At 41.2% G+C, this 109103-nt stretch overlaps 1 protein-coding gene across 1 annotated transcript; it reads left to right on the forward strand.

Annotated features, from left to right (window-relative positions):
- Nucleotides 1–41705: 41705 nt before the first annotated feature.
- Nucleotides 41706–93486, forward strand: map1ab (microtubule-associated protein 1Ab). Its single transcript, XM_085412844.1, has 6 exons — nt 41706–41731; nt 70877–70959; nt 73516–73653; nt 75513–87279; nt 88792–89024; nt 91388–93486. The coding sequence occupies exons 4-6, from the start codon at nt 75666–75668 to the stop codon at nt 91541–91543; spliced, it is 12003 nt and encodes a 4000-aa protein (XP_085268970.1). The 5' UTR covers nt 41706–41731; nt 70877–70959; nt 73516–73653; nt 75513–75665; the 3' UTR covers nt 91544–93486.
- The last annotated feature ends 15617 nt before the right edge of the window (nt 93487–109103 follow it).

A 109103-nucleotide genomic window follows, 5' to 3' on the forward strand; every position in this document is an offset into this window, starting at 1 on the left:
GATAAAACAATCCACTTAGTGTAAATGTCATATAAGCCTTTACAATCACCTAGATCTAACTCATTTCTTACGTGCACATTCTGTTATACATATAGACTAATGCATACACCTATATACTTAATCTACAGTTTGTTTCAGAGGGTCATGACAAGTGTAGTGCCTTTTTTTTTTGAATCAACACTAGTACAGACTCATTACTGCCATTTACTGCAAGATTTATTAATATAATGTTTAGCGGGGGTGTTTAGTTAGGTATGATTGTGATGGTTATTGGCCCCCAGTCTGCCCATGGGTGCTTTGAAAGTTAACACTGAGGCTGGCTTTTAAAAAAAATTATATATCCTGTGATATTGAAGTATTAAGGCTTTCAGTAGTTCATGAAACAACTTGTATTTATTATTGAACACAAGCTGACCACTCGCTCAGCTTAATGATTATTACATCAGAATCAGTGCCCAACTTTTCTGTTTAAATCCTTTCATTTCTATAATTTCTTCTTCAAATGTGCTGCGAGCTGGAAAAAAACTGCAAGTTCATATTTTGGATTTGATTCATTTAGACACTATTGAAAAACTTTGCTATAAAGCCTACCTGTAGGCAGTCTGCAGCATTAAGCAGTTATAATCCTTTCTCCGTATCTCAAAGTGGGGAAAGAGGAAATATTCTACACATAGTGTAGTAAATGACTCATTCAAAAACTATATGTTGTTTTTATGCTATTATTAGCCTTTAACAACCTTCCCATTCTCCTGTCCTGCTGCAGCTCCAAACACTGTATTATAGGGACATTCCCAGAGTACACAGGGTGGTTGTTGGCCAGCTTTACTGGCCGTGCTCTGCTTAAGGTCTTATTCAGATGAACATGAATTTTTCATAAACCCACTACTGACTCTGCACATTGACAAGACTAAACCAAATGACTTTATTTTATATTTCACATTTCCTGCGGTGTGCTGAACTGTTTAATTCATAATTTTAGCCTCATTAAGGATATTTTAATGCCACTCATTAAACATGGGAATGAAAACTATGCCTTACTTGGAGAGGTTTCACAAGAAGACCTTACATACAGTAAGATTAGGAACTACAGGTACGATTAACTTACAATCCATGTGATGACGAGCATTGTTCGTTTTTAAAAATAAGTAATTTATTTGAAATTAACGTGGACTGTCTGAGAGACTCACTTTGAGCAGATGCCGACAACCAGAAGTCAGAGGTTTTCTTCTGCATGTATAAAGTCAGTCCAACCAGGCTTCTCATTAGTTTAGGTGACTTATTTGAACTTGTGAATGGGTTCAGTTAACGAATTACTTTTTATAGATATGTAAATAAGTAAATATTTTTAAGGTTTTTAAATTAATGATTTATTTTATTGTTACAAAGATGTGGGGAAACCAAAACCCAAAAATATCAAATCTATTGTGATATACAAGCAGCAACTCTTCACACTGGAAGAGAGGGTGGAGTGCTGAGACGTTAGCTGGCAAACTGAGTGGTTTCGGTGCACAGATACACAAGTCAGTGCTAAGCAACAGATAATAATGTTGTAGAATTTCATTCTCCAGTGCTGAAGCACAAACTTCTCTTATTATTTTCAGTGTTATTATTGTTTGACAGATAATTCCATTAAAACAAACAAAATAGTAACACAAACGCGATCGAGACGCCCACTTCAGTGACTTCAATCAGCAAGGTGAGGCCTAACAGGCAATTTTCAGCCCCAGCTGCTCAGATATTAAATATAGGCTATCAGAAAGCTAAATTGGTCAGTTTACAGCAGATGGTTCTGAGACTGCATTCCTGCAAAAGCGTTTTCCTCTTTTGTTCTCCACATTGACAGTTTTACCTGCATGCAACCAAAAACCTGTTCAAACGTGGCTGATCAGTAAAATACAAGCTAAAAGTGAACTACAAACTGAAGCCAAACCCAGAAAGCTTCCAGTACCAGAGATCGTATTCCTTGCCTACGTATTTTGCAGCGTCATATCCAGACATCTGTTTTTTGCACAGACACAAAGGAGGTTTCTTTAGAAACGCCTAAAAATGTACTCGACTGGAACTCCTCACGCCAGCATATGCAGAAACTGGTGAATCCTTTCTTGCCTATAAACAGCCATTAATGTGTGAGACTAATTACAGTGTTTGAAATGTTGACTCTATTAACTTGCTGACAGATGTCATCCTCTATGATGGGTCGATCAAAAATAAGAAGGCCTTTATTATTATCATAATTTGCCCTGTCCTTTAGTCTTCTCTCGATGCCAACAGTTATGTTGTCATGGGGATTGTGATGAAAATGTAATATTGTGCCTCTAGAAGGTTATCATTTTTATGCATCTGGTAGTGCAAAGAAAGACAGAACAGTAAGAGTGATACAGCATCTCTGTGCACAGACTGCAGTCTGTAGTCATGGAACATTTTCTACTCTGTTAAGGGCATTTAAGCAGAGGGGTATGGATTTGGAAAAAAATTTAAATCTAATTTCTTGCTGTGAGTAAAGGAATCCAGAAGTGGGTGAGATGAGAGAGGCGTGTGCATTGGTTTCCGTCCTGCTGGATGAGATCTGACATAAGTTCCCTCTGAAGTTTGACGATGAGAGAGCGAGAGAGAGAGGGAGAGAGAGGGAGAGAGAGAGCTGCCCCGATTATCTGATAATAATGCAGTACCTGCTCAGTACCTTCTTGATATCTATTGTCTGTTGAAGCGTGCCTTTTTTTGTTATAAGCCATCAACACTCCATTTACACATATTAACAAGCTAACACATGGTTAGTAGCCAGATGCACTGGAGCCTTGTAATTCAAAGGACTGAAGAGTCAATAAGATTCAGTCTTGAACTTAACTGGATCAATCTCAGCAGGTTTTCTTCAAGGACCTCTCTGCCCATATGGGAAAAAAATGGACAAGCAGTACATGTACATGTTCAGTATACTGTTTTGTTTTGTTTTTTCTCATGGAAGTGGCCCCTTTTGGATTTTTGTGCTCTTACAAAGAAAGACTTACACATGCATTGCTGGAGTAATGGGATTTTTTTCTCTCTCTTTCTTTCCAAATATAGATTTAGTTTAGATTAGCCTACCCCTGACATGTTGCTACTATCACAAGCTATACTGTAGGAATGGGATTAGCCAGGTAATGGTGAGTGTTTGTCAGACACATAGCTGACAAACACAAAACTGCCCGAACAGTTTATTTTTTGACCTGTAAGACCAGAGAATACAGGAACTCCTGCTTACTCTTAAATGTCATAACAAAAGTTAGAAAGGGTTACAGAAGAAGACCAATTATTTGTCTTGTTGTACTCTCAGAATCTTTTAAAGATAGTTTACCATATTTTAAGTAGGCAGTCATAGCTAGTCAGCTATGAAAGCCTAAATGAAAAGGTGTGATGAGATGCTCATTTCTCTGTTATGTTACCCCATCTTTTCAGAGGGCGTCTAAAGCTTGGCGATCGTGGGATTTTTCTTATTCTACTCAGTTTGGTCAGATATCCAACTCTAGGCAAAGTCCTGTGGCTTCCAATTACAATTAATAAGCCCACCGATGGTTTTACAAACACTCAGAGCTTTAAAGAAATCTAAGAACGGATTGGATTTCTGAATTATTTTCACCTTATGTGTAACTAATTTACAGTGTTCACCAGACAAATGAGGCAGATTAGCATACAACAGGGTGTAAACTGTTCAAAAGACCTTCATAAAATCACCAAAACCAAAATCAAGGCTAGACCCATCAATATTGAGCAGCTAGCTTCCACATCTACCTTTACCACACAGAACTGACCACTAGCCATGTGACATTAACTCGTCTGCCATTTTGGACATGTGACACAATGGCATTTTATTCACTTTTAGGGTAAAGTGAATAAGACCCTGTTCACACTCTCATAAAAATGTATTACATCCAATATAGTGGACAAGTTTCAAGCAATGTGTGCATGATGTCATGTCAGAAACCTTTAGCTGACTAAAAGTCATCACAGGCTGTAATACTGCTGTGGATATAATGTGCTTTCACTGGTTTTTAAGGTTAGTATTTCTGAAATGAGAAAAGCACGTGATGCTTTGAGTTTCTGGACATTTTGAACATATGAAGTGGTTTCAGGTCATTGACCTTCCCCAAAACCCAAACAGAATTCAGAAAGCGAGTTGAGGAAAGACAAGACACGACAGCAGCATCTGATAAAAGGTTACCTCAAGTACACAGATAAAAGAAAGGCTCAGAAAAGTTTGCTTAGTTTCACCAATGCCTGTGCTTCACTGCATCACGTTGTCCTTGAACAATCTTTGTCTTTCTTCCTGGCAGGAATTCGATCCTGGGACGTCGACCTCAAGTGCTGCGACCTTGATCAGCAGCTGCAGCTGTTTATAACTCGCCACTCTGCCCACTTCTCCTCCGAGGTCAGAGGTCAGTGTGATGTGGCTCTTTATGAGCCTGGAGATGACTTGACAGAAACCAGCAACGTATTCTGAATAACATTCTAAACAATGAAGCTTTTTTTATTATCTTGTATATTTTTGTATTATCGTGACGATGTAGCTCCAGTCTTTAAAGTCAACATTTAGCAAGAATTGAACTGAATGCAAGTAGATATAAAATACAGAATAAATCATTAGTGTTTTATCGACCTGTGTGATATTTTGTAGATGTGCTCAGTTTAATCAAGTGAAGATCTTTTTTGGTTTCTGTGTGTTTCTGGATGGATTTTAGGCTAGCAGTGACTGACAAAGTGGGACCTTCTTTGTTTATTTGTTCACCACTGAGCATTCTGTGTGTAGTAGAGCAGGGCGATAAGACCAAAAATATTTATCACGATATAGATTTGAAAATTTGCGATAACGATATAACTGACAATATAATTGACACTAGACAAAATACTTTACAACTCCACAATTTTATTAGTGCAAAAAACCCATCAATGCATTTTCACTTAAACAAGCAGCTGTTTTTTGCATTAAAGTTATATAAAAATGTAACAGTGCAAATGCAAATTCCTTGCTGACAGTTTAACCAAAAGGCATTTCCAGTGGAAATTTCCCGACATATCCTCAGCATAACCATGTATAATATCCACAAAACTTAAAAAGAGGTTATAAACACACAATACGGTAATATTATGTTGAAGCACCGTACGTATCACTCCGCGAGGCTCCTGCCTAATACAGCCATAATGCTCCGACAATCCATCAAGCGGTGCGGGTTTGTAGCTTAGCAAAGTCGTACTAAAACATTTGACGGATTTTCGAGCGCCGTGTACGACATAAAATCGTTTTGAGGTCAGTGAACACAACCAGAATTCATACATAAGGCACACAGGATTCTGTCGATTTTCAGAAAAATCAAAGGATTGATTTTAAGTGTGCCGTATTTTCCAAAAAACACGGTAATAACGACGGTCCACTAGCATGCTCTACCAAAAATTGTGCTTTGTTGTCTATCTGACGGACAAAACTAGTTCCACACCACTGAAGTTGCAGCATTTTTACAAACCAATTCTGGTTCATCCGTTTCATTCAACGACCCGCTTTCGCCCGTCGCCGCCGTGCCTTTTTCATGTGCGTATGTAAACAAAGGCACTGCGCATGCGCGTTTTACCCATATCCTATCGCGATATTTCATTTTCTTGCCGTTGCCCAACATTATACCGGTATTACCGTGAACGGTATGATATGGCCCAGCCCTAGTGTGTAGTTTTCAGTTTATGGATTTTTTTCTTTATCCGGTCAATAGATGCTATCATTCAAAGCTGCCAAACGCACCTAGATCATTAAAGGGGGTCTGTTATACTAACAACAACTCCATATTTTTATTCTTGGACTTTGCTAGAGTAACCTTGGACGATTCACATTTCAAAATAATGTTATTTATCTCACGCTGGGCCTGTCCGTCATCTTTGAAATTAGCTGTTTTAGCTCCATGCCCCCAGCAGACATGGAAAGCTTCATCCCAATCATCATAATCACAATGGGAAGACCTCATTATTTGTCAGTAAGTGGACAATAATTAAGTGTCCACTTACTGACAGTATACACTGAGAGTATACAGTGAGTGCAGTAAAAAAAAGTAATTGCTACCCCTTATTAAATCTTTTTTTTTTTTAAATGCACTGAATTTCACACCCAGCGCTTATTATTGCCAGACCTGTTAAATCAAGAAATCACTTAAACAGAACCTGTGTGACAAAGTGAAGTAGGCTAAAAGATCTCAGAAAGCAACACATTGTGTCACGAACAGATGAGAAACAAGTCATTAGCATCTATCAGTCCTGAAAGGATTACAAGGCCATCTCTAAGGCTTTGGGACTCCTGTGAACCACAATGACAGCCATTATCCAAAGGCAACTTGGAACAGTGGTGAAACTTCCCAGGAGTGGGCTACGAAAACTATTTCAAGAGCGCACAGTCGGCTCATTAAGGAGCTCACTGGAATTGCTCAGGTGGTAGAGCAAGTCATCTACTAATCGGAAGGTTGGTGGTTTGATCTGACGAGACAAAAGTTGAACAGTTTGGATGGTTTGAGTCGCGTTATATCTGGTGTAAAACTAACACAGCATTTCATGAAAAGAGACCAACAGGTAGTGTGATGATGTGGGGCTGCTTTGCTGCTTCAGGACCTGGACCACTTGCCATAATTGATGGAAACATAAATTCTGCTCTTTACCAGAAAATCATGAAGTACAATCTACAACTCTCAGTTAATGCCCTGAAACTGAAGCACACTTGGGTTCTGCAGCAGGGCGATGATCTTAAACACACCAGCAAGTCTGCCTCCGAATCGCTAAAACCCCCCAAAAGGTTTTGGAGTTGCCTAGTTAAAGTCTGGACTTAAATCAGATTGAGATGGCATAGTTTTACCCTTAATGAATAAAGTCATCATTTCAAAATTGCATTTTATATTTTCTCAGGTTATCCTTGTCTAAAATTAAAAATAATGTGAAGCAATATAAGAATATGGTTCACAGCCCTCTGTGTAGCAAAAAAGGAAAAGAATAACAGGACCACTTTAATATTGCTTCAGATTTGTTGATAAAAAAATAAATTTAGGTTAAGGCTTATTTGAGGTTTAGTGACACTTACTTGAATTGGATGACTTTATTTGCCTGCCTAACCTATTTACTTAAGTATTTTTAATTACATTGATTATATTAATGCTGCTATCCCTGTATATATTGTACATACTATTGTTTGAGTACTTACGATTGTTTTTGTTTTTTTTTTGTACTTTTTATATTTTACATTTATATTTATTATTGAAACTTGCACCAAGGGAGTGGCACTCCAATTTCGTTGTACTCTGTACAATGACAATAAAGGCTATTCTATTCTAAAAAAAATGATATGTTGAGATCTTTTGGTAAAAATTTACATCATTTCAGAGTTTTTACCTTACTGCTAACCATGATTAGTTCATTATTAGGATTTTAAATGATAACAAAGCACATCAAACTACTACTACTGTCACAGAAATCAATTTTTATTGTAATTATTTGAGCTATTGATCGTGTAGGCATTTAATTTATCTGCATTGCATCAAAGCTGTGCGGTGACTATAATCACCACAGCGACTCTGCAGAGAGCTGTGGACCTGTGGTGTTAGATGTATGTGTGCATGTGTTAGAGTGAGAGAGAGTGCTTGCTCACCCATCTATATAATGCAGCACTTTAGGCTCAGAGCCCAGGCTGAGCATGCAGTGGATGCTGAACTGGGAATTATTTCAATCATCTTCCAGGTAAGAGCCTGAAGGGATCAAACATATACAAATATGCAGAAGAAAGACCAGCAAAACTGCACAGGTGGCAAATGCTAAGCAGGAGCTGCAGTCAGCAGAAAGTGACACAGCGTTTTTCAAGACAACTGCTAAACAAAGAGAACACATTCAAAGGAAACACTGGAATTCCTGTGAAACAGTAAACATTACTGTCTTTCATACCATCTGTTATGCAGTCTGTCTTAAAGGGTTACTCTTCTAAGGAACGACTCCTCCACTCATTTGAATCGGTGTGATTCACCTTATTTTTGTGCTTAAAGCTGCTGTCAAAGGAGCTTGCAAAGAAAAGCGTCTGGACTTCTTTAAGTTACTTGAAGACGTTTCACCTTTCATCCGAGAAGCTTCTTCAGTTCTAAGGTCAAATGGTGGAGAGTCCCAGATATAAACCTAGTGGGAGAAACCCCCCACAGAGGGACAAAAGGACTCTCCACCATTTGACCTTAGAACTGAAGAAGCTTCTCGGATGAGAGGTGAAACGTCTTCAAGTAACTTAAAGAAGTCCAGACGCTTTTCTTTGCAAGCTCCTTTGACTACGATGACCTGGATGACTAAGAACCTTCACAGACTTAAAGCTGCTGTTTGTTAATACCACTGCTGCACGTGTAACAGTGTTTCAGCTTTGAACGCTGGATGACAAGTACATAAGTTCCTGTTTCTTTTGGATATATATATATATTTTTTCTTTTTTTGTGTCCCGTTTGGATCTTTAGCCATCAGAATTGTTGTCTTAAGGCCAAGAAAGATGCCAAGCGGATTTATTTTACCAAGTGGATCATCATGGCCTTGCCATATTGGTCCATTTGATTGACTTTTATTATAATTATGAATTTATTTTTTTTTCAGTTGCTACAAACGGGACAGACATGACTGGGGGATAGGACAGGGAGAAAGAATGAAAGAAAGAGAGGGAGAGAAAGAAAACCAAAGGGGAGAAGAGACGGTGAGAAGGGGGGGAAGAAAGAAAAAACAAAACAAAAAACAAAACACCTGGGTCACCTGTATGGAGAAAAAAAACAGAAGAGAAAGCAAACAACAAAGAGCAACATAATAAAAAAAACAGCACCATCACAATAAACTAGCTAGCAGTAGATATCAGTAGATACTAAATAATAAATGATATTGTGCAGCACGCAAGATAGACAGCGCACAATGTGCTTTGAGGCAGCAGCCAAGAAAGCTGTAGTCCGCGTCTGTGAATACCCGTGTGTACACCTGTGTGCATACCTGTGTGGATCAGCATGCTTGCATTCCAAAGGTTTCTCCATGTAACGATCTGCTAGGGAGTGTGGGGAGCCACAGCCCCGTCCTCCAGGGCATGAAGCAGGTATGGAGGAGTGTTACGTTCCCCTGAGGCAGGGCTCTAGACTAACTTTTTGACATGGGCGCACCGGTACGCCTAACTTTAAAAATTTAGGCGTACCGGCACAAAAGTTAGGCGCACTCAAATTTTTCAACCGCATCGCTTAACACCGCAGTTTTACATGTGCACTTTCTTTGGGGGGGGGAAGTCCATACAGACAATATTAATTTCTAAATTATTAACTAACAAACTTGTGCTTAAAGTGCTTTGTCAATATTGTAGAAAATGTTAAAAACTTAATCATCATCTTGGCCTCCTCTGACGACCTGTTTGCTGCTGTCTGCTGCTGAAAGGCCGTGGGGAGAGGGGACACTTGGGCAGTGCATTTACTGCAGCATATAATGTGTTTTCTGGATACACTGTGCTTTTTCAGCATTCAAATATTGATGGCACCGTGTCAGAGCACTGGCTATGAATTTCAGACAGATCAGGCCTCAACTTAACAAAAAAGTTATCAATAGTTCTTTTCATCTTTTCTTATTACCCACAGCTACAGTATATCCACTTCTCTCAGGCCTAGGCTGCTCACTAGGGCTGAGTATCATCACTGATTTCTATAATCCATTCAATTCCGGTTCTCAAAGTCCTGATTTGATTCAATTTAGCCTCAGACAGTCAGAAATATTATAATTCTGATCATTTATCAGTACTGATACACATGAGACTTCATCAGAATTGTGAAAATCACAGCAGATGCCTTTGTGTGAAAGTAACTGAGAATAAAACACAGGAAAACATGAAGGAGATTTTCCTGGTCTGGCTTTTTATAGCAGATAACCTTAAAAATATTCTGCAATTTTGCATAATTTTAAGAAATTTAAATTTCTTCAGTATTGAACAGCAGAAATTAGGCTTTCTTGTCCGAGGTCATTTAAGTGAAAAAAGAAAAAGCGCTGTAAACAACGCTAGACTGGTGGGTAATAAGCAAATGAATAATGCAGAAGACAGATTTGAGACGGGAAACTGTTCCTGAAGTACAGAGAGAGAGAGAGAGCTGTGCAGGAAGTGTGATTTTTATCATGGTGGAAGCAAAACAGCAAAAGTCAGAGGGAATTCATGACGACATTGATCAAATGTGAAGCGCAGTTTGCTGCTTCTTTTGCTGCAGGCTCGGTGAATTTTGGTTGGAGAGAGGCAAAACCTGCAGCTCAGAATCAGCGCAAAAAGACGTAAACACAGCGCGGACCCGAAGAATCGCTAAGCTCCGACAGCGTGTCCGTGTTCAGGCCGTCGGGTGAGAAAGCCGAGAAAGACGAAGCTGATTCTGATGTGTTGGGTCCGCTCCGTGTTTAGGTCTTTGTGTGGAATCCGTTAATGAATTGATATCGCATATTCAAGCTACTCACCTCTCTCTTCCACCTGCACTTTCAACTGGACCACGGCCAATCAGAGAGGTCCCGCCCCTGACTATCTCTGATTGGTTTAGTCCACAATAGGGGCATAATGTGTGTCTGTTGTTGACCACACGGAGAGTTACAGAGATTTTTTTTTTGTTACCGGAACAGTTGGTCGCACCTGTGCGACCAAATATTTATTTTTAGTCGCACCACTGAAAAATTTGGTCGCATTTGCGACCAAATTGGTCGCACTCTAGAGCCCTGCCCTGAGGGGTCTAGGCAGGGAGGGGGAAGTAACAAAAGTGACCGGGTCAGAAAAAGGAGTCAGGGAGGCAAAACAGTTAAATAAAACAGTTTTATTGAAGTAATTCAACTAAAAGAGACGGACAAGCCGTTATCACCATAAAAGAAACAAACAAAACTCAGGCGTCGGTCAGTAAGGCAAAAAGTCAAAAGGAAAGCGCAGCTCACTAGCTGGAAACCACAATACACAGCTCACTAGCTGGAAACCACAATACACAGCTCACTAGCTGGAAACCACAATACACAGCTCACTAGCTGGAAACCACCGCAAACACTCAGCTCACTAGCTGTACCCACACAAAATGGCACTCTGGCCCAGAGCTCACCTTGCTCTGGGCTTAAATACCCTTAATTGCTGATGGGAATCAGCTGTACCGGTGGGAAAGGTGGCATCTCAGGCAGGAGGTAGTGGGACACGCCCACACAGGCACCCTCAGGAGAGAGAGGCCCTGCTAGGGCTGTAACACCCCCTCCCATAAATGCAAACCCATGGTTTGTCAAATCACAATAACCAAAAGTGAGTCCATAGCCGTGTCAGGACGAAATGCAGGCTTTCCACCTACCAAACCGCGTAGCAACGGTTAGGCATTGCCCGCGGAAGCTGCCAACCCCATCTCAATGGGTTCAAAATACTTACTGAGGGTGGCCGCAGACCCTCAAAACAATGTCTCATGTGATAGCCAGGGCTTTTTTGAGCCATCACATGTGGAGAACACAGCAGGTAGTCAGAAGACCTTACTGCAACAGGTTTCAGACGATTGCTCAGGTCACGGGTACAGGCATGTTTGTCAGTCAGGGGTGCAGGTCTGAGTGGTGGTGTTATACACGATCTGTCCACCTGCAGGTCATTTTGAGGAACTGGGACATTGTCAACCAGCAGCAGCTCAGGGTTAGTTGACCTCTCACACTGACTACATGACACTATTGAGCAATTATGCTCCAAGTGTAGCCTTTTACTAGGCCTGGCAACCTGGTCGGTTTGAGAACCATGACTAGCTTGCTTTGAGAAAAGCAGGCACTTTTTGCTTTGAGTCGGCTTTCCGTTTGAGTTTCAATTTCGAACAGTCAGCAATGAGGTGTCCAGGGTTGTGGCAGAAGAAACAAAGCTTTGTTTTGGGTCTCGAAACCACAACTTTTTCAGCCTTGTTAGCTGGCTCCCTCCTAGCTCTCCAAGATGTGTTACCGTGAGAAGGGATGTCACATTCCACCGCTTTTGTTTTATGAGTTAGGGTAAACCCATCCGCCAGTATGGCAGCCTGCTGTAGAGTGGAAACCCTTTGCTCACTTAAATAACAAGAAATAGACCCAGGAACCGAGTTTTTAAAATCCTCCACCAGCATAAGCTCACGTATGGACCCCACATCGTTAACCTGGCTTGCAGAACACCACCTATCAAAGAGCTTTGCCTTCTCCCTGGCAAAGTCACGGTAGGACTGGCCCTGTGCCAACTCCAAACCTCTAAAGTGCTGCCTATAGGCTTCAGGTATGAGTTCATGGGCTTGGAGGACAGCACTTTTAAGCTTTTCATAAACTAAGCAGTCCTCCATCGACAAAGCAGAACAAACCTCCTGAGCCTTACCTGTCAATTTACATAGCAACATCACGCACCACATGTCTTGAGGCCATTGCAGTGCAGTCGCTATGCGTTCAAATGCAATAAAGAAGCTATGAACACTGGACTCACAGAAAACTGGAACCAGGTGGATGTTATTGCTCATAAACGAGCCTCTGGACACCTGTTCACCAACAGATGTAGGCCCAGTGCTCGTCAGCTCCAGCTGATTCAACTGGAACGCCATTCCAGCCTGAAAAAAAACCCACCACACACACACCTGTGCCAATTCTCACAGGCTAGCCAACAATTAATGGTAACCGAACAACTTATTCTCCTTGACCAACTTACCTTCTGCCACACACACACACACACACACACACACACCCCAGTTCCTAAGCACAACAAACTTTACCTACCTATCTTCTGGAGCGTGCTGGGCTCGAGGCAACTTTAAAGGCAGAACTTCAGCGACCGGAGCCCTGAATTGCCTACCCCCGACAGAGAATTAATCCCCACCCAGGATTACTCCAAAAACAATAAAGGCAAAATAACAAAAGAGTGCCCGAAGGAGGAACTTAAGCTCAGCTGGACACTCACCTACCTTAACTGGGAAGTTATGAATCTCTAAAAGGTGCCAAAGCGAGATAATCAAAAAAAACCAAATCCAACACAGAACTCCCTTTTCAATTATCCCGGACGAGCCCCCACTTATGTTACGACCCGGCTCAAAAGCCGCAACATAAAAAAAAAAAGGAGACGAACAACAGAGTGTGGGTGAGAAGAGGTTTCATCCTAAAATGGAAAACCAGGTTGGCTAAAATGGCTGGTGCCACCAAGGCAAAGACTAGTGCACTGCCGGAAAGCTTGCCTCAGGTATGCTTTTATCCACACCTGACTAGGTGTGGCCAATTAGCACCAGCTGAAAACACTGAGACGATTAGAAGCTGCAGAGGGACGTAACAAGGAGATCAAAACTCCAGACATCCAGAGGCCCCCAGAACACAAGAGACCAAGGAAGACCAACAGAGGGGCAGCCGCGCCACTGTCCCAGTAAGAGCTGAGGAGAGTCCCAGATGAGGGCTCACTCAGCAGCCGCGGAGCAGAAGCCAGGGGGAGTTGCAGTGACGCGCCCGTGAGCTCCGCCGGCAGCCAGCTGTGCCTGAGTGACCGAGCCCCAGGCCGAGAGGCCGGGGGCACCCCACCTCCGAAGTGGCCCGAGCGAGCCCCAGCACTTTTTTGGATATATTTATGTCAGTGTTACTTTGACACTGAATGCATCTTGAATGCAGTCATATTGTATTGAAAGAAGCAGTATTGATTTATGACTCTAACTGTCATTGATTTGAGAGACATTGTCCCCGTGGATGCATTGCTGAATCCTTTTGTGTGCACACTGGATGTTTGTAAGTTGTGTTTTCTTTGGAGATTGTCAGAATTTATCCACAAACCTTGCACCTGAACTATCTTATCACTGCATACCCTCAATATCCTCTTATTGTGCTCTGAGTCTTAGTGATGTGTCAGTTATGTTAAAACAGCTGTTGCTATGCTACACTTGTTCACACTTGTTAATCTTTAAATTCAATGTTTTCAGTTCAATTGGTACAGGTATATAAAGTTAAGCACCTAGCTATGCAGTCTGCTTTTCCAAACACTGTGAAGCAATGGGTCGTTCTGAAGAGCTCTATTAATTTGAGCGTGGTGCTGTAATAGGATGCTGCCATTGCAACAAATCAGTGGAAGTGAAAGAGTTTAGAAACCACAACTAACTAATCAGCAGAAGTTGTGCTCAAATACATCAAAAAACATAATCACCAGTATTTTTAGTCATTAAGTGTAATCTCGATTATTTAATAAGGCTGTTCATTGACTTAACAAAATGCTTTTATTTAAACTTTAGGTTTTTACAAGTGATTTTAATATTTTTCAAATGAAAAACATACAGCATGGATGGCATTTTCACCATTTGAGCCCACCTGTGAAGCAAAGTGGATAAAATGAACCAACTAATGATTTTTTTTCTCACACTCAGTATTTTTACATTTAAAAAAATAAAAGTATGACTTTGTTCAGAGTCTGATGTGGCTTAAATGTTAGCATAAAACTGAAAGAAATGTGAAGGAAGGCATTCTTTCTACCTGCTCCGGCGCTCTTTCTAACGGTGATACCCTCAGCACGCCTGAGTTTGTAGCTTTATTTCAAAACTTCAGTCACTTCAATTCTTCAATTTTATTATGAAGACAAAAAAAAGAAACTAATACTTCTCTAAAACTAATAAAGGATGATTTATTATTAGGGATTAGACTCAGAACAAACAAAAGACCCCAATCCCACCGAATCCTAACTTGCAACATATAAAGTATTATATACTGCTAATATATTATATAGAAAAAAATGTTTTTTTATGGACCAGAAAAAAACCCCAAAAAACCAAGCAGGCCTCTAGTTCTCTGAGAGGAGAGATGAAGCATAGGTACAGTCGGAGGTTTGATCCTTGTTTTATTTATTGGTTGTTTAATTTATTGACCACCTCTCCTTCACTGAGAGGTCTTAGTCATAAACTACGCTACTTTTTTCCCTCTCGTGTTGGACTGAGAACAGTTTGGTAGTGATATAAATGTACTATACACAAAGTGGTATTACTCAAGAACGAGTGTGGGTTTGGTGGTTACCAGGAGAACAGTACTTGTCTCATTGCATTGTACCAAGTGTAAAGTTTGGTGGAGGCGGGGTTATGGAGTGGGATTGTTTTTCAGGAGTTGGGCTCGATCCCTTAGTACCAGTGAAAGGAAAGGCAAGACATTTTGGACAATATCATGCTCCTAAATTTTTGGGAACCGCTTAGGGATGGCCCCTTCTTGTTTAAACATGACACCAGTTCACAGAGATTAAAGATAAAGATTTGAATGAGTGAGTTTGGTGTAGAAGAACGTGACTGGCCTGCACAGAGTCCTGACCTCAACCTGACAAAACACCTTTGGGATGAATTAGAATGGAGACTATGAGCCAGGCCTTACAAATGTTCTTTTAGAAGAATGATCAAAAATTCCCATAAACACTCCTAAACGTATGGAAAGCCTTCCCAGAAGAGCTAAAGCTGTTCTAGCTGCAAAGGTTCATATTAAACCCTAATTTAATTAAGAACGGGATGGCACTCAAGTTCATATATGTGTCAAGGTAGTTGAACAAATACTTTTGGCAATATGGTGTTTTTCTCAGACTTTCCTACCAGACGAATTGCTACCTGGTTTCCTTTAAAAAGAATCCATGTAATAATGTATGTAATATGGTATCTCTTCAGTGGAAAAAGCATCTAGCTGTTAAATATACATACTGTACCTTTAAGCTTCAGATTGTGTTTTCTCCCGTCTCCTAAATCTCAGGACTCTGCAGAGACTGTTTATAGGAACGGCATTGTTAAGGGAGCCGAGGAAAGGCTCCTTATTTCTTTTTCTTTTCACAGATCATAACACACATCTAGCAAAGCCATCTCCTGTGTAAACCATGTGCTCAAAGTGAGCACTGATCACTAACACGGTGCATGAAAGAATGTAAACACACTGAGTGTATGGCTGTTTTTTTTTTCTTGTTTGGAAAAGAGATGAGGTGAAGGAGAAGTGTGGAACTCCCTGTTGTTGATGAATTCATGTGTTTGTGATATCAACAGATACAACTCAATGCTTAACCATGTGTAGAGGGAGTGTATTTTTTAATTCTGACTACAGGATCCTTGTGAGACTGTCTGTAGTATTTAGGGGCTACGTTTATAAAAAGAACCATTTATTCATTCTTACATGCTGTACATTGTGCTGAAAAGCAATGGCGTGCTTTCAAACAACTGATAAGGGAGATCACTGAAAGTCCCTCATCCCTTTTGAAAACTGTGGCCACCGAGACCAGAGGGCCGAGGATGGAAACTGGGAGTATTGACTGCTCCTGATTATCCCACCATCCTTTCCTCAGTGCAGGACAACAAGCTAAATCAATAGCACTTTGATGCAGAGCAATCCAATGGCTGCACTGCAGAAATAGATGTGGAGATCACATTTCGTTGGGTTGATGGAAAATTTCCCTTGTTGGAAATCGGCAGTAGTGCTACCCTGTGGGCTGCTCTTGGAAATGAGCTGATACGGCGAGGGAGGGCCAATCGCTTCTCTGATCAGATGTAGGAAGGTCAACAGGGTGCATCGATTATATTCTGCTTTGTCAAGATGTCATCTTGCAGTCCTTTTAAGTTAAAGTATTAGACTGCTGTTTGCAGGTGTGCCAGGGACAAACAAATTATAGTTCAGTTTGGTTTTGTAGTTTTTGTTTTGATTTGTATTCATTTTTATATGTTTTTGTTTACAGTTCAATTTCAGTTCATCACTTTTCCAGTAGTTTCAACAGAGATGTCCAGACCAGGTCATCTCCTCCAGCTCTGCCTCTGGCCATTTTTTTAGGTCTGCCACTTCTCCTTTTGTCCTCCACTTGTCCAGTTTTTGGACAAATAAAGTAGGAAAGCTATGGTTACAATACTTGATACAAACTTTTCTTTACGTTTTTGTCCTTGACAAGTTAAACCACAATAAATAGCAATAGCATACACAGGCATTGTGTTGTCTGTGTTGTGGTTGTCTTTCCCCCGGAGAGTTTCCTGTGGTTTGAAATCTCAGGTGATCTTGTCCAGGCAACTGACCACTTACTAGATTGCATCATGTCATCTCAACAAGAACAAATTAAGTTGTTGAATTTCATGCAGATCCTACATGATTTAATTATGTTCACTATAGAAACATGAAATTGTTAAACATGAAAAATTACCACCCAATTTAATTTTTTCTGGTTACGTTTAGAAGTAACGCTGGCTCATCCCTTGAGAAAGGTGCCAATTTATACTTGAATGATTCATTGGTCAGTGTTAATGCCCAAAGAAAAAAACTCTGAAAGACCTTCAGAAAGCCTGGAGAAGTGTTGATCAAGACCACTCAAGATAAGTCGAGATAACTCAAAATATAATGGAATGTATGATTCAAGACTTTTGAAATACTATGTGTTTATACACCACTCTGTATTTAATCATTAGTTATTATCAATCTCTGGCTGTCTTCCACAGTGTGTCTTTCGTCCTGTTTTGCTCCTCCCTGAGCCTGGTTCTGCTGGAGGTTTCTTCCTGTTAAAAAGCAGTTTTTCTTTCCTACTGTCACCAAGTGTTTGCTGATGGGGAATCGTCTTTTGAGGTTTTCTGTATTACTGCATTGTTGTTACCTTACAATATTAAGGGCCTTGGGGGGACTGTTGTGATTTGGCATTATATAAATATAATTGAAATGAACTTAATTGAAATAGCGTAAAGTTGATTTATTTTTAAGGAAATATTTAAAGCAAAGGAAGTATTAAGAGAACATTTAAAAAGTCAGCAGCCCAATGTGAGCCTGTTTCTGAAACTTACAGCTCTACTACCATTTTTCCTTTCCAGATAAGCCTTTGTGCTGCCAGCCCCATTGAAATGCACAATGTTTTTTGGTGGATTTCTTCTTTGTATCCAAACTCTCTGGTGGTAAAACACCGTGAGGGGACATTTATCTTATAACGCTCTAGCAGCTGGTCTCTTCTCAGTAATGAAAGCACGGTTTTCTCCAGGGGGCTGTTGTCAGCTAGTTGGGACAACAGTATATGGAGGTGTCACTTATATTTTCAGACGTAGATTAGCTGCCCTCAAAACCAGTTCTGAGCTTCATGGTAACTGCAGAGAAAACGGAAACATTGCAGGATTATTCAGATCCTGCTAACTATCAAGGTTGTGCTACCACAACCAAGGTTGGTTGCACTGTCAACAATTAGATATGAAGCCTCCTTGTTGCATTAGTAACCATATCCAAGTGTGAACTAACAAAAGCATTGGAAGCTTTGCTTGTTAGTGTGTCATTAAATGGGAAGAGTACAGCACTTCTAATCACCGTTATTATTTAGAATCACACAGCATGCTGTTCAAAACTAGCTGGAATTATGTCTTCACACTTCACAGTACTCTGTTTTCTGTAATAAACATCTATGAAGCTCTGTGCATTCTTGTGAAATGAGGAGGGTGGCTTCCTTTTATCTTGATCTTAAGGTCACATCACAATACGGATGCAAAGGGATTCACCCACGAGATTTACCCATTCCCACTGATAACATGATACAGTTACTGTATCCAGAGTACAGCTGCTGTTTGTCTATAGATATGTTTCAGGTCTGTTTTTATCTCCTGAAAGCAGAGGCCAACTATACTGCTAAATAAGTGGAACACCCACTGCAGTGCTTTTGTATTTGAAGTTCAGAAACATCTTTGAAGGGCCATACTGGGAAGTTTTATGTTACTGTAATACAGTTGAGGTTAAATATGGAAGATAGAAAATTGTTACATCAGGTTTTCCATGGTGATCGCTTTTCATTTAATGGGTGCATTCAGTAGGAGCATGATGACACTGCTGTTCAATACAGAGCCTTACAGTTAAGGGAACACAATCACCTTTCCAGTTAAAAAGATGCTCGAGTGTGCTTTACAACATCTGCCTGTCACGATGAAAAAGCAGAACGACGTGTCAGAAACTGAGGGCAATGTATTTGATGATAGGTGTTTGAGGGTTCACTTTATAAGCTGACGTTTATAAAACACAGGCTGTACTCAAGATATCCACTCTGCAGCCTATTAATATTACACAGTGGCTCCCCAGTGTTGAAACGGAGTACTGCAGGGATGACTTGATATTTCTGCACAGAGACGCTGCCTACTTCTCTGGTCCTACTCTTTAAACAATGACAAATCAAAAAGCCCTTAAGTGATGCACTTTCTGTGAAGCAGTAGCTTGTATGCATACACACAAACACACACAGACACACAACGAAGGGTCTGCCACACAGATACCCAGGTGAGGAGCGGGTGAGAGAGCCTGAGGATCCTGTGTGAGCGATTTAAACTGATTAACCCTCCTATTTAGAATTAACAAGTATCTCTGCGTGTGTCCCTAATTTCTTTGATTAGTTTACTTGTGCGTGTCATTTGTAGTGTTTGAGTTTCGAGTATCAGAGCTCTTACTTTGATTTATTATTTGAACTGCTCTGTCTGTCTGATCTTTTTAATGTTTGGGCCTGATTATGAAATAAGTGTTTTCTTCATTGTGCAACAGGAATCATTGTAAAGCTGCTAGGCTAAATGACGTGAAGCAAAGGCGAGATATATGACTCTAGTAATGATTAGTATGTCTATTTATTATTTAATTTCAGTCTTATTTCATATGCCCGCAGTCAAACTGTGGAAAAGAACAGTGTGTCTAGATCACAAATCAGAACATTTTGAAACAGGTTTTTATTATTTAGCTGGCAGCATGTACGTCTCCCAGGGTCTAAATAGAGGCACATTTGTTTCAATAGCACATCAAAACTCTTAGGAGACACCTTTAGAAGGTAGCTTAAAATGAGAGCAGCTTTAACGGCATGTATTGCTGCTCTTAGTCCATCAACGCAGGAACATATCTGAAACACAGTGAACAAGGTAGTGAGAATTTGTGCGTTGGGTTAGCGGGAAACGTGTTTGAACGTCCCAAAGGTCCAGAGATGCTTTGAAGTGAGATGTGAAGCATCACGTTCCTCGTTTCTTCCTGACTCTCTCTCCTTTGCTCAATCTTGCTGAGGGAGGTGTGGGCGGAGAAAAAGGAGAAAAGTGAAAGAATCGGTGGGAATAAACTCAATGCAGTCGTTACGCCTGGATCCTCCCTCCCACACACGTTCATACACGCAGAGGCAGGGTGAGCTCAGTAAGATGGCTTACCCAGGCAGGGGGGCTCATGATAGACTACATAGTTGATCCGATCCTTAATAAGAGGCTTCCAAAATTATCTGCAGGATAGACGTCATTTTACAACTACTGCAGTTAATTCATGAAGGTAGTCATATTACTGGACTTAGACTGCATCTAAATGTGACCTCTTAGCGTGAAAAATGCATAAATACATACATGAATTCAACATGATTATGATGAATACAGTAAAAAAAAAAATCAAACATAATCATTTGAGAATTCAATTCCTCCAACATGTTTCCCTCAGCCCGACCTGTGTGTGACCTGTGTATGTATGCACACACACACACACGGCGGAGCGTCATCTCTGTGGCGCCTGACGTAGATGTGGTCGAGGTGAGAGTTAGCTGCGGGTGATTAAAGATTCATATTTGATGGTGGAGCCAATTAGCTCTGGCGCCCAGGGAAATGTGCCTTTCATGACTGTTGCTGTAGCAACCTCACCATCAGGGCCCGAGTGGAATAACGCTCTAATGACCCTGAAGGTGTCAAAGATGAAATGTTAAAGAGGTTTGCATGACCTTCATCGATTAACTGTGGCTAAAGTCAAACTGGTTGAGGATGGGCAGAGCACGTGCTGAAGGTCACAAGAAGGAGGCACCGTGCGTGACCTTGCTCCATAAGAGGATGCACTTTAGCTGGTATTGGTTTGAGAAATATGATATAATCTGCAGCTCAAAGAGCTCCAAAATGTGTAATCACTAATGTGTAATCAGGTACAACGTGATATTAATGGGTGCGAAAATTTTAAAGCCTCGCTGTGAATGATAGGCATATTTTTGAGTTTAATGTCTACTTGTGAAAATCTGGAAAACATTGGACTGTATGTTCCTTTAAATTAAGATGTGACCAATGAGCTCCAGTCAAACAGGCTAAGCCGCATTCAAAAGCTATAGTATATGTAAAATGCTGGCATTCCAATGCTTGTTTAGTCTTCTAATGTTTTATAGTTACCAATAAACACAAAGAGCAACTGAGGCTGCTGGTGGTGTCAAGAGGACTGGTCACAAACCAAGTGGATGCAATTCTGTTTTAACCTGATAGAGATGCCAAATTAAAATTTAAGGGTTAAGTTAAAAATTAATCTAGAGTGGATGTTATTGCCGTAAAATCTTAAAAAACGATTACAGTCATATTTCATGTAAGTGAAAATTTAACTTGGTATTTATTAAAGATGGCAGTTCAGGGAATTACCAAAGTCAATAGAATTATCCTGGGGCAATCATGAATTCATATATAAAAAAAGTGCATGGTGTTTTTGTGCTTATGATCATCTACAACATATTGTTCTACATATTCTTGCATATTATGTAAAAATCTTCATTGTGAAGACGAGAAAAAAACGGTTGCTTATAGTAACTGGATGAGCTTCATTGTCATCATCATCTGATGAACTGGATGCCTTTGTAGAGGGAAAAAATCTCAGAGAAGAAGAGCATAATTTTTGAGAGCATTGTGTTAGAAATTATTCAGAATTATTCACGTCATCAGTCTGACTCATCTGAGCAAGTAGTTGGATTCAACCAATTTACAGCATTCTTACTGACAAACCCTTTACCTTTGGCCACACTCACACTAAATCTTCTTCTTCTTCTTTTTCATCTTTTCAATCCTGGTCACTTCCATTGCAAATGTAACATCTTCAGCTCTGCCGTCTCCGGCTCCACCTCCTCTCATTTTGGTAGCACCTCCTCCTCCAAACCCATACATCATAGCAGGTCTCGTCCATCTTGTAAATTGTCGCTTTCACTTTGCTGCTATGCTTCTGTCAAAAATCACCCCTGACACCCACTCCACCCTGCCTGCACTCTCTTCTTCACCTCTCTGTTGCTTTGGATGGTTGACCCCAGTTATTTAAACTCGTGTACCTTCAACATCTCTCCTCCTTGAACACTTCACTGTAAAGCGACACTGTTGAGATGGTTTCGACATGCAGAGGAGGGATAGTGGACATATTGTGCAAAACTGGAAAAACTGAGACATATTGTTGCACATGCACCAGTAGCATTTGATACCGTTGACTGTTATATTTATAAAAGTGATTAGAGCATGCTGTAGGTATTAAATGTAATGCGCTGAAGTGGTTTGAATGATATCTATCTAATAGACTCCAATTTGTTGATGTAAATGGAGAGTCCTCTTTACGCACTGTGGGTTGGATTCTGTGTCGGGCTGTTTCTGGTCTGCAGTAGGCTATGCAGCAAAAAATTGTCCCTGTCATGTGGCAGTTACGTATGTCATTTATTCCTAATGATGCTATATTTAATCAAAGATATTAAAGTTTTTTTGCCTTCTGAATCTCTGATTATTTCATTCAAAACAATCTTCTTACTTTGGTTAATGCTAACCTTTTGCTATTGCTCAGTCTGCTCTGAAGTATTAGCTTGAGCTGTGAGCTTTTAATCATCATTTTTTGGAAGCATTATCTCACGTCCCATTGTGACGTTCTCCAAATTCAAATTCAAATCTAAATGGCTCTAAAAAATGCTTATCTGAAAGCAAAAGCAACCCTCTTATGAACTCTCGCTTCCTTTTTTATCAAATTTTGTCCTTTTAGATGTAAATTGATAGTTTTACACCTAAAATCTAAGCAGCTGATGGCTTTAACTGCTGCATTAAGACTTTTTCTCTTTCCTCAGTTTCCATATTATTTCTTTCTCTCTCTAACCTCTAATACCATCGCTCTGGGTCTTTTTGATTCAGAATCAGTCCGGTATTAGTTGCTTGTACGGTTGGAGCTTTAGGATCATTCATGCTGGAGACGGTACTTTGAATGTGGATGTGAGAGGGAAAGCCACAAAGATTTCAGAGCTCTAATCACACCAGAGCTGTGGCCCATACTTCACAGCTTTCATCTTCCTCTGACACTTGTGCGTACTAAAAACCTGCACTGACCAAAAGTCAGCACCGTGACCTCTTACCTCAATAACATCTCAACATCAAATAACAGTTTTGCTGATCATTTCTGATGTCTTTTTTTTTTTAAGGGAAAATTGCTTGTCTGCCCATATTTTTTTATTTCTTTTCATAGACAGGAGCTGTCGGGGAAATATGTGAGGGGGAGACACGAGAAAAATGTAATCCAGCAGGATTTGAGTTGAGGCCCAGTGGTTTCACTCCCTGCTGCAGTGGTAAATAAAAAGGTTGGGAAGCTGTTACCTCCTGTCAATGACTAAGTGCAACTATCTTAAGTAACCACTTTATTAGGTCACACCTTTACTTGAAATAACTTAAAGGTAAAATAGAGGTTAATTGGCAGTAATTCTAGTAAAAAAGAGGTTAGCAAATCAACTCCATTGTTTTTATTTCATTTTTTCATACATATCTTAAGCTTACAACTGCACCCACTCTGATTTACTATTTTCTTTGTTTCCCTCTCATCACATAACCAAACCTTTATGACCAGCAGGTTTACAGCTGTGGCTCCAGCAAACTTCAGCTGATACTAGAAATTAATATTAAATAAATTCTAACAACAGCTGATCAAGCTTAAACGTGCTGCTGTTGTTTAGCGCGACATCCGCTGGTTTCCTCTTTCTGGCGCAAAGTGGGCGATAAACAAACAAGAGAGAAAAGCCGATCAGCTGATCATTGATCAGTTTCATGATTGAAGTAGAATCAGGAGAGGGAGGGTGAGCGGATGAGAGAAGAAGAGGCAGCTGTGCAGCGTAACGACAGAATAACTCCAGCTTTGTGTCTTTTCTCTGAATACCAGACGATTACGTTTTTTACGGGACGGTTGGAAACTCTAATAATTAACCTATGAACAAAATAAAGTTCAGCGTCATTAACTTCATAGCACCCACCCAGCTGTATAGAAACTCCGTCATGCTAGCTAGCACGCAGTACGGAAAAGTCAGCATAACGAAAATAAACTCCACCTAAACTTGGTTCATATCGGACCCAGATGGACTGCAGGTCATAACTTCTTACCTGAAGTTCAGTTCACCTGACACTCTCGGACCAGCGGCCGCTTCGGGTCTCTCCTCTTGCCTCCCTTTTCCTTCATCCACCTGCTGGCTTCCACCACTTGCGAATGTTACTGAATCTGTGGAAGCTCCGCGATAGCCACCACACGAAGTAACGAATAACGACCTGTTAGGGAAAATATTCTAAAACATTTCTTCAGTAAAGACTCAGAGAAGAGAAACACACAGAACTTCTTGCTAGCAAGGGCAGTCTCAGTGACTCGCGCTGAGCTTTGCCCTGGTCTTTATTTTATACTTCAGTGTGTGTGTGTGTGTGTGTGTGTGTGTGTTACTGCTGATCAAAGGGTCATATACATAAAAGCACAAAAGGCAAACATCCTAGGAGAGGAAAAGGGTAGACCCCCCCTCACCCTAGATGGTTCACCCTAGATAACACGGTGAGGAAGTCCTGCAGTTCATCTAAACAAAAAGCACTTAGACTAGAACAAACGTAGCTACGTTAATCCTGCCATAAAACAATAAAACCAGGTACGAACTCTCATGCTCCCAGGACGTGGGGGTGCATTCCTGGAGTGCACACCAAGCCTGCAGCCTGTTAGAGATCACACACAATTGATTATATGCCTCTAAGTATACATGGTTGAATATTTCCTAATACAAATAACTACATGCAGTATTCTATCATATGCAAACTTATATCACTAAAAGATTATACTGACTACTAAATACAATTTTCCATTGACACGACCCTATCTAAATCCCAGTAACGAGTAATGCGTTCCTGGTTTTGGCATAATAACTAGTTACCGTGCTCGTTACCACAATAATAATGTAGTTACTGTAACGCGTTACTTAATAACGCGTTAGTCCCAACACTGGTGGCCTTTCATGCCCAGTCTGTCCTAGTTTTGTCTTTGTGTCTTGCCCTCAGTGTCTCTTGTGGTCATCAGTCTTATCTCCGTGTTTCTGATCCTTGTTACTTTGTGTTTTATTCTGATAGTCCCTTGTCTTGTGTGTGTTTGTGTGTGTGTGTGTGTTACTTTGTGTCTTATTTTGATAGTCCTTTGTCTTGTGTCTGTTTGTTACTTTGTTTTATTCTGATTGTCACTTGTCTTGTGTGTGCTGTCCCCTGTCTAGTTAGTTAGATTCTGTTCAGCTGTGCACCCAGATGTGTCCATTCTGCCCTGTGTATACACTGTCTGTGTCTCCCTCTGTTCTCTGTGGTGTCCTCCCTGATGGTGTCTGAGCCTCAAGTTCCTGTTCAGCTCTCAATGTAAACAAAGCTGTGAATTAAAATCTACTTTGGTTTATCTGCCTGCCATCCGTCCAGTTCATGACAGGAAGCAGCCATGAGAAGCCCAAAATGTGCCAAGACAATATCCCTCATATTCTTATACCACCACTAACAACAACACCAGCCTGAAATATTGTTAGGGACAGGGTGCGTTCAGGCTTTCATGTTGTTTATACCCAATTCTGAGTCTAACATCTGAATGAGGCTGCAGAAATCAGCTAGACCAGGAGTTTTTTTCTAGTCTTCTGTTGTCCATCTGCTTTAAGGTTTGACGTGTTGAGCATACACGTTGTTGTGAGATGCTCTTCCTTGTTGCAATGAATGGATATTTGAGTTACTGTTGCTTTCCTATCAGCTTAAGGCAGCCTGGCCATTCCTCTATGACCTCTGACATGACTTCGACTGCTCACTGGATATTTTCTCTTTTTTTCAGACCATTCTCAGTAAACCCTATAGATAGTTGATCCCAGAAAATGCCAGTAGATCAGCAACCTGTCTTGCGCCAAGGACCATGCCATGCTTTTGAAATCTTGTACTATCTAATACTGATGTTTCTGTCAAGTTCTTTTTCTCCTACATACTTGAGGGAAGCATAAAAGGAGAACAACCTCTGCACTAAAATTTGAAACCTCCATGCAATTTTGATAAAAAAAAAAAATACACAATTATTCAGGGATGCATGGGATTTCAGGTTGCATTGTTTGTTTTATGTTTTTAAATTTGCCAGCTATGGTATGTGGTAAAATCTTGGAAGGGAAGAAAAGGTGGACTGCCTAATTACAATTCAATCCAAACTTCATCCAGGTCATGCTTTCTCACTGACTTATTGGTCCTGAGATTTGTTGGAGTCAGAGCTTTCATTCTGCCAGTGACGTGTGTGATGTTCATCATGTTGTACCAATTTTTGAAGGACGACAGTGAGAGGATGTCTAAACCCTTATAAAAACGTAGCTGTTTCTAAATTTTACGGCATCATTGCTCTGTCCTCGCCTATCACCTCCAGTGTGGGAAATATTTCTTCCTGTGTCCATCTCTGTGTTCATCTTGTGTACTGGATGGTAGAAAGGAGACATTTTCATCACTGCTAGATTCCCTTGAAGAAATCGATTGAGCGCGGTAGGAGAAGAAGTTATGGTTAGCAAGCACAGAGGGTTTTTCCCCCAGGACCATGGAAGGTTGTCACATCTGCATTTTGTCTGCCTTTTGGTACTTTAACATAAAAAAACCCCAAGAAACTAAACAAGAAAGGGAAGACAGAACTGGATCTTTACTGAACACCAAAATTGAATTGCTATTATTTGACAGTGATTTGCTGTCTTAGTCTCTGAATTTGGGCCAGACATGTAGGCGTAGAGATATTTATTATATGAGAACTAAATGAAGAAGAAGTGCAATGTTTTGTCACACAAAGTGCAGGATTTTATTTTCTGCTTGTTCTGGGGATTTGTTTAAGCTACACATGGGGATCATATGGAAAAGTCGCCAGAAGTTAATTAACAATTTTTTTTTTTTAAAATCTAAAAAATCTAAATTTGTGTCAACCTTTTATTTATTTATGCTTCTCAGAAGTAGAAATATAAAGCTTTCCCTGTTCATGCTAATGGTAAACTGCACAGCTTCTGGGTTTTGTTCTGGTCTTTCAGTCTGGTCTTAATACCAAACTTAAAGTTGCCACAACAAAGCGTGTTGTGTTTTTTCATGTGCATGGACACAGATTGCTCCACTTTTTCACAAGAGTTGGAAGTACGCACAGTGTTAGCAGCACGTGTTATTGTTGTTGAGAGTCAAAGTTGACGTGTCATCCTGTCAACCAACAAATCAGAGCTTTGGAAAAAGTGGCAACCGTGTTTTTTTCAGGCTTTTTGCCTTTAATTAACAGTTCAGGGGTGTAGAGCAGAGATGAAAGAGAACAGAGGAAGTGTGCAAAACTGGTGCCTGGCAACCATTGTAGCTTTTTCCCAAGTAAGTAGTTTTATTTTCTAAAGCATACAAAATAAAAATCATCATTTCCATCTGGGACTCAAACAGCAGTCTTCCAGATGTGAGTGGGAAAAAAATTAATGTCACTGTCAAGCCACTAAATATGAACCTTTTCTCCTTTTATCTTTATCTGAACATTGAATTGTTAGATATGAAGTGTGTTCATGAACTGTGGTGTGGCTGTGTGATAAAACAAGGGCCTGGAAAACTGGATGGATGATTAGGGTAAAACTTTTTGGCTCGATAAGTAATAAAAGCAGACTTGTGTTGCTTCTACAGTCTAAACTGTGTGGTCAGTACAGTCAAAACAGAAGAAACTGAATATGGAAAATGACTGGAAGCAGACAAAATGTCTCGTGAAATGTCTTGAAGAATGAAGACACATAGCAAAAAGTGCTAACCCCCTGTGAATTTCATCACCAAATCACAGGTGGTGCTCTATTTTTTATCACAGATGGTGTCATTGGGCAGTCTACTACACCGGTAAAACCTGACATAAAAAGATTTATAATATTTAGTATCATCTTCATTTTCATCATCATATCCCGGCTGTGTCGCTGGCTTTAATTACACTCAGTGAGTTCTGCTGTGTAACATTGTCCTGACAGTGATACAGCAGTTCTGTCCTCTCACCTTGTCGCAGCTTTAATAGGAGAGCGGCATGCCGACTCACTTCCGGGACACTTTAACCTTCCTAAAAAGACCTGCCGACCACACACACACACACACACACACACACACACACACACACACACACACACACACACACACACACACACACACACACACACACACACACACACAAGCCCATTCAGCTATCTTAGTGAGGACCTTCATTGACATAATGGTTTCCCTAGCCCCTTACCCTAACCATTAAAAATTAATGCCTAAGATACCACTCTTTCTGTTTACTCAAAAGCTGAATATTTCCGCATTAACTTAATACATGGTCAGAAGGGATCAACTACAGTATACACCAAAGAGGAACGTCAAGGGAAGGAGAAGGGGAGCAGAAAAGTTTATCAGGAACCTTAAAGGAGAGTATGGATGATCCAGCAGCCCCTAGGACTGTGCATCAAAAGCTTTAGCAAAAGAGAACTAAATCAAACTCTCTTTACACCTAACCATAACTTAATTGTAACACTGACACTAAAACCACATTTTAAGCCTCTGTTACGTTCTGTGAGGCTGTGGGAGTGTGTGGGTGGGGTGTTTGCCCACTCTCCCCGCCTCCACCCCTCTTGCCACTCCTACCCCTCTCTGTCTCTCTCACTCTCCTCTCTCCCCAGGACACAGCTGCTGCTGATTAGCCTCGTTTGCCACCTGACTCCAGTCAGCAATCATCCTCTGAGGCTATTTAAACTGAGGATGAGCTGTGAGCAGGGTGGCTTTTTTCCTCGGTGGCTCTACGCGTTTCGGTGCTAGATGTTGGACAGACAGCCTCTTTCTGACCAGTGAGCAGACGGGCTTGTGGGCCCTGAGAGTGTCTCCCCGTGGTGGGGAGTAGGGTAGGAAGTGTGGGAAGTGCCGCCTTTTTTATTGTGTTTGTTTGGTAGTCTTCCTGCCTTTCGTGGCTGCGAGCGTTTTCTTTGTTTCTTTGGCGTTGTTGGTAAGACGGCGTTGCCGGCCCTTTAAGTTAATGTTAATGTCGTTTGTAATCCACCTGTACCATTTCGTAATAAAGTTCTATTAATACAGAACAACTCTGTCTGTTTTCCTTTTCATTCTGATTCCGGACTCATTTGTTACTGGTCCCCTCACTCATATGCCTAGACCCCTTCGGGGGGAACGTAACAATGTGGGGGCTCGTCCGGGATATGAATGGAAGGAAAATAGAGTTTTTGTGAGTTGTTTGCCGGTGGCCTGGTTAGTTGTATTGTATCGGCTGCGCTCCCTCTCCAGTTAGCAAAAGGGGAGTGTCTAGCTGAGCGTAAGCTCCTCCTTCAGGCACTCATTTTTTATTTTTCCTTTATTATTTTCGGAGTAATCCCGGGTGGGGATTAGTTCCCTGTCGGGGGTAGGCTTGTCGGTGCTTTGTGCACTTGATGCTTAGCCTTTAAAGTTGCCTCGAGCCTGGTACACTCCAGAAGCTAACTAGGCTAAGATTTTAGTAGGCAGGTCTGGGGAGAGGGTCGGCGGTACTTTTATTTATTGGTTAACCTCTGGCCACACTTTTCCCGCCTGTTTTCTCATTTGTGTATTGGAGGTGGTGCTTCTTTGTTGTTATTGTTAGCCTCAGGTAGTTTTTTGTTTTTAGAGTTGATGGCTACCTTTGATATTGCCGTGTTTAATAAAAACCCCTCGCTTGTCCAACTGGACGCCTGTAGGAAGAGGGATTTGCATGAGGTGGCATCAGGTTATAGCATTTCTGTTTCCACAGCTCTGCGTAAGGCTGAGCTGAAAGCTGCTCTTGTGTCTGGCTTGGTGGAGAAAGGGATAGTGGCCTTGCCAGTATCTGCCAGTCCACTTGAGCATGGGGCAGCGTCTCAGCCTGTTCCGCAGGCGTCAGCTCAAGCTGTAGGTCCATTGGTGTCGACACCTGTTGATCAGGGGCTGCCTGAGGACAAACCCATGACATTGCCTCGCTTCGAACCCCTCTCCATTGAATCAAGTGAAGGCTCGAAGCAGGATGCTAAGCTCCGTGTACGCCTGGCTCGTCTCCAGTTAGAAAAGGAGGACCGTGAGAGGGAGTTCCAGCTAAAGAAAGAGCTGGAGCTTAGGCGTTTAGACGCAGAGCTTGCTAGAGCCAGAGAGGTCGAATTGAGGAAGGTGGAGGTGGAGGCAGAGACAGCTGTGAGGTTGCGACAGCTGGAACTCCGGCAGGTTTCCCTTCCTCCGACCGCCTCCATTCGTCAGGCGGACACCCCGTTTGACGTAGGGAAAAACAGTCGTCTGGTTCCGATGTTCCGTGACACTGAGGTCGACAGCTACTTCGAGTCGTTTGAACGAATAGCCACGGCCTTGCACTGGCCACGGGATTCATGGGCCATTTTGCTCCAATGTAAGCTGGCGGGTAAGGCTCAAGAAGTTTGTTCCTCGTTGTCAGCTGAGGACAGCTTGGACTATGACAAGCTGAAAAGGGCTATCCTGCTGGCCTATGAGCTGGTCCCAGAAGCCTATAGGCAGCGTTTCCGGGGGTTGAGAAGAGGTCAGGGTCAGTCCTATCTTGATTTCGCCAGGGAAAAAGGTGTTCTTTTCGATCGGTGGTGTGCGGCCTGCAAAGCCACTGACCTGGCTTCGATCCGGGAACTAATGCTCATAGAGGAATTTAAGAACTGCATTGCTGAGCGCATATTAATGAACAGAAGGTTTCCTCGCTACAGCAGGCTGCGACGCTGGCTGATGAGTTCGCGCTCGTCCATAAAACCAGTGTCAGTAGGTATGACCGGCGCGATGCCCCAGTGAAGGCTAGCGAGGTGCCAGTTGCACAGCACCCAAAGAGTGAGGTACTTGTGTTTCGTCCCAAGGCAGACCGAAAGTGTTTTTTCTGTTTTAAGTCTGGCCACCTGATCGCAGATTGTGAAGCTTACAGACGGAAACAATCAGTCTCGTCTTCACGTAAACCAAAAGGGGTTGGGCTGATTAAAACCATGCCTCCTGTCAGTAGGCCCCCTTACCCTGAGACCCCGGATGAGTGTTTTAAGCCCTTCATTTTTAAGGGGATAGTTTCGCTTTCTGGTAAGACCAAGGATAAGCGTGAAGTGACCATTCTGCGTGATACTGGTGGCTCACAGTCCCTCATACTAGCTAGTGTGCTTGAATTTAATGAGAAGTCTGACTGTGACTCTAGCATCATTGTAAGAGGTGTTGGGATGAGTTTTGTGCCTGCTCCCCTCCATCGTATCTGGGTACAGAGTGAGCTGGTGAGTGGTTTCTTCTCAGTGGGTGTGCGGCCTTCTCTCCCGATTAATGGGGTGGATTTTATAATGGGAAATGATATCGCGGGTGGGAAAGTTTACCCTACCCCTGAGGTGACCAACAATCCTGTTATAGAGCCTGTGTTAGATGCCCTCAGCCTGCAGCACCCGGATGTGTTCCCGGTGAGCGTTCTGACTCGTTCACGTGCCCAGCAACAAGGTGGGGGGGTTGATTTGTCAGAATCAGTGATCGGCTCTATTCTAGAGAAGGATGTGATGCCCTGCACCGATGAGGGAGATAATGGAGCCTTAGAGTTAGCTCACAGTGTGGTTGAGCCAGCTCCTGTGTCTGGAGCTCCTTTTCTGCTCACCCGGGAAGCACTTGTGAAGGCTCAGAAAGAAGACCCTTCATTAGTTCAGTGTTTTACCGCAGCAGCTCAGGATAAGGGAGGTGAGGGGAGCAAGAGGCAGACATTTTTCGTTTGGGAAGGTTTATTGATGCGCAAGTGGACCCCAAGGCCTGGAGAAGACTGGAGCGTAGTGCGGCAGTTGGTGGTTCCGACCAGTCTGCGGTGGCATGTGCTGCAGTTAGCACATGATCACGCATGGTCAGGTCATTTGGGTGTCACTAAAACATATGACCGTATACTGCAGCATTTCTTTTGGCCGGCAATGAAAGCAGATGTAGTGCAGTTTTGTAACACCTGTCACACTTGCCAGCTTGTGGGTAAACCGAACCAGGCGGTGCCCCCCGCCCCCCTACGTCCTATCCCTGCTGTTGGTGAACCTTTTGAGCATATCCTGGTAGACTGTGTTGGCCCCTTACCAAAGACGCGGGCAGGGAATCAGTTCTTGTTAACCATAATGTGTGTGTCCACTCGATACCCAGAGGCGATTCCTCTGCGGAAAATCACGACAGCAAGCATTACCAAAGCACTAGTCAAATTCTTTACCACCTTTGGCCTCCCGAAAACCGTGCAGACAGATCAGGGTACCAATTTCATGTCCAGGGATTTTAATCGGACTCTACGGTCCTTTGGAGTTTCTCATTCTGTGTCTAGTGCTTATCACCCAGAGTCACAAGGTGCACTGGAGTGGTGGCATCAAACTCTCAAGGCGATGTTGAGTAAGTATTGCCACGACACCGGAAAAAGCTGGGATGAAGGGGTCCCTTTTGTATTGTTCGCTATACGTGATGCGAAGCAGGAGTCTTTGGGGTTCAGCCCAGCTACCCTGGTGTTTGGACATGACGTGCGGGGTCCGCTAAAGGTGCTGAAGGAGAGTTTTCTCAGTGGTTGTGTGCCTAAAACTACTGTGGTGGAGTTTGTAAAAACATGCAAGGACAGGTGGCAACGGGCTACTTTGTTAGCAAAAGAGGCTCTCTGTGTATCCCAGGCAAACATGAAAAAACGATGTGATCAAAAAGCAGTGGAAAGACAGTTCCAGCCTGGGGACAAAGTTCTTGTGTTGTTGCCCGTGCCCAGTTCTGCCCTCATGGCTCGTTTCTCAGGCCCCTATGTGATAGTGAAAAAAGTGTCTGACACCAACTATATTCTCAACACCCCAGAACGCAGAAGGAAGACTCGCCTATGCCATGTCAACATGTTGAAACCATACCATACCAGAGACACCAGCATGACAGAATCATCAGACACTGCTGGGACGGCTGTCCCCGGTTCAGTTCCTGTTGCCCTGCTAAGTGTTGAAGTTAAGGGTGATGATGATCTGGGTACCCTTTCTGAGGGACAGCAATGTGGGCGGTTGTCAAATTCCGTTTTTTTTAGCTAAGGCCGAGGCCAACCTATCTCACCTTCCTCCGTCCCAGTGTAAAGAGGTACTTGACTTGCTGCACTCCTACCTGTCTCTTTTTAGTGACGTACCCTCGCGTACCCACGTTTGTGAGCATGACATTGACGTTGGAGACGCAGTCCCAATCAAGCAGCATGCATATCGTTGCCCCTTCGCCAAACGTGAGGTCATGAAAGAAGAAGTTGAGTACTTAGTAGAAAACGGCTTGGCACAACCTAGTTGTAGCCCCTGGAGCTCCCCATGTCTACTAACACCTAAGTCTGATGGCACACCCCGTTTCTGCACAGATTATCGGAAGGTAAACGCTGTAACGGTCTCTGACTCTTTTCCGCTTCCTCGTATGGAAGACTGCATTGACAGCATCGGCCCTGCCAAATTCATCACCAAACTCGATCTCCTTAAAGGCTACTGGCAGGTGCCTCTCACTCCCAGAGCTTCAGAGATTTCTGCATTTGTCACCCCTGACCACTTCATGCAATACACAGTAATGGCCTTTGGCATGAAAAATGCCCCAGCTACTTTTCAACGACTGATGCAGTTGGTGTTGGGAGATGTGCCCCAGTGCAATGTGTATCTAGATGACGTGGTGCTATACACAGACACATGGGCAGATCATATGTCCCTTCTGAGGACAGTGTTTCAGCGGCTAGCCGAGGCCTCGTTGACCCTCAATCTCGCTAAGTGTGAGTTTGGTAAGGCAACCGTCACTTACCTAGGTAAGCAGGTGGGGTTTGGGCAGGTCCGCCCAGTGGAGGCGAAGGTTGCTGCAATCCTGGACTACCCGAGTCCAGCCACCAGACGGGAACTAAGGCGGTTCCTAGGGATGACCGGATATTACCGGTGTTTCTGTAAGAACTTTTCTGTGGTCGTGACCCCGCTAACCAAACTGTGTAGCCCAAAGGTGCCTTTTGAATGGTCAGTTGAATGCCAGCATGCCTTTGAGTCGGCAAAATCTCTTCTGTGCAGCATCCCTGTATTGGCAGCTCCAAACTTCTCTCGCCCCTTTAAGCTAGAGGTCGATGCCAGTGCCACCGGAGCCGGGGCAGTCCTGCTGCAGGATGATGAGGAAGGTGTGTGCCATCCGGTCTGTTATTTCTCTGCAAAGTTCAAACCCCATCAACTGAACTACTCTACCATAGAGAAGGAAGCCTTAGCTCTGCTTCTAGCTCTGCAGCACTTTGAAGTGTATGTGGGCTCCAGCGCTTCCCCGGTGACCGTGTTCACAGACCACAACCCCCTTGTTTTTCTGAACCGGATGTACAATCACAACCAGCGACTGATGCGCTGGGCACTCCTGGCCCAGGATTACAATCTGATGATCATACACAAGAAAGGTACTGACAATATAGTGGCTGATGCACTCTCACGCAGCTCGCAATAGGTTGTTGTTGTTGTTGTTGTTGTTGTTTTGGTAGGGCTTCAATGTAAGGGGGGGGGGGGAATGTTACGTTCTGTGAGGCTGTGGGAGTGTGTGGGTGGGGTGTTTGCCCACTCTCCCCGCCTCCACCCCTCTTGCCACTCCTACCCCTCTCTGTCTCTCTCACTCTCCTCTCTCCCCAGGACACAGCTGCTGCTGATTAGCCTCGTTTGCCACCTGACTCCAGTCAGCAATCATCCTCTGAGGCTATTTAAACTGAGGATGAGCTGTGAGCAGGGTGGCTTTTTTCCTCGGTGGCTCTACGCGTTTCGGTGCTAGATGTTGGACAGACAGCCTCTTTCTGACCAGTGAACAAACGGGCTTGTGGGCCCTGAGAGTGTCTCCCCGTGGTGGGGAGTAGGGTAGGAAGTGTGGGAAGTGCCGCCTTTTTTATTGTGTTTGTTTGGTAGTCTTCCTGCCTTTCGTGGCTGCGAGCGTTTTCTTTGTTTCTTTGGCGTTGTTGGTAAGACGGCGTTGCCGGCCCTTTAAGTTAATGTTAATGTCGTTTGTAATCCACCTGTACCATTTCGTAATAAAGTTCTATTAATACAGAACAACTCTGTCTGTTTTCCTTTTCATTCTGATTCCGGACTCATTTGTTACTGGTCCCCTCACTCATATGCCTAGACCCCTTCGGGGGGAACGTAACAGCCTCAAAAAGGCCTTCAAGCTTGTGAGGACCTCACAAGTGACTGTTGGTTCTCACAAGTATAGTAGAATGCAGATTTTGGTCCTCACAAAGATAGCTGGACAGGAACACACACACACACACACTCTCACATAGATGCTTCTTTCTCATGCAGCAGTCCCAATGTGTGTACCATATGCTTATGTTCATGCAGGCACACAAACACACACACTTAGATTTGCAGGACAATCTGCTCTACAAATACTCCCAGAGTCAGCCATATCGCTGGAAATGCATCCAAGGAGCTGTCGGTTTCCGTTTCTCTGGCCCTGAGATGAACCAGTGTGGAAAGGCTGTTTGCGCCGAGTCGACTCTTTTCTTTCTGCCTCTCTGCACATCGTCTTGTCTTGTGCTTTCTAGTAAGACACTCCCCAGCGACCAGAGGTGGTGAGGAGGGTGAAAAGTTCGTAAGTGCCACAGGCTTCTGTCGCTTAGTGGAACATGAAAATTTCATGTTTATTTCTTGTATTCGTGTTTTTGGCAGGTTCGCCTGAATAGTTTCACCAGATGCAGTCCCATACGAGTGCTGTTGAGGAACATTTCAAATCATTTCACTGTCTATGAACACGAGCTATGAAGAGGGAGGAGGGGGTTATTTTAGGTAACGTGACTTACTGGTAAATCAAAAATCTGTGTTGTTCATTTTCTGTATAGACAAACAGCACGAATGAACAGTCACACTTTCTCTAATACTTTTTTTAATGTTCTTTTTTTTTTTTGCTACCTGTGTTGTAAGTTATGTTGCCTTCACATGGTCACCACAGAATGCGCCGACTGCCAACTGCATTGCTATAAGGGTCATCACACTTGTCTCCTGAATTGACAAAATTGAAACAGGAAGCAATGAAATCATCTTTTTTAAAGTTTTCTCAAGAAAGTCTCATCTTTTTGAACTGTTGCAGCATTTCCCTCTCTGTAACCTGGAAACCTCTGAGCTCCGTACTGATATATCATTGAAATGATAGTGAAAACCAACATGATTGAACACTCATCAACACGATTCCCAGGCCAGGAAACTGAAACCTCTACAAGAAGCTAAAAAGAAATGAACACAAGATATACATTAGCAGCGGTAGCCACTTTTGGTGTCTACTGCTGTTTGCAGGGTTAATAGCACCAGGCATAAACCAAGGTTAATTGTCAAATTTGCTTTATGTCTTTAGTGAACATCCTTGTTGCTGGTTTGCTAGGAAGCCAGAGTGTGGGAAAAAGCAAAGGAATGCAGTGTGGCACAAACAGCCATGCCAACTGTAATCCCATTTCAAATGGGGGGTGACATTATACGTTGCAACTGGATAAAAAAAAACTCTTTGGATAAACACAGAATAAGATGGAAAATATATTGTCAGACTTTGGCAAAAATCCTGGTAGTCAGGGTCTTTACTTATTTGGTTATATTAAGTTCTTGGAAGCCACAGGAAGATAAGGACTTCTCAAGTTTCACTTGTAACAAAAAATCAATTCACATTGCATTGAATAAAGTAAGAGGCTATTTACCATTGGTAATAAAAAGCTACAGTCTGAAATGAGTCATTGTGATTAATGGATGCATCAAAGTCCTTCTGCGTAGTAGCTTTCTAAACACGCTGTGGTGGTTGATTTTTGACTGGCAGGCTCAAATGAATCCACAGATTCGCAGTAACTGCAGATAACAGGTCACTCTTTGAAGGAGTCCTCAGAAAGATTTATTTTTTTTTAAAAAGCTCAGATCTTTGAGGATATATTTTAAGCTGCTCCCGTGGGTGCTGAATGGAGTCAATCTACAACTGCGTTTATACTAATGCTAATCCAGCAGTGCTTAGAGCGCAGCGTCATCACAGACAGCTCTACTCTAATCTCTTTTAGGTGGTTCAGCCACCAGCCTGACCCTTCCCACATGGGCGCAAATGAGGTTGTTACGACGTATTTTTCAACTTAAATTTCTGTCCTAAAGAAGATAAAGATTTTCTTCGGGTTAAACAAAATTGTTGCCTTACTTTGAAGTTTGTGAAATTTGTGAACCTTTGGTAACGTAAGTACTCATCTATTCTGTATTGTCCTAGCTGCAGCTCATCTAACAACTTTGAATCTGGAATCAAACCTTCTTTTCCCTCAAAGATAATCTTTGTAAAATTGCTAATTGTAGCATTGAGGCAACGTTCAACACAACGATTCACATCTCAGTGAGTCACCCACTTTTTTTGTAGTTGTATAACATTTTGTTGAGTCATTGGTATTTAAGTAAGAGAAGGAACAATTTTAACTGTTAAAATTTTAACTCCTTAATCTGGAAGTCAGACGTGCAGCCTTCCAGCTTTCATTAGCAGATCTATGCCCGTTATTTTTCATTAATGAAGACAGTAAAGCAGGTTGACTTCATCTGGCTAAGGGAGGCCAGGCGAGACAGAGAGAGGGAGACACTGACAGAGTCAGGACGAGGGAGCGAGAGAGGGAGCCTTCCTTCCAAAGTGGCTCGTTGCGTCATTCATTATTGAAGCAGCTGCTGAATTATGCAAAGCTTTGATATTGATCCCAGGGCTTGCCATCGCTGCAGTCTGTGGGATGGAGAGAAAGTGAGTGAGAGGGAAGAAGAGAGAGAAAAAGTAACTAAAGGAAATTAGCAGTAGTGAAAGAGACGTGCATACTGTAAGAGAGATTGCACTGATGAAAGTGGGGGAACCTGCTGAAAACAAAATAAGACAAAGATGGTGCATGAGAACAGCACCGGGGAAGTTTGCTTTGAAGAACAGAGATAAGACTTAAAGTTGTAAAGTTACTTTTGAAGTTAAGAGAACAAAGAAAGTGCTTTAGAAGAGAAGGTAAAGAGAGAAATATTTAGGATAAATGTTATCCCTCTGGGAAGAGCTTTTTACTTCACATATCATGAAAGGTGTCCCTACAGGGCCAACAGTAAGGTGGTCTTAGCACATGATCCATTTAGAATATGTTGTAAAACCTGAGTCTTTTATATCAGCATTGGTTTTATAGAGAGCAACTCCTACATCGAGTCAGTCTCCATGGGACTGTTTTCCTGGTTGACAGGTTCATCAGGGAAAATTCAGTCGGGGTTTACCACATCAAGTGAGAAACACTAACTTTAAAGACTGAAATGTTAGAAACTGATGTACTGCTGAACAACAACCAGCTGTCCTAATGCTTTACTCTGCATAGTGATTGATCAAAGGAGCAGTACTGCCTCAGTGTGAAAAGGAATTAGCGCTGTGGCAGCAGAATGCATGAGTTTAAGTACTACAAATTCAAAATAAAGAAGAGTGTTACCCAGTGTTGACTAATTAAACTCATGAATCATATTTTAAAGAGGGCCCTTTATCCTATTCCACACTCTTTTTGTCATGTATAGACTGCTTCTGCATTTCGTTGCCCTGTACCTGTGCATGTGCAATGACAATAAAGTTGAATTCTATTCTATTCTATTCTATTCAGTGGTGGCTGCACATAAACACAATCAAATGGCTAATAATAAAAACACATGCTTAGGTAATTAAAAAAAAAACCCACAAAAATATTTATTAAGAAATGATCTGGAAATTTGTCCCATAACAAAAGTATCATCTTCTAACTCCTTGACTTGTGATTGGATGTAAATTTTGGGTCAGCATGGAAGTTGCTTATGTGATATAATTTCTAATGGCCAGCAGGGGGCGACTCCTCTGTTTGCGCAAAGAGTTGTCCAGCTGTGCAGAACCCTTTGTGAAAATATCCCTCACTTTGTGTGCTCTGTGACCTCCGTAAACATTTTCATGGCAAGTTTTATGGTCTTAGTCACTAGGTTTAAGGCTTGTTGAAAGCAGCATGAATTTAAGTCGGTAGTCAAAAAGGACGATGAAGCAGGCTTTGTTTTGTGACTGAAAAGTCATCAGCTAATTACCGTGCAGGCCAGTGTCCCTGATGTCTGTTTTAAAAAGCTTAAGTGTGTGTGTGTGTGTGTGTGTGTGTGTGTGGGGGGGGGGGGGGGGGGGGGGGGGTTTAAGTGTGTTTGTTGGGTGTTTATGTTTTTTGAGCTCTCAGTTTCTCAGTGGCAATACTGCAAAACAACCTCTTACAAAATAAAACAATCATGGAAATGCTAACGCGTATTTATAGTTACAGGCTACAGCCTTTTGGGTATTAGGAAGAGCTACAGCAAACCAAACCTACGGGCATGACTAAGCTGCTTTGTTGCCAAGAACAGGAAGGAGAAACTTTGTTCGAAACTGCTCCCCTATATGTATTCAGGGACGTATCCAGCAGCCACTCAGCTTCTTTCGATTGGCTGGGCATGCCGGGTGAAGCGGCGCAGTCTCACCATCTCCCGAATGGGCTTTGTGAAATATGACCTAATCGACTGACAGAATTTACTCTGGTGAGAAATTTATATACGGTCTGGAAAAGGATGGCATGTGGGTCTTTAAAGTATGAGATAAAACTGGACTGCAGTTTGTGCCGTGTTTTTATGGCAAGAGTACAGGAGCACACAGAAGAACGGCCAGCTTCTAGTGGCATGCACTAAAACAGGATCCAAACATTATTATTCATCCAGCTTATAAAGCAAACACATTTGCAGTCCCCTTTACTGGAGTGTAAATATTGTCATCACTTTTATAAATAACTATAAGATATTTTTGCTATATAGAAGAGAGGAGCAAAGAATAAAACAGCACAGAGGCAGAGCAAGGTGTAAAAGCTCAGAGCAAACGTGAACGACATGAGGGTGGGCCGGTCCTGCTTGTCACACAACATGATACGTATTCAGCAACTAAATATAGACTCATCAGTATTGTGGGTGTACATTATGCATGCAGGATTATGATTATGCCTGTTTAGGTCAGACCACAGCAGGGCTATGTGTACATTATAGTTTTCTATTCAACTAGAGCAAGAAAAACACAGTCATTACAAATCATTACATTTTTTCATAGCTAATTCTAAAGCATGTCCTTGTATGAGATGTTGGAATCTGTCAAAGGTTCTCCTGCCGCTCAGCAACCATCATGTTAAAGCCTCCAGGGCAGGTTTTTAAAAGGTACTCAAAAATATAACATAACTGAAAAAACTCAAAACAAACTTAAACTAGAGAAATGACAGAACACACAGCTAGGAAACCGGTAGACCACAACACAGACACAGAGAAACACTGGGCTTAAATACACAGAGGGAGCAATCAGGGAATGGGTAACAGGAGGGAAACACAGCTGGGGCAAATCAGGCCTAACGAGACAAGAGGAAGCAAAACCAGACACATTAACATCAGACATGGACTTTCAAAGTAAAACAGGAAACACATAACACAGACTGAACAAAGACACAGACTCATATGCAGGCACTACAAAGGGAACAGAGACGTGGGAACAGGGCAGACACAAACACTGACTGAACACGGGGATATAGGAACTTAGGATACACATAGACGCGAACTAGACAAGGGGATGCAGGTGATAGGGGAGACATAAGCCATAAGACGGAACTCAAAGAAACCAAAAACTAGAAAGTATAAATAATAACATAAACTCAAACACCCTGGGTCAACGACCCAGGCATCCTAACACATAGGGGGCATTTTATCATTGGGGTTTTCTCTCTATTGTTGTACTTTACAATTTAAAGTGCTTTGAGGTGACTGTGGCGATTTGATTAAACGGCAGGAACAACATGTCTTTGCATTTCGTATACTTTCAAAGCAATCTCAAGACCCAGTCTCTCATAGTAAGTCATTGAGTTAAAGGCGTTTGTGCTACAAACTGCATGTTCTCTATTAATCTGTGTTTAGTGTAGGAAAAATGTGAAGGGGCATGGGGCCTCCTTTTTTGTTTCCAGACTCTTCTGTGTGTTCAGCTGCTTTTATCCTTTTGGTAATTGTTTGTAACCCTCTTGTGCTTGTGGGCATGACATTTGGATTTCATAGTCTTTCTTTGCCCGATTTACAATAGTTTGGGTGACTCAGATCTTTCCTGTAGCACCAAAAAAAAAAATGCATTTATTTTTCAAAGACAGCACTCGACTTGTTAAAGACTACGTAGAAGTATAGAGCCAGAACCTTACTTTAAACTTTTACAGAAACAAAAGATCACTTTTGTAGACCTGATGTGGAACTTGTCCTGTTTTATTCCTTACATATATGAGATTTTTACTGTCATACTTTAAATTTGCTGCTTTTTCGTCCAGAAGTATTTTTTCTGTAATTGTCAGCGAATATCGTCATAGAAGTGTTAAACCGAGCTGGTGTTTTGATAAAGAGCTGTGACATATGGCGCATATGAACACACTCGCACACAGACACGGCGAACTGCTCTCTCTCTCTGTCTCTGCAAAAGCAGTCCACCCACCCACACCGCCCTGGCAGTGAATGAGTTACTGCTGGTGCAGTGTGTGTGTGTGTGTGTGTGTGCCTGGTGCGCCCCTCCCTGGTAGGAGTGCACGCCGCTGGTCTGTCGTCTGCAGACGGATGTTGCCGCATCCCGGTGCTCTGCGCTCCGCCACCAGGCTGCGTTCCTCTCCAAATGTGCCAAATCTCCTCCTCTGTCCTCCTGTGTCCGCCTGACGCACACAAACACACACACGCAAGCACCGCCGACGCTCCTCTCCGGTTTCTAGACGCACAACACTCCGCTAAAGTGGCTCGTCACCCATAACGGTACGTAAAGTGTTTGTGAAAAACCAAAAAACGATGTATGCTGTGTGTTTTTCTGCCTTGTTTTCTTCTTCTCGGAGTTGATTACAGCGACAGATTGCTTGAGTGGGATGCTGTGGAGCGACTGCTGCATATGTTGCTTGTTTTTTCCCCCCCTCCGTCCTCAGCTAAGATTTTTTTCCTCTTCTCCGCACAGACGTGACGTTTCTTCTCAAACCACTGCTTATGAGCTGGTTTTTCGTTTCGTCTGGTTTTGTTGCATAATACCGATCCAGCATACATCACCCGGTAGCCAGATATTTACTTTTATGCGCAGTGCTTTTTTTTTTTTTTTTTTTTTTTTTACCTTTGGTGGTGCGTAACAGGGGAAAGAGAAATGTCTGGAAGAAATTAGGGCATGAGACAGCACATAAACTCGTTAACTAGCCGGTCCTCTTAAATCTACCTTGACATAAGAAGAAGCACGCAAGGTTCAGTCGGGGATTTAAGCAAGTCCTTTCCTTAGCCAAGTGACGGGATTAATGCAGGTGTTTAGGAGAGCCGAGCCTTTAACCTGTTCGTAAAAATACACCGTCTGTTTGGCACAAGATCATTAAAAGCCAACACAGCGACCTCCTTTTCTTTGTGAAATACTAATCAAAAGAACGGTAGGCAAAACGTAAGAGTTTAAAGGATGATGTGGTGGATGTGGCAGCTGCCCTGTATATGCAGGGACACAGGTTTGATTCCCTGAAATGACTCTCTCCTGTGTTGTCACTGCCAGTTAAAGTGCGTAAATCTGAAAGACACCTTACATGCAGGTGATGCAGATGAACCCATTGCTCCCTCCCCCCTCCCCCAGAGGGGTGGAAAAAAAATCAAAACATAACAAAGAGTCTGTATTGTGTTAGTTGAGACATTGCTATGGTTTCCATTTGGCATGCTGGGAAGACTGATGTTGTCTGCGTGTTTGTCCAGAACGAGACAAATGACCATGTAAAACCAAACTTGAGAGCACAAAAGAAGGAGATTGAGACTGTGTGTGTGTGTGTGTGTGTGTGTGTGCGTGTGTGTGTGTGTGTGTGTGTGTGCGTGTGTGTGTGTGTGTGTGTGTGTGTAAGGGTTATATGTTGCGGTGGCAAAACAACCAACCAGTCATTTGTACTCTAGGGTAGATAACTGTGTTTCTGATGATTCATTCATGCCGAGCATTTTGCCACTGCCGTTGCTCTGAAGCCATCCTCCTCTATGGTGTCTGCGAGTGTGTGTCTGCGAGTGTGTTGTGGGCTGTCTGTGACGATGACAGATGGAAAAGCTCCTATTTTTCCCCATTAGTCAGTTTTCATCCTGTGCTATTAAGTTATCATCATGTAATAGTCTGCTCCAGTTTCCTGTACCAGGTTTGGTACTGAATGTTTCCAGTGACTCAGCAAAGGTGGTTCGACCCAGGCTCTTTGTGTGTGTGTGTGTGTGTGTGTGTGTGTGTGTGTGTGTGTGTGTGTGTGTGTGTGTGTGTGTGTGTGTGTGTGTTTGTTACTGATCTAAATGAGTGTCTGTCTGCATGCAGGATGATTTTAGCTCTGCGATCTGAACTGTGATTGTCTGCATGCATGGCTGTGTCTGTAATTACTTTGCAGTGTAATAATCCCAACTTTCATTTTCGGGTAAAATCGACCCATCAGATTCTCTAATCATATATCATGAAACATTTCCTCTGATGTGCAGCTTTGATTTTTGTTGGTCAAGCTGCCCATCAGCTAGTGACTTTGTAAAACGCAGCATTACTTTATATTTTATTTTTGCATTACTTATGAAGTCATAGGAAGATGATATCTTAATATTCTGCTTGACGTTAACTAGCTGCTATCTCGGAGTAGCTAGACGTACAGCTGTAATTAGCTGATGAGTACTGTCCTGCAGTAGTGTGTGTGTGTGTGTGTCAAAGTTTGTGTCAAAACTTACACTGAGACACCTTGATGCTCTCTTAAGCAGAATTAGGAATCTGCAATTTTCTGGGAATCCGTCGCACTGCTTTGATCGCCAGGCTACTCTAAACTTTTAGCCGTGACTGCCAAACCAATCAGCTGTTACCAGGTCAAGTTAAGTAAAGCCACTTTTATAAATGTATACCACATTTAAACAGAGCAGCTCCAAGTTCTCTTCATGCCGTGCTTAAATTGAATCCCTGGATCCACCCGGATATCTGCATCCTAATTAGTTTGTGGTATTTTCTGTGGAACATCAAATAAATGTCTCTGATTTTACTTACTTTAATATGCAAAAAATATAATTATGTCCATCTTACAGTGGGAAGGAATTCCTGAATCAAAATGCTCATACTGATCAACTCCAAAAATTAATCACTTCTAAGTTGGAACAAGTCCCATCTCTGGAAAAAGTTTAATGCAAATCCATCCATAGCTTTTTGAGTAATTCTGCTAAAAGACAAAACAAACAGACAGACTGAACCAATCACATAACACTCCTTGGCAGAGAGCACAGCTGGAGTTGAACCAAAGTGCTTTCTAGTGGAGGCACATGGATTAACTTTCCAAGTATACAAAAATCCACAGACTAGGTAGTGCCGAGGAGTAAGAGAGAGATTTATAATGCATGATTTTAAATAAGGTCGCATCAGCGGGGGCAAGAGGAAGGACGTTCTAACAGCAAGTCAGAACTTTTCATCAGGAGTAAAATCTGTGTAGAAAATGATCTACAAAACTTTGGGCATGGTTTTCAGGTTTATGCACAGCCCTGTGTTCAAGTGGTGCTCCACAAGAGTTTAAACGTCATTCTATGCTGAGTAATTCTTTTGCAAAGTGGAAATTTTCTTTTTACTTTTCACTTAAGTCAAATTTCTAATCCTAATTAATTATCTTCATAGAGCAAAAGTTAGAGTACAGTAAAGACACTAATTATGATGAATAAGAATGGGTTATATTTATCAGTTAGTGATGCAATTGTAATTACGGTTATGGTAAAAGCATGGTGGCGGCTTGTTTTGCAGACACAGATCATGATCTCCAATCATTGAGCAGATCATGCATTCCTCTGTTTACCAGAGTAAAATGTGGGACCACCTGCCTGACAGCTTGGCAAAAGAAGAGTGAAGAAGAGTGGGCCAAAAAAAGTTATTGATCCTATATGTAGTTCTACAAGCTACTGAATATTAGCTAGTTTTTCCCACTGGTTCTACATTTTTTCTTTGTTTAGTATCAGAAAGTAGCATAATATAGAAATAGTTCAATAAAATACAGAACAGTAAACCTGTATTTCAGTAGCTGAAAGTACCTGGTTAAATGTACATTAAAGTAACATTCCTGCTGGTTCTATCCATGTTCTTATACAATGGTGACAATGAAAAATATGCTTAAAGCTGCATGGTTTAAATCCTCAGAGCTTCTCTCAGTCACTGATCAGTGAAGTTCAGGAATAGCATACAGTCCTGGCTACTTTGGCTACCAGTGAATCAACTGTAAGTAGCGGTGGTGAGAGTGCTGAATCACTTTTTGTGACATTTGCTTCACGTGATTCAGTCTTCACATGCCTCTACATAATTTCAGAGCTTCTACATGAACTCTAAAAACTGTGATGACCTGTGAAGGAAAAACAAATCATTAGATGAGCTGTCAAATGAAATGATGTCTTAGATGCTGGTCGGTTGTTTGAATCTTTAATTGTAAAAGAAAAAGTCGATATTCAGAGCTCTGAATCTGGTCTTCTGGTTTAATATGTTGGAGCTACGCCAGGTTAGAGGAGCAGACTGCATGATATTAATCTGTGTTGGGAAAGAAAAATTAATGAGTCAGCAGTTGGTGCGTTTCATCAGCTTCGTCTGATAAAGTGAATCATTTCTCAACTGCTTCACCTGAGCTGCTGATAGGACGCACGGACACATAATTATTCATGTGTGTGGCTTTCTCAACACACTTAAGAAGTTGCTGCTATTTCTGAGCAAAGGGGTCAAAAACTAAGTATGACAAAACTATAATCTTGCTGTTCAGAGTTGTTTGATCAAAATTGCATGTTTTGTGATTCCCCATTATTTATATTGAGCCATCACAGAAGCAAATTTGCAACCAACAAGTAGGAAGTAGGAAGTAGTCTTTTTAACCTTCAGTGGTCTTTGCAATGACATCGATAGCCCAGGAAAAACATGGATGTTGCTCAATTACGCACCGGGACCAAAACCATTATTTTGCTATTTATTATGTTAAAGAATCAATTATTTGTTTGTTCTGTTTTTTGGGGGGATAGTGTCCATCACAACAAGCTTGATTTCTCTGACAAAAACTCCAAAGATATTCAGGTTGCTGAAGAAAAGCAGAAATTCTCTCAGTTTCTCATAGTTTGCTGGAGCTTGAGAATGCTTGAGAGTCATGCATAAAAAATAGACTTAAGAGTTTTATCTGAATTTATTGTAAGTAAAGGGATTAAGTCTTGTGTTGCTACACAAGGTCAATGCAGTGGTTAGTATTGTTCCCTCATAGTAAGAACGCTTGGGGTGAAATCCACTGGCTGGCTGTGGCCTTTGGATTTGGAGTTTGCATGTTCTCCCTGCACCTGTGTGGCTTCTCTCTGGGTACTCTGGCTTTCTCCTGCAGTCCACAGACCCCCATGTTAGGTTAACTGGTGATTCTCAAGTGACCAAAGCTGTGAATGCGAGTTTATCTTTGTTTATTAAAATGCAGTTATGCTTACTTCACTTATTATACACAACTTACCTCACTGTATGTTTTCAAATCACTAACTCGCAGCCGAAAGAGAAGGTGTTTGCTTGTTAAACTGTGAGGATTTGGGATTGTGATGGAGACAATGAGCTGTGCTTGCTCACGGATTAGCTGCTGGCCAGCTTAACACAGAGGGGAGGGAAATGCGTGTGGGGGGTGGGGTGGGGGTTGGGGCAGATCGTATGACAGACCAAACACCTCATTTATATAAATGTTATTGATTAAAATCATACACCCACACATACATGTGTGTGCCACACATGAGCTTCACTCATATGTGGCACCCACCCACCCACCTTGATCCCATTTAATGTCTCTAAAAGGCTTAACTGCTGGCCATTATGAAGCCCCCCGAAGCCCCCGTGACTCTCGCAGGACCACTTGGCAGAGCCCGAGATGGCGACCACTGTGATCGTTGACACACTTCATTAGGCCATCTTATTAAAGTATTAGCCGTCTTATGTCACTGGGTAAATGCTCAGTTGGGAACATTAGATAGCTTTCCAATTAGTGACCAACCAGATTATGTAAGTGCAGCTGAAATCAGCTTGAACCTGTTTTTTTTGTTCTTTTACTAACTGGACTTTGAACAATCCTCTTGGGTTGTAGAAAGGACCTGTTGTTTCTTAGAAAAACCCCAAAACAAAACACTTATTTCGTTATGTAACGAAGTCCACTGATCTGCTAATTGGGCTACTACAACCACTACTATTACTTCTACTTACTGCAAAAAACCTGCACAGACATTTCTCTGTTTTCCCCTCTCTCCTGTCTCACAGAGTGAGGCATCCAGTTACTACTATCTGCTCTCCACAGGCCCAGCTGACTTCTTAGAGAGGCAGATGTCTAGCAGGAAAGTCCCAGCTTTGTTGGTGGCTTCCATGATTTCTGCAGACACTGAGCCCCTACCTGCTCAGTTCAGATAAGAGCATTCACTATCCTCAACAGTATGTTCAGAAATACCAGGACTGTGTTGCATTGTTAGATGAAGTGTGTCGACATCATAAAGGGCAGTCCAGAAAACTGGCATCACCATGCTGCTGGTTCACTGCCATTACAAAATTGGTTATAGCATGTGTCCAAAAATCTATTTTTAGAGTTATTTTTGGCTTATATTCCAGCAGGTCATTTAAAAATAAATGTAAATAGAATACATTGCCTATTTTTCTCCACACCAGATGTGTCAGTTTCCCTGTAAGCATGCATGAGGAATCAGGTGCTATATGGAAACACAACATGTCAGAGATTAATTTAAAAAACTTAAGGGTCAGGATATTTTTTCATTGGCCTCACAGATGCTTTAAAGCTTTTACATAGAAACTTTTATCCTCAACTAAACTAAATTTCAATTATGAACAGTAGGTTCGGTAGTGCCAGTTGTGTGGGGCAACTACACAGGACAAACGCCAAAGGTAGCCTCGGTAGCAGCTCTAAGGATGGTAGCGTGGAAGTGGGAGTCCATGACTTTGATAAAACACTGGAATATCTTAGTAATGATGATAACAGTTGAACTGTTCTTTGGGAATATTTGACTTTAGAGGGGCAGCTGTGGTTCAGGTAATAGAGGGAGCCGTTTGATCCCTGACTATTCCAATCTGCATGTCAAACTATCCTTGGACAAGTTACTAAACCCTGAGTTGACCCGAGGTGTGAGTGTAGCACAAATATTAGACAAGTTGCTAAGGTCTGGAAAAAGTGCTTGAATGAACATGTGTGTGTGATTGGGTGAATGATTCTTTTAGTGAAAAGTGCTTTGAGTGCTCAAATAGAGTAGAAACATGCCCTACTGGTAGCAGTCCATTTACAATTTGATGATGAATTACCATTGAATTACATTGTGTTTTCATGTCATCGTATAGAATTTGTTCCTGAAGGGACCATGATTACGTCTGGTGAGTTTCGGACTTTTCATGATCAGGTCCATTAACTAGATTTCTGTCAGCCACTTGGTGCCAGTTTTCGAATGCTAGCATGCTCAGACATTAAACAAACATTGTGGATGTAGTAAAAATATCTGTAACACTGTGTTATTGTTACTATGGTCTTAGTAGTATGCCAGTGTGAATATACAGCTGAAAGCAACACTGTGCCCAAGTACAACTTTACAGCGCTGCTAGTGTGACTGTAGACTCTTTGTCCTGTTGTGACAGAGCCATTGTTTGGCTTTGATTTGGGTGGACATTGCTTGGAATAGAGTAAGTCTGAGGGCTAGCAAAGATCCAATGAATGGCTGTATAAATATGAAATTAGGGTGTTTAATAATTTACACTGAAGCTGTCTGTGAAAGTTTTATTACCAGTTAACAAATTTAAACTGCTGACGGTGATGTTGGCTGTCAGCATTTGCATATATAGCATTTTCTTTGGATTCTGTTTAGTGCAGAGTGATGTTAAACCAGTAGGGCATAGATTTGTATTCATGAATGGTTGTTTAGTAGGTATGCACGCATCTGGTGGCTATGGTATGCTGTTGGTGGACACTTTGATGGTCTCCTTTGGGGGAAATAGTCACTGCTAATCAGTACAAAGTGACTCTCCCTGACAGAAGTGGTCTCTTTCAGGACGACAACCCCACCCATAAGGCACAAGGACACGGTGTCAAGGAATTGTTTGACGGGGTTGATAATGATGTGAATCACAGATTGAGATCCAGATGAATACCTACATGTACAGGAGCATCAAGACACCAAATGAGAAAGATTAATATTCCAATCTTCCAGTTTCAGAGACTTAGAAAAATCACTCTACTTAAGGAGTGTCTGGCCTGCCTAAGCCTTGTTTCCTGGTTTGAGTGGGCAGTTTTAGTGTCTGATTTTTGAACCAATGTGCCAGAACGAACATGAAGTACTGTACTTTTGGGGCCATGAAATTTCCATTTCCAGAACATGTTAATGTTTAAAAGACTGTCAAAATTCTTCTTGTTTAAACCGCTGCATGGCCTGCTTTGTTTTTCACAGCAAAAAATACAAGTTCTATCTCTTTATGACATTCATGTCCAAAATAGAAGAGCTCAGTACCTGAATGACAGCCAAGCACAAATGGCCATCCGTATCTTATTCTGCCTGTGAAAACACTGCGCTGTTTCAGTAATACAAAAGGAGGAGCACGGAGAGAAGGGGTACTGAGGCGAGAGTCTCGGGACTCATCGACAACAATGGAGAGAAAAGAAGGGAGGCTCTGGCTCAGAAAATGCAGCAGTGAGCAGTCTTTGCAGTGTTTTTGCACCTCCCTGTTTGCTCTGCTGCTTTTTTGCCAGCTCTCTCTGCTGCTGGAGTGTGTGACACACACAGAAACAGAGAGACAATGTACAGTTATGCAGAAATTTTTCTCGCTGTGTTTGTCTTATGTTTGTCTAAAAAGAGACCCTTTCGACCCTCAGCTCAGACCAATGTGCGACAGACCCTTCATGATGTCTCCTGCTGAGACGAAAATGTCTTCTGCTCTGAAGAAAATGTAGATCACTGTCTCTGTCCCTCTGTTCATTTTCTACCTCTGCTTCGTTCTGCTTGACGAGCTTTTTGCAGAAGCTTTCCACCTGCCTTTTTACCAGCGTTAAAAAAAATCTGTTGTTTAAAAAAAAAAAAAAAAAAAAAAAAAAAATATATATATATATATATATATATATATTTTTTTTTTTATACTTGTGGACCTGTGCAACCCTCATCCCACATTCTGAAACATGCAGTCCACTAGCCAGCAGCTCAGGCACATAGAGGGTTAACAACCAAGTGTTTTCATCTTTTTCTCCATGCACCCTGGGGGGTCGTGGAGCAGAAATAGAGAGGAACAGATATAGGAAAATCTTATGTCACTTGAAGGTTCATTAAAACGCTGCAAAGACCGAAGAGTGTGAATGATGAAGCAAAAGGATAGGAGAAGGAGAAGAGGACAGAAATAAATATATGACACAACAGAGAGAGAGAGAGAAAAAGAGAGAGAAGGAGATGGCTCTAAATTGACAGAAAGACGGCCTGACTAACAACGACAACAACAGACTGACGGGGAATGACCTGAATGATAAAAACAGGGCAGGGTAAGGGAAAGTTGTCACTCCACAGTCAGTTCATGCTGAGGGTAGCCATATTGGTGATGCCACGGTGTCTGCTGCCTTCCCCCTGCCTCCTGATGGTGCAGAGCAGCAGTAAACATTGATTCCTCCTTCAGCAGTTGTTTGCCTCATCCTCCATCTCTTTGTCCCCTCTGAACTGCTGACAGAGCTTCCACGTTTGCAGTGCACCCGACACACCCAGTTTCTCAGCCGTGTAATCTGAATAAATTGTTTTACCTTTTTTTTTTTTTACCATGAGTTTTAGCACACCTCTAAACAAGACAAGACATTTTCTTGTGCTTCTTGTTGTCTGGCTTATTTTCTTTTTTTGAAAAGTGTTTTTAGTTTGATGTAGCTGCATTGCAGATGGAAGATGTTGCAGGATAAGTTTGCAATGAGCCACATTTGCTTTGTGCTTCATCAGACTTCATTGCAAAATGTGGCATTGGGGGGAAAAAAAGAAGGTCCACCCTAACAGTTTAATAAGGAGAGATTGTTAGGATGGATTTAACACGATTTATTGATAAACAGAATTCAGTCAAGCTATTTAGCGATTGGCCACAGCGCAGGGTTTTCACCACAAATTCCAGTGGTGATAGGAATTAGACAGGACCCCCAAGAGTGTAGATGCTGGTGGTGTTGATAAAGATGGAGGCTGAGATGGAGCTCTGAGGAATGTAAAAGAGGTGGAAATGGGGAGGAGGTAGATTGCGCGAAAGAGTCTGAAAGGGAGAACGATTTGTGAGCAGTGAGATTTAAAGTACGTGGAGTGGAGGCTAATTGATTTGAAGATGGCGGGCAGAAAGAGGATTGGTACAGATGATGTCAGCAATGAGAAAGAGGAAGTGATGAAAATCATAGACTAGCCACCAAACACCAAAGGTAGTAGACAGATGTTTGATTAAACATCTTTCTTACTGAACTTGAAATGAGATTTGTACAAGTTAACATGTGTGTCTTTGGACTGTGGGAGGAACCATATAACAGAAAGAACATAGCAAGGACCTACTGGTCCTTCTTGCTGTGAAGTGAAGGTGCTGTCCAGTCTACTCTTTTCCATCTCATGCTCTGAGAAAAAAAAAAAAGATGGGCATCTAAAAGAGTAAAGTTGTACTGAGCCATAATTAAATCACTTTAAAGCAACTATTTAGTCAATACGAAAGCTGCATTTCCTGCAGTGGTCACTCGTGGCCGGCTCCAAAGTGAGTTAATCTCTGTAGATAGTTAAAATGTTGTAAAGATAAAATGCTTTAAGGATAGTTGCAGACTTCATAACGCATTGTTATTATTTTTTATAAGTCATACATTTGGATTGTGCTTAAAATTAGTGGTAGCTGTCGCTCAGGAGGTAGAGCAGGTCACCCACTAATTAATTGAAAAGTTGGTGGTTCAATACCTGACCAAAGTGTCCTTGGGCAAGATACTGAACCCCAAGCTGCTCTCTCTGTACTGGAGAATGATTGTGTGTGAATGTTAGATGGAAAGCACTTATGTATAGAGAAAAGTACTTGTATGAATGGGTGAATAAGGCAAGCTGTATAAAGCACTGGGAGTGCTCCAGTATGTTAGAAAAGCACAATATAAGAACCAGTCCATTAACATTTGATTGGCAGGTATGGTGTGTAGTTGCTTGCTGCTTAGACCTCACAGAAGTGGACCTCTTTGTCGTAGTTACTATTCATGTTAAATGAATATGTCTGTCTTTGGGTCCAGCCCATCCAAATAGTTTCGGCTTTAGTATTTATGAGTACCATTCTAGTATTTTATTAGTCTGCTACTTAGCACTAATTAGCAGAAATGTGTGTCTCTGCTGTGCATCCATAGAATTTCTTAGCAAATAACATAGCAATCCACCCTGTCATCCAAATATGGTCACATCAATGTCCAAAAAATCAACAGTGTCGGTCAGTCATGACCTTATGCCTTCAAAATGCACAGTCCAAACAGTGATATCAGTATGGCTACGTCCATCTTTTATATCTATAGTTTTAATAAATGAACTCTGACAAAGTTAGAAGAATCAGGTCTTAATTTTGTCTGCAGTTTTCCTTTCTCATATGTAGCACACAACAGTAGGGTTTGTTGTGTGCTGAGGGATCCTGAGGCATTTCCAGGCCAGATGAGAGAGATAATCTCTCCAGTGAGTTCGAGGTCTGTCTCTAGTCAATAGCACTCCATCTCTAGCTCAGGTTCCTACGATGCTGAGTGCCTACACACCCAGGCCTTAGCCTTTGCCTACCACCTGTAGTATTAACCCTAAGCTCAAATGTGTCGGCTTTTTCCTGGACGTCTTTGAAGGGCTTTTTTGGGAGTTGGAGGAAATGCTGTTTTAAGTAGGTGTACAAAATGCAGGCTGGTGGAAGAAGCAGTGAAGTAGATTACCACACTTGGCAAATTCATTTTTAATAAACTGAGAAGTTTAGTTAGGAGATATATTTGTGGCCAAGGTTGTTTCTTTAAATTTGGACTAAATGTGCAGCGGTTCAAAGAGCAGCATTTTACCGCCTCTCTTTTATGAAGCTCCTGCACTTGAAGTGAACACAGTGAGTCATTAGACTGTGCAAGGACAAGAAACGCTGCAAGTAAGAAATTACGAAGCTTAACCTCAGGACCTTCATGTTGCTGAACATTGCAGGATTGAATGTGCTTTGCAACGAGGAGATGCAAATGAGGAGGGAGACAATAACTAATGAGGTGTCCATGGCAACCTGTCCTTCACTTAACCCTGTTGTAATGTGAAATAGCTTGACTGGTTTATTATGTTTCATAAGAAAGCTGAGCTAACCTGGAAAAAAAAGGTGAGGATTAAAAATACTCACTTCAGAAACAAACTTTTCTGTTCTGTTGCATTTGAAATTGAAGGTGATTTGTCCACAGGCCTTGAGTAATTGATGTCTTTAAGTCTTTACTAGAAGACTGAATTTTTCATATACTGAATAGATACAGTTCTAATTTAAATCTTGAAGTTTCTCCAGACTTTTAACTCTTTCCCCCCATAAACACAACATTTGACAATCTCCCCTGTAGTGACGAGTTTTGTCACCTCAACATATATCAGTAAAGACGAATAGTTTCTGGGGATTTCCAAGGATAGCTGCATAGGCAAAGACCACTCTCACTAACGTCTGAGGCATACTCTGTCATTTTGTTCTATAAGCAAGCCTGAAATATGATAGAAAACAGTTCAGAAAAGAGCTTCAAGCGTTACTCCTCATAGGCTCTCAAGGCATGAATTTCTGGGTCCATAAAGAAACTGGAACACCTCTTTTTTTCTTTCGTTATTACTTTGAAATCAATGGAGGCAATAAATAACAGTGGAAGCAGAAGCTGTGTGCTCCAGTTTTCTTTCAAGCTCATCTAGTTTGGAGCTCCATCAGCTTTTCCTGGCAAAGCTCTGAGATACAGAGTCATAGTATATACTTCTAGCTCGAGAAACTTCTGCGTGTGTTAGAGTGGATCACCATGTGAGTCATCCTCCACCCAGAGACATCTATCCACAGGGCTGTTGTTTTCGACAAGTTATTACCAAGCAACCAGCCAGTAACTTGAACCTGTGCTCTGGTGGTTTGAAAAGCACCTTAAGCTGAGAGTAAATCCCTGAGGGCCAAAGCCTCTCACAGAGGAGCTACCGCAGAAAGAGCTCCAAACAAATAGCAGTCTATCTGCAGCCAATTTAACAGCCTGTGACTTCTGAATGACACTTTTTTCTCCCACCTCTCCATTCCCATTTACTCTCTCTCAGGCCTGTCTTCTCAAACAGACAAGGGAAGCTTTGTCATTCCCGTGCCCTTCGTTTTGTCTTTCCCCACCTTGGAGGATTAAATACACTGTCCTTGTGTGAGGTAAGGTCGCATTGACACACTTTTTTTTCCAAACTGCCTTCTCACTCACCTGGATGTATGCGACCCAGGGAGCCTGTCCTGTGGCCATCTCCATGATGAATGAGATGCCTTATCTTGTCAATATATTGCTGACAGCTAGTTTATTATCAATGCGCCTCACCTCCTGACACCTGAGCGAGAAAAATAAGCAGTGTCCTTTTAAAAAACAAGCCAGAAGCATGTGAGCTTGTGCGTAAATGTGCATATATTTTTATGCCACACCTTGGGTCCTGCCGTCCATGTGGATGCTACTTTGACATATACCACCCATTGTGGTATATATCACTCAAAGTGCATTAAACCTAAAAAAAAATCGCCCACTGTACAGATCAGAACTGCTTTTTGTAGCAAGATACAAACATTTTCATTTTTGCATTAAATTCTGGCATTTTTAACACAGGAGTCAATGATGGCTCACTTTTGGAGTCAGCCTCAAGTGGTCATGTGTAGGAACTGCAGTTTTATCACTTCAGCTTTGGGATTGCTGCTTGGATTTAACTGGATTTTATAATTCCCAGAGTTTGGCATTGCAACATACACACTGCCACACAAGCTGACTTAGGACAAATAATGCAGACATGTTTGAATGGGTCTTCCTCTCTGCTGGACAGAAACTGTTTGTGGTGGCCTGAAAAGGATGGACTGACACATTTTGGTGTGATGTTTTTGGCAGCATGTGTGTGTGTCTGTGTCTCTTTATGTGTGTATGTTGTTTGAACGTTTACTGTTTTGAGCACCTATTTGGGGCCATTTAGATGGTCTGAGTACCGGGGGTAGCAATGATGTCATAGTTGGCACACTGTGGACTGGACTCTAAGAGACGATGACACGTTGCCAATATCTTCCCACTGCCCTTTTCTAGCAGCAGCTTTTTCATGCCGCTCCTCACTTTCAGGGTGGTCAGTCGGCGTGTTGGCCTGGTTGTTTTTCTCACTCTCTGTTAGTCCTATAAAGTCTGCCTTAAAGGTCTTTTGTCAAGCTAGACTTATTAAAATGGTTTAAATAATCTGCATCATTACTACAGTTCACTTTGAAGGTTGAAATCTAAAGCGTTTGTTTTGGCATGTGCCTGTGCAGGCTGTGCCACTGCTGCGTAAACAATTTAAACATTTTACTTTAATCCCTGAACAGCTATTTTTAGTATGTTGTTTAGGCATGCGATTGTTCGGGGCTTTGCTATTATTATTTCTATTTTGAGCCATCATTTAATTATTGTTATAAATGCCTCATTCAGAGGCTTTTCTCTGTAACAAGAATAAAAAGTGAAATTCTGGGCATATAAAATAGTATAGCCTGTTTTGAGGCCAGTGTTATGGTCAATATTCTACTAAATAAAAAACAGTATTTGTAGATAGTGAATCTGCAATGTCAGTTAAAAAAAGACTTTTAGTATACAGACTCCAGTGTTCACATAAAGGCATGTGGCGCAGGTACTCTGGGTTTGTGTGTGGATGTTTGAGCTGCGAGGCATCACCATGGCAGTCTGCAGCAACAAAGATTGAATGATAGGCTTCCAAAAGCAGCTCAGAGGCCCTTCAAGGAGGGCGCAGAAAGGAAGGCTGGTATGAAACTAAGTTCGTTTAGACTCAAAACGCTGCAATACTTACATACTGAAGCACCAATGAGCTGTGTCTCTTTCCTTCATGGTTCTTTGACCTCAGTCTCCTCTTGTTCTTCCCACTGATTTCTTCCTTTCACTGTTTCAGACATAATGACAGTGAGCTAATGCTTCACCACTTCAGAAACACTGGGAAAGTTAGTGAAGCACTTTGCAATTGGTGGCCTAATGTTTTGTGTTCTCATCTCCCTTATTGACTTGGGAGTGACTCATATGGTGATAATGATTTGCAGGTATTTAGAAAAAACAGTTACAGTAGGCAGGTGAATATTTTTAACTGAAGTTAAAATTTTGTCGTAATCATATGCCATTTATTGTTCCCGTGTGAAGTTACAAAACCTTTTTTTTAACCAGATTTGTGATGCATTCGACCACTTTCAGAGTGTTAAAGGTGCATTTCACTACATTCATGGCTTATTGTTTGACTGGAGTCTTAAGCAAGCCAAGTCTACTGAAGCCATCACTGCGCTGGCTTTGTACTTTTATAATAGACCATTTATCATCACCAATGGGCCTTGGTATGAGTTCAGTAGAAGATTACTTTTGAGACAATCCAATACTGGCACTTCTGTGCACATATTTAGGCTGTGACAAGTGGGACTTAAGTGTTTTTTTAAAGATAAGATACACTTTAATGAATCCCTGTGGGGAAATCTGTAGAGTTTGCAGGGATTTGGATATCTGGTAGCTCACACACGGTCCGCTTATTAAACCAGCTGACTCGAAAAAGATGCTGCAAAGGATTTCCTGCATTACAAGTCAAAGTTGAGTGGACTCTGTTGTGTTCAGTATCCATTACCCCACTCCTACAAACAATATAAGAATATGAAATAGTATCACCCGCATTCATTTTAAATATGTTTCCACAGTTACTAAGTGCTGTAGTACTGTTTCTTGCAGTTTTGTTCTCTACAAGAGAAGAATCTGCTGGCAAAGAGCTAAATGTTCATTTTAGGTTTCTGTTTATAGTCCACGTGTAGGACACATACATGAAACATAGTCTGAATACTAAAAATAAACAGTCTCAAAAGTCATAAAAATGATGCACATGATCCAATATTTTGTGGACTGACAAGACAAAAGCAAAACTTTCTGGAAGTTTTTCATTTCATAAAAGAACATCAGACGAGCCGTCAAACATGGTGGTAGTGGTGTGATGGTCTGCGGCTGCTTTGCTGCTTCAGGACCTGGATGACTTGTCTCTAGGGATGGGTACCGGTGTCCGGTGCCATGATGGCACCGGTTCTGACATAAACGGTAGTAACCAGACCGAAAAGCAGCGCACATTTCGGTGCTTTATTTCGGTGCTTTTTTTTTCCTGAGCTGTGATACACTTCTAGCCAATCATTTTACGTTTCCGAGGATAGTAGGCGGGGCCAGGTACGTGAGTTCTTTTATGCAGAGCTACAGATTAAAAATGCCCAAGGCGAAGCGGTCAAAAGTCTGGCTGTACTTCACAGCAAAAGATGCAAACTCAGCAGCAACAAGTGCTTTAAGCTGATACTGTCAAAGGAAGTAACACCTCGAATCCGATGAAACACCTGGCGACGCATAGCGTTTTTTGTTTTTTTTTAAAAGCCGAGAAATGCGCCGTATTTGATGGCAGCAGCAGCCGTTCTTCTCTGCGTGAGTAGCTTAATGTTGTTCGTGTGTAATTTACGTTGAGTAGGCTAACCACGTTATTACATTAATGCATGTAAGGTGAACTAGCAAACATCATCATAGCTACATGCGGCTGTCTTCTTGTTTGATGGCAGATACTCCCTTCACCCTGGCCAAAAAGGCTAAAATGACCAAAGAAAAAGAGGGAAACAGCTAAACATGAGAGGCTTTTGGACAAAGTTTGTATTTTTTCCATTGTTTAAGCACTGCTTCCAGCTAAGAGTGATACCATATATGCCCCATAGCTGCAGAAAAGGCTAACATTGTTATCTTTTTACAAAAAACCAGCTGACCATGAGAGGTTTTTGGACCAATTTTGTGTTCTCCATTCTTTAAGCACCGGTTTGAGCACCGTTTGAGCACCGGCACCGTTTCAAAAGTACCGATTTGGCACCGGTATCGGATAAAACCTAAACGATACCCATCCCTACTTGTCTCAATTGATGAAACCATGAATTCTGATCTGTACCAGAAAATCTTGAAGGAGAATGTCCAGCCATCAGTTTGAGCTCTGATGCTCAAGCACACTGTTTTGCCCCTGGACACAATATTGCATTTTATATTATGTGTTTTATATGACATTAGCTGTGTTTAATTTTTGTTAGTTCAGTTTTGTCTATATTTTCATTTGTTATTTTCTATTTAGTCATTTTTAAAGTGGTGACTCCAGGAAGATTAACAATTACTATAACAGAACCTAATCCACTGACCTAAAGACATTAATGTGCAAGTTGTGGAAAATATCTATGATTTTGTCCAAATTAAATACAGTGAATCCCCAACACTGACACCCAGCAGTCACTGACAGACACTTATCTGGCTTATCATCCTAAACATTCAGATGTTAAATCACAGAACCTGGATTAGCATCAGAAACTAAGACTGTGGCTTTCTGTGGCTGTTGTAAACTGATGATAATGACTATAGTTCGAGGAGCTGGTTTGATACCTTAGCTTTGATACCTGGATGTCCTTGAAAATATTAACAAGAACAACCCAAAGCAGCTGAGGTTAGGGCTAATTACAGTGGATGAGGCAGTCATAACTACACAGTCAGCTTAAACACGGTAAGCGGCAGTGTAGAAATATGACATTGATTTGAGCTATTAGATTCAAAGAACAGGACAAATCTGTGTGTGTGAAGCTAATTATTCTCATCAGTATTCATCCCATAATTTTCATTTCTGTCATTCAGTTAGCGCTCTTTAGAAATGATGAAAACCTACTAAAACTTAAACAGCTATAGCAGCTCTGTTTCAGTGGATTGCAGACTGCAACATTGACTCAGCAGTCACTCGTTGCTTTTAGATAAAAACAGACGATTGGCCTTGTAGTGTTGATGCATGGCTTTACTGCTCAAAGCCGACACAGTCCTGAAATGAGCAGGGAAAAGCAATGTCTGTATTGACTTCTTTAATTTTCCAGCCCACTTCACACCTCTTTATCTATAAGTACAGACAATAGTACTCGGTCCTAGGGAAGGAATAAGCTCACATTAGGCAAATGAGATTAAAAGCAGGGTAATGACTTTGTGATGTTGCTTCAGTCAACCTCTGCTGTCCTGACAGGGATATAAAGATGAAGCCCAAAGCATCGGTTCTTCCTCATTAACTCGTTGATTTTTTAACTTTATTTTCCTCGGGAGAAATCATGTCCAGGCCTACAGCTGCAAGAAGTCCTGGCCTGTCATGACAAAGTATTTAAGACGTTTATTCATCAGAAGTGTCAAAAATGAACTGACTCTTTTTAAATGCTAATTTCTGCTGATTTCTTTCATCTTCCACGATAATAAACTCAGTATCTTCTATCTGTTGGTTTGAGAAAATCATGCATCTTAAGATGTCATCTTGGTCTTTGAAAAATTGTTAATTCTGATCTTTCTTTTTTTCATAGATGAAAACGATAGTTTGTGGAGAAAATAACTAGCAGAAAAATCAAAAATGTTTCTGCTTAAATTGCATAACATTTTAAGCTAATGAGACTCCAGCTGCTTTCTTGCCAGTGCTTGGTTTTTTGACCCAGCTCTCTGCTGATGTTCATGGAGTACAAATAATCATGAACACACGTCACAGATTTTGAAATCTTCCTACCACTGCTTGTTTTTTACCTTTTTGAGTATGAAATCTATGTGGCTGGCTGGCTGGTTATTTTGGCATTATTTTGGCTATACACACAGACACACATACAGCTAGCTTGCTATGTGTGTCTGTGTGTATAGGCAAAATAATGGTGTTAAGCAATAGAACTTCAGGCTTTGTGAAGGTCTTTGTGAAGTTTTTCTTTGGACATTGGCTGTTATTTCACTCATTTGTTCTGTCCAGTTCTCAAATCATGAACCAGTATTGTTTCCCCACATAACAGACAAATTAGCAAATAACCAATTTTACATTTTGTCTCTTGGCATTTTATTGCTAACAGTCTAATATTTCTATAGTTGAATCTACAAAAATTACAAAGAGGACAGTCTAAGAGGCATAAAATAGTATATCTGTACGAACAAGGTGATGCCTGAAAACCTGGTATATCTCAGAATGGTGTTTGGCCTGAAAAATATTTACAGCAGATGAGCAATATCTAATAGTCATGTCCTTAAGAAGAAAAATCAAATAAAGATCTGACAGAGGACTTGAGCGATGTATCCGGTCCTTCACATGATCCATCTACTGTTCACTGAACACAGAAATGGTCTTAGTGGAAAGGTGGCTGTCACAAAACCATTCTTAAGGAAGGGGAAAAGAGAGAAACAGCTGAAGTATGCCACATTACTGTAGAACTGAATGAAAATTCTTATTTCAGCCTAGGTCTTATGAACTCATTAGAATTTGAACTTTTTGGTTGAAATCATCATAAATATGCATGGAGAAGGTAAGGAGAGAGGTACAACACTGATATCTGCAGGCATCTGTAAAACACTGTAGATGCTCTGTGATGCTTTGGGGCTGGATTTCAGTGAGTGGTTTTGGGGCTCCTGTCTACATTAATTGTATTATGAACTCGGAGAATGGCCGACAGAGTTTGATCCACCAGGCAATACCATCTGGAAAGTGTCTGATGGTGAAAGGTTTATGTTTGAGCAAGACAGTGATCCTAAACATACTGTCAGTGCAGCAAAAGCATACCTGGATAGAAAAACACGCAATGAAGCAGGATCAGTGGCCTCCCCAGATCCCCGACCTTATTATTATCGAAGCCAGCCAACATCCAAAGAAGAACTTTGAGTGTCTACTCCCTTCCTGTGTTTGATTGTATGATAAAGGTGATCATTCAGAACCAACAGTGACTGTAGTGATTTGCAGTACCAATTTCTAAGCAACCAGGAACAACCAGGTGAAAAATAAGAAGTGTTATTGTGCTAAGCATTAAAATGAAATTCATTATGGATCCTTAATGATTGTTACTCTTGTGGGGCATGAACTTTTTTTAGGCTTGGAAACTGGGGCATGCCAGAAAAAAAGTTTGAGAAACACTGAGCTAAGGGAACAAGGGGATCAAAACAATGCCAACACCCCACACCCCACACCACATAACAGAGCCACCATATCCCCTCACTGTAGGGTTCAAGTGCTGTTTTTGAATTTATTTATTTATTTTAATTTGTCACATAAAGTATATATCCCAGATTTTCACACACCTTTCTGATGGCTGCTCTGAAATTTACGGTATCTTAGTCACCTCCAGTCACGCTAGGTTTGATCTGATGTTAAAGATCCTGTAAAATAACTCCAGCAGTGACTCTCTCATGATGTGATGGCTTTCTTTTTAAATTAACATTATTATATTTCTTAATAACTGAGGCTACTTCTTCTAACGCCATAGGCATGAAAGATGTTAAGTAATAGAAATTAAGTTGTTAATTTATTAATTGGTAAAAATTTTATGTATCATATTGATTAAAAGAATGTACGTGGTCGAGGTAAAAAAATAGCATAGGTGGTACAGAAGCAAGGTTTGTAGGTACGCTCTCAAACTCAGTGGTTTTATATTAAAAAATATCTCCCTGTAGATATTTTATGATTATTTTTTAAATATAAAAAAGTAGCGATCCTTGTTCCCGAATCACTTTCAACTCTTTTCCTCATGAATGCTTTAAAGCCTCTGATCCAATGCTGTGGTCCATTTTTCAAGTTTGTTTTCCACTATAAATAAAACCCAATATTCTAAGCTCTGTTAGACCAATCTCCCTAGAAGTTTTTTTTTTTAAGCTGTTGTCTTTAAATTCCTTGAACCCCCCCCCTCACGCCAGCCCGCTGCTGTAAATGTGGAACATGCTATATGGAGCAGTGCAGTGGCTGGGCCTCGGTCGATCAGTGCTCCGTTTTAGTCGCCTTTAAACAGAGCGTTCTCATTTTGGGAGTTCAGACGTGGATATTTATATCAAGCAGGTCAGCTGAGAAGAGAGAGTCGAGAGCTGAAACACTGAGTCCTGTCTAACAAATGACCTTCCTTCCTCTGGGCCTGACATGCAGAGTCGTGCAAAAACTGAGGGGAAGCGAAGAGTTCACATCTCCCAAGATCCCCAAACTCAACCGATGGAAGCAGGACAGATGACACCCAGCATGGAACCTGCTGCCAGAGTTATTTTTGTCAAGAAGATGGACCACTGCAGACATGTGTTAGCACGAATGTCTCCGATGGATTACCGAGTACTTCTTTGAACTGATGAAATTTATATGTAACAGTTTTGAAGTCCAGGGTGAAACAAGGAACAAACATAGGGAAAAACAGAAGTTTAACAGATTTGCACCTTGCAGTGAACCCTCTAAGCAAAATCCACTCAATGGATTGTTTATTTAGAGACACTGTTGTCACACATTGTCAAAAAATATGAAGTTGCTGAATTAATGTGCTCCTATTTGAATATTAACCACTGTACCCAGATGCTGCAAGTAATCACAAAGTTTTCATAAGAAAGGAAACTTTATTTTTGAATACTTTGGCCCTGCGAGGTATTTGCTGTTTAAAAGAACCAAAAAAACCAAAAAAAAACCTCAGAGCAGAGTTTCAATTTAGTTAATCAAACTCTTTGTCTAACACCTTTCTTGCAGGTTAGTGCAATTAACGGTGACAATCGGATAATCAGATGGAGCGAAATGTAATGAAACAAAACAAATAATGTGCAGCAGTTAACAATCAAAGATGAAACATCAAATAAAGCAGCCTAGTGTGTCAAATACATTTAATTAAATAATAATAAAGTAAAAATATAGAAACAAAATAAGTTAAAAGACAATGCTAGATAAGGTATAATTAAAAAAACAACAACACAAAAAATCACCAAATACAATAAAATGTACAATCTTGTTCATTACTGGCTATACTTCTAATATATCGTTTTAAAGAATAGGCCAGTTTTAGTAAAATAGTCAAATGTAAAATAGTAACATTGTAAAATGTGAAATAAAAACAACATCGGTCAGTCTATCTGTATTTGATTGTTTTAAATGATTATTAAGATGATTTTTTTTAACAATGGTGGCATCATCTAAACTGTCTACCTAAAAAGAAGCTTAACTGCTCATTTTCATCTCCATAGTTTTATGCTCAGACTGAGTAGCTTTGCATGACTCACTGTTTATAATAATCCTTAATTATAGCCCTGGAGCAGTCTCTCAATTCATCCACTGTGTTAGGCGGGGCTTCTGCGTGCCAGAGGTGACAACATGTATCCACTCTCATTATCATTATATAAAACCAACTGAGTTTAGAGCAGCCTGAAGCCTGAACCTTTTGGTTAATGGGGATTACTTGACTTTATCATTATTATTATTATTATTTTACATTTGGCCACCGTTGTTACACTATATATGATAAAAAAAATAATTGCTCTTGTTTAAAAAAAATAACTGTGCTTTGCAGTTTCGACACTCACCAAGCGACTGCTAACAAATAGGAAGATTTATCTTTGGCTGCAGTCTTTGTTGTGGACTTAGTAAAATCTGTGACAATGATATTCTAATGCACTGCTTTGATGTTAAAATCGCAGACACATCACAAAGCCTGAGCGCTGATTTGATACGAGTATGTCATTAGTACTTAAGACAAATTCAGCTCAGACGGAAAGCCGGGACCTTCTAAAAGCAGTAAAGCCTCTGCAGAGATATGAGTTATTTAAAAATTTAAAAAAAAAAAGTGAAAATCAGCCAGTCTGAACAGCGCGAGTCTTCATTTCACTGCCTTTGCTTGGACGTCACTTTATGTGATAGGATGATGCCTCCTCGCTGGCTGCAATGCCAGTAAAAGAAAGCCACAGGGATGAATAGATGAGGGCAACTTGGCTGAACATTGCTGTCTTCAATAGGGCTCTTTTTTTTTTTTTTTTTTTTTTTTTTCTAAATGGGCTCTTTAAACAAACACATTTAAGCTGCGGAGCAGACGCTGGCCTGCCTGAGGAGCCTTTAGCTTCGCACTGTTTGGTTCTCGGTGTACTGAGACCCACAAGGCTGACTCACATCACCGGGCTGTAATTTCCAGTAAATGTCTCATTATTTATTACAATAGGAATTTATCACAGGGCACTGGGTTAAAAGGCTGATATGAACAATGATGTTTGTCATTAACCTTTTTTTTTTTTTACCTTTAGTTTCTTTAAATACATGGAAATGCTTGAAAATTCTTGAAAGTTGGATATTTTGATTTATATATGTGTTAATTGTGTGTTAATTTAAACCACTGAAAAATCCACCAGCATTTGACAGCTTTCTTTATGCTGATCATGTTCATTAGATAAGTGAGAAACTTTGGCAGGACTTGCACATGACTTTGTCATTTGTCACTGTCCTGCAGATTCGTAGTCCACGTGGCCGATCAGTGTAATACTTTTGTCTTTTTGACAACAGCAGTTTCTATAAGAAGAGCTCATTAATCAATGATGGATGTCCTGAACAACCTGGATGAGATGAGAATGGATACAAAATAGATCAAAGGCAGAGTTACCGCAGAATGAATTTAAAGAACAGGGAGTGGGTGCTGATTGGCTCGGAGAGCGTAGGCAGAAAGTTCGCTGGACAAGAGTAGTGATGCTGAAATTGAGAATGAGGTGATTCTGACAGTGTGGGAAATCAGAAGTGTGGGAGAAAATAGAGCTTCAGGAATAGCCTGAATCACCAGGAGGAATAGAGGCAGAATGTAAGAGATCACATCTACCCAACTGAACGTAAAAGCTTCATTTTGGGAGGTTTTAAAACTGCAAAACAGGAGACACGGACAAGCACACAGAGGAGAAACAAAAGTAAAACAATAAGTACATGACAGGACAATGAATTAAAAGTTAGGACAGGATAGAAAATAAAGGAGCAAGCTGACATTTTGTGTTGAATGTCGAGGTGTCTGGGTCTGAGCCTGCCTGTGTACAAAGAAAAACTGAGGTTAGATGAAGAACACCAACATTGTCCTGAAGGTAAATGGTGTGCCCTGAATGTACAGCAACATGCTGGTATTTGTGGTTTTGGAGTGAACTACAGGCTGGATAGCTGTGGAAGCTGGGACAGCATTATTCACAATATTTCTTTTTTGTGTGTGTTTATTTTGTTTTTATGTATTACCCTTTTTTTTTTTTTTTTACTGTGAAACAAAACAATCGTTATTATAACGGTTTCATTCAGATTTAGTCATTTATCCATTGCTAAATTGGCCACTGCCATTGGTCAGTTTCATCTTATTTGAAGAAGTCCTGCTGATGCATTGATGTATCCCATGTTCAGACAGATACAGATGACACTATGGAAATACATTATGTCCTTGGCTCATAATGTAGCTTACATCATTATTTTGGAGACAGGAATATAATGATGCTGACCCGGTTGTTTCACTGTGTATGTGAAGAGAATTTTTATAATTCACAGAGAAACAGCATGTATTAGGACACATTGGGTTAAAAAGTAAAAACATAAATAAATAAAGATAATGATAAAACAGTGACTTGGTATAGTGCAGTAGTAGTAATACCTTGTCTTTTTAAAGGACAAGAAATTTTCATTACTGATGTTCCAGCTCCTCAGTAGGAGGGATGACTAACTCGGTGCCCTAACCTTCACTTGCCTACAACCATCTAAACTCCTCTGCCTGCTACTTGTTTTACATTTTTTACATTTATCTTGTGCATGTCTGTATGTTAAGTCTAGCGCATTAAGATTACCTTAATGTCTTCATGTCATAGACTCAACAAGGTTGTGGAAACATTCCTCAGAGACTTTGATTCATGTTGACATGATAACATCTGTTGCAGATTTGTTGGCCCTACATTTATGATCCAAATCTCCCAGCATCACATCCCAAAGGTGCTCTACTGAAGTGATATCTGGTGGCAGTGGAGGCCATTTTAAAGCAGTGATCTCACTGTCACGTTCAAGAAACTAGTTTGAGCTGATTTGAGCTTTGTGACAGAGGCAGTCACTGAAAGACGACTAAGGAAGACAATACTCAGGCAGGCTGTAATCTTAAACAATACTGAGTTGGTACTAAGAGGCCGTGTTCCAGGAAAACATCCCACACATCATTATACCACCTCCAGCATAAACTGTTGACACAAGGAAGGATGGATCTATTCTTTCATGTTGTTGATTCTAACATAAAGAAAAAAAAATCAGACTCATGAGACCTGGCACCAGTTCCAGTCTGTTGTCAAGTTTCGGTGAGCCTCTATGAACTGTAGCATCAGTTTTTTGTTCTCAGCGGAAAGGAGCGACCTGGTGTCTTCTGCTGCTGTACCCCATTCGCAGGTTTTCCAGTTTATACCACCCAAATCTTATATTTTTTATAGTTAAAACAAAAAATAGCTGCACATTTTCTTATATGGACAGCTTTAAAAAATGTTTATCATCTTAAAAAAAATACCTCCAAATATGAAATGATTATAAATGTTGTTTGAAATTCATTTTCTTTTAATTAAATCCCCTTAACCCTCTCCAGGCAGACGTTGCAGATTTGCAACAGTTAAGACCTAACAACCTGATTATCCCACATACATATTTTATGAGTTTTTTTTACTCAGAAGTACCACTGCAGGACTTGGTTGTGCATTAGCAGCAAAAAAATTAATTCGGGCCTGAGAGGGTTAAAACATAAGAGGGGAGGGGTCTTCACCTGAATTACATAATAACAAAATGCTAAAAGTTGAGTGTTGGAGGGCCTTTTAACCTGCCAGTGCACCACTGTCACCTACACAGAATTATCCCCATTAGCAGTAATTAGGAGTAAAGGTGACGTGGTCTGAGAAATCTCATCCTGCAGTGACAGCGAGCCCTCTGAGAGGCTTGTTGATGTGCTGTGACCCCGAGGAGAAACATCAGCATTTCACACTGACAGAGAGTGTCTTTGTTGTTGTAGTATCTTGTCGTACCAGTCTGCAGTGTCAGCGAACAATCAGCTTGCGGGCAGCCATCGGCAGCAGCTAATGGAGTCTCTCCTCATCTGCTTCACCTGGAGGTCAAAGGAAAGCACCAAGTGTATGGGCCTCGTTCTTGTGAGAGCAAATTAACAAATTCATCCTGCAGCTTTGTGGTTCCAGCGTCTCTATTGTCCATATCGACGAGGCTGCTCGGTGTTGCGTTTTGCTCTTGCCAGGGATTAAAGTATCAAAGCAAACTTGCAAATCATGGCTCACCCTCGCAGCTTAGTCATCGTGCTGTGAAACCGGACGCGTCTGTGGGCAGATCTGCTGGAGTGTTAGAACTTCTGACTGCTGTCCCAGCAAGGGGTGTCGTTCTTCAGTTAAATCCTTCAGTGACCTCTCATCGCCACTCACCCTATGAAGCTGTCAGTTGATTAGAAATCGTTGCTTTCTATTGGTCTGCAGTGTGTTCCTATGGTAACATCAACAGAGGGAGCCACATCTTCTAATTTGGTTGAATGATGCTGGCAGAATGCTGCCTTATGATGAATACATTGCAATATGAAAATAAATCCACTTTATAGGTTCACATGGGTTTCATAATTTAAACTGTTTGCATCCTTAGTTGTGATAAATCAGTCAAGATGCAAGAGGTTTTGGATGAAAATAGTCTTTCACTATGGTAGTAGTATTGCTAGCTCACATTTCCTGTTTGTAGTTTAATGCACCAGTAACAGGAGAGCTTAATGAACAATAACAATTAGCTTAAAATGCTAAAACGAATCAAAACATAATGAATGCTAAATGCAAGCAGAAGTCTTGTTTATTTGTATAGCTACTTTAAACTAGCCAGTTTTAAGGGCTCTATATAAGGACACTGACACAATTTAATATATCAACATGACTAAAAATGGAAATAGATGATAACTAAAAATCACAGTGTCTATAAGGGTCTCATCTATATCAGATAGCATGATGTCATCATTTTCCCTAGCAACCACCTAGCAATGGGCTAAAATGACTCAGTTTTTGCATTTATCCAGTTCCAAGAACAGGTCAACCAATATCGTAGCATGGGCATGTATTCGTTTATTAAATTATGCACATAAATTACATGTAAAAAAAATACCTCAGACATTCCAACATTCACTCAGAGGTGAACTGAAGAAGCTTCTCGGATGAGAGAGGAAACATCTTCAAGAAACTTAAAGAAGTCCAAACGCTTTTGTTTCCAAGACCACTCAGAAGAGAGATTAAGCTGACGTACGTGTGCCAGTAATTTAAACACAATTATTACTCTCAAATGACATAAATCAAATATAAAAAAAGGATATTGTGTTTATGAAATGGTGATATCAAAAACCATCAACCATATCCCTGTGTAACTCCTAATGAACCACAACATTTGAATCAAAAAGAAGCAATTAGACCGTCTGAAAGTTCATTGTTCACTTCCTGAAGTAACAACCAACATCTGTAATTTAATGTAAATATCCAGAGAGCCTGTCTTCTCCTTGATAATAGTAGTATATATGCTGTGGTTTTTGGTGTTAAAACTGTGGGAGCTTAATTAGAATATAACGTTTATTAACTCTACGTTGAACCATTGTTATTGCTATTGAAAACGTGATATGCAGCTTTTAGTTCTTATGACGCACCACAAAAAGATCACCTGTGTGAAAGAGTTCATGATCTCAGAATAGGTAGAATCACTGTGAGGAGAGAAAATAACTCTTGACATTTTCTGAAAATGTCACAGATGATTTGTAGAAAAGAGAAAAATGTGGTTGAATACAAAATGATTCAGTTCAGCTCACTCTTTTTTTCAAAATTATACTAATATCATTTGGTACAAAAAAAAGGATATAAATGGATGAATCAGATCAGCTGAAAACAGATAATATGTCTGTGATTGTTGTGTGCAATATAATATTTGAGTGCTTCTTCCTGTGATCACAGATGGTCTAGACTTAATATCACACTGATTGCATTATTGATATTCAAGTGGAATAATTTCAGAGCTTCTCTTTAATGTATTAAATTACTTGTTTCATTCAAACTCCTCTGCATCTTAACAGTACTTTGTTTTTTCTTAATGCTGTTCTTTTTGCAGCATGGTATCTTAAGCTGGCAGTGATTTACATTAGTCTTTTCATGGAAAACACGTGACAGATCGCAAAGAGGAAGGCAAAGTTCTGCAAACTCGGGGGATGCACTGAAGATCCCGGCGGATGGTGGAGTCACTGAGATCCTCCTATTAATAGAGCTCTGAGATATCTAATTTGCACTGAAACAAAGGGGAATTAAAAGCTTAACACCACCTCTAAAATGAGTAATGTACATAATATAACAAATATGATAGTTCCCATTTTTATGCTCATTTAGTAAGTAAGTGTTTTTTTTATTTTATTTTAAATGTTAATGTTTAAAATGTCATTTTGTTTTTACATACTGTACGTTTAGCTCCTGTCTAGACCTTTCTAAAAGCCCTGCCCTGGATTGGTCACCTAGTACTACATAAACAATACATTGGTTACCAATCATGTGAGTAGAGCTGTCAGTTGCTAACAAAATGCCAGACCTCAGCCTAACACATTAGACGAGAACGCAGGGAAGCTGACCGCTGTCCCTGTGTCATTCATTCCCATTCACTCAAAGACTTTTGATAAAATGATCTGCACGAATATAAAACAATATTTTGCTCATCATCCATGTAAAGATTTTGTAACTCATACTATAGTCAAGCTGACTGTGATCAACATCAGTGCAACAGAGATCTCAGCATCTCCATAGACTCCCTGTGCAGCTATAGGAATTTTGCCATATCGTTAGCTTCATAGCATAATTGCCTAAGTCATTTGACTAAGTCAATGACTTAGGCACTTATGCTATGAAGCTAACGATATGTAACTTTTGCACATTAACTAAAATATAAACTCTAGGCTGAGCTCTCCAAAATGGGACAGCAGCCTCTGTTGTAGTGGCTTGTTTCTAGCTAAACATGACATGACTCTGACATGCTGCTGCTGTTTTAAATCTTTGAATTTAAAGTGTTGATTGTTTCTCTGTTAATAAGTGAGATAAAACCTAACTTTTAATTTGTGGTGTACTTTTGGGGGAGACACATAATATCAAAAATTTAAATGCACAAAAAAAATGTAAGGAAGTGTTTTCAATTTTCTTGCGTTTCGCTTGTTTTATGTCCTCTATGTATAAGTGCGTTAGTGTTTACTTTCAATCCATGTCCAAATACTGTTTCTATTCAGTCAAAAAAATAGAGAAAAATGATGTCCAATTTACGGACATTGTTCCCAAGTTCTGTAATGCACTGTATAAAATGGTGTTAGCCATCCTAGCGCAACTTGCATACAGCAAGCTTATGACCCAGCAGTTCCCTTTAATCGAGAACTTTGCAGAAAAAAGGGGAGAACTCCCTTTTAATGGGAATAAACCTCCAGCAAAACCAGCCTGAGGGAGGGGAGCCATCTCCCTCACCAGGTTGTGGTGAGGAGAGAACGAAGGGAGGAAAGACGAGCGCAGAGAAACAACGAATAAAATCTTGAGGCTTTAATTTTAAACTTCACCCAACAGACATTTGTGACCTCTTTCTTATTCTAACTTTTGCTCTTGCATTGATGCACAAGTGGGTTGCCTGTCTCTATAAAGGGACTGCCCCACATATAGTGGAGAATGCAGTACAGTAAATCTCTCTGACTCAAAGAGGTTTTCCAGATCAGGTCTGGATGCAATCCAAACAGGATGTCTTCAAACCAGATGGCTGAATGTCTGCCAGCAGTTTCGATCAAGTCGTTTACCTCATTCGACCTTTCGGGCCTCCATAACCTTTCTTCAGATTTGTTACATTAAAAAAATTTTTTTAAAGGTTTTCCATCTTCTCTTTCAGGACAAAGGACTCTCCACCACAGGAGTGATGTCTTAGAGACCGTAGTGCTCGTCAACCCTTCAGAAGGCACTGTTTTATCAGAGGTAAGAGCAGCATGTTCTGAATTGCTGTTCTTTGCTGGTTTACGTTTATTGATGTGAGAAAAGGAGATGCTTATAGTGAGTTCATCTGTGTTTAGCAGTCCTATTTTACCTAATTATTTTACCTAACTTTCCTTTATAACTATGGGGGGGTGGCTGTAGCTCAGGTGGCAGAGCAGGTCAGCCACTAATCAGAAGGTCGGTGGTTCGATCCCAGGCTGCCTCCTGGCTGCATGTCAAATATCCTTAGGCAAGATACTAACCTAAGCCTACTGGTGGCGCCAGTGTCCGGCAGCCTCGCCTCTGTCAGTGCACCCCAGGGCAGCTATGGCTACTGTTACGATTCGATGTTGTCAGTGTTTTGTTTTAGGCATGACTGTTATGTGTTTCCTGTTTTACTTTGAAGGTCTGTCTTATCTCAGTGTGTTCAGTTTACGCTTCCTTGTCTCGTCAGTTCTGATTTGCCCCAGCTGTGTTTCCCTCCTGTTGTCCATTCCCTGATTGCTCCCTCTATGTATTTAAGCCCTGTGTTTCAGTTTGTCATGGTCGTGATTTCCCCCTGTGTTGTAAATAGTTTGTTGTATATAGATGTAAATAGTTGTCTATACTGTTTTTACTCAGTAGCTGTAGGGGTGAGAAGCCATTTTTCTTTGGGAACCTTTTCTCCTGTTTTTGGTTAGGGAGGCAGGTAAGACACCTGTAATTTTTGTTTGGGGTTTTCTGTGAAGGTAAGCCAGCTGCATTTAATTTCTAGAGTTTTTGTTTGTTGTTTTGGCCATGCTCACCCTGATGCCTGCTACCTTTTGGGACTCAATAAACTGACTGGCTGTTGTGAAATCCATGGTAGCTGTTTTTTGTTGGTTCGTCCTCCTTAAGAGCAGGGAGTGGGGGGGCATTTTTCCTTATTTTTATTTTCCTTATGTCGCACGCCGGTTCCCTGGGCTGGGGTGTAACATAAATGGGGTCTCGTCCATTCGCTGGAGGGTCCGAGGGAGGGACCGCTTCAGCCTTCCGTCTGGCTTCGCTGGAGGGTCCGAGGGAGGGACCGCTTCAGCCTTCCGTCTGTCTTCGCTGGAGGGTCCGAGGGACCGCTTCAGCCTTCGTCTGTCTTCGCTGGAGGGTCGCTGGGGCAAATCAGAACTGACGAGACAACGAAGCGTAATCTGAACACACTGAGATAAGACAGACCTTCAAAGTAAAACAGGAAACACATAACAGTCACGCCTAAAACAAAACACTGACAACATCGAATCGTAACACTACAATGTAGCTTGCTATCGCCAGTGTGTGAATGGGTGAATGACTGAATGTAGTGTGAAGCGCTTTGGGGTCCTTAGGGACTAGAAAAGCGCTATACAAATGCAGGCCATTTACCATTTTATGGAAAACCTCTTTGAGGATAATGACATTCATGAACTTTTTAACTTCTTCTGGTTTAGGTTTTAGCTGTTACTATTCCTTCCATAGTTTATCAGAACCATAGGTGATGTAAAATATGGATGTACCCACTGTGATTTCACCGACTAGTTTGGCTGCCCCATGTTTTTGGAGGCAGAAGTTACTATATATGGACGAGAAGATGAAGCCCTAAGCTACCAGCCAGTGCAAGCAAACTTAGTTAGCAGTCAGCATCTATGAAGCCACATTATTTGTCTGATAATTCCATTAAAAGGGCTCCAAAAATGCACAAAACAGAGTTCCAGTTCAGCGACACCATTTAGCAGAGATGACGCTTAGCAGACACACAATCAGCGACATTTGCATTTGTGCTTGTTCTGCTGACACGTGTCAATATGATCACTCCCCTTATCCGCTTAAAAAAAATTTCAACCTTGCCAGTTTTTTATTGCAGTAAAGTCGGACATTTTAACATGGGAGTCTTTGGGGATTAGCTATGTTCTGGAACCAGCGTCACATTTTGTGTTCAGCTCCAGAGGTTTCTGCTTTCATTGTGCTCAGATGGTTTTCAGACATGTTTGAGCAGATGTATGTTAACAACTATGTTGAAATTAAACTATGCTAACAGATGGAGATTGTTTTCTTCTTAAAAGTCCTTTTTTAAATGGCAGACCTTTCCACAGATGTTAAGCCATATTACATGTTTACCCAAATGTAGTGTGGAATTGGCGAGGTTATGACTGCTTTAGAGTTCCCAATTGGTAGAATAAGTACAAAGGTTCTGGGGCAAAGCTAAAGCATAGTGGTGAGGCCACGAATACACTTAATTCAAATTCTTTATTCCATGTCATTTTCCTCAGTTACGTTCATCTCTTTATTGCACACAAATTTGAGTTGTTTCTATGACTTTCTATGACACAAAATAAATTATTTCAGTTGCTTAAATCAAGTATTCGGCATTATCTTTTTGTCCCTTTTGAAAGGAAAGAAGCGTGAAAAAAATCAGGCCATTAATGTTTAATCTTGTTAACCTTGACACAGTTTAAGTGAATCTTTATTTATCACTAATGCAGGTATTTCTCTATCTATCTTGGCTGTGTTGGCTCCCCTTTAACTGTCCTCTGTCCCTCTCTGTCCTTTGTTCCTCTGTGTGTGTCCCAGATCCAGTCTTTAGTCACAGACTCAGCAGGACACAAGCTTCTGGTCTTGAGTGGGCAGAGCTCAGATCACGGTGCCCTCCTCCTTCAAACTGGTGTTTTCACCTCCCAGACCTTTTCACGTGTCTTTACTGATCCTGGGGTAAGCCATCTACTGTTCTTTGGTAATAATGAAACGAATAACAACATTCAGATTTTGCATTCACAGTTATGTGTGTGGTTAAAAACTGTTTACTCTCAAAGGACAAATGCAAATTTTTATCAGTTGTAAAATGACTACAAAGACAAACAATATGTATAACTGTATATTTCACAAAAGATGATGAGAATTGAAAGTATTCCTGTCCCAACTTTCTAAACGTTCAGTTTTTAAAAAAGATCAAAGCTCGCAAAATTAAATTAAACAAATAAATATGTTAATTAAGTGAGATAGAAGGGTGTTGCACAGAGTTCAGAGAGGAGTTCAGACAGGCTCTGGGTAGTAGGGACGAGTTACCAGATGACTGGGAAAACACAGCTGTAGAGGTGAAGAAGGTGTTTGATGTGTATGATCTTCTGGACAGAGGAAGAAGACTTGGTGGTGGAATGAGGAAGTAAGTTAAAGGAAAAGATTAGCAAAAAAACAAAACAAAGTCGGATAGTTAGGGAGATGAAGAAAGTAGTGAGACTAGGTGTAAAGAAGTGACAAAAAGAAAGGCTTGTAGTGAGTTGTATGTTAGGCTGTACAGTAAGGAAGAGGAAAAGGATGTGCAGCAAGTTAGGGTGATGGAGACAGAAGGACTAGAGGTCTAGTGAAAGCAGACGATAGGGTGCCAAGAGAAGAACTGTGGTACTGGATGGGTGGAAACGAGTGTCAGGGGTGATTTGTGACAGACGGATAGCAGCAAGAGTGAGAGGGGAGGTTTATTGAGATGATAGTGGGACCTGCTATGAAGCATGGTGTGGAGATGGTGACACTGAAGAAAAGACAGGAGGCCAAGCTGGATGTGGCAGTTGAAAATCTTAAGATATTCATTGGGTAGTACCTGGATGAACAAGATTAGAAATGAGAGAGACGTTTCAGATTGAGCGGCTTGGAGACAAAGTTAGAGACACAAGGCTGCGGTAATTTGGACATGTGCAGACAAAGGATGTTGAAGATGAAGTTTACAGGTAGAAGGAAAAGAGGAAGACCTTAGAAGAGCTTCATGGATGTAGTGAAGGAGGACATGCAGTGTGACAGGACACCCGTAAAGGGAACAGCCGAAAGAAGAGGAAGAAGAAATAAGTCAATCGATTATTAAATAAAAAGCACTATAAATAAATAAAGTCGTCTATTAATTTATATTTAAAAAATCTGTATAATTTACTTCTATATTTATTTGCCTTTGTTTTATCATAAGTTCACTTTAATTATAAAGTATTTTATAATGTATTTGTTTGCTAATTATTTACCCTTCACTTTGTTTCCTGTTTGCTTCCTTAGATGTTTATTTATTTCTTTTTACACTTTTTGCATTTCTGCATTATGGAAATGAGGGCTTGTCATTCAAAGTGTGCCATGGTGTCACCTTTGTTGATCAATGCCAGGCTCACAGCAGAAATGACTTCCTTTAGTCGGGAGATTGCTGAAGAGCTGCGGCGCTTAGCTAATCTAGCTGAAAATAGTGCAGTCAGTCAGGACTATTTACTTTTTCGTGTGGATGCTCTGACTTACCGTCTGTTTCAATTAGCAGCATACATGCACACACAGCTGAACCTTCAGTTTTAAATAATTTTAAGCAAGTCATTGTCTAAGCATCTCATTACAACACAAAAATAATACAAAATCAAATTAAAAACTGAAATCCCCAATTGCCTATTTTTATTTTCTGTATTATTTATTTATTTATTTAGGCAGTTTTGGTGGTTCGTTTAGTTGAAATATCATTTTTGTCATTTCTTCCCTTGACATAAGAGTTTATGTTGTTTCTATGCGTATGATCACTGACTCAGACATGTCTGGGTGTGCCTTTCTTGCAGGTCAGTGAATTGCTGGGCACATCAGCCCCCAAGCAGCAGGCTACACTTACTGTGTCCTGCCGCGGGGAGGTGGGCTGGAGCTCCCTGGGACAGCAGCAGACCCTGCGGGAGTTCTTTGAATACAAACTAAACCCTGAACCTGTTCTGCCCAAGATGGAGGGTGTCACAGAGTTCACAGAGTACGTCTCTGAAACCGTCGATGTCCCTTCACCTTTTGACCTCCTGGAGCCTCCCACTTCTGGAGGCTTCCTGAAACTTTCCAAGCCATGCTGCTACATCTTTCCGGGCGGAAGAGGAGACTCTGCTCTCTTTGCTGTGAATGGCTTCAACATCTTAGTGGATGGAGGCTCCGATCGAAAGTCCTGCTTCTGGAAGCTGGTCCGCCACTTAGACCGCATCGACTCAATACTCCTCACACACATCGGCGCTGACAATCTCCCGGGCATCAATGGGCTTCTTCAAAGGAAGATAGCAGAACAGGAAGAGGAGCAGTCACAAGGCTCCACCAACTATAGTGACTGGATGAAGAACCTGATTTCTCCTGAACTAGGTGTTGTGTTCTTCAACGTGCCAGAGAAGCTTCGCATGCCAGAATCTAATCTTAAAGTGAAACGTAGCATCGAAGAGGCCTCGCTTACTTTGCAGTACCTTAACAAACTCGGCGTCAAGCCGGAGCCTCTCTTTCGAGTTGTCAGCAACACCATTGAGCCCATTACACTTTTCCACAAGATGGGAGTGGGCCGGTTAGACATGTACATTCTCAACCCCGTCAAAGACAGTAAAGAGATGCAATTTTTAATGCAGAAGTGGGCTGGCAACAGCAAGGCCAAAACTGGCATTGTGCTGCCCAACGGGAAAGAAGGAGAAATATCTGTGCCCTACCTGACTTCAGTCACAGCCTTAGTTGTATGGCTTCCTGCCAGCCCTACAGAAAAGATTGTTAGGGTGCTGTTCCCCGGGAATGCGCCACAAAACAAGATCCTAGAGGGCCTTGAAAAATTAAAGCACCTTGACTTCTTGCGCTATCCTGTTGCCACACAAAAGGACATTGCCTCAGGAGCTCCTCCCTCTGTTATAAAACAAACCAAGTTAAAACAAAGAACAGATAGCAAAGAGAGTCTCAAATCCTCTCCGAAGACCACTGCAAAGGCCCCAAAGAAAGAAGTCGAGGGGCAGGATGATGTGTCAGCCACCACAGAGGCAAAGAGTGACTCTGTGAAAGAAAACATATCAGAGAAAAAAGAGGAGAAAAAGCCCACTAAGACTATAAAATCTAAAACTGAAGTGCCAGAGAAGAAAAAAATCATGAAAGAAAAATCACTGAAAAAACATTCCAAGGAAAGAGTGTCAAAGATGGATGAGAAAAAGGACAAGGAAAAAAAGGAGATCAAGAAAGTGAAGAAGGATGACTCTGCCAAAAAAGATGACAAGAAGGATGCAAAGTTCAAGGATGACAAGAAGAAGGACTCATCCAAACCTGAGCTAAGAAAAATTACTAAGCCTGACCTGAAACCACTTACACCAGAGGTAAGGAAGACATTACATAAAGCTAAAGTGTCAAGTAAAGCCAAAACTGGCAAAAGCAAAACGGTGAAGGTTGAACCCGCTGAACCCAAAGCAGAGGAGTCCAAACCTGAAGTTATACAACCTGAACCGGTAGAAAATGGAGCTGTTGAGGGAACATCTGTTCCCTCCACACCTGAAGACCTCACCAAGGAGTTTGAAGAACTTAAAAAGACTCAAGTTAAAACGGTTTCAGCAGAGCTGGTGGACAGCAATAAGGTCTCTTCTGAGCCGCAAGCAGGAACGGAAGAGAAAAGAAAACACGAAGAAGTGTCTGAAATCCCACCTGGAACAAAGTCCCCTGAAAAGGAAGCACCAGCCGCAGAACTCAAAGCTGAAGCTAAAGACGAAGACAAGGAAGTGACTCAGGAGCGAGAACTAGAAGACGCTCAAAGGTTTGAAGATGAGGGAGCACAAACTCAGGATGAGGATGAGGAAGAAGAGGAAGAGCCCCCAGCTGCTGTAAAGAAAATACAGGAGGAGGTGGAAGAAGACATGGGAATAGGAGAGGAGGAAGATGAGTCAAAATGGAAGGAGGCAAAAGATGAAGCATTTGATAGAAAACACGAGCTAGAGGAAATGGAGAAGTCAGAAACTCTCTTAGCCAAGGTTGTGACTAAAGAGGAGCAACAGATGATTCCATCAAGGGAAGAGGAGGAGGCAGTGGAGAAGGCTGAACTGGAGGAGGTGGAAGATTTAGATGTAATAGCTGATGAAGAGATCAAACCTGAACATATGGATGAAAGCAAAACCACAGAAATTCTGACTGAGGTCAAAGTGGAAGAAGAAGAAGAAGAAGAGGAGGAAGGCTACCTATCACATGTTGGAGGGGCTACTGCTCCTATAACCTCAGTAGCTCAAGGTGCTGCTGCAGCTGAACCCATGTCCTACATCCAAGATGAAACTATTCCTGGTTACTCTGAAACAGAACAGACTATCTCTGATGAGGAGATTCACGAGGAGGCAGAGGAGAGAATACCACATCTTCAGTATGACGTCGGTGCCTACGACATCTCTGTTCCAGATCAGACGGGTTCATTTGTAAACATCCACGGCATGAGGGAGATACAAGCTGCAGCCATGACAGAGAAAGGTTTTATTCCAGGTGTGCAAGAGCAAGTATCGGTGTTCACCAACATCATCACTGCTCCTCTGGCAGAAGAAGAGCATGTATCTTCTGCAACATCCATAACAGAGTACGACAAAATATCCTCCTTTCCTACATCTATCGCTGAAGATCAGTCGGTGGCATCCGTTGCAGCACCTCAATCTGAAGAGCCGCCTAAAACTCCAGGTCCCCTGTCCACTCCGCCTGACTCTACTCAAGGCAAAGAGCAGCCACTTTCTGCAGGAACTCTTTCACCACCTTCTTTGGAAGAAGACAAACAGTCCAAGTCTCCATCTGATGATCTACAACTTCCTGTTGCAGAAGTGCAAATGGCAGCTAAGGTTGTAGATACTCAGGAAGAGGAAGAGGAGGAGGAGGAGGAAGAAGACCAAACTCCTAATGTTGAAATTTCACTTGAAAAACTCCAAGAGGGCTACGCTTCAACCCAATTGTTGCAGGGTAAAGAGAAAGACATTGAAAAAGTTGCTAGCTCGGGGTCACCTGAAAAGTCTCTACAAGACCTCAAACCTGACCATCTACCAGTTGAAGAGGAAAATATTGACGCAGTTACACCTAAAGACATTTCATCTGTTGTGCCTACTAGACCTTTCGGATCCGACTCAGTGACTTCAGAGAGCGAAGAGCGTTGCTTCAGTCCAGATGATGTCACTGTGAAAATGGCCTCTCCTCCGCAGTCTGGACCCTCAAGCGCAGCTCACTCTCCACTTCGTCAGTCACCAGTGGAAGACAAGATGAAGCTCCCTGATTTGGAGCTGCAAAAGCAAGAGGAATTTGGCGATATAGTGACCACAACTGAGGACAAAAAAGGCGCAAAAGATGATGCAAAAACTGAGACAGAGGTTGATCAACAGAAAGCAGATCAGCATGAAGTAGAATCTGCAAAATCTTTGGACAAATTATCTGAAAAAGACATGAAAGAGGCTCCAGTGATCAAAGACCAAGAAAAAGACGCTTCATTCGCGCCAAAAGATGAAGGAAAACAGGCAGAAACTTTACCTGTTGTTGCACAACCTGTAACAGATGTACAACTACCAGTTTTAGGGAGCAATTCACTGGAATCTGACGACAGGCTCACAGAGAAAGAACCTAAAGTGCCTGAAACAGGTAAATTTCCAGACAGGGAGAGTCGTTTCCTGGACGACGATGATGATGATGATGATAACAAGAAAGATGATGACGATCATGATGATAAACCTGCAGTTAAAACCATCAAGGCAGAATGGGAAATGGAAAATGACGATACTTTACATGCTGAACAAATCAAGGAAGAACAGAAGCAGGAATCTGTCATTCAGGAAGACATTTCAGCCATTAAATCTGTCACAGATGAGAACACACAGAAAGAGGCAGTGATAGATGATACTTCTGATGCTAGACCTGTCAAAGAGGAAGTGGCTAAGGACACATTGACTGTTGATATTAAAGATGAATACAAGGAGCCAGAAAAAGACTACACCCCAGTGGCCCAAGAAGTAGAGGTAGAAACTGATGCTCCTGAGGACAAAAAACTTACAGATGAACAGAAACAGAAAGACGAAACACAAAAAGATGATTTTGACCTCAAAACCACAGGTGAGGTTAAGGAGACACAGGTTAAAAAGGAGGATGTGTCTGATAGCAAGATTTTGATGGAGGAGAAGGAAGAGACAGAAAAGAGTGACACCCTTCATAGTAGCACTTTTAAGATTCAAGAAAAAGAAGTCAAAGAAATCCACCTTTCAGATATCAAGCCTGAGAAGGAAGACATGGGGAAAGAGGGAAAGGAAGAAGATCTCCCTTTCATGGAGAAGAAAAAGGAGACTGAAACATTAGATACTAGTCAAGTCTTCAAAGATAATAAAGAGGAAAAAGAGATGGATAAGATAGATTCTTCTGCTGCCAAGCCCTTTACTGTTGAGCAGAAAGAGGAGAAAAAAGAGATTTTTGACATTACTGTTCCTAAAGTCAGCAAAGAAGAAGAAGACAGTATTAGCAAAAAAGATGAATCAGCCATTACTATAAAAGAAGAAAAGGGGCAAGAGATTAGTATGGATATTACACCAAGCCTTACCAAGTCAGAAGAAAAGGATGCAACAGTGTGTAAAGATGACTCTGTGGCTAAACCAGCCACAGAAAAGCTAGAGAAGGACAAAAAAGAGAGTGATGACACCACAGCTCCCAGGGAACTGGCTAAAGATATAACAACAAACATGGACGACGCTTACATCTTCACACCCACTGTAGAAGAGGAGAAGAAGGAGGGCATATGTAAAGATGAGACTCCTCCTGCTATTAAACCTACCTTGGCAGAAGAAAAAGATAAACTTACAAGCATAGATGAAATTTCTGGTGTTAAACCAGCAGGTGAAGAAGAAAAGCAACAAGAGGAAAGTAAAGATGCTGCCACCATTAAACTTACCGAGATGGAAAAAGATCACCTGACCGTATCTAAAGTCGATAGTTTCTCAGCTACACCAACTGAAGCAGACACAGAGAAAACACTTCAGACCGTCGAACCAGTTGTAGAAGAAGAAAAGGAACAAGTATTGAGTAAAGACGTAACTCCTTCTGCCATACCCGCCAAGATGGAGGAAGAGGATGCAATGATGAGCAAAGAGATTCCTCCTGTCAAAACAAGCACAGAAATTGTTGTAGCTGGTGCTACACCAGCAGCGCAGGACGAAAAAGACAGAGAAAATGGTAAAGATATTTGTGCTGTGGAATCAGCCACAGAAGAAGGAAAAAGGAAGACGACACGTGAGGAGGAAATGCTGACTGTCAAACTGTCCAAGGAAGAAGAGACAATCCAGGATCATAGTGTTGCTATCGAACCCACCAAGAAAGAAGAAAAAGATACAGACGCTATTAAAGATGTAATTTCTGATGCAAAACCCTCCATAGTGCAGGAAACCAAAGACACAGCTGGTGTCAAGTCCCTCACAGACGAGGTAAAGGAGGCTGAACTTAGAGATGCTCCATCAGATGTAAAACTCATCCAGGAAGAGGCAAAAGAAATACCAAAGGAGGAAACTTGTGATAAAGATATTAAAAAAGAGGATGAACAGATTATTTCTGAAGGGGCACCCATAAAGGAGATGAAGGAAAAAGACACTGATGATACCAACTTTCAACCCACTGAGGATGACAAAGTTGTGGAAAAAAGTGACATTTCTGAGAAACAAAAAATAAAGCAGGAGCCTAAAGAGCAGGAGAAGAGTGATACTGATGACCACAAAGCTATTTTGGAAGATTTGAAGGATAAAGAAACTGTTAAGGGTGATGCAACAAAAGAGAAAGAAGCCGACACCACTGACGAGCAACCCACAGATGCAAAAAAAACAGAACCATCTAAAGTTGAAACCATTAAGGATGAAACAATCGATACGGTCAAACATCACATTTGTGATGCAGAATCTATCAAACAGGAACCGGAGAAGGAGGTGTACACTCCAACAGTTTCTAAAGAAGAGAAGGAAATAAAAGATGATTCCCCTCTTGAGCCAGAATCTAGGAAAGATGATGGAAAACTAGTAGGTCTTTCACAGACCCAGCCCTTGGAAGAGGAGAAGACTAAGAAAGATTATGTTTTTGATATTAGTGATAAACATGAAGTGACCTCTGATAAGCTTCCTGAAGCAGATAAGAAGGATATTTTTGGAGCTGCATCAGTCGAAAAGCAGCCAGACTCTTTGGCAGCAACGTCAGTAAAAGATGACGTTTGTAAATCTCCTGACCAAATTTTAAAGGATACAAAAGAAAAAGATATAGAATCAGGGGTCATTATTGGTGTTGAAGACAAGATGGGAAAAGAAAAAGATGATACACATGTTGCGGAACTGAGCAAAGAACAGAAAATGGAAAAAGAGCAAGAAAAAGAATACACATACGAATCTGAAGGCATCACAGAAGAAAAGAAAGAGACAGCAGAGGACGAAACGATGATTAAAGAAAAGGATTCTGCCAGCGTAAAGACCGATGAGCTCTCAGAGAAGGAAAAACAAGATGTCTCTGATGCAGACCACACCAAAGAGGAGAAATGGGAGAAAGAGGAATTACAGGAGAAGGACATGGACAAAACCATTAAGCAACCTGCTCTGGTGCTCTCTGGAGAGGAAGTATCGGCATCCAAGTTAGAGTACAAACCTGCATTTGTGGTTCAGTCATCTGATGAAGACAGAGAAGATGAAGAGGATGAAGACATTTGTATGGGAGGAGCAGGTTCCAGACCTTTGTCAGTGGAGCCTAGAAAATCTGACCATGACATCTCTTCTGCAGGTTTGCCTTTAACCCAAACGGTACAGATGGGTGATCAAACAAAATCACCTACATCTCAACAGCCCACAGTGATTATACCTACACTTACAATGCAGGAACCCTCTATGGATGAGGACTTCAAAGAGTTTGGGAAAGAGGAGTCCATGCTTTTCCTTGAAGCAGACAAAAATATTGCAAAAATAGAAGCTACACCTGCACCACTCGCCAAGCCCGAGCCATCCTTTGATATTCCCACATCAAAGGAGACAACCTCTGCCAAAACAGAACCAGTGTCAGACTCATCTGAGAAAAAGCCAGCACTGTCAGCAATATCAAGCACAGACAGCCAACCTATGAGCTACACACTTTCAAGTACTGAAAGCCAATCTAGCGTGGAGGAAATGCCACATCAAGAGAAACAGATGCCAGCTGAGGTGAGCTCAGGAATCCAGAGTGCTCCAGAGAAGACAAAACTGGATGAGAAACCAGTAAAAGAAACAGAGAGAGAGATGGAAGGAGAACGAGAGGTGGCGTCTCCGGGATTATCACAACCTTGTTCGTATTTTATGCTGGACAAAGATTCTGAACATGTCAGACGCACGGCTGGCCCAGCAAAAGTGGAAAGTGAAAAACTGAGCACAGAGGAGACTGTCAGTGGAAGGCTTGAAGACGAGAAGCACAGCTTTGGCGCCTCTAAGTACGATCCATATGAAAAACCTATTCCAGGAGATCACGATTTGGACTCACAAGAAGTTTCTCTTGGTTTTGATCATGCTTCTGACATCTGTATTGATGATAACAGAAGATCAAGCCAGGCGGAAGCTGGAGGAGCCATGTTCCTCCTGGATGAGCAGTACAAAGAAGAACCTCTCTCATTCAGCAGAGTCGACTACAGCCCAGTTTCCCTCACAGAGAGCGAGCGAAGCAGCCACCACAGTCGAAGTGACTCCCCAAGATATGAAGACCGTGAGAAAGGCCAAGAGGAAGAGAGTGAGAGAGAAGAAAGGGCAGACACACCATATGTTGACAAAAGCTTTTCAGCTTTAGAGGTGCAAGACAACAAAATGTCTCAAGCTGCTGAGGCCTATTCTTTCACTCCAAAAGAAGACAAACCAGAGAGGTCAGAAAAAGAGAAAGATGACATAAAGGAAGGTGCTGCAGCAGCCTTTCAAACACAGGCACCAGTAGAAAGTGATTTAGAGTCCAGCAGTGCTGCTCTTCAATCAGCAGGCGTAAGACAAGAAATACCCTCTCCCTCATGGAGCCAGACAGATCTTGGTGAACAAGCATCAGGTACTACTTCACCTTTTGGAGAATTCAGAGAAAAGGAAGCAACAGAAAAAGACAAAGAAAAATCTGAGGAGTCACTCAAAGACAAAACTGACTCCTGCGACCATAGAGAGGGATCTCCATCTGGTCGGTACTCGCCTGCAGAAAAAGACATTTTACCTCAGCAGCCATCGGTGTTAGAGAGAGAGGATGCATCGAGTGATTCAAGGAGTCCCTCTTCGGCCACATTTATAGGACATGAAATTGATGATAATGTTTTGGCATCTGATTATAGCGAAGTTAGCAGTTCTGCTACATCTAAATCCTTAAGTTGTGCTGAAGGAAAAGAGAGCCTGATAGACAAAAGATTACTTGTTGAGGGAGAGGATTTTAACGTTGATGATGACGAAGATGAAGATGAGGAGGAGGAGGAGGATGAAGAAGAGGAAGAGTCAAGTGACATAGATATGGAAAAAGGTGCGAGAGAACAGTCTGAGAAGGAAATGTGCAGACGTAGCTCTGGTGACAGTGCTGGGTTAGCAGAGGTAGAGGACTCAAATAAAAAGTCACAGGTCCCTGACTCAACTAAAGAGGAGACTGTATGTAAGATGACACCTGATGATGCCTCAGCTTTTAAAGCCGTGGATAAAGAAGTCCAGGATGTAAGTAAAAAAGCACCTGAACCAAAACCAATTAAAGAGGAGGCCACTGCTAGAGATACAAGCACATCCAAACCTCCTGAAGCAGCAAGTAAAGACGAAGGCAGAACAACTTCATCAACAGACACGTGTGCGCAGAAAATAGATGAAAGCTCTGTTGCTCCAACAGTTACACCCAAACATACTGAAGAAATAAAATTAGAGGATACTGACAAAAAGCATTTGTCCCCTGAGCCATCCACAAAGAGGAGGTTGTCGTCAGCAGAGGGTGTTTCTTCATCTGATGTACTAGAATCAAAAAAAGGAGTTGAAGATAAAGAGTCTCCATCACCAGAGTCAAGTCTTTCATCAAAGGAAACCTGTCATCCGACATCCACGAGTAGCTTAACTGGCAGCTCTTTGGCAACAGACCAAACTGATTCTATGTCAAAGCCTACGTCCAGTCCATCCTCACCGCTAACAGGTAGCTATGCTGATATTGGACATAGTAGGTATGAGAGTTACTACAGTGAAGAGAATGGAGTAGCATTGAAGGATGACAGGAAAGACACCCTTGTGCTCTCAGATGCCTCCCAGCAAAGTGAGGATAAGTATTTAAGCCAAAGAGATGTCCAAGAAGGAAGTCAAGATGTGAGGCGTACTTCTGGTATCACAGAAAAACACGAGGACTCTACCTCATCACCTTGCCCATACACAAGCTTAACATACTCCGCTTCGACGTACTCCTCAACATCGTACAGTTATTCATATTCAGGGTCTACCCATCTGAGCCAAAAGCTGGGAGGCAAAGATGAACCTTATAAATTATCAACCTCTGAAGTATCTTTGGCCAAAGAGGAACCATCAACTGCGGCAGCGTCAACAAGTTCCTGCTTTGGAGGGTTTCAAAGAGACGAGTACATGGAGGTAATGACAAAACCTGAAACAAAAGAGTCCTTGCCCAGTCAGTTTGCAGAGAGCAAACCATCATCTCCAGGCTTGTCTACTACTGCCAAGCAGCCAGAAGATCAAAGTAGTTCTGTAAAGCCAGACGCAAAATCTTCTACTGACAGCTTTCATATGCTTGAACCTGTGTTAAAAGCATCCACAACAGCACCATTTTTACAAACTACAGGAGACGTTAAGGAGAGTTCATCCACATCAGAAGCACGCTTTGATGTCTCTCCCCTCCAAAGGGCTGACTCTTCTGACAAACAGTCCCAAGAGAAGGAACCTGATACCCTTGAAATGGAGGATGGCACCCTACCGTGTCGTATCGAATGTCAAAAAATCCAAGTAGCTGAGCAAAAACAGACTTTCTCATTAATAACTGAATCATGTGTCGCACAGAGTACAACATCCTCTGAAGAAACAAAGACAGTCGCCATTACCTCTGCAACCGCTGTGTCTAAACCTGATGCAACGGTGGAAACAGCTCAACAGGCAGCATCGGTCACTCCGGTGAGTGACACTGACACTACCAAAACCTCATGTGCCGTAACAGACCTGCCCAAATCAGAAGAGGTGAAAGAGAAACAATCGCAGGTAAAAGAAGAAAAGAGTGCTGGGGATACTGCACCACTAAAGGATGATGCCAAGGTGTCAGAAAAAGAATCAAGTGAAAAAGATGAAAAGGCAGACAAAATGAAAGACACTGAATTCAAACAGGTAATAGAAGAAAAGAAACCAGAGGAAAAGAGCATTAAAGACATCACAGAGGAGAAAAAAGTAACTTGTGATCCCAAACTGAGTGAAAAGGTAGAAGATGGGAAACAAAGGGAGGCCGAAATAGCGGAGGAGAAAAGCTTATTGGAGATGCCGTCTGAGAGATTAGAGGTAAGGAGAAAGAGCAGTATATCTGATTGGGAGCTTCTACAAAGGCCGGACGACTTTCCAAGTGCCCCCCCTCCAGGTTATGGTGATGATGATGAGGAAGGAATGGAGTGGATGGCAAGTGCCCACAGTACCTCAAAAGACACGTACCACACAGAAACATCCAGCAAAGGAGATGTAAAGACTGATCGCCCTTCGGATTTGAACACTGGAGCAACTTCCTCCTCTGAATCCCCGCCAGGATTCTCCTCCTGTGAATACAAACATCGCAAAGGCGAACTTTCTCCATCCTTCATCAACCCCAGCCCTCACCAGCTCTCCAGTGATGAGGGTGAAGTTGATTGTGGCAGTGGCCACTCCCAGGAAGGGGGTGAGGATGATCAAGAGCAGCACTCTGTGAAAAGGAGGTCACACAAGCAGAGGCGCCACCATGCTCAGAGTCACCATGGAGATGCCGGACAGGGACAAGGCCAGCTGCCTGGTGCAATGTCATCTGGTTTGGCTGTGACTTTAGCTGGTGAGGAGACACCACCGACATCAGTGAGCGAGTCATTGCCGTCACAGTCCGACTCTGATGTCCCTCCAGAAACTGAGGAGTGTCCATCAATAACGGCAGAGGGAAATCTGGACTCAGACGAAGATGCTGAGCATCTGCCGGTGGACAAATTATCTGGAGCTGGTGGTGGCCACCATCCTTCATCACCACGGTCATCTCAGAAGACTCACGATCCCCTTCCCGCTCCGATGAAGGACCCTCTACCCCACCCACCTCACCCAGATGTGTGCATGGTGGATCCAGAGGCTCTTCTCAATGATCACAGCAGTACAGAGAAAATTCTCAAGAAGGAGCACAAGACCACCAAGGGCCTGAGAAAGGGGAAACCCAAGTCAGCCTCTCCTGCTCGAAAGGGGGAAGTCAGGAAGAGGTCTTCTACTCCAGTGAAACAGTCTAAGGACTCTGCCTCGCCGCGATCAGCCTCCCTCAGGAGGAAGGACACAGACAGAAGCTCCAGGCTCATCAAAATGTCTGAAACCCATGGTTCAAGGAGCGAGATCCTCAACCCTGGGAAAGGCTTGGTCAATGGCATCAAGAGCAGTTCAGGTGAGGTTAATCATTAACATTCGGTAACACTAAGCTTTTGGAAAACCAAATTTAATCAGGAGAGCTGTTATTATCATTATTGCCCCTAGATATTTGACCTTCACTTTACTGTGTAATGCATATTCAGAAGGAGCACTTTAAGAACTTTGCACATTTACAGCAGGTAAAATAAGCATCGAACAAGTCACCAATTTTCCAAGTAAAGAAACTTCTAAAGGTGCTATTGACATAAAATTATCACCAGACGTCAGTAACAGCCCATCCAATCCACACACGCACAGTCTTGCTAAAATGTTCTCACTTGTTTCATCTTCATCATCCTGGTAGATGGCAGCAGATTTATACCTAGAATATCTTGGCACATTTTCCCATTTATCCTTCCTTCTGTTATATGAAGCAGTACTGTATGCTAAAAAACAGATTTCACCTCCCACCTCCAGACTTCACTGTTGGTATGTTTTTTGGTGAAATGCAGTGACTTTTGATCTCCATATATCGTGGCATCTAAAGACTTCAGTTTTGGTCTCATCTAGCCAGACTGAATCCTTCCAGTATTTCACAGACTTGTCTAAATGTTGTTCAGCAAACTTGAAATGTGCTTTAACATGCATTAACATTTCTTCAGCAATGGAGTCTTGTGTGACTCCATTGCCATGATACAGGCCATGGCGGTTGAATACATTACTTATTGTTTTCTTTGAAACAATTGTACCTGCTGATTCCAGGTCTTTCTGTAACGCTCCACAAGTACTCCTTGGCTCTTGGACAACTCTTCAATAAGGTTAAGGTCTTGAGAGAGCTCATTATCTAATTACTGATAGATTTCAGTAGGTGTCGTGACTTTCCATGCCTTTCTGCACCTCTTTTCTTAGAAAATTTATGATTTTTTTAATACTTATTTACCTGCTGTATTACTGTTTGATGGAAATAGCTTCTGGGTCTGAAAAGTGATGCCAGTGAAAAGGTTCCTTTAACCTGTATTATTTATAATGGCCAGAAGGGGTCCATGAAACATGATGTTCATATTTTTCATTTTGTATGCCTTCATCAGAGTAAAAAGAATGATTAAGCAGGGCAAGCTTCGTCAGACCTGTAGCATCTGCTTTCAAAAAGCCAAAGTGACAAAGGCAAAAATGCTCAAATTGAGGCTTCACAGCTGAAAAATTATTGGCTATGTTTGTCTTGAATTTTAAGTCTATGGCTGTTGCACACAAAACAGTGACATCAAGGTTGATTGTATAACAATAGAACTCATTACTTACAAAGCTTTTCTAAGAAAAATCACTTCAAGCGATAACTCCTCAGGTGGTGATAACATTAGCACTTCAAACAAAATGGAGAATGTTCAGGTCCCAATCGGATAACATTTAAAAATCCAAACAAAAATAATTTCGTCATATGAATGAATTAGATAATTATCTCACTTGATGAAAGCGCTTATTCCTTTGTGCATTTTCAGGAAAGTCATTTTTAATATTTGAATTCTTATTTTGTATCCTTGATCACTTCCAGGTAATAACGCCCAGAAATCCAGTTCGACTGTCCCCCCTGGACCACCTGTCTATGTTGACCTGGCCTATGTGCCCAACCACTGCAGTGCCAAGAATGTGGACCAGGAATTCTTCAAGAGAGTGCGGGCTGCATACTACGTTGTGAGTGGGAATGACCCAAGCAGTGGAGAGCCTAGCCGTGGAGTCCTGGATGCCCTGCTGGAAGGCAAAGCTCAGTGGGGCTCCAATTTGCAGGTATTTATCCCCTCGCTGCCTTAGCTTCAGCATCTTGTTCTCTTTTGATATTTTCTCACGTTTTCTATGACTATAATATATGTACTCTATAATATATGGATAGATTACATCAGCAAGAGTTGAGGCTCGGGTGTGAAATTTATGGTTTTCAGGGTTTTTATCGTTTTTATCGTTATTTTTTAAATCGTTTTTATCATTAACTGTTTCCCTGGGTCTTTTACCATGTGTTATGAATAAATGTTCTTTTTCTGGTACCGGTACTAGTTTTATTTTGCTGTATTTACCCGCAACACCTTAAAGGCCGGCCCGTGAAAATATTGTCGGACATAAACCAGTCTGTGGCGCAAAAAAGGTTGGGGACCGCTGGATTACATATATGAAGTGCACAGCATAGATTCATTACTTTGGGAAACCATGGCAATCATGGAATCAACACTTTCTTATTAAAGAAGTTGGTAGACATCTGAGCTAAAAGGATAATAATCATAATAAGGCTGATGACTTCACTGTATCCTGCAGAGCACCTAATGTGTACATTTACTTGACCTTGTGGCCCACAGCAGCAAATATAACTAGAACGTCATTCTTGTCTCTAAAGAAAAGACAGCTATAGCTCAAGTGAGCACATTATCAATTATCAAATTGTAATAAAAAAATTAAACGTTTGCTATTTTCATTTCCGACTCCTTTCTTATATTCCTATAAGAGTAGCTTTGTGTGAGTCACAGCTCAAAGTAAACCTTATTTATCTCACACAGTTAATTGTGTGAGATAAATTCAGGGGTTAATTGGTGCAGCCCCTCAATTAACCTACTGTCTAAAAAAAGCTGTTTTACCTCATTTCCTTTTAAGCCAACTTTCTTCTGATTAGCTGCTCCTCCCAACTCACTGGACTTAAGAAACCGATTGGCGATGTCATGATAGCCATGTCCACCTTATACGCTGTCTATGGTGTGCACAGCATGACCCTATTAAGGCTATTGAGCATTTAGAGCAATCTGAAGCCTGAGCTTTTGGCTCACATGGTTTATGAACTAAACATATTTAAGAAAACACACACTCGGCAACAGAGCACTTTAAAAATAACTGTGCACCTTGACGACCAAGGAATTCAGCTAAAGTTTTCCACAGTGTTTTAAAGTCTCCTGCTCTTCCTCTTGTTATCTAAGTCAGTCTTTCCGTCAGAGTGCCGTGCCATTTCTTTGACTCATGCATGTATTGTTGGTAAATCCAGTTTTGGCCTCCTGTTCTACTGCAGTCCAAAATTAATTAAGACAGTAAAAATTTTGGGTTATTTACCAAATATGTACATTTATTGCCTGATAGCGAATCTTTAAATTTACAGTTGATAAAATTTAAACAACTGCTTTCGAGCATAGTTGTAATTTAGGATAGTCCCATACACAGTGAAAGAGAGTGGCTTTTCCCTCAAACATTTGACACATGTGTTAGAAATGTTCACTGGTGCAATATAATTCCTCATCAGCAGTTTGTATGTTAACAGTTTTGTTCTAGTTTGAATAGATTAAGTATTTGGTTTTAAAGCGTCCCCGTCCCCGCTCCCTTTCATCTGTATTCTGTCACACATGTCAGTACTGGATTCACCACTATGCAGCAAACAAGGCTGTTCTTATTGTGAAGAATAGAGTACCCAAGATGGCATCATGGCAGCTCACATTGCCTATATTTTGATGATATCAGATGTTTTAATTGTATGTTTTTGAAAATATTTTTGACAAAACTCATATATCTGAGATTACTGGTTAATTGTCAGAAGATTACTATCCACGTACAAATCTCCATTTTTTGGACACCTTTTCTCATCCAAATTCTAAGCAATATATGATGCATCCATAAGAGGCAGAAGGGTGATATAGAGGGAGTATCTTTAATATGCTAATAAAATTTATATCACGTCTATTGTATTTCTAAGAAAAGGGTTTCCTGTTGTTCTTTTTTGTATTTCAGAGTCTGCCTTGAGGTGACTGTTGTTGTGATTTGGCGCTATATCACTAAAATTGAATTGAATTGAATTATAAGAACTGTTTTAGAGGTAGAGGCTCAGTCAGTCAAAAATAGAAGAGTGCAGAGCGTAACTGAGTGGATCAATAGTAGTACTTTCGGTTTGGACGCTGTCTTATACAGTCAGTGGCCCTGTGGCACGTATGAACAGCATTGATGATATAAGACATCTCTGGCAGGTAGATCTGTCTGGAGAATGGTTTGGAGACTATGTACTGTTAGTTAAAACACTAGCCATTGGACCTGTACAAATTCTGACTCCAGAGTCCTCTCCAAATCAATCTGTCCTACTCCCTTCCTGCCAGCTCGCCTCTCATTTCCTTTTGTTATATCTCTGTCAGGTTACTCTGATCCCGACCCATGACACAGAGGTGACCCGGGAATGGTATCAGCAGACGCACGAGAGGCAGCAAGACCTGAACATCATGGTTCTGGCCTCCAGCAGCACCGTAGTCATGCAGGATGAGTCCTTCCCCGCCTGCAAGATCGAGTTCTGAGCTTCGAGGGCACCGCTCCGCTTTTCCCGCCGCCAACAACCCCTCCCTCCTCATCATGACGTTAGAGCGAGAGCGAACAGTACTCTGCTTCTTCAAAGCTTCTCATTCTCTCATGGTACCAGTCTCAGACCCATTTTCTGCAGTCCTCAATACACTAGATTCTGTTAGTCAAAATTCTGGGTATATGCTTTGTGATAGTGGGGCTATCTCGCAAATAATACCGTACTTTTTATATTTGTTTTCTTCTGTGAGTTAAATGTCTGCCCTTACACATTTCTTATAGAAGCGCTAGCAGTTGTGGAACAAATTTAAATACTTTTCAAAAACATATTTACACCTGACAGATAAACATAGATCATTATCCCACAAAGGAATAATAATGCCACAGTTAAAGATCAAGATTAGTCACGTGTAGCTCTTACAAAGGTGACTCAAATTACATTGCAAAGTTAGACCTCCAAGTGGTCAAAACAAGTGCCAAAACACTACTGAACTAGGAATTCTCATCATCTCCAAAATGGTGTCTAAACGAATCCGTGATCAATTATTTCTTAAGATCATACGCAAAGTGTTTTTATAAGACTAGAAAAGCTTTCGTTTCTTAATCCGAACCTTTCTTTTCCATCGGCGTACACAGCAAAATGCATCCTTTGCAATTCAGCTCATGCTACAGTAGTGTTTTGATTAACTCGATAACGGCATAAATTGATGTTATGTAACAAAACAACAAAAAAGTTCCTTCTTGTGATTTGTGGTGAAGTTTTAGGAGGTGCCTGGAAAACTCTTTCTTCTTCTGGCTCTCACAGCTTAGCTGGTGCATGTTGCTTGTGTTTTAGCTCGGACTCTTCTGGAGAGAACTGCGTAGGGTTAAACCTTTCTTTAGCCGGCCTTTCAAGTGTGAAATGCAGTATAGTGTGGATAGACTACTACACTGTTTGGCTGTCTGCGCTCAAGTGATTTCAGTAGGCGCCAGGCAAAAGGGACGACGTTTCTACAGTAATCACATCTCTGCTGGGTGTTCTTCTTTAAGTCTTTATCACAGTCTTTGTTGGTTCTGTGTACTCCAGTATGCATATAAGATTAATGTTTCATATCAACACAGAGTTTCTGTTGAATAAATTATATATTTTGTGATGATTTGATCCTGAGGCGAACGCAGCGTTTTAAGTGAGAGGGTTTAATTCTTGTCATTTCCTCCTGTTTAGCTACAATGTACCGTCTCCGTTAGTATCACAAAGGGATGGGAAAGAAAAAAACACAACAGCAAGCAGTGACCTGTGGCAAATGTAGCAACAAAAGCTTGCCTGCTCGTCCCTTCAGTGGTGACGATATGCCAGCGGGAACTGCAGTATTTCTATTTATTAAGGAGGGGGGTACTTTTCACAACAAAAACATGTTACAGGAGGCTTCTTTCACGTGCCTTTAGAGAGCGGAGGATGTTTTATGGACATGTCAGCCATTTTGAAGCAGAGTCAGAAAAAAAAAAAAGAAAGAAACCAAGTAGAAAACTTTAAAACTGAGGACCAATCTCTTCATACACTAAAGTTGTAAATTGCACTGCGATATAGTACTCTCCCACTGCTCAAACTTTGGAACCGTATAATTCAAGCCAAGCATTAAATCCTCATATCAAAATACTACTTTCTAACCAATATGAATGTCTGAGAGCAACGTGTTGCACCAAATAGCAATGCACTTTTCTGAGGCGGGGATGGGGCGCTGTTTGAAGTCAAAGCACAGAGAGTTTGTGTAGTAGCAGAGAGGAAGTTTTCAATAATATAAATTAAACTATGTACAGGACGTTCCTCCAGACTGAGCTTGCTAATAGCGAGGGACGAGATCAACATGAAGCAATTGCCTGATGTTAGTCACAGTAATATATATATATATGTATATATATATATACATACATATATATATACATACATATATATATATATATAGAGAGAGAATGAGCATGAATGTGGGTTATGGTCACAGATATACTGTAGGAATGTTTTAGAAGTAGTTTTTTGTGTGCTTGAGTATACAGTACGCTCTGAGTAGCTGTTTTTAATTGCAGCATGGTTTTGGTTTTGTAGGCGAGTTTTCTGTGAGTTCACTGTGAAAGGTCTTTCTGCTTGTTTACAGCCAGACTCGAGAGCAGCTCATATTCACATTGGGCCATGTTTCATTTCCTAATTTATATGCACGTTTTTTAAAAGATATTCACAATTTAACCTTTAAATTTGGTGCTGCAAAGCAAATCCAATTCCGATTTACTTTTCAGAGGTTAATTTGCTCTTTGTTTGAGATATAAAATCAAGAAATATTTTATGTTTTTTTGTTGTTTTGTTATGTTTCTTTTGTTGGCTGATTTAAAGCTAAAAAGGAGGGCCAGGATGGAGGACGCATGGCTGGTTTTGATTCCCAAAAAGTCCTTTTTGTCAGGATGTTGCTATTAAAAGCTTTCACAGCTAAACTTTAGTCAGTCCTTTACCTCAATTGGATTCAATACACGGAAGAAACTAAGGCTAGACCGCGTCATCACCTCGGGCTAGCCTGGGACCAGTGCCAATATCTTGCTGCTCATAAGACTCCTTACTTTATACCTCATCTTCCAATGCCTCGCTGTTCTGCCCGCTCTACTTTAGTTTTAAAATCAAAGATGGCGAACTCACACAGCTGCCACTGAATGTTGTTTTCCTTTTCTTTTCATCATAGCCCTCATCCATTATGCACTGTACAAGCCTTGATATGCATCCCATGCTTGTGTTGTTTCAGAGGCAGACATGGCTTCTGTGTGTTTTTCCTTTCTTTTAAAACAAATCACACCTGCAGAGAATCTCTGAGTTTGATGCAGGTTGTATATCAAACATCTGCGTACGCACAAGTACATATCCAGCCTAGCATGAAGGTTTTAAAATGACTCCCCTGAAGACATGTTTAAATGTCTGTGAACCGATCAAGCAAGCAAAAAGTCCTTTTCACTTCTCCTTTCGATGCTGTATGAGCTGGGATCAAAGCAGGAAGAAGCTTTTTATTAAATGTGCGAATCAGATTTTATGGATGGTCTGATTTGTTGTACTGTCTTTGAATAATGTTTTTAAGTTGGCAGATTCCAAATACCCGGCCTTGAGATTTTTTTCCTGAGGCATTAAGTAGAACGCTGTGAATCACTCAATACTGAACTGTATTGCTATACAGAAGCTGAATGCACTATACAGGAGATCTATTTTTCGAATGTAGAGTTGGTACTACCATATGAATGCTGCTGGATCAAAAACAATAGACAAAAACAAAGAAAAAATGCAAATACAAAAAAAACATTCACACCAACTTAGACAGAAATAAATGTAACGGCGTGCAGAAGGCGAGCAGATACTGCAGTCTCAGTTCTGTTCCAAAGAAAGAGGAAGGTTCAAGAAAGAAACTGAGATCCCACAAGCAACATATTAACAGTAACACAGTAACATAGTACTAACTGCAGCTGCAACTTTTTCCTTTTCCTGAAAATGACTTGAAACACATGCAGACTCAAAACACCATTAATAAAATTGATAAACTCAATAAAATGCTACACGCACACTTGTGTGCTGTACACAGATTTGTACATATCGCTCTGGAAAGAGCAAATCTGAAAGATACAACGAAGAAGCGAATCTTGTTTATTTTAGGCAGTTTTATGTGACGGGATGATCAAAAACAGCTGAAGCTACACAAAACGCTGATAAGATATGGAAAGAAAAAAAAGTGCATCTTTCAGTTCGATTTCATCTCCTGCATTAAAATGATCACAATCAACGTATGGTGTCATCTGTCCATCTAATCTTTCTGCATGTGATTTATTTAGTTATATCCTGAATGTACTTGTTTAACATTGAAATAATAATAACAATAATAATTATAATGAAAAAAATACAATGCTATTTTAAAGAAGTATATTTGAAAAAAAAAGCTAATTGTCTTAACTGGTACTGACCTAATATAAAACTGGGCTGTGCTTTTATTGCTTGCCCTATTAACATGTTGTAAAAAAAGACACTGTACTGGTAGTTCTGTTTGATTCTTTCTTTCTCTCTCTTTCTGTCTCTCTCTCTTATTTTTATTTTTTATTTTTTGCATTGTATTAAATTTATGGTTTCTTCCGCAGCGCAATATTCAATATCTCTCTGTCTCTTTAAATCTAACTGGTAAAACTAGAACTACTGCAGATTCATTGTAAAAGGGAAACAGCCTGGTGATCATCAATTAAAATATATGAAATCTAAATGTGGTCCCTGTGTGTTTTTTTTTTAATTCTTTTTCTTTTTTGAAAATGTCACTAAAATCTAACTGAATTATGAGAGACCACATACAGTATGTCATCTGCTGTATGTTTCTGTACACATGTTTTATGATTTTTTGTTGTTGTTGTTGTGATTTTGTCTCTGTGCACCACTACAGTTTGTTCCAGCAATTAAGCAATTCAGCTGTAAAGCAAGGTCTTATTATCTGATTAACTATTTTAGAGACATTTTTATACACAGTCCCCCATTTTCAGAGGCACAAAACTAATTGCATGATTGACTGACAGCAGTTTTCTGACCAGATGAGGCCCTGATCATTCTGTGATGAATTAATCAGGTAAAAGATCTGGAGTAGAGTTCAAGTGTTTAACGTGTATTTGGTATCATGTCAGAGGCACTCTAAATACAGTATGAAATTATGAGGAGGCCATCATTTGGTTGAAAAAAACAAAATAAACCTGTTACAGAGATAGAAAAAAAAAACAACTTCAGGATATGGAGTCTGGTTCCTTCTTAAAAAGAATAAATGCGCTGCCCAGCTCAGCAAGACCAAAAGACCTGGAAGTGGATGATCTCAGAATGATTTCTATGGTTAAGAAAATTAACTTCTAATAAACATCTAGCGAAGCCAAGAACACTTGAAGAGAGGCCCCATACCACAGCCAGAGGAATAAATGTATGTCCAGTTAACTGAAAACCAGGACTGAGCATACAGGGAGTGCAGAATTATTAGGCAAGTTGTATTTTTGAGGAATAATTTTATTATTGAACAACAACCATGTTCTCAATGAACCCAAAAAACTCATTAATATCAAAGCTGAATGTTTTTGGAAGTAGTTTTTAGTTTGTTTTTAGTTTTAGCTATTTTAGGGGGATATCTGTGTGTGCAGGTGACTATTACTGTGCATAATTATTAGGCAACTTAACAAAAAAACAAATATATACCCATTTCAATTATTTATTTTTACCAGTGACACCAATATAACATCCCCACATTCACAAATATACATCTCTGACATTCAAAAACAAAACAAAAACAAATCAGTGACCAATATAGCCACCTTTCTTTGCAAGGACACTCAAAAGCCTGCCATCCATGGATTCTGTCAGTGTTTTGATCTGTTCACCATCAACATTGCGTGCAGCAGCAACCACAGCCTCCCAGACACTGTTCAGAGAGGTGTACTGTTTTCGCTCCTTGTAAATCTCACATTTGATGATGGACCACAGGTTCTCAATGGGGTTCAGATCAGGTGAACAAGGAGGCCATGTCATTAGTTTTTCTTCTTTTATACCCTTTCTTGCCAGCCATGCTGTGGAGTACTTGGACGCGTGTGATGGAGCATTGTCCTGCATGAAAATCATGTTTTTCTTTAAGGATGCAGACTTCTTCCTGTACCACTGCTTGAAGAAGGTGTCTTCCAGAAACTGGCAGTAGGACTGGGAGTTGAGCTTGACTCCATCCTCAACCCGAAAAGGCCCCACAAGCTCATCTTTGATGATACCAGCCCAAACCAGTACTCCACCTCCACCTTGCTGGCGTCTGAGTCGGACTGGAGCTCTCTGCCCTTTACCAATCCAGCCACGGGCCCATCCATCTGGCCCATCAAGACTCACTCTCATTTCATCAGTCCATAAAACCTTAGAAAAACCAGTCTTGAGATATTTCTTGGCCCAGTCTTGACGTTTCAGCTTGTGTGTCTTGTTCAGTGGTGGTCGTCTTTCAGCCTTTCTTACCTTGGCCATGTCTCTGAGTATTGCACACCTTGTGCTTTTGGGCACTCCAGTGATGTTGCAGCTCTGAAATATGGCCAAACTGGTGGAAAGTGGCATCTTGGCAGCTGCACGCTTGACTTTTCTCGGTTCATCGGCAGTTATTTTGCTCCTTGGTTTTTCCACACGCTTCTTGCGACCCTGTTGACTATTTTGAATGAAACGCTTGATTGTTCGATGATCACGCTTCAGAAGCTTTGCAATTTTGAGACTGCTGCATCCCTCTGCAAGATATCTCACTATTTTTGACTTTTCTGAGCCTGTCAAGTCCTTCTTTTGACCCATTTTGCCAAAGGAAAGGAAGTTGCCTAATAATTATGCACACCTGATATAGGGTGTTGATGTCATTAGACCACACCCCTTCTCATTACAGAGATGCACATCACCTAATATGCTTAATTGGTAGTAGGCTTTCGATACAGCTTGAAGTAAGACAACATGCATGAAGAGGATGATGTGGACAAAATACTCATTTGCCTAATAATTCTGCACTCCCTGTAAAATGGTTGATAATTCTAAGCAGGTAATGCCATTGTTTGTAAAACACTTTCAATTATACTTTGAAATTGGACCATTCTTTTTTAATACACTCTGTATATTAAGTACTACGGCATCACAAAAAAATAGGGGGGAAAAAAGGTTTTTTTTGGTCATTTAATTCAGAATGATAAACTTTCATATATTCTATATTCAAATATTTACACAAAGTGTGGCTATAAGCCGTTTATGAGCTATAAGACATAATAATAGAAATCAAAACAAGAAACAGCAAGTACAAATTCGTTAATGAATGTATGTAGCTATGCTGGCCAGTTTACTGGCAAAAAGTACAAATAATTGAATAATTGATGGTTCTGGGGAAAAAAAACTAAGTTAAGGGGAACATGAATTCTCTACCAAAACAACTCACAGCTGTGGACACCAAATATAAATATGCGGTATAGAGGGTATTGAAAGAATAACATTTTTGATGTAATGTTGTTCAAATTTTAGGGAAATTCTCGTCCAGATGTAAGTGAGCACTACGGTGTACATTTTAGGACATCGTCAGGTCTCAAGAAAAAATTTGTCAGGTATCAGACAAAAAAATTGTCAGGTCTCAGTTCTCAAGAAAAAGCATTGGACATTGAAATGCCCAGTGCAGTAGCAAATCGCTCGTGCTTCACTGCACAAGCTGGACCCACAGAGTCTGCTAAGGTTTGTCACTGCCATATTACACATGATATTTATATAAACCCATTTAGAGTGAGGTCCATGTAAATTTACCATTCTCTATTTGTCTATCTTCTGACAGCGTAAGATTACAAGTGTGCTCCAAAGCTTCCTTTGCCTGTTAGACGTGGGAATGCTGCAGACCATCAGGGAGTGTACGGTCCATCAAGCCCACAGAATAGAGCCGGACTGGAATTTGTCAGTTCATGAACTGATGGCATTCATTTCAATCCTGTTTGTAAGAGCAATCATGTGTCCTGTTGGTGCCATTGTGGATTGCTGGTCAGAAAGATTTCTGGTGCCAGTAATCAAAGAGACAATGCCCCGAGATAGATTCATTTCAATTATGCAACACCTTCAATTTGATGACAAGGACACGCGGGCAGAACGGGTGAAAACAGATAAATTTGCGGCGATCTCCGACATCTGGACACGCTTCAACAAGAACTGTGCTAAGAGTTTCACTCCAGGAGAACACATGACCATAGATGAACAGCTGTTCCCTACCAAGGTTCGTTGTCCATTCACACAGTATAACGCAACCAAGCCAGACAAATTTGGGATCAAGTTCTGGATGGCCATGGACTTGGACACCAAATATGTCTGCAGTGCATCTCCTTACTTGGGAAAAGACCCCAGTCGTCAGAAGGGAGAGAGGCTGGCAGAGAACGTGGTCATGAAACTGATGGAGCCGTTTTTAGATGATGGGAGAAACGTCACAACAGACAATTTCTTTACTTCACTGTCACTGTCGCACAGACTGCTGCAGCGCAAAACGCCGTTATGGGGCACAGTGAATAAAGTCTGGCATGAACTTACTCAACTTGTGCGGATGTATTCCATAAGAGCAGCAACACGCAGGTGGTCAGTAGCAGTTTTCTACAATATGCTGGACCTGGCGGCGGTGAATGCCTACATTTTGTACAAGGCATGTACAGGGTGGACAGGCAAAAGAAGATTGTTTCTGAGTCTTCTAGCTCAGGAACTTCGTTGCCGATTCATGTAGCACAAGGAAATATTAGCACAGACGCAGGCTGTTGAAGCTGCTGCAGCTGCTGTGCCAGGGACTGTAAAGACAACGCAGTGCCAGGGGAATTTACGCAAATTTGCGCAGGGCTAGTAAATCTAGTAGTAGGGTAGTAATTCTAGTGTTAAGGTGTGAAACAGCTGTGTACTGCCTTTTGTTCCTGGAGAAGGTATTTAACTGAGAGCCATGCTAGGCTCAGGGAGACTCTGCTGACCGTCTGTCCCGCGGTCATGCAGGGACTTCATCAAGCTTGGTTGTCTGTTCTTTGTGTGTTTTGATTAAAGAATGTTAGCTACCGCTCACCGCTCATCTGCAGGCTTTATTTAAATGGAAAACTTCCACAACAGGAAAAAAAAAGCTTTCTGCTAAAAAAAAAGATTTAGAGCAGAAGTTTTTTGCACTTCATTTTAAAATGAAAACATATTGCATTTATTTACAATTAAAGAGAGAGCAGAAAGTGTGTTACTGTTTTACACCCACAGACACACAAGAAAAGAAGCAGGCAACATGAGGTCAAGTTATGGAAATTTTATTTGTGTATTTCAGTACATGTATTTAGATTAGAGTTTTTAAAAAACAAACAAACGTCCCAAGAAGAAGGATGGGGTGAAAGAAAGGTGGAGAGAGGGGGAAGGAGGAAGAAACTATTGATCTCCTCAAACTTGATGCTGCTGGGTCAGTTCTTTCTCAGCAGTCTGCTCCAGAATCCCCTCCTGTCCTCGGCTTTCTTTTCTTTTGCCTTTAGTTCTTTTAAGGTTTTGTTGAGCTGCTCCTCGGCATCTTTAAATTTTTCTTTCAGCTGCTGTTTGGCCAGTTTCACTTTCTGTTTGAGGAGCTCTTTAGCTTCCTTTTTGTGCTTTCGTATTTCTTTATGTGCGTCTTTGCAGTCTTTCCTGGTCACCGCAGAGCCGGTCATTTCTTTCTTGAATGCCTTCACCTCAATTTTGTCTTCTGCAAGTTCTTCTTGCACTTTCATCAGTTCCTCCTTCATGTTTTGAGTGTAACTCTTTGTATCTTCCATTTCTTTCTTTGCTTCCTGTATTTTAATTTTCTCTTCCTCCAACACTTTTTGAGTTTCCAACAATTCTTTCTTCATATTTTCAATCTCATTTTCTGCCTCATGTTTATGTTTTTTCTCCTCTTGAAGTTGTTGCTTAAAACAATAAAACAATAAGGATAATAAACAAACACGTGACTAAAATAACAATTATGACTCTGATGTGTTTCATGTGTAGCAGGATGGCCTCTATACAGGCCAAGATAAGTTTATTAACTTACCATGGCTGTATCCTAATTCTGCGTCTGCAGCCTTAAAGGCCGCATTTTAAGGCCAATTACGTCACAGCGACACGACGAAGGCTGTCCCAATTCAAAGGCTGCTCGAAATGCGGTCCTCAAATGTGTCCTTCATTTCATTGAATTTTAAGGCCGTGGCAGTGTAGACTTCGTGGCCCAACATATCCCAGAATGCATAGCGCGGCGGTGGGTGTGGATAATTTTGCCGGGGAAAAAAACGGCGGAAGACGGGCAACCGAAGAGTAAACTTTTAAAAGTAGGGGAGACCGGGGATAGTTGTAACATTTTTGACATTTCTGTCTGTAAATTGGAGCTCGTTTAAGGTAGTGGATTCAAAATGTAATGCAAAGTATTTACATGTCTCTGCTATTAAATAGTGCAGCTATTTTCTCTGCAGCACAATTACCCATTGCATGGTATGGTCTCAAACACGAAGAGTGAAATGTTACAATTAACCCCATAGTCTGGGTTAGTTGTAACATATCCTGGGGTGAAATGTAACACAATGAAATAAGGGTACTAACAAAACATTAACATGTAATCTTTGTTTATTCAACACATGAATGCACTTAGAGCCATTTATGTAGCTGTGTGTGTGTGTGTGACAGAATGCAGAAATCTAACTTTTGAACATATTCCAACCCCCCAAAAAAGACAAATTATGGAATTTTCTGCAACTGAATATTTCATTAATTTTGGTTGGTCTTCCTAGAGTTTGGCCTCATTGGCTCAGTGGGCATTATAACCTACAACTCTTGCACCAATTTTGAACATAACAATGAAGCTGAAAAAATGTAGTTGTTCACCAGCATCGCAATTCCATTACTTTTTATCATGGCTTACCTTGGTGTGGTTTGCAAAGTGCTTCAGAAAGATGAGGAAATCTGTTTCTTGCCCCCATCCTGATTTATTTCCACTACCAGTACTTCCTACTGGTCCATCTCTGACACAGTGGTCTGCATAATGTATGTGTGGGAACACAAACAGTGGAGGAATTGTGTTGCCAATGGCATTAACCGCATATACAAAAGTGACCAGTGAACCTCTCTCTGCTGATGTCGTTGCCCCAACTTGTTTAATATAAGTTAAAGTAATAGTGTGGTAAGTTGCAACATCTGCATTATTGTTACAACTAACCCAGACTGTTGCTGTTACAACTGACCCAGACTCCTATAGCCATGAACTAGCTAACATTACAGCCAACGGCTAAAACATTAACACTAAAGACCTACACAGAATATATCCCCATAGACATACAAATAACATAATTTAAATTTGATGAGTTTAACTGCAAAGCAGATAATGCTATTAAACATTGAAATAAAGTAGAAAAACTTACTTTTTGGCATACAAATCACTTTTTTTCATGTTAAATTGTCTGTGTTTGACAAAATGTGCTGATTTTTCACATGTGATAGCAGAACTGAATTGGGCATGCACAGGATGAGTCACATCATTTGAAACTTAGCCCTGATTGGAGAAATTGGAAGTGTTACAACTGAATATTATGTTACTTATTTATGTGCGAATGTTTAATAACGAAGAACATTAAAACATTACTGTTGGCCAGATGTCGGCAAAGTTATGTGACATTAGCGATGTTTGTACTAACTTGGTTTTAAAGCCTTTACTTTAAAATATACGCTGTTCAATAGTTGACCTTAATCTTACAGAGAATGTGATGATTTTATGGATATTTAAATTAAGCACTGAGACAAATTTAGTAATGCCAACATATTAAAAGAACAATATTTGTCTCTCATATATATAACACAGTTATATATACTGTGTCAAAGAAACCTGTCTTTGAGTGAAGATTTAAGGTGACAGGAAATATAAATAATATAAATAAATGCAGCTTGAATCTTTACTGAAGCTCAGTATTTGAAACAGAGTTCATTCACTGCTGTAATAACTAATAATGATTGAAATTATAACTTTAATATTGGCCATATTATATTTACATTACCAAAGTGAGATGACTTTAGTCTCATGAACAACATTAGCTAATTGTTATTTACTAGGTAATCTTAAATGACTGTTCAGTACAGACGTGAAGCCCAATAATCATGATTTCACAGTCAGCCTCAGATACTTATCAAATCAAAGCTCATGTACAAACAAACAAACAAAAGATTTTCTCCTTCATTTCTGTCAAACAAAGCTGTATGAAACGTTTCCAGCTGTTAGTGTCATGGTTGCTAGGCATCCAGGGCAGCGCGACGGAGGCTAGACTGTCCCATTTCACAAGCCTCTCACTTCCGGCCTTTAAGTACGCGGCCCTTGTGGACCGTTAAGGCTGCGCACTTTAAAGCTGCAGACCCTGAATTGGGATACAGCCCTTGTGTCGTTAGGAGCCTGAACCGCAGTAAAACTCAGGTGAGGTCAATGACCTTACGCTCTCCCGCTGTCACACGTTGATGACGTATTTGGAAATCGATTTCAGCCCTCCGGCCTCTGGCTCGGTTCACTCTGGCACAGCTGGCTGCCGGCAGAGCCGGCGGGCACGCCGGTGCAGCCCCTCTAGCTTCTGCTCGGTGGCTACTGGGTGACGCCTCGTCTGGGGATCCTTAGCCCTTCCCATGAAGGTGGCACGGATGCCCCTCCGGTGGTCCTCCTTGGGCTCTCGCACTCTGGATGTCTGGGGCCTGGATCTCCTCCATGCCTGCTTCATGCCCTGGGGGACAGGGCTATGGCTCTCTACACCCTCTTGCAGACCATTACATGTGGAAACCATTTGAATACAAGCGCGCTGATCCACACAGGTGTGCACACGCGTGTTCACTATTCGTAGACTTAAATTACACCTTTCTTGGCTGCTACTTCAAAGCACATTGTGCGCTGTCTGTCCTGCGTGCTGCACAACAACATTGAATATTTAGTATTTACTGCTGTTTACACTTAGCTAGATTAATGCGATGGTGTTGTGTTTAGTATGTTACTTTGTTTGTTTGTTTTTGCTTGTTTTCGATTCTTTCTCTCTCAACAGGTGATCCAGGAGATTTTATTTTATTTTATTTATTTATTTATTTTCCCCCCCTTTCTCACTTTCCCTCTCCCCTTCTGTTTTTCTTTTCCTTCCTCTTTCTTTCTCCCTTTCCTATCCCTCACTCATGTCCGTCCCGTCTGTAACAGCTGAAAATAAAATAAATAATAAAAACAAAGGTCGATCAAATGGACCAATACGGCAATGCCACGATGATCCATTTGGCAAAATAAATCCATTGGGTATCCTTGTTGGTCTTCAGACAACAATTCTGACGGCTAAAGAACCAAATGGGACGGGCAAATTAGGCAATGACATCATTTAGCGAAAATGATGTCATCGCCTAATTTGCATAATTGGTCATGCTAATGTAATTCTAACCTACACTGTTGGAGAGAGAAATAACATCGTGGAAGAGACATAAAGTCAGTAAAAAACGTCTTAAATGCATTTAGAATTTATTTAGAACTACAAATTAAATTTCTTTTAGCAATTATTGTTTTTTTAATGTCACAATTCCAACCCTGCTCCTTTATCCGGGCTTGGACCGGCAAAAGTGACCCGAAGCAGGCACTCTGGTGGAGTTATTGTGTGTGTGTGTGTGTGTGTGTGTGTGTGTGTGTGTGTGTGTGTGTGTGGTTTTAAACTTTGTGGTCCACAAAACAACATAACAGTAAAAGAAGAACTGACTGCGTTACAGTCAGTGCGGGAGCCCTGCCCTGATAGCAGCTGGGGGAGGACTATCCTCCGCCTGTGAGCGCTTTGGCACGAGCGAGGTGCCCACCGCAGCACCCGCTGCTTATTGAGAGTAAGAGCGATACGCGCTTTCACGCCAAAAAGTCGTCATAAATAAGTCTCTAATAACGCCAGAAAAAGTCGCCAGATTTGTCGCTAGTCGCGTTTCAGAAAAAAAGTCGCTAAGATGGTCTGAAAACTCGCTAAATATAGCGACAAAGTCGCTAAATTGGCAACACTGGGTGGGACATGACAACACCGCCACCTGCAGGAAGATTTTCTCTCTGGTACCTTGTGTTCTGATACCTGACAACTTTTTTCCTGACAACTGAGACCTGACAATTTTTTTGTCTGATACCTGACAACTTTTTTTTTGAGACCTGACGATGTCCTAGAATGTACACCGTAGAGCACATATATTGTCCAAAATAATCTGGGGACAAGGGTGAATTTGGACAACAGTGTCTACACTGCCTGCAGTGACAATATCAAATATCTGACGCAGTCAGACCAAAATACTGTGTCAGCTGATCCACACAACAGTTACTATCCAGGTATAATTTACTTTATTTTAGTTTTTTAGGTTGGGAAACTAAAGGATTTTTGACAAATAAAACAAAACAAACAAAAAACCTACCACCCTACACTCGAAAGTGTAATAAGCAACCAGAAAATTGCATAAAGTATTGCAATTAAGGATGAAATGAAGACACAGTTTGTAAGAATGATTCTTGCTAAGCATGATGTCTATATTTTCACATAGCAAATAGGATAAAGCAGAGCATTCATGTTGTTTTTAGCAACATAATATTGTCACATAAAGTGAAGCTGGTTTGAACATGTTTTTTGTTTTTTGTTTTTTTTGCTTTATTGGGCTGTTCTCATTAACTGTGATTAGTTCCAGAGGGTGGACATCCAGCTATTTGCTTCTATTCTAGTTACAGCAGCTCAACAGTGCTAGTCTGACAGTCTGACATTACCACTCTGTGATACGGGATTAGCACCAAATCTTCACGTTTGGTTGAAACAGTGACAGCTGATTAACAAGTCTATTACCACGAGTGTTATGGGACATCATAACATATTAATATACTCAGTCATGCTATTTGTGTTTATTATTTAGACCCTTCACAATGCAAGCACTGGCCAGTCTCACTGGTGATGACATCATTTAATTTAAGACTGACTATATTTGAAATATTTGGACTGCGGTAAGAGTTACTTTAGACATTTCTTTTCCCATCAGAATAAATTTCCTGACTCACATCGATTATTTTTACATGAGGCTATGCACTCACTGCCCACTTTCTTAAATGCGCTTATTCAACCTCTTCTTAATGCAAATCAATCACATGGCAGCAATTCGAGGCATTTAGGCATGTAGACATGGTCAAGAAGAGCTGCTGAATTTCAAACAGAGTATCAGAGTAGGAAAGAAAGGTGATTTAAGAGACTTTGAAGGTAGCATGATTGTTGGTGCATATGAGCTCTTGGTGCATTTCAGAAGATGCTGATCATCTCAGATGTTCCACGCAACCATCTCTAGAGTTTACAGAGAATTGTTCAAAAAGAGAAAATATCCGAGAAGCAAGTCTCTGGATGAAAATACCTTGTTGATATCAGAGGTCAAAGGAGAGTGGCTAAACTGCCACTGACCAATAACCACTGATCATGTGAAAAGGGAAAGACCATCTCTGAATCGAGGAGGGGGCCTAAGGGTACATTTTCACCATCTTACAGTGCTGTGATTGCAGCCATTCCCCAACTCTCTGTGAATGGTACTGGGTTTTTTCCCCCGTTTTTTTCCCCCCCATGAACCTTCATTTAGAGGTCCCACATAAAAACTTTATACATAGAGATACTTTGGTAACTATTTGGTAAAGGATCTCAGTCTTCTAGGTGAACAATTTAGTCTCCTCAGATTAAGAACATGAGTGAATGTACTCCACAGATTCAGGTTTTATAAAATACCTTCCTCTGTGGTTTTAAGTTAAAACAAAATGCTGGTTTGAAAAACAAAGCAGCATTACATGATTGAAGTCAGAGCTGTGTAAGTTGTCATATAGGTCTGTGGAAAATATGACACAACACAAACATACACTGTATTGCCCAAGTATTCACTTAGCCATCCAAATGATTCAAAATACGTTCCAATCACTTCCATGGCCACAGGTGTATAAAATAAACCACCTAAGCATGCAGACCGCCTCTACAAAGATTGGCGAAATTATAACAAAGTGGAAGTGATTGAGAATCAGCCAGAGCCACATAAAATCAATCAGTCAGCAATCAGTCAATCACTACAGACCTCCAAACTTCATGTGGCCTTCAGATTAGCTCAAGAAAAGTGTGTAGAGCGCTTAATGGACTGGGTTTCAATGGCAGAGCAGCTGCATCCAAGCCTTGCATCACAAAATGCAATGCAAAATGACAGAAGAGGTGGTGTAAAGCATGCTGCTACTGGACAGTGCAGACGTGTTCTCTGGAGTGATGAATCATGTTCCTCTGTTTGGCAAATCAGTGGACAAGTCTGAGTTTGGTGGTTGCCATGAGAATGGAACTTGTTGTTGACTGCATTGTGCCAAGTGTAAAGCTTGATGGAGCAGGGGTTTTTAGGAGGAGGTTGTTTTTTAGGAGTTCGACTCGGCCCCTCAGTTCCAGTGAAAGAAACTCTTAATGCTTCATTCAGCATATCAAGGCATTTTGGATAACTCATGCACCCAACTTTGTGGGAACAGTTTAGGGATGCCCCCTTTTCCAGCAAGGCTGCACACCAGTGTGCTGTGGAAAAATTATTTGAGCTTCAAAACCAAAAAGATTCTCGGAGATTTACTGAAAGAAAGTTAAAACATTTGCAGATGGATCAATACAACACAAAAGGGGTTCTTCATACCAGAATTTACAAAAAGGCCGAACTACAACATGTCCTTTACATCCATCCATCGTGTGGATACAATCTTGTCTATTCAGCGGTTGGGAGTGAAATTCTCACCATCATGTGGGCACCAGCCTGATAATGAACCACGTCATGGCCTTGAGCAAAGTTTACAGTGCGTTGTTTCCCCAGCTACATACACGCTTACTTTGTACAAGAAAGTTACAAATACATATCAATAGTACACAGAGGTTAGATGAGGTGAAGCACACATTTTCTATCACACAGTGCACAAAGCAAGGTCCATAAAGATATGGATGAGTGAGTTTGGTGTGGAAGAACTTGACTGGCCTGCACAGAGTCCTGATCTCAACCCTAATAAAACACCTTTCGAATGGATTAGACTGGAGACTGCGAGTCAGGCCTTCTTGACCGAAATCACTGTCCGACCTCACAAATTTGCTTCCAGGAGAACGGTCAAAAATTCTCATAAACACTCCTAAACCTGCAGAAAGCCTTCCCAGAAGAGTTAAAGCTGTTCTAGCTGTAAAGGGTGGGACAAGATCATATTAAACCCCAGGAAAAGGGATGTCACTCAATGTATTTTACACTACATCCTGTACTCTCGTCCAATGAGAGAACTCCATCCATCAAAAATGAATAAATAAATAAATAAACTAGTGTTGTCAGCGTTAATCTCGTTAAAATGACGTTAACGCCGCATTAACACGGCAAATCTCCGTTAGCGAGTTAACGCAGATCGCCCCATGCTTATGGCTGCACGATGTTAACGCATTAACGAGCTAACCGTGCTAATGCATTGACGTCATTTTAACGAGATTAACGCTGGCAGCACTAAAATAAAAGACTAGAGGTACATTTTTTAAAATCTGAAAGTAGGAAGCAACACCTCTATGAGTCGTTAGAAGCTTACTAATAAGTGCATTAAAAATAGAGAGAGAAAGCAGACCAAGCATGTCTGAAAAATGAAGGTTATGCTATACTCCAGCTGCATTGCACAACACTGTTTATTGAGGTTACTCATCATGGTAACTGAAACAAACAGAGATAGAATGGTTCAATAATAGAAGGAGGAAAAAACTCCCGGGGAGAGAATTAAGCAGATCAATTTGGGCTTCAGCATCAAACTTGATGGATCCGCACCCAGACCTGAAACTCCAGCAAACTCGGTGCATTCGTGTCAGTTGCTGATGAATGGCTCCTAATTTATCTTTGCCTCCATTTCATTACTCCTCTGCAGTCAGTGTGGCAGCCTCTTGTTCTTTTTCTGTCTGTGATCACAGCAGAAGACAATGAAAGGGAAGGAAAAAACATAAACGTGACCCGTTGATCACCCAGGTCCTGCCACATCATCAAGGAAAGCAGCA

The sequence above is a fragment of the Rhamphochromis longiceps genome, linkage group LG7 (genome assembly GCF_057381845.1).
Source record: "Rhamphochromis longiceps isolate RC_006_pf linkage group LG7, R_longiceps_female_GT1.1, whole genome shotgun sequence".
In the NCBI taxonomy this organism is placed as follows: Eukaryota; Metazoa; Chordata; class Actinopteri; order Cichliformes; family Cichlidae; genus Rhamphochromis; species Rhamphochromis longiceps.

Coding starts and splice junctions, on each gene's coding strand:
- map1ab (XM_085412844.1), top strand. CDS start 75,666: ATGGAGGGTGTCACAGAGTTCACAGAGTACGTCTCTGAAACCGTCGAT. Junction 87,280..88,791: donor TGGCATCAAGAGCAGTTCAG/GTGAGGTTAATC, acceptor GATCACTTCCAG/GTAATAACGCCCAGAAATCC. Junction 89,025..91,387: donor AGTGGGGCTCCAATTTGCAG/GTATTTATCCCC, acceptor TATCTCTGTCAG/GTTACTCTGATCCCGACCCA.